This window comes from Pinus tabuliformis, chromosome 6, assembly GCF_031772625.1.
Source record: "Pinus tabuliformis cultivar Carrire ecotype Pingquan chromosome 6, CPIR1, whole genome shotgun sequence".
NCBI classification, from domain to species: Eukaryota; Viridiplantae; Streptophyta; class Pinopsida; order Pinales; family Pinaceae; genus Pinus; species Pinus tabuliformis.
The window spans coordinates 2,007,381,110-2,007,525,288 of record NC_142292.1 but is presented as its reverse complement, the minus strand read 5'-3'; the positions used below and the strand labels follow the sequence as shown (position 1 = coordinate 2,007,525,288).

Genomic DNA, 144,179 nt, shown 5'->3' with positions numbered 1-144,179 from the left:
TATAAATTTAATTAGTTTTAATTAATTTTAATATTTATTATAATTTTATGAAGGTGAGGTTGATATTAATGTTTGATTCAATTTTTAATTATGTTTAGGATTGTAATTCAAATTAATTATAATTAGTGTTTTAATATAGAATCAATATGACCCGGATGCGGGTGAATCAATTCAAAGTTAATGATATTATTAATGGAAGCCGGCGTTTTGTCCTGTCCATTGCAGACGAGCACCCATATCCAGGATGGCGTCAGGCACAAGCAGGCTCACCCTACGCGAACTCAAGTCCGCTTGAAGGATGAATTAATGGCTCGCCTCGGTAGATTCAAGGATCAGGCGTTATTAATTATGGAGTCTTCAGCCTTTCTCCTCATGTTTTGTTCTCCGGTTCTGGCGATTGAGCTCCAGTGCTATTTCCCCCCTGGTTTGCCCTGTTACGAGATTATAGTTTGTTTTCTCCCCTGCAAGCTGCATCCATCCAACACGTTCCGGTCAGCTAACCTCTTCTCCGGCAATCGAGCGATGGTCAAGCATAGAATGAGGGGCCACAATGGCGGGAGTTGTGGTAGTCGCAGGCGTTCTCAGCCCGCTCAAGCTGCTAATCAGTCAAATCCCCCTGCCTTTCAAGCTATGACGCCTCCATCTAGCCCCTCCCGCAGACCATATCCGTATCATGCCTTTCAGAATTATCATTTTAGGTTCCAAAGCAGCTTAATCAGGCCTATCATCTCTACAAATATTTCCATTATCTTCTCGGAGGAGGAGTCTCTGCCTCTTGCTTCAGCTCACACGGTGGCGGAATCTTCCAGGGAGGCTTCAGAATATCAGGCAGCCATGGTATCAAGCGGCAACAGGAAGAGGAAGGTCAGGCCAATACGCAGAGTGACTTGCAGGCAGCAGACAAGGCTAAGGGGATTGCTATGTCTCCAGGTGGCAACCCCCACGGGGCTTCGGCATCAATAGCTGTTGAAGGAAACTCAGGCAGCACTCTTCCGGCTTCGATTCCTCCATGTGGTAGCGGGGATGGTGATGCAGCTAAGGACGAAGACTTCTGGTATGGCAACGAGTGTCCGGTGGTGGAGGAGCCACTGGACCAGGATGTGGTCATGTGACAACACCTGGTTCCCATGGACATCTCCACTGATTTCTTTTTGACTCATATTTTCCAGTTCCTTGATTCTCTAGTTTTGTTGAGACGGACAGGCGGTTTGTCTCTTTGGTTTTGTCTATGTTCCATGCGGTTTGGTAGTTTGAGGTTCTTATGCTATTTTGGACAGATTCCCCAGCCTTCGTTGCTGGCCAAGTTAACTTCACTGGGATTGATTCTCCTTTTGGGTCTTTTCCTAATCTTCATGTTCTTATATCTGGTTTTATGAACTCTGTAACTGATCTTCCCAATCATGGGACAATTCTGTAAGGATGAAAGCATGCAGCTCTTCTCTTTCGAGGCCTCGTCCTCCTTGTAAATTTACTGTTACTCTCCATTAATAGAATTAGTATTTACTGAGAAAAAAAATAATATAGAATCAATATGCATGTCTAAGATATTATGGAAATTTAATTTAATTCAAAATTAAAGAGTGGAATAATTAAGAATCAGAATTAGGGTTGTGATTATTTGAGAGAGTTGTAGAGAAGTGAGAAAGGTTCGAGATATGGGTAATTCAGGAAGTTAAGGTTAAGGTTGATTTAAGAGGCTAAGGTCGGAATCCAATTGTCACTAATTTTCCATCCTTCATCACGATTGAGGTTGTTTGGGTGTTTGCCTATTTCTATGGCTTCTCTAAATTTTCTATGGCAATAATGATCAATTTTGGCCACTACACTTGAGTTTTCAATACACACCTGATGATTAGTTTTACTGGAATTAAAATTTATAACTACTAAAGATAAAGCCATTTGTTTACCTAACAACATGTTGTAGCGGCTACAACAACCCACCAAAATTTTGGCCTGCACCAATTTTAGAGCCTCCCTTCAGAGTTTCACTTCATGACTGCACACACACAGGTTCTCTCCGTGAGCTCGTGTGAGTCCTCGCATCCGCCTTGCTTGTTCATTTCATTCAAGTTTCTGCATGCTGATGTATAAGTCATGCTTGTGACCATGTTCAAGTTATGCTCGAACTCTTCACTTCGTATGTGCTTGTTGTGTTCGCTATGAAAGCATCTCTCGCACTCACGCACAAAGTCACGTTCACTATCGCACAAGCGTCGTCTCTATCAATGAATGATCAATCACGAGTGTCGCGCTTGTCACTTGCACCGTCGGTCAATCATGTTGAACATGTGTGTCTAGATGGTTTGATTCATTTCGTCATCGAGTCATGTGAGTGTGTGTTTGCATGATCACCTATGCATCTTTCGATCATTCACACACTTAGTCATTTTTGCTGAAGTCTTGACGACCAGACTCCCCTCTGACAGCCGGACCATCACCCCACCATCGACTCGATCAACTTTCAACCAGAACAACGCAGAAGCACCAAGCTAGTCTTTTCAAGTTGCATTGCCCGCAAGTAGTTCAATCAGCTTCCATGCTGACCACCTGGACAGTCGGACCCAACAGTCACCCTGGGACTGACTCCCTTCAAAAATTGCGCAGAGGCCATTGACCTCACTCACTCAACTGACTAAGGAAATTGCACAGACAGGTCGGACAGACACCAAGTGCCTGTCCCTATCTCCTTCAGAAAATTGCGCAGTTTTCCCAGTCAATCATCCAGACAGTCGACCGACTGCTCATCCAAGAAATTGCGTAGTTTTCATGAGCAGGCCTTCTGCTGTCCAGCAGTTCGCTCAGCTCAGAAATTGTGCAGAGATGATCAGCAGGCCGACTTCCCAGCTTCAGTGCAATTTCCTCGCCAGCAGTTGGTTGCTAGTTCCCTCCAGGAATTGCATAGTTTTTGCTGCCGGTGACTGAGCAACCAACTGCCAGTTCCCTCTGGGAATTGCGCAGTTTTGGCTACCAGTGACCCCAGCAGCCAACTGCTAGTTCCCTAAGGAAATTGCACAGTTTTGGCTGACAGTCTCCCGAGCTGTTCCTCCCAAAAACTACACAATTTCTGCCTGGTGACCCTTCATGCAGCTCGGCCTATTCCTCTGGAAAATTGCACAAATCTGGTGGTCCAGCCCCCACTACCCATTCGTTCTGAAAATGCGCAGAGCATGCCTGCCTTGCCTTCTTGCAGCTGGACCCACTTGTTGAACAAAGAGTCATGTAAGTCAAAAAGCCATGGAAGCCAAACGGTCATGAGGGTAGTCGAACAACAAAAGGGTCAGTTTCACCCTTGGCTATAAATACCCCCTCATTTGTACATGCAACAGACTTTTTCACCTCAGCTCCTCCCACATAGCCAAGAGAGTCTGTAATCTTTTCTTTGAGGAGTAAGTAGTGGCTCCAACGCCCCGCACTCGGGGTTAGTGATATATGGTGTAACGACGTGTCTTGGAACTTTCGCTTAATTCAGAAGCTTGCTAACAGGCCAACACGTTTTCACACATGTATTGTATTTGTTGTAAGACTGATCTTTAACACTTGTAATGCATGTTGCTTTAACCTGTTTTCTACATTTGAACTGCTTCATTTGTTGTAATGCATAATCTATTAATGGAAATGTGTTGTATATGCTCTTAACTTTGTCTTGCCTATGTAGACTGCTCTCTCGGACACCAGACAGACCTTTCACATCAAGTTTGTTGTAACAACCATTGCACTCGTTCAGACTGATCTGTTGAGTGTTGTACGTGTTATCTTACCTTGTATGTTGTGACTACCGCATCTGTGTGGGATACTCCTCCGGAGGCTGTGCATGTCATGTTATGTTGTTTGTTCCTAGCAGTGTTGGGACTGCTCCCAATCAACCTGGAACTCACTCTCATCCTCTCCCTCGACAGTGAAAGAACCATTGACACAAGTGATACTTACACTCACCATGCATGCGAACCTCACTTCTCGAAGACAAAGCAAATCACTCTCCTGTGCTGACAAGCAAGAGTTGAGGCAAATCTTTAAGATAATGGCAAGCGGGCCATCGTACCGGATGGGAATCCTACACCAAATGGTGTGAGGTCTTGTTGGGAATTCATACTGGGGATATCCCCTGATGTTGGCAGGTCAAGCACTGTCAACACAACACATCTAGAAGGAGAAAATATAAGGAAAGATAGGAGCATGAGTAGCACCCAAAAGGCAAGAGAAAAGTTAGTTGCCATCCCTAGTAGTAAATGTGAATGCGAGGTTGAACATATGCGTATGTCTATTCAAGTTTTTCTCAATAAAATCATCCTCTTTCTTAGCTTGAGGACAAGAGTGAGGCTTGATACAATAGTTTTCATGGGCACAAAGCCATTAAAATAATATTTCTCATCATCATGCCATTTACATGGAATTGAACCTAGGAGGGAGAAATAGAAACAATTCTTCCCAACCACTTGAGATAACCCCAATTGAAATGTATGTATATTCAAGTTGATATAAGAGATATAAAAAATAGTTTGCCTCCCACCTATTTATGCAAACCAAAAATAGTTTGTTGTCCGCTTATTTATTAAAACCATTGCTTCTAGTTCTCAAAGAAGTGTCTTACTTTTCCTTCCTAAAGTACAACTAATTAACATCATACATGGTCATTGATCACCTACTGTGGCAACCCTAATTCAAGTTCATTTGATATGGTGGAAAACCTTAAATATAAAGCTACACTTGTCCCTATGACACTAAATTTGTGGCCATAATAATAATTGTAGCCTATCTAAACCAACTTCATTGATCTTGAGCCACTCACCCAAGAACCTTGAAGGGGTGCTCTCCATCAATCTCCTACTTTTGTCTATTTTATTTTAAAAGGATCAACACACTTGAAAATTGGAATCTTTTGGTTTGCTCTCTATTGTAACTCAAATGCTCATAAGTTAGTACATTTCTTATTTTGGCTTTTAAGTTAAATATGAATGGACGACGAATTAGGGAAATGTACCAGAGTTTTTGCTAACCACCTAAGTAGATTTGAATTTTCATGCAAATGCGAAATTAACCATTACTGCAAGAATTTCCATGTAGGGATATACAAACCTAACTAAATTAGGCTAACTTCAACACTAAGTAACTGTTTTAATCCACTTCTGTAATTTGTCTTGTATATCAATTTTCTTGTCATGTATTTCTTCAGCTTATAAGCAACTCTCCCCTTATTCAAAGACCTCTTAGACAACTTGCCATACTTCTATGACTTATGAGTCCTGCAAGGTAATGATGGAATTGTTGTATGGTGGATACACTATATGGTCGAAGAAGGTGGTGAAGGTGGTTGGGGCGGTAAGCTTAGAGAAGGAAGTATAGGTGATGGAAACTATGGGAAGTATGTTTAGCTGTGTTGAATTGTGACACAAAGGCTATGAGCTCATATGATGAAATAAAGCAATCAAATAATGTTAGAGCAATTAATTAATTCCAGACTCTTAGCAGTGTGCAGGTCGAAGAAGTTATAGTTACAACTCAAGACTCAGAATAATTCAAGATCAAAACAAGGAAAATATTAAGATTTGAATGCATTGCCTTAATATTTAAACTAAAAACAACTTAAATGAACTTAAAATTTTCATGGAAGAATTTTCATCTTTGTGGCTATTGGGTTGGGAAATTGCTTGTCTTTTAGTTCATCACACCATTTCAAAGCCTCTGTTTTCGGTTTTGGGTCAATGCTTCTAACTACATTCAGTGTCACCGATGTGTTCAAGAGAAGTCATTCAGTTGATATCTTCTACGATACTCTTAAGCATTCATTCCATGTCTACCATTCCTGAAGCAGTCCCATATCAACATCATTCTGTCTCAAATCATGATACTCGTTTCGTGTCATTGAAGGGGGATACATCAAGGCCCTCCTGCGACGGGTCGATTCCTATCGACATCAACTCATTGTTTAGTGTTGGCTTATGGGGGCCTAACCCAGGTTCAGCATTAGTTAGCCAAACAAATCCCTACACTACTCGCCCTTTTGGCATCAACCCGCGGAGCGCGGATCGAAGTCTCACCCGAAGCAGTATGGGGGGATGCTGGAACCAATTTTCCGCACCCTTGAAATGGATGTGATGTCGGTTTATTCCAACTATATCTGCCTTTGCGCAGGTTGCTTATCCCTTTGTTCTACCCTTCAGTACCTTGGCGAACTGTTACAATCGGCTTTCGCACAACCCTAACCAAGGGTCGATCTGCTTTCGTGCTGCTAGGGCAGCGAACTATGATATTTCCCAAACTACACTAAGTATCTTACTTATCTTATTAACAGATCTTAGTTAGCTTCACGTAAACAGATGTTCTTACTTGTGTTCACTTAACCAATACAGTTATACACATTCGCGCATCATATAAGTATTAGAAGTGAAATTCATACCCAATATAATAGATGCATAAACAGGAAATAAAGACGTAGAAATTATAGAACACTTCTCTTTATTGATAATTCCAGATGATTACAAACTCGACTCGCCCTGCGCACTCAGTTGCAGGGGTCTGCGCACTTAGCTGCGGACTTCTAGGCCTCTGCGCACTCAGCTACAGAGCCTCTACCTACGCTATGACCCAAACTTAGACTTCTACTCCAAAGATATGACTCAATTATTCGTCATTGATTAGTTGATGCCTTAACTACTTAGAGCTTCGCTCTATTTATACAATCCCATGGTCCGCGGACCATGGGTAGATCTTTTACAACCGGCATTACATTATCAAAATAAGGGTGGACAACCCTATGACTTTTTAACAACTACGCACTCCGCGACCACAAAATGCGGAGTCTTTACATTAGGATTACAAAAATTGGACCAAAATAAAGCCCTAAAACTGCCCTTGGGGGATCTCGCGCTCAACAGGCCCCCAACACAAACATCGTGACTCACCCTCGAGTCACTCTATAGGTGCAGAGATCTTAGTGCGAAGACCTCCCAGACCTGTTTGAATCGCTACAACTTCGACAGCGCACTGAGCGGTTGCCTGTTGAACTTCCTCCACGCGTTGTTCGGTGACTACTGCGCTGAATCCTCTGCTGATTTGCTTGCAGTTGCGCGAGTTTTACTTCAATGGAGGCTGTAATTGTATAAGCCTCATTGATTCATGGTCGTAGGCGCACTTTTAAGACTGCTTCCTTATGCCGAGTGGCATCCACCTGTTCCTTGAGCGCCTTTGCCTCCTACATCCTTGCAAGCCTCTATGTAAGCGCAACTGTCTAAGCAGTCCCTTTTACTTCATCACACTTCTGTTGTAGCTTGCGTGCCTCTATCTATAGGCGCTCTACATTCGGGTCCTCCTATAGGGTGGTTAGGACCTCGAAGGACTATTTGAACAACTGCATTCAGTCTGCCACTGCGTTGTCAACCGCCGTTGTTGCTACTTTAATAGTAGTGGTTCGATGTTCCTTGATTTCCGGCGGAGTTGAAGGTTGAGCCTTCAATTGCAGTTCTGCGATTTTCAAGTTCAGCTCTAGCTGAACCCTGGCCATCTATGCTCTAGCATCACACACCCCTGTGGCCAATTTGTTGACACGCGCCGCCACCGATTCTTCTGCTTAAATGTCCAACTCCGGGACCATCCGGTAGGCTTCCTCTACAACCTGCATTATCTGCCTGTTCTGCTCCACTGCTTCATTGCGCTGCAAGCCCAACTGTTCAATGTTGATGCGCTGCTCGCTCATCACCTGCAGTGCACGACTCTCCCTGGCTCGAAGTTCCGCAGTGACTCCATCCTGCAAGAGATAGAGCGTCTCCCGAGGGAGTGCGGCCATATTTAATCTAACCCCTTTCAAACTGTTGACCGTGGCCCTGTCAACCTCCTTCTCTGTAGTAAGTGCCCCATCTGGTAGCACTATCATGTTGGTCACCCTTGTGCACAACATTTCCTTGGCAGCCGAAGTGCCGATCGCGAGGCTGGTGGACACTATGCCAGCCTGTGGAGTGCGTACCTGCAACTCCTGCAACTCTGTCCTGAGAGCCCCCAATACCAGCTACTGCTATTCTTCAAATTGTTGGAGGGCCTCCACGGTGACATCCCTCACCGTTTCGTCGATTTCATGCAAATCCCCCTCAGTGAGGGTGATTGGGTCAAAGGACGTTTTGGATGCCTTGGTTTTCTTCCGCGGCACTGTCTGCTCTCATGGCCGTGGACGCTTGAGCTGGGTGGACGTCATCTGCGGGTCTGTGCCACCTTGTTCTGTGTTTGTCTCTGGTTCAGGCGAAGGTGACTTCTGTCCTTCGCGCTCTTCTTCTCCTGTTTTCTGCTGTTCCGCCAACTTCGCAGCGTCGCGCACTGCCTGGGCCTTAGCCGCTGCTTCCTCTTTTCTGCGCTTCTCGACCACCCATGCCATTTGAAGCTTTGTCTCTTCCTTCTTGTGTTGCATGACGACTTGTCTGTTTCCACCGCAGAGCCAGCTGGAGTGCGCCACTCCGACAGCCAAGACTTAAGGACTGCGAATATTACATCATCGATCACCAGGTATGGTAAATCATGCCATGTCTTCGTAGGGTCCTTCCGCGCCCTGATGAAGACATGGTGGAAATCTGCTTTGAACTCTGCAAAGCTCTGTAAACTGTTGTATACTATGGGTGACAACCGCGACTTGCGATTGATCCCCATCTGAATATTCATCTCCATTAATATCCAAAATATCTTGCTCTCCTTTATCCTCTGCACGTCCCTGGTTGCCCACACGAAGCATACTTCGCTGCCTCTGGAAGGTCCTGCGCGACCGAAGGGAACTGGCTATCTTTGGACAACTGCAATGCCATCAGTACTATCGACAACAAGAGCCATGCGTAATGAAACATTTTTCCCTGCTCCTATGCTTCGTGACAGTTCACAAGGAACTCGCCGCATAGATAGTTCGCCCAATTGAACTGGACTCCTTCCGCACATTGGGCCGCGAGTGCAACCATGGGCGCGGGCACCTCATCCGTGCGGCACTTCCGCATCACCTTCCCTGCTAGGATTTGTGTTGCGACCTAACGACATGGTTGTTAATGCTGGAGATGACGTATCCTCTCTTCTTCTTTTCCAACTTGAACCTCTTCTTCATTTCTTCTGTGAGGGCCAACTCGCCACCTTTTCCTTCATAAATATTAGCTGGATCCTCTCCTGAGTAGGGTATCCGTGTAATCCAGTGAATCAGATGGTCTGTGATGAGGATGGGCTCCTCCAGCCACAAGCACCCATCATGCACCAAGCAGAGCAGTTGCCTGATGACGAAGACGGTCACTAGGGCGCGGTGGTAATGCGGCACCCAGAGCAGGTTTAGCAATCCAACTTTCTCTACATATCTCAGCCATGTGCGTGGCTCCAATTGAATTGTTCCAGCAGTCTCGTCAATCCTTTGGCGCATTAGCTTCGCAGTCGTTAAATGCGAGAACTTCTCGTGGTCTGCGAGGTCCCAATCTTCAAACTTCAACAGAGGAACTCGCCCCAAGTGCGATCCCTCAAACACAATATCGTCTGGGAGCAACAAATTTTGCAGAGAGCTCTTGCTCTCATCTATATCCTTCGGCACCTTAGCATTACCCTTGCGCGGAGGAATATATTCAGGTAACCGGGTAATAGGGTCCATGCCCTCGATTTCAGCTTCCATTTCTACATCCTCCTCCTCCACCAGGATTTCTTCAGATTCCTCCTCATCGGCCTCCAGATTAATGACCTTCCCCTTTTCCTGCAAGGTGAGCTTGGTCCTCAGTGGATTTCTAGGTGACATGCGCACTGGGATCATGGCCTGCTTATCCTTCTTAGGTCTTGGTGTTCGTGGTGATTTAGGGATTATTCTGGCGCTCTCTGGGGCTTCCACTTCCACAATTTCCTGCACGACTTTCGTGGGTGTCGACATCATTCTAGTCAGGAGGTCATGCGTCTCCTTCAGCAATGTTTCAAACATTGAACTTGCTCTCAAAGCCTCAAAGTTCGAAAGGTCCATACACACTTGATAGCGCAACAACTCAGTTCTCAAATTTCCAAGTGTTTTTCGCTGGACAACCACTTGTAATTTATAGGGCCTTTTGAATTTGAATTCGACCGTTCCCCCCACATTCGGTCCATTAATGCTAGATTGGCGGTAGATTTTCAAGAATCTAGCCCATAAGGTTCGCCTTAAATGCTTGTCGCCCGCTCCATTTGGCCTCAAACCAACCATCAAATCGTGAATAGTGACTGTAACGGTCACTTTCCGGCAAACCTGCACGCGAGCACTGCAGTCTTCGCGCTGTCGCGGACCCTATGACACTTCACGCAGTCCTGTCATCGCACAGCTCCTGGGCAGTGTACTTTATAGTCCTGCGCCTCCTTTCAGTTGCCTGGAGCACTAAGACTGTGCTTCTATCGGCTAGTCATATGGTTGGGCCACCTGTGTATGGCTTCAAACGACTGCCATTCACTTTTCCTGGGAAGGGATCTCCATTTAACTTAACCAACTAGACCGCGCCACCATCGGTAATCTCCTTAATAACATATGGCCCCAACCAATGCATTCTGAGTTTCCCTGGAAATTTATCAAACTTACTGTCATATAATAGCACCAAGTCATTCACCTTAAAGGTGCGCAGCTTAATATGTCGATCGTGCCATGCCTTTTCGCGCTGCTTTTGGACTTGCTGGTGAAATCCAGCCAAAAATCTCTCTTCTTTGAGCTCATCCAACTATGCAAGCCTCTCTTCCAGGGCTCTGCGGTCCGTCATATCTGTGATCGTTGCTATGCATAGACTAGGCACGATATATTCCATAGGCATCACAACTTCAACCCCATATACCAGCCTAAAGGGTGTCTATCCCGTTAGCTTTTTGCATGTCGTCCGATAGGCCCATAAGACTGCAGGTATGTGCAGGTCCCAATCACTTCGCTGAGCATTGCATACCTTGGTTAGCGCGTTTTCAAGCACTTTGTTGAACGCCACGACTGTTTCATTAGCCTGTGGGTGATAAGGTGTGCTCTTTTGATGATACACCTGAAATTCTTCCGTTAGTGCGCTAATCATTTCGTTTAGAAAGTGCGTACCCCGATCACTCATCAAAATCTTTGGGCATCCAAATCGCGTCAGTACATGCTCAAAGAGAAACTTCGTGGTAGTCGCGCCCATGCAATCCTTCACTGGCTGCGCTTCTGCCCAACGAGTCAAGTACTCCATCGCAATGATAATATACCTCGCGCCTGTCTTTCCTTGGGGCTGAATCGGTCCTACAAAATCTATTGCCCACTTCTCGAAGGGTTGCAACGTCATTTGTGGATTCAAAGGCATTTCATCCCTCCGTGATGGCCTACCTATTCTCTGACATATGTCGCATGCCTTGCAATATGCTTTTGAATCCTGATGAAGGGTTGGCCACCACAACCCTGTGCATATAATCTTCTGCACGGTTACTCTCCCTGCATAATGTCTTGTCGCGCCGTCCCCATGAGCATTCGGGAGGATGCTGCTTCATTCAAACTCAGGTACATACCTTCACAGTATCTCATCATTCCCCATCTTGTATAGATGCCCAACAATGACAGAGAAATTTGTCGCACACACCACTAATTCCTTCTTTTGCTAGACAGAGTATCCTTCCGGCGCAGTTCCTGTTGTTAGGAAATGTATTATGTCCTCGAAATGTCCATCTGCGACGCACACAGCAAAAAGTTGCGCGTCAGGTAATCCTTCCTCCAAATTAGTAGGTTCCTCCCCAGTCTCAATGCGCGATAAGTGATCTAGTCCCGCGTTCAATCGTCCAGGCTTCAAAACAACTTCAAAATCGTATTCTTGGAATAATAAAAGCCATCTGCAGGTGCGCCCCCCAACATGGGCTTATTGACCAAGTATTTCAGCGCGGAGTACAGGTGCACCTGCTCAGGTTGTGGCTTTTCTCCATAAGCCTACGTCCACTTGGCCAAATGCGCGCGCGAATCATTTTGGCCATCATACTTGTCTGTCAGTCGCATCTTAGGCTTCCCAAATCGTGTTCGCATCATTTTCCTACATTCACACCAATCATTGAAACTCCCCTTGTGTGTACCCCACCATCTTGCAGGTGTAGCGCGCAGTACCCAGTCCAAGGCTTGGAATCGTTGTTTTCTGGCACTTCCCTTTCAAATGCATCCAAAAAGACATCTACCTCATTTAGACCATCATAAATAGGTAGATTTCTTACCTCTAGCGATACGCAGCGTAGTGGCCGGGTCATCATGTTGCAATTCAGCATAGTTACTTCATGTAACCGATTCTGCCAACGTTCTATCTCTTCGTCAGAATCCGAAGTGCAGGAGCTCTCCCGCTCCCATATAATCCACCCATCCGCAGTGGGATTCACCCAGTCTTGGTCTCGCGCTGTTATCTTATAGATACAGTCTAGATCATCATCGCTCTTATAGTCACGCATTGACTCTGTATGGCGCGATCCTTCAGCAGGATCGAGGGGTATTATTATGCATAGTGACTTCTTCTAAAAAATCATCTTTCTCTTCTTCATATTAATTACCCCGTTCACATCAGTAGCCCAATCAATTCCCAAGAGCACGGGGTAGGGATTGTTGTCATCAACAATCTCTATGACTTCAAAATCTGCTAGCACGCTCGCTCCCTCAATATCCACAGTTACTCCCTGCAACCGCCCCATGGGTATTATTTTCTGTTGATTCGCCATCCTTAGCTGAATTGGAGACCATTGCAGCGCAGGTCTCCCCATTCGCTCCCATGTCTGTTTTGGTAGAACATTCGCATTTGATCCCAAATCCAGAATGACTTGATCCATTTTGTATTCTCCGATCTGCGCGATGAGTCTCATTTCACGCCCCGTCCTAGTCTTATGCTTTTCAATCTTGTGGACTACACGAGGTTCTCTTGGCGCGGTCCTAGCACATCTATTGATAATTTCCTATAATCCTTTCACAACCTTACTGTCGCACAGTAACTTCATATAGGTTTCTAGGAAAGTTGTCAGCATAGAGGGGTCCATCTCCAGCTCCGGTTTATCCTTACTTCCTAAAGTGGAGGCCTCAATGAAGCTCTTCTGAGCTTCCATGAAGGTTTCCCAAGCGCGCTCCAAATCGAACTTAGCCTCCTTCGTCGGGCTTTGCGAACCCATGTACTGTCTTCCAATTGTTTCCCTTTGTCATCTCTTGTCACAATCCCACTTCGGAGCACTATATTTACATTCGGATCTTCCTCGCGCGGCTTAGACCTCATCATCTATAGGTTTTGAGTCGGGGGAGGTGGTAGCGCTCCTTTGTCACGTATCCTAGCTATCAGTGTAGGACAATATTCTGTCTCATGATCAAACAGCGTGCAATACTTGCACGACAGGCGCGTTGGATTAGTGCAATCGCGGGCATAGTGTCCTGGCCCTCCGCAATTGTAGCAAATCAACTGTCTGCAACCTCTACCAGGTCCTCCTCCGCCTCAGCCTCGTCTGCGCCCCTAAAATCATGTCCGCGCCATCCCTGCATTCTGGTCAAGGGGCCGCGTTTCGGCCTGAACCCTGTAGGCGGGCGTTCTATCCATCATCAATTCATAGCTTCTGCAAGTACGCTCGTCATGTCCCACTGACCTACAAAAGTTGCAGAACAACTGTTATGGAGTTTGCGTATACTTCTGTAACAAGTGGCAGTTATCTATGGCATGTTTTCCAGCTATTTGACAGATAGCGCACCACAAAGAAGGTGCCGCACTAGGTCCTGCTTGAGCTTCCAGCCTTAAATGCATCGGTCCTCCTCCTGCAAGGTAATTTGTAAAGACCGGGCAGTGGTCTTTGTCATGGCCCTGACTTTTTCTTTTCACACACCATACTTCTTCGCGTACGTCTAGTCGAACCGTCCTATCTTGCTTCAAGCTTTGCATCTCAAGGCACAAATTCTTTAGCTGCGCGTTAATCTGTTGAACTCCTAGGTTAGGATCTTGCATCGGAATCTCATGTAGTCTTATGGCAATCTCCAAGGCCTCTACATGAGTTGTTATCTTCTGTTGTGACAACGCACTCCTTAAATGTGGTAGTAGCAAAGCTACAAACCACTCGCGATGTTGTCCATCCGTCAAATTCATGTTGCCTTCGTGGATCGTACATTTCAGCCTTTGATCTAGTTCCCAAGGCGTCTCGTCTGGTAGCATCATGATCTCTTTGAATCCCACAATCGACTGCACTTAATATTTAGGCCTGCTAAATTCCTTATTCAGTGTTGTTTGGATGTCCACTATTCTAGCATTCGAGTTATCGCTCGAGTACTTAATATACCACGTTAGTGTGCGATCTTGCAGAGAACTAACCAGTGTTGCCTTATTTATGTTATCATCTATGACACCTTGCGCTTCCCATACAACCCTTACAATGAATCAAAATTTGTCTGGATCCTCATTTACCAAACCTTTGAACACAGGCAACTTCACTATGTTTGCCATACTGAAACGCGGTGGGGGTGGTACGGGTGAAGTTGGAGGTGATGGCAGTGAAGATGGAGGTAGTGTGGGTGAAGGTGGTATTCTCGGAAATGCCTGTCTTATCAATTGAATAGCACTTCGCGGAGAGACCTTCCCGATCCCTTCTTCGTCTCCTCGTGAAGGTGAAATCAAGGGGCTATGCTCTGGACCCTTATTTCCTTCATTTCTGTAAATTCTTCCGCTTCGCGTAGACCTGAACATCAAGGTAGCTGCATAACTCGTTTTTCGCACAACAACATTTTAATCCAAGTATTCAGATATTTTACGTACTTACCTCGTGGTCCTTTGAGAAAGCGTCTCTCTGCCTTGCTATAGCTAACTGAGGCGTCGACCGCGAACTCAGTAACAAATCCTTCTATAATGCGATCGAGCCAATGATCGACGACGTGCGCGATCTTATTCTCTGATGCTTCCAACCTTCGCACTAGATCTGGGGTCCACACAATAGGACCGCCAAGCTTCCACCTTCCTTGGCTATTTGCTAGCTTCGTGATCCACTCGTATAGCTCAGCAGGGAAGGACGCGAAAAATATTTCGTGGATCTCCGTATACATGTAGCTGTCTAGCCACTGTTCTTTTGACAATCGTGGGTTTCTGTTCTCCTGCGCCGCGAACTCGTGAATTCTTCTGTCCAACGAGCTTTCGATTTCTTTCTTAGTTGGATTCCAGTGATACGAAATCACACATCTCTCATGCAGATTCTGGTCCCGGCAACGGAACCATTTGTTGGCTTATGGGGGCTTAACCCAGGTTCAACATTAGTTAGCCAAACAAATCCCTACACTACTGGCCCTTTCGGTATCATCCCGCGGAGCGTGAACCGAAGTCTCACCCGAAGCAGTATGGGGGGATGCTGGAACCAAGTTTCTGCACCCTTGAGATGGATGTGATGTTGGTTTATTCCAACTATACCTGCCTTCGCGCAGGTTGCTTATCCCTCTGTTCTACCCTTCAGTACCTTCGCGAACTGTTACAATCGGCTTTCGCGCAGCCCTAACCAAGGGTTGATCTGCTTTCGCGCTGCAGCGAACTGTGATATTTCCCAAACTACGCTAAGTATCTTACTTATCTTATTAACAGATCTTAGTTAGCTTCACGTAAACAAATGTTCTTACTTGTGTTCACTTAACCAATACAGTTATACACATTCGTGCATCATATAAGTATTAGAAGTGAAATTCATACCCAATATAACAGATGCATAAACAGGAAATAAAGACGCAGAAATTATAGAACACTTCTCTTTATTGATAATTCCAGATGATTACAGACTCGACTCACCCTGCACACTCAGCTGCAGGGGTCTGCGCACTCAGCTGCGGACTTCTAGGCCTCTGCGCACTCAGTTGCAGAGCCTCTACCTACGCTACGACCCAAACTTAGACTTCTACTCCAAAGATATGACTCAATTCTTCGTCATTTATTAGTTGATGCCTTAACTACTTAGAGCTTTGCTCTATTTATACAATCCCATGGTCCGCGGACCATGGGTAGATCTTTTACAACCAACATTACATTATCAAAATAAGGGCGGACAACCCTATGACTCTTTAACAACTACGCACTCCGCGACCACAAAATGCAGAGTCTTTACATTAGGATTACAAAAATTGGACCAAAATATGGGCTTTAAGCCCCAAAACTGCCCTTGGGGGATCCCCCGCCCAACATCTAGGAAGTTGACTTAGAAACATCCCTTCGGTACTGTTGTAGCATCCAACGTCATTTGAATTTCATTTTTAATATTATCACAAAAATAAAAATAAAAATAAAATATTATGTTTTAAAAATTCAAGAGAGAATTTTAAAGTCCGAAGTAGTGATTTAATTTATACTATCAACGACATTCAAAGAAATGTAAGGTGGGCCCGACCCATATGCTAAAATTTGAGCGGTTTTATGAAGTATGTTCAAACGATGGCTTAAGAGGCGGGCAAAGCGCTCTGCGGGGGAACAATGAGCACGAGTTATAACTTAGGCTCAACCCCTCAAATGACCATGACGTCGATATGGTTGACTAAGATCTATGGCATGTGATCGCTACAGGGGTTCAAGCTTGATGAACATCCCGTACACTCCCTACCCCCGCAGCGGTCCACCCACACCATTTCACTCCACCTCATCTCCTCCGCGTCATCCGCCACTCTCATTCATTACCGTCCACCTCGCCCACTGTACCCCGTCACCTCATCTGCCACTCCATTAATTTGTTGCATTAATTATAGGTTTCCCTCCATTTTGCTTACCATATATACAAAAGAAAAGTAAAAACCTTGTTGCATTAGTCATTTGCTTTTAGTACTGAGCAGCCTCACCTCCAGTTCAACATTCTGAGTCAGCAACTATTACCAGCAACTGTCATTAGCAACTGTCATCTACAGACACCATGGCCAAACAAGTAAGTTCTTCCTCAGTCATCCATACCCCATTAATGGATGTCGAACGTGATATTTCTGATACCCTCTGCACAATTAAGCACCTTTCACTATATCAAGAAGTCACTCTGAACCATAAAAAGTCCCCTATATTCATGGCAATGGTTAGGTCAGGTGTTTTAGCAGCTTTTGTCCCAAGGACTCATTTGTTCCTTGAATTCATTCAATGGTTAGCCTCAGCAATGTACCCCAAGAACTGTTTTGTAATGAATCAGTGTGGGGAGAGTGTTTTCCAAGTAACCTCTCAATTAATTCACCAAGCTTTGAATTACCATGTATCTGGAACTTACACCACCTTTACTTAAGAGTCTTTGGTCTCATATTACGATAACTTGTCACCCCAAGACTTTTCTCATGTTACCTCATTCCTAGCTCCTATATCTCGACAATTCTCTCTAGATGGAAATCTGTTCTCTTTAGACATTTTTGCAGTTGATATAAGACCTATCTTGCAAGTAATTTCTAAGATTTTGGGAAAGGAATATTCCAAGTAGGTTGATAAAGCAGTGGTGGGATTTTTCTCTTTAATGATGAAACCAGAAGTAGTACTAGATATTCCAACATTCTGGGTAGACACTATCAATACCCAATTCATGACTTTGCCTCTTACTGGGTCCTTTAAGTTCCCTTCAGTTATTACTTATTTATTTATGTACCAGAATGCTGAACATTTTACAGGTTTGGGACTAAATATTGTTGACATAAATAAAAAGAAGTAGTCAGTGGTATTCTGGACAGACCTGATAAGGGGTGATCTAGGAGATGGTGGTTTATTTGAATTCACTTCTTTATTCCTTCCAGTGGCCTACAAGATCTTGAATGGAACCTTGCCCCCAACATTTCTTCCTAAAGCTCAAGAATTCCTTCAATTGAGTAAAGATGTGAGGTGTGGAGACTGGTTCATATTTGAAGAACATGCAGAGATCAGGCTTTATGGAGCCTCTGTCAAACCATACAGGTTACCAAAATTTGTGCCAATGAGGCTTTTTTCCCTTGAATTTATCAGACAGAGCTTGAATGTAGATCAGGTTCATTTTGTTCCTATGAAGAAAGGCTATTTCTTTAAATTGCCCAAAGTAGTAGGACCCTTCATTGTGAACACCAGACAGGCTGCCCAAGAGGTCGAGAAATTATTGAATGACATGTGTCTTTTATAGGTGGTTGAGTGGGCTTATGACCCTCATCAAATTATTTCAAAGAGGAGGTTAGAGAATGGATATTCAGCCTTTGTGCATGAGAGTAGACTAGAAACAGAGAAATTGGCAAATGGAGGTTTGCAGAACACTCAGGGGACAGAGATTGAAACCCCTAGCATTACAGAAAAAGGTGTCAAGAGGGCTAGAGAAGATGTTATTGATTTGGATGAAGAAGAATCTGAAGCAGCAAAAAGGACTAAACTTCTGGATGCAATGTCTTCAGCACAACCTAGTTTAGTAATTCAATTGGGAGAAACAAAGGGTGCACCAGCTTCCCCATCTTCCAGAGAACCTGTTCATGATCAGGTTCCTTTAATTCAGAGTATGTTTGCTCAAATAGCTGAGAGGAACCAAAAAGTGAAGTTAAATATGGAGGTTCAAGTTGCTCCTGAACAAACTAGATTGTTATTTGCTATGGATTTGGAGAAAAGTCAACTTAAAATTGCTTCCTCTCATCCTACTGTAATGTCAATTGGGTCCACCAGTAATTTCAAAACTGTTAATTTGATTGTTGATACTCACAAGCTTTCAATGCTTGGCAAGATCAATTTGCAAGTGCAAACTGGGCAATTGATTGTAAATGATTTACATAAAACAAATGCAGCTGCGATTAAGGCAGAGAAAATGCTAAATAAGGTAATTCAACAATTGAAGTTGGAGAAAGCCAACTCCAGAGCTCTGAATGCTCAGGTGGATGAACTAAAGAAGATTATTATAAAAATATGTGTTAATCCTGATGATCAACCTGCAATTCAGAAATTGTTGCAATCTGCTAAGTCAGAGATTGGGGTTTTAAGGAAGAAATTGAATCTGCCCACACGTGAGCATCCCATTGCTGCAGGGATAGTTGAAGTGGAAAATGAAAAGGAAAAGCTCCTACAGGATGTATTGCATAAAACTGAAGAAGTTTCTTTACTTAAAGAATCTTTGGATAAGCTGCAACAACAGGTAGATACTCATGTATGTACAACAGTAATGCTAGCTAATACAAAGGATCCAGCAGCACAAGTATTACAGTTGGGAAGAGAGCTAAAAATGGCTGAGCATGATGTAAAGAAAGCACAAAGGGAATTGGAAACAACCTGTAAGTTATTGAATTTGAGTGAGGAAGAAGCAAGAATGGAGAAGGAAAATGAAAAAAAGTACAGGGAAGATCTTCTAAGGGCTGAAGATGAAATTAAAAGACTGAAGGAAAAAATGAAGGGCAATATGTCCTTAATTCAAGCCAGGGAGATTCTATGGGATGAAATCATTGAAATTATTAGGGGCATCTGGGAGTTCCTTGTTATTATCTCTGAGGAAAAAACAATTGTCCGAGACATGGAAGGTGTGGTTATGCAAAATAAGCAAAAAGATTTAGATAGATCAAAGTTTGCAAAGAGAATGATAGATTTCATTAATTCTAAATCTACTTCAGAATTAAAGGAGCATGACATGCCAGACAGAACACTATGTGCAATAGATTTTAACAAGATGATTGTCATAAATATTTACAGAAATACTGTTGAGAAGAAGATAAATGAGATGAAGGAAGCAGTTTCCAAGTTTAACATCCTGTTTGATAAAAGGGTTAGAGCTGGACTTCCCTCTTGCTAGGATCTACAAGGAAACTTGCTGCCATGGAAGACATATGAGACTTTTCTAGTTGAGGTAAAAAGCAAAGTTGATAACACTCATGAAAAGACATCAGTATTAAAGGGAGCCACTATTGTGAATTACCTTAATAAATATTTTAAGCTTCTATGGATGGTGAAGACTCTGTTTACAGATAAGCCTACTTATAGTAGGATTACAGCATGCATAATAGCACTTGACAAATTGGAAGAAGCACCAAAGTCAAATGTACCATTGTGGAGAAAATGCAAAGAATGGATGATAGAGCAGACCAAAGATACACCAGCAGGACCACCTACTCAAGCCACAGATTCAAATAGCGATCAACAATCACCAATCATACTTTAATTTCTGTTACTTTATGTTATCTTATTTCCTGAGAAAAATGAGGTGCCTTTTACCCTCTAATGTAATATTCTGTAATGACTTTTACTTTAGACAGTTAGAAAGTAGTTAAGCAGTTTGACAGTTTTGGTAGTTACCAACTGTCTCATGATGTATAAAAGAGGGAAAATTATAGAAGAAAGGTCTGAATTTTGAAGAATCTGAAGACTATGCTATTTTGTACTTGATAGACTGATGATTAATGAAAGAATCAGGAGTTTTCCATACAGTGTTGGGTATGATTTTGTAATTTCTCTGTTATGTGTCATTATGTCTCTTCCTCTCTTTAAATATGGTAATGAAGTTGCAGGTCTTTGTTTGCTTATGTGAATAAAGTTAAAATTCCTTAAAAGAGCACTCCCATATTTAAAACTCTTTTCTCTATATTTCTTCTAAGTTACAGATAATAGTTTCTGTCAAACACAGCATATTGTCTTTAATTTCTCAAGATATTCTTCACACAACATTTATATTCAGCATCACATGGCATTTTGAGATTTTCATATCAGCTAAATATTAAGGGTTTAAGGTCAGGTCCTTCAAGTCCTTCAAATGAAGATACATTATACAAATAAGTGACATGCATAATAAAATTTAATGTCTTAAGCACAATTTCTCCACAGCCAAGAAATTGGTTTCTTAAGGGACAATAGGTACCTTGGTTCTTGCATACATCAATGGAAAGTTTCCTCGCTCTTGGCGATAGGTTTTCATTAATGGCCTTCGACCGAAATATTTTATGTGGTGTTTGACTTCAACTCATTCATTCACACCATACGATTGTACTGTAGTACCTTGAGATCCATTAACATCATCAGTGGTCTCTCTTGTGTTTGTTAACGACTTACATCATTGACCGATAATCAGATGGTGTCTACCATGTTCGACTCCAACTCATTTAATCGCATGGTTAGACTTGTACATTAGACTATTGGGTGAACGATATAGAAGACCCCGAATCTAGTTTCATCCATCTGAGCTGCGATTTCAAGATTAATACAATATTACAAAGTATGATGGCTATGATCATACAATTATCCAATCATGGGTCTACACTCTGTTTTCAGTGGACGTGACTTCTTGATCATTGTACATGTAATATTAAACTTATGTGTTGAGTATGGGTATGCCTCCCTCAGCAAAAGATATCATGATGTAAATGTATTGTAACAGATGATGATCTCGACCGGTTGTTCTTGATCTGAACTTGTCACAAAGTAAAGCACTTCAGTCATCAGTTGTCAGTTTTGACTTTGCGCTTTAGGGGCAATATGTTATAGGACATTTTGTCACATATGGTCAATAGGCCTGCAAGCTGGATTAATCATCATCCATGAACACCTTGTCATCATCCATACACAAATCCCTAAGCATGACTCTCCCAAATCCCTGAGTTTTTGCCCTTGACTACTTCATTTCAATGTCTTTTAGGCCCAACGCACCCTGGTCCTTTAAGGACCTGCATTCAACAGCAAGTTGCTCCTTTTGCACTTGCGCTGATCAACAACAGGTTGTCCCTTGTGGGGGAGTGTTGATTCCAGAAATTTGGGAAAAATAAAAAGAATCCTGAAGCTTCCTCTTCTAGAAGATTCCAGAGGTTGCTTTAACCATTTACCTTGGATAAAAACTTTGAACCCTATATGATCCTACCTTGGAGATTTCACCCCTTATCCCTTGAGCTCATCCTTCCCTCTTAAGTGGATCTCAAGCCTAGATTAGTAAATGGATAAGAATTCCTAAACTACCTCCCTCTCCTATATATTTACTGCCATCCACAAGCTAGGGGTTGGCTTTTGAACATAAGAGAGTCATCATCTTCATGCATTAGGTTGATATAAGAGGTGTGATTTGTGATGAGAAATAACAAGTCAACTTGGGGAGATCTCTACAATATCAACTCCTATAATTGGTTGTAATCTCTCTCCATTTCTATTAATACAAGGAGTATATTATTTTCCTATATGTGTTATGTTATGTTTACATTCATATATTTCGATGCCTTGTTCATCCATTGAATAGAGTAATTGGATTATGCTACATAGATGTCGTAGATCTTTGGCTTATGTTGATTGAATGTGCAGGTTCTAATTATAGCGATTAGAGCTAGGATTGGAGCATACAAGACAAGAGTAGAGCAAAGTTTGCGACAGATTCCAAGTCCCTCTCCATTCTCCAATTTCTCTAAGGGAAACATTATAGTCCTTTCTTTCTGTTGTTCTAGACCAGTCCACTAGGTCTAGGGGAGATACTTCTGTCTGCAGTCGTAAATTCTGCATAACACAATTGAAGGAAAAGGTTGAGGATTATAAGAAGCTAAAGGTGGAAGTTGATAAAAAACACAAGGAATAAGAACAATGATTTGAAGAAGTCATATCTTTGAAAATTCACCTAGAATAAGTAAAGAGAACATAAGAAGTGATGAAGATCACTGAACTAAAAAAAGGAAGATTGTATAAATCTTAAAGGATAAATTGTCTCATTAAGAAATGAAGTAGACGAGTTCAACGAGAACTTGAAGAGTTCTTGAATATTGGTTGGAATTCTCAACAATTAAAGATCACCATATGAAAAAAAATGTCTTGGTTATGTAAGTGAGACTTCATACAAAAAGGATGCAAGGCCCAAGTCACCAGAAAATAAGATTGAAGAAAAGCTTGAATGCTATGCTCATATTCTTGAAAGCCCCAACCATAGTGGAAGCAAGGGAAGAAATCAAGATGAGCTTGGAAGAGATACTACACCAATAAGCTATGTTGGTGCTCTTAAGGGATCCATACACAATTTAAGCAACAATGTAAAGAAAGCCATGGATCAACAAAAAATTGAGTCTCCTCTAGAGCAAAACAACTTCATTAAGGAAATCGTTCTCAACGAGGTATCAAACCATATTCCTTGGGCATTGTTTTTCATGTACATATTTTGGGCATAAGGCAAGAAATTATAGAGCCTATACCACAAATAATTATGCTAGCAATAGAATCTCTTATCAAACTTCCAGAAACAATTTTGTAGGAAATCAAACGAGAGGTCCTAATGGCTACAATAACAAAAATCATATTCATTTGCTCCACTATTCAAACACAATACAAAATTCTACCAATGTCACAATTTTGGACATATAACATGAGATTGTAAAAGCAACATGAAGTGGTCTCCTGAGCAAAACAAAGAAGAAAAATTTCCTACCATGGATAGATATAATTCTACCAAGGTTTGGAGAAGAAAACAAGAAGAGCCAAAGAATGAAAATCATGAGCTAGTCACAAGTCTAAATTGTTAAAGCATATTAAAAGTTGAGTGCTCCGAGGTAGATGAAGAAAGGGAAGTTTGGGTTGTGTAACATGATTAATATTTGATCACGAAGGTTGCAAAAGTGGAAAAAAAGAAATGCAAGCAAAACTTTGTGAAGATAAGTACAAGTAAAAGATAATCCAAGGTATGTTACCAATATCTTCAATTGCAAAAGTCAAATCAAAAGAATGGAACATAGACACATGGCATACAAATTTGAAGTGTTCAAGAGCTTAGTGGATGAAAATCAAAGTGCCCCAATGAAGCTTGCAAGATGACCCAAGTACATGCACTTGAATAAAAAGTTTTGTTTGAAGTTGGAAGCAAAATGAAATCATTGAAGGATGTACTCTCTTGAAGATTCTACTGCCACTTAGCAAGATGAGGTTATGGACCACGTTGAATATGTAATACGTTGAAGATCCACTTCAATCCCCAAGGAAGGAAAAGATGTCGTTGTCGCAAACAATGTTTTCATATGACATATGAAGGGGCAATTGAAATTTTGATGCTAATGGTAAAAAGTGTAGACGATCCTAGCATGGATCTGGATGTTAGAAAGAAGATGAAAATTGGAATTACAAGCTTAGGGGGAGCACGAGAAGTTCTCAATGATATAAATAAAGGAGACAATGCAGTTTGGGGAAGCACATGTCAAGAAGTGATGTCAAAGGGGGAGAGAACATTGAAAGGGGGAGAAATGGCAGGATTGTTGATATCAATGACAGACGGGGGGATAGAGTGAAGTTGTCATTGATGCCAAAGCCCTAGCCCTAGGATTGATGCCCTAGCCCTATGAATGAATACCTAGCTCTAGGAATGATGGCAAAGAGATTGGAATGATGTCAAAGCCTAAAAGGAGTGTCAAATCATGTGCTAATAGTTCAACAGAAGTTATAAGAGCCCTAAGAATTTAGTAAGAGGTATTGCAAAAGGGTTTAAACCCTTAAAGACAAAGATGACAACCATAAGAAGCCATTAAATAAAATCAAGGAATAAGAGGTCAACGTAAAGGGAAATGCAAAGGAAATCTACATCATCATGTAGCCCTTGACGAGACCTTTCCAACCGTAGGTGGCACGCCTTCTAACTCCTCGCGATTGAGGATAAATTAATTTTTAAAGTTAACATTAAAATCACATCCAATGGACATGACTATTCAACCAAAAGTCAGGTTAGCCCCAATGTGCAATGCCTAAAAACTAGTGTAAATAACCATATGTATTAGCTCATTTTATAGTTATATAACTCGCAAATTAAGGAAAACAAAGGTCTAAAAAACCAAATGAAGGAAGAGATTCGAGCTAGAGAAGAAGACTATAATTTTTTGGGTACATATTTCTATGGTTATTTGTTGAATCCATGAAGACCATTATCTATTGTAGATGAGATGAAGCAGAGGCTAATCCATGGCTGAACCATGAGAAAAAAAGTGGGAACTTTCTTGTGTATTTTTGTGGCACATTTGTTTTGAAAACTGAGCTATGGAAAACTGTGTTATCTGTAATCTGTGGGTGCTATTTGAATACTAAAGTTTGAATTTGTGGCTTAAGTTTGAAGTCTGAATGTGGTTGAGATCTATAACATGAATCTAAGCTGACTGTGGAAAGCTGTAATAACCTGTGACAAATCCAAGTTGTGCCTATTTTTGTGGGTATCCTCTGTGAACGACCCAAGCCTATTTTTTTTTGTTATCCGTGGCAAAAAATATTATTTTTGCAAGAGACTTGTAAGGTGAACTAAGCTATTGAAGAACCTTTGTGAACTGAGTCAAGAAGAAATCAAAACTGAGCTGAAGGAATATCATTTTAGTGTGAGGAGTTTTTGAAGTGGGTTGAGCTCTTAGGGCTAGTCGGTGGACAGTAAGAGTAATGTGCTAAATGAGACATGTTGAAGGATTACATAAATGTTTAAAGTGTTGTAATATAGTTGATGAAGAAAGGGGTGGAATCATGTAGAATAAGTAGGTCTATGTGGTTAGGGAAAAAACATGGCTATTTCTTTGGTTGTAGCCTTGTGATAAAATAATATTACACGGAGTTGTGTGAAGGTAACCATAGATACAGGAAGGACTATTAAAGACATGTGTGGAGGACTGAAGCATTCTTTTGAAGGAAGTCCTAAATTGATATCGGAAGTCTCTGTGACAAAAAAAATATTGATTCTTGTGCAAAGGGAAAGATTTTTTTGGAGAGTGTATTTGTGCTTTAGACCTCTAACAACGAGTTTCCAAGAGCTAAGGACAACAAAGAAGTTTGTGCAATAGGTATTGTTAATTGTGTGACAAAAAGTAGAGTGCAACAAAGAAGACTTGTGCTTATATAGATCAAAATGATCGAAGGAGTCAAGCTAATGAGCTAAGACGAGATGAATAGCATAAAGTCAAAGTGTATAGGTCAGGTGGCGATAATCAAGGTTGAAGGTGCAAATATGAAGATGGCATGGTAGGGTGACAAACCCTACTGAAGAAAGGCAATTTGTATAAATAGGGAGTTGTTGTTGACAAACCCAAGTATCAAATTGGAGAAGTAGGTTGGTACCTATGAATTGTTGAGTTGGTGCTCAATTAAGAAGATTGGAGTCTCCTGTAGGTTGGTGCCTACGAAAGTTGTAAGTCAATGATAACTAAGGATCGGTGTCCTTATCTTCTTGATAAGTCGAATCTTGCAATTTTTGTAAGTTGATGCTTACAGAGGATTGGTGTCCTAAAAAAAGGTTGTAATGAATCAAAGATTGTTTACAAATGTTTCTTCTTCAATTTCTAACTTACACTTTGATATCTATGTTTATACATTGTGAATTTGGTTTCAAAATTAATTAGATGAAAATTTGTTAGAAATGAAATGAAATGAATGATTTTAATTATGTCCACAAGGCTGAGTAGCCTAAGGGACCAAGAGAATAACAACCTTAACTCATCTTCATATTCCTTTCGATGTTGGATATTCTACTATGAGTCTTGACTAGAAAGCTAGCAATCTCATTGACTAAAAAGAAATGAAATAATGATTCACCACTCTCAATATTTCCAACAAAATATAAATATATATATATATATGTGTGTGTGTGTGTGTGTGTGTGTGTGTGAAATATTTACGCCGTAAGGCATCCCTCTGACAAAAAATCCCCTCTCATGCCACCTGTACCTTTATTTACCTTTGATTCAGGTGTTAGATGATGGAAGTAACCTCTGCCATCCAATTAAAAATGAGTATTAGTCAGTTACGATTCAATTTGTTGTGTGATAGTTACGATATGGGCACTTTCTTAAATATCATAATGCAGAGAGCAATCTAGGGTTAATGGCATCCACAAAGAGCTAGAGGTTGAGATCTGCATTTTTTGCTTTTGGGTAATGGCGAGGAACAATAATTGTGAGAATGGTGTGCAGTTGGAAATGGGGTCTATGGCTTCTTATGGAGAAAAAGGACCAGCTCTATGTGGTGTGAGTGCCGATGGATCCAAACTCATGACCTGCTTCTGAAGCGATGTGGCCAGTGTATATGGAGCTCCACTAGGAATAGGGTTTTGGGGTTTGACAGTCGGAGATGGATTTATTTGTGGGCTAGAAGGCTCATCCAAACAACCATACTGTTGGGGTAACAATATATATGTGATGATGGACGTGCCTCCCGCGACGGCGTCTCCAGTTTTGGGTCATTGCAGTGGGAGGGTATCATGTGTGTGGGATTGAGGTGAAAGAACTAGGTCTGATGGTTTGTTGGGGGGTTAATAAATCTACCCGTCTGCTGAATGTTGCATTGGGAGCTTTGGTGGGCTGGAAATTTCATACCTTGCATGGTAAGTCAGAGAAGAAATTGGATTGGGTCAGGCGAGTAATGATTGTTGGGGCTCGAATACCATAGTGTCGAAGAAGTTCAAGTTGGAATGATCAAATCACTCATCACTGATGTGGAGGAATTTTACCAGCAATGCGATCCAGAGAAAGAACTTGTGTTTGTATGGCCTTACAAGCGAAACATGGGAAATTAATCTACATGCTGAAGAAGTTCCACCTGAGCTTCCTGAGCCAGCTATGCGAATTAACTTTGCGAGGGATCACACGAGTCTACAACGACACTAGAACAATCCATATACGTTAAAGCATACACGTTATGTTCAATACATTCCAGAAATACGTTCAGTGAAGTAAGTACATATATGGGTAATCTTCCCTCTTACTCCTCCAATACTATGCATGCATGCCAAACCTCCACATGCCCTTAGCCTTTGAATCCTGCTTTCGGGTTCGAGTGAGTTAGTTCGTTCAGTGACATAGATGGGGAACCATTTTTTTAGTAATAGAACTAACTCATCACGATGAAGTGGTGGGTCAAATAAGTAGAACCATTCTAAAAATGGCTCATAGTATATTGCATTTCCATCAGATGGAGCTTAACTTCTAGGGAGAGGCACGAGCTCGAGAGCGAGAAGAATATCTCTGGTTATATTATGCTCCCGATTGAATCACCTCTTCTCCCTGTCTGTCGTTCCTCAATCCAAGAGGGCGGTTCCGATCCAATTATTAAACAATTGATCGGTCTAAAGCAAGTAGGTAGAAAAAAGGTAAATGGTCCAACCACGGCTAACAAGTCTAGGTCTTCCAGTGGATAGGTTTATTTTGATCGCAGCCTGTGAAGCACGGTTTGCAAAATTGAAGTAGAGGATGGTTACATCACGTATCCTCGTGTCCCCGGATTGGAGTAATATTTTTCATGTGCATGTGAGTTCATTAGGGGATTCAACCCCGCCGAGCTGGGCGGGTGGACAATATTGAATGGAGAATCGTCCTAAACTCCCTAACATACCATGCGATTTCACCATAACATTATGATATTCAATGTCATACCAGGAGGGCGGGCATCATTGTTTGACGAGAAACACACCCGATTGCATAATTGAACTATAGGAAACAAGTTATAAGCTGCCTAAGGCAAGAATAGGCTTGTGGATCTGTTGGGTCATTAATAGGAACTGGATCAAATGTAATAGGTGCCCATTTATAAGCCACTAGAGAATTATCTCTTGCTCTGTTCTAGAGATTTGAACCTCTAATTGACACATCATCTGCGCAATCGGGTTCAATTTTTCACTCTTTCCAGTCATTCCATCCAATGTCAAATTCCGAGTACTTCTTCTCGCCACTCATTTTCATGGCCTAAGTCTTCGTTCAGGGGCACATCCTCTTTTTATGTTCATCCCACTTCCTTTAGCATATCCATAAGGGAGAGGATGTTGCAGCATGGCTCGACACAACTTTCCATCCAATTAAGGCCACCCTTTCATTGAGGTTGACCAGGCCAATGTGACGATTGGTTGGTGCATTAGGGGTAAGAGCTTGGCCCAACTTTCCATCCAATCAAGGCCACCCTTTCACAGAGGTTGACCAACCTAATGTGACGATTGGTTGGTGCATTAGGGGTAAGAGCTTGGCCCAATGTGAAAGTCAACAGGTGGAAAAAAGAAGAAGACTCCTTCGTAATTGGTGACCCACCTCAAACTACGTGGATTATTTTCCAGTTGGCTCTTGAGCTACTAAGCTCAACTCCGTGGCTTTGTGCACTGGGTCCTTCCTGAAATGCTCGAAAATAGTCAACTAATACATTTGTAGTTGATTATTTGTGTATGGGTTACACATAATAATATGTCATTTTGAATATTGAAATATATGTTCAAAACTAAGAAAAGAGATTAGAAGTTATATCCACACATTATTTGTGTTTGTGAAGAAAGTGGGAATTAGTAATCCAAGTTTCCAAATTTTGTTAGTATAATGTTAACTTCAATCATTCCATCATTACTATTTATATTTACATTGTGCTCTAATGGAACAGATATAAGGCAACAATTGTTCAGGTTAGACTTTTCAACAACTTATTTTCATATTTTGTTTGAGGAATCATTATAGTATATTTCTTTCAAAATTTCTATTCCTAAACAATAATTCAAATGCATTAGATCAATCAATTTGACAAATAAACTTTTATATTTTCAATGGAAATGAAATGGACCACTAACAATTTGAATCTTCTCACCCACTGTAAAATTGGTGGGAATTTTCTTTGGGAGAGAAGAGATGTTATGCAACCAGCTCACAAAATAAAAGAAGAGATAGATCAACGACTTCGAAATTAGCCTCTTAGAGGGGGAAACTTCCTTTACATTACACAAATGAACAATTCTTCGATGATACAAATGACAAGACCTCATTTCTATATATAGGAGTCTAAGGGTTAACAATATAATCAGAGCCGACATAACAATAATATTGTAAGGGCACAACAATAACAATAGTGGGCTTCTATGGGGCACAATAATAACAATATGGGGACTACACAGACACAACAATATAATATAATAATAATAAGGGTCTACATTAGTAGTGTAGGGACCTAACATGCCCCTCTCCTCCAAAAAAGTGTTGTCCTCAACACTTGAGTAGTTTTGGATGCTTCTGTATAAAATTCTCATCCTCCCATGTGGAATCTTCAACGGGTAAGTTCTTCCACTTGATGAGATACTCTAAAATTGATCGATTTCATAGCTGGCGGGTTCTTGATTCCGTGACTGCTTCAGGTTCCAATATGATTTTTCCTTCCTCATCAAGTTTCGACAATATTGTTTGAATTGGGAGCTTGTCACCTATAACTTTCTTTAAGCATGAAACATGGAAAACTGGGTGCACTCAGGAAGATGCCGGAAGCTCTAATTTGTATGCCATAGTACTAAACTTTTGCAACACCATGTAAGGACCATAGTACTTTGGTGATGATTTATTATCCTTCTTAGCTTGCTTGAGGGACATTTGTTTGTATGGTTGTAGCCGTAAAAATACCTATTCGCCTACATCAAAAATTCTTTCACGACGATGTTGATCTGCATGTTGTTTCATTCGATTCTGCGCCAAAGTGAGGTTATCCTTTTGGAGAACTTGTTGTTGATGCTCGATGTGATCTTCCACTGCTTGAACCTTATAATGTTCTCTTAAAGATGATGTGATGGATGGTGGATGATATCCAAAAAGTGCCAATGCATTACAAGATATGTTCAGTTTCATTTCTTTTTTCTCTGAGGTTGTTTCTTGGTGTATATCTTCTCCTTTCGACATTTCTTGATCCTTTTCTTCCTCCTCTTCACAATCTATGTAAAATAATTTCTTCTCATCACACTTATGACCTTTAGTGTATTTTCTATCACAACTATAACAAAGCCCTTTTGTTATTTTTTCCTCCAACTCTTGTGGTGTCAACCTTGTAGGTTGTGGAAGGCTAGGAGCAACACTTCCATCTTTATAGTTGTGAGTGGTATACTTCCTTGTTGCCATAATTTTGCTTTCCACTTTTCTGGCCACCCTGAATGCTTTCTTTAACAAAGCAGGTTCCCAAAGGTGAACTTCATGTTGGATGTTATCATTTAAATTCCCTATGAAGACATCAATCCTATTCTCCTCTAGAATATCATTTACCCTTATATTCAATTTTTGAAGTCCTCAATGCACTCTGCCATTGAACCCTTTTGTTTGAGATTTATCAATTGGCTAAAGAAGGTGTTACTCTTTATATCTTCATAATGTGTTATCATCTCCTTCATGAAAATTGACCATGTGACAAGTTGTTTACGAGAAAAAAACCCTATATACCATACAAACTAATTCGTTTCTAAATATAAAGATGCAATACGTACCTTTTGTGTGTTTTGCACATTATGGAGATCAAAATATTGCTCCATCTATAGTATCCATGTTATGGGATCCTTGCCATCAAACTTCCTCATATTGATCTTTGGAATATGGTGGGTCTTCAGTCCAACATTAGATTATATTAAATCATGATTAACTTTCTTTTGTTCTCATCATGAGTTTCCTCTACTACCTTTTCACCATCACGAAGCCTTTCTTATAACAACTTTGTCCCACCTTCCTTCAAATATTCCTTGTTGCCCTTCAATTTTGCTTCTATACCATTTATATTAGCTTCCATGCCATAGATAAAATCATTTATCTTAGCTTCGATCACTTTCTTCAAATCATCCATCCAATTTTGCTTAGTAGGTGTTTCTATTTTCTTGATTCGAGTCATTCTTTTTCTTGCTTTTAGGAGCTCAATCTTGAAACGATTGTAACTCTGTAATTTCATATCTCCAAGTTTTGAAATTTTGTCTTGTAGTAGCCCTCTGAATCCTCTTTCCAACCCCAGAAGTCTGATTGAAATTGGATTCTCCAAGAAAGAGTTATGCCCAATCTCCCACGATGACCTGATTATAGACTAATTCAGTAGAGAAAACTTGTACGAAGTTCCACATATCACTGTTTCCACTTTTGGACCTGAAAATGATACCCAATAAAATAAAGTCCATCCTCTGTGTGTCACTTTTTACGAAATTTGAATCCAATTCTTAGAGAGAAAGCTATGAAGATTTTCCCAAGGTCACCTGTTTGAGATGGAATTTGGGAGCCTTCAAAAACCCTAACTTTCTTGGATCATATCTATGAAAATATAGCGAGACAAGATATGAAATTTGGACACGAGGTTCATAAAGATTTCGGCTCAAATGGGTTTTAATTTCAGCTTCTTAAGCTTCATAGAAAAAAGTTATAGCGAAAAGGCCACGATGACCTGTTTGAAGCAACGAAACCCTAGAATCCAAAGCTTTGATACCAAATGTTATGCAACCAGCTCACAAAATAAAAGAAGAGGTAGATCAACGACTTCAAAATTAGCCTCTTAAAGGGGCAACCTCCTTTAAATTACACAAATGAACAATTCTTCGATGATACAAATGACAAGACCTCATTTCTATATATAGGAGTCTAAGGGGTCACAATATAATCAGAGTTGGCATAACAATAATATTGTAAGGGCACAACAATAACAATAGTGGGCTTCTATGGGGCATAATAATAACAATATGGGGACTACATGGTCACAACAATATAATAAGGGGATTTCACTAATAACAATAAGGGTCTACACTAGTAGTGTAGGGACATAACAAGGGAATGCAGTATCAGATGTCACAAATATTGTAATACCTTGCTCTGTGTTGTTTGCTTCTGCTTGTAGAATTGTAAGAAGGTTGCTAGATTCCAAGAGACTCAAAAAAGTCTTGAACGACCCAGCTAATGATAGCAAAGTTGTCATATTGGCAAAGACCGGTGCCAATGTCAGTGCTAGTGCCGGGGTTGGGTTCAATGTGGATGTTAGTTCAACCACCATAACTACAATGCCTCCATTTTCATTACAATGGCTACCTCCAAATTACCATGTTGAAGGATGTTATGCCAAGCGTTGCTTTAACCTTGTGAACAACTCTAACGAGGTCGTCACAGAGGTCTGTATGTTCTCGTAAGTCTTGTTACATTCAATATGGATTACAGTCATGCCAAGTTTTGAAAATATTTGTTGTTTTGCAGGTGAAGCCAAAGCAGGTCAGATCATATATAAGCTTGGGAGGAGATGTGTTCAATCTGATAGTGAGGCATGGCTATGACCAATCTTTCATTATGGGATTGATTATCGCTCTAGATTAGATCATGTCGTTTGTCTGAACGCACGTCCTTTATAAGATGTACTTGAAGGAAATAGAGAGAAGGAATATTTTTTAGGCATTCCTCCTTTCTCATTGATCCAGGTGGATGTTGGTGGCCACCCACCGATCCCACTTGGACCCCCACAACGTCTCTTTGAGTTTTTCAGTTTCCTAATTTGTAGCACGATTTACTATTTTTAGCAGTTTTTTCGGGTCCTGAACTTTCGGAGCTGTTTTGAGGCCCTAAATGACGTTTTTTTGGGAAAATGGGGGCCAACATGGATTATTGTTCTATGTTAGCGATTCAAAAGTTGTAGTCCTCGGATAGATCGTTCTAACGAGGTATTGTACGCGTCAAACAAAGGTCATATGCCAAAGTTACGACCCTGGGAAGTTGATATACCAATTTACCCAAACAAGGCCCATAGTTTGGCGCTTCATCTCCTAGGGTTAGGTTTTTGGATGTTTAGGGTTTTCAATTGTTTCTCAATAACAAATAGGCCTTTTAGCCTCATTCTAATACAGTTCAGAGGCATGTAGCTGCCACATCTCTCCTCAGAGATAAGCTACAATCGCCCGAGCTAGTTTATTTCCATTTCTGTTTGTAAGCATATTTCAATATTTTACAATAATGAAATGAAGTATTATTTCTGCTGCATCTCTGTATTTATGGTTATTTTTGTACTTTATTGCGTTCGTGCATAAATCCGGACCAATGGTATCAGAGTGGTCTGCTCTTTCTTTGTTTTTTCTTTGCATGTCCCCAACGAGGTCGTGATATAAGGAGTTAGGGCTTGAACTGGTCGAACCTTTGCAAGACCAGCCTCGCAAATCCCGACGACCTCCCATGGCAGATGAAAGGAAAGATGAGAGGGCAAGAGATCCTATCAAAATCTTGCTTGAAGAAGCCCTCGAGCGATAAAGGAACGCGGTGATGGACAACTTTGCCCAGATCCTTTAATGACTACCCAGGGGCGACACATCTACTTCCAACAGCTACTTTGGAAATGCCACACCCTTTAAGGTACACGTTAACTTTGAAATCCCCATATTCGAGGGTCAGATAGATGTAGATGCCGTATATAAATGGTTAAATATGCTTGAAGGGTATTTTTCTGTTCATGATTTTTCCAACCGGGAAAATATTGCTTTCACTTTTCTCAAAGCCGCCCCTCACGTGAAGGACTAGTGGGAAACCTAATACGAGCAGAATGATGAAAGTATAGCCTCACTGTTTTCAGTTGCACCCACTTCGAATTCATTCCGGGATGCCATCAAGGAGCAGTACTACCCTGTCGGAAGCTATGAGGATAAATACGTAAAGTGGACCACGTTGCAGCAGGGAAGGGACCAAGACGTGCCAGAGTTTACCAACATTTTTCATACCCTTCGCACAAAGTTGGGTATCAAGGATTCTGAGCGGCATTTGATACTCAAATACTGCGGCTGCCTACACAGGTACATCTAGGACGAGATGGAGTTTGTGGACATCTTATCGCTCGACACAACGTACTGATACGCTGTCAAGATCAAGCAGAAGTTTAAACAGAAGAAGCGAGACTTTGGATCCACAAATTCAAAGCAAGGGAAAGGCTTCCCCAAATCGCAGAACCAAGGACAAAGCCAAGACGGTGTGGCCCAAGACAGCCCGTCGAAGCTGCAAGAAAAAAACAACACCACAAAGTCAAAGAAGGACACATGAAAGTGGTGTGCGTTCCATAAGAGCCCCACTGATAACACAAGTGAGTGTCGAGCCAAGCAGTCGTTGGTGGCTGAGTTGAAGGCTTCAGAATCAGATGCATGTTCCGACCCTGAGTCAGAACCCGACAGGGGAATGACAAAGGGAAGAAGATCATTGATGCGGAGCCCAACACCACTGTTGCCACCGCCAAGATCCAGAAGAGGGGGAGCATCTTTTCCATTCACAAATGTGGGTGAAGGGTTCGCCGCTGCAATTCATTGTCGACAGTGGTAGCCAAAAGAACCTCATTTCAGTAGAGGTCGTGAAGCGGCTGGGCCTACTGACCATACCACACCCGCAACCGTACAACATTGGGTGGCTTCACCAAGGACGAGATCTCTGAGTCCACCAGCAGTGTCGCCTTCCCTACAACATCAAGCCCTTCACAGATGAGGTATTGTGTGATGTTGCACCTCTTGATGTTTGTGATGTATTATTAGGCCAACCATACTTGTGGAAGCGACATGTTGTGTATGAGTCAAGGCCTTGCGCTATTATTATTTATTTGGGTAATTCATTATACAGGATATCGGAGGTAGCCCCACCTACCGCCACCTCTTTGATCTCTACTAAGAAATGTAGTAAGATCATCTCCCAGACTAGGAAATTCATTTTCTTTCTGGTTTGCTCTCAAAGTAAGGGGAAGATCGTAGCCACATCCATGGCCCCCGGGAAGGGTTCCTCCACGCAATAGAAGCAGGTGGATATGGTCATGAAAGAATACAGGAACATCTTCTCCTCACCCACAGGGGTACCATTGCACTGTCAGGTCAAACATTCGTTCGATTTGACTCCCGGAGCACCTCTACCCAACAGGCCGATATATCGTCGCTCCATTGTGGAAAATGCCAAGTACAAGCAGCGACATGATCAACATTGGGTGCCACACAAGTTTCAAGTGGGCGACAAAGTCTGGTTGCATCTACAGAAAGAACACCTTACAAGAGCCCATCGGAAGCTCAGACCACTCCGATATGGTCCTTACACCATTACCAAGTTTGTGAGAAACAATGCTTTGGAGCAAAACATTCCCCCACTCCTTGGCCTGCAACGAGTGTTCAATGTGGACTGCCCTCGACCATGCTTGCCACCACTACTGGGCACATCATAGATTGCAGAACAACTTACCAGGGACCAAGTTCAACAGATGTTTCCCTATCTCATGGAGGCACTCAACGCAATGGGGACCATTGCTTCCTAAGGGGGGAGGAATGATCCAGGTGGATGTTGGTGGCCACCCGCCGATCCCACTTGGACTCCCACAACTGCCTCTTTCAGTTTCCTAATTTGTAGTACAATTTACTATTTTTGGCAGTTTTTCGGGTCTTGAACTTCCAGAGCTGTTTTGAGGCCCTAAAGATGTTTTTTGGGAAAACATCGGCCAACATGGGTTGTAGATAGATGTTGGCCATTCAAAAGTTGTATTCCTCGGATAGATCTTTCTAGTGAGGTATTGTGCACGTCAAACAGAGATCGTATGCCAAAGTTACGACCCCGGGAAGTTGATATACCAATTTACCCAAACAAGGCCCATAGTTTGGCGCTTCATCTCCTAGGGTTAGGTTTTTGGATGTTTAGGGTTTTCCATTGTTTCTCAATAATAAATAGGCCTTTGAGCCTCATTGTAACACAGTTCAGAGGTGTAACCACCACATCTCTCCTCAAAGATAAGCTACCATCGTCCGAGCTAGTTTATTTCCATTTCTGTTTGTAAGCATATTTCAGTATTTTACATTAATGAAACGAAGTATTATTTCTGCTACATCTTTGTATTTATGGTTATTTCTTTACTTTATTGCGTTCTTGCATAAATCCGGATCACTCATGCTATTAGAAATTCCAAATCCTGTTGAAGATGAATTCAACATGCAGAATCCCACTTCGGAATACGTGAAAATTATGGAATCGAATGTTTTTTTAGACTGCGATGCCATGTGTAGAGTGTGTTAGCTTATCCTTTTTGCACGTGTTTTTACGACACAAAGTGGAGTTTGTAGACTCATTTTGACCTAGGATAAGAATTCTTAACACTGATTGTCTACAACGTGTCTTCATTGATCACAAAAGCGTAACCCTATTTTACCAAAGACGACAAACATGGTGGCCCATTCCCATGTGCATACTGTAAATTGAAGAACTTGGTGGTTCATTCCCATGTGATTTGCAGTTGAAGTTTATGATTTTTCTCATAGAATTTTAGTGGCGATGTTGAATGCACTCCAAACTAATGTCCCAAATGATAGTAACCAGTAAAAATCCAATAGTTTATCTCTACATGCCTTAAAAAGGAAAACCCTACCTTATGTGTAATTGACAATTTGAGCAGAACTCAATAGTGACCATCCCCTGTTTTATGGCTTAGTAATTAATAATGTTGGCCAAATTAATTCATTAATGAAAGTTGGATCAGTTTGAATTAAGAGTTCCTATGAAATCAGTGTAATGTGGTGAATTGTGTTTTGTTGCATTTACCTAGAATGCGATCTGTATATTTTATGGCTGAGTAATTAATAATGTTGTCCAAATTAATTCATTAATGAAAGTTGGATCAGTTTGAATTCAGAGTTCATATGAAATCAGTGTAATGTGGTGCATTGTGTTTTGTTGCATTTACCTGGAATGTGATTTGTATATATTCATAGTTTATGGCTGAGAGGAATCTCAATTGTTGTGTCACAAAGATGACACTATTGTCCTTTGCCTACACATTCTGGTGGCTGCCACAACAATCTCACTTCTCCTGGAGCTTGTATTGAGTATGTCAACCCTATCCACTTTGGCAGAGTCCTCTTAATTTTGTTTCTTTTTTAATTGAATCAATTGACAGGATACAAATCTCATGCACTTTCAATTCATTGCAAGAGAGATTCCCCACATCTGACGAGTCTGGGTGTACAAACACCCACTAATAGCAATACATCTCCTCTTGTACAATGCACTTTTCACATGTTCCCAATTAAAATACATTGGCATGTCAAGCTCAACTACAAAGAGTATTGGAGAGTGAAAATCCTATCACAAACTTCAATTACATGATGAATTACAATGATTGGAATATTGTTGCTCAACATCCAAACTTCAACAACTTGACCCAAATTTTCAGCTTCAACTACAAGCCACTTGATCCATATGCATCTCTGAGTAAGTAACTCAATCCTTTTCCCCTATGTTTTCACACTTCACTGTTTTTGACAACACCTTATCAAATTTTCATTTAAATGCTAATAAGTTAAGATATCCCTAGTCTTGTTTATGTCTTTGATGGTGCCTTTACAGATGACAATGCATTGTTTTGGGGAATCAAATACTACAATGATATGATTTTGGAAGCTGAACCAATGGGGAATGTCTAGTTTGAATTGTTGCTTCAGAAGGATACACAAACATTTACTCTAAAACAGAGGTGGGTGTTCCCTCGAAAAAACTACTTCTATGACGAGGAATCAGTGTATCATCTATATTTTTTTCATATACTACTAACTTATGGAATTTCCCTTACAACATTTAATGCCATTGCTAATTACATCTCCAACGAATATATATTTTCAAAGCAAAAATAATCGCTATAATATTTAGGACAGCCTCGATAAATACATCCCAGATATTTGTTTTCTTAATTTTCCGCTGGTCGATTTGATTAGTATCTTCAGTGTCACAGAAAAATTAAAAATGGAACGTCAACGATCCTCGTCCACGGGCTTTATTATCAATTTTAATCGGCGATCTGCATCAACTTCCAAAGCGGTTGAAACCCCAGGTTATCACGACAGCAGCACAGGGAGGGAAGACGCCGGGTTTAACACAGGTTTGTGCATTTTTTAAAATACGCATTTTTGTTTAAAACCTAAAGTATTTGGATTAAATCCTATATATTTTCTTTAAAACCCGAAGTATTTTGTCTTAGGCATATTTATTTATAGCCCATTTATGCCCACAGTGCAGGATCTTAGAGTTCTGCCTTAAAAGGCTTAAGGCTGCGGATGCCCTCATATTGTTTTGTTGATGTTTGTTTTTTCCTTGTTTACGTGCCCGCAAAATTATATTTTCAGTTGAAAATGTCTTTTAAAAACCGTGTTTACAACGCCCCAAGACATCGCCAGTTTTCATTTTTCCCATCTGTAAAAGTAAATTGGATGTCAAAACTCTGGCTCCCATCTTCTCCCGAATAGGAGAAACCCTGTTCGAGATATGAATGGAAAAATATCCTGACCCTAGCTGCAAATTTAATATTATGTAATACTATCCTTAAACCACCAAATTTCAAGCACTGCAGAAGTGCGCATGATACACAAGGTCAGCAATGTGATTTGCAAGGGATGTTGGTATTCGGGGAACACCATAGATAAAATTCAGAAAATTGCTCGCAAACGGAGTCCAGATTTGAAGAGCTCAATGAAGGGATGTTGGTATGCGGGGAACACCATAGATTAAATTTAGAAAATTGCTCGCATACGGAGTCTAGATTTGAAGAACTCAATGTAAATAATAGCCCCACTGGTTCGAAGAATTTCGAACTTCAAAAAAGCTCGAAAGTTAAAGTTACCAAACATAGTGGAATACACATAATTATACTTAAATTTATACAGATTATTGTGCAGTCATAAAGTCAAAAATTGCAGAAAATATTCAGGCATAAATAAAAAATAGTAATTTTAAAAATAGACATAAATAAATCTCATTTCCTTTCCTTTTTTGAGAAATGTTCAGAGGTTTGTTTGTTCCTAAGGTTTTAGGTTCGAGCTGAGCCTGAGCCAAGTCTGATAACAATGGTAAATATTAAATGCAACCATCTTTTAATACTTAGTTCTATAAATTTCATCCTCGACTGGACTGTGCATGTTACACCAGATCACACTTTGACTCCCTACAGACGAAGGCATGTAAAAATCGCAGTAGCTAAAATTCTTAAAGTTGCATGAAATAATAGTTTGGAATGGGCTGCTGTCAGGCCAGTGAAAAATCCTTTGCTTAGCTCAAGCCTGCCGCTTAAGGTTAATGCAAGGATATACTTGTTAAGAGCTCAACATGTCACTTGCAGGAATTGATCTTGGATGGGAGGATAACACTCATCAACTGCCTGGGCTAGATTTAATTGACATGTAACAACAATTATGTCAAAACAAGAAACCTTTTATTCTTTTCGAAGTTGCTTTGAGAAAACACTCAAGGCTGCATTGTAGGAATTTGGTGATTGGAGAGGGTGTATTCTGCTCATAGTATTTAAAACTGGAACCGAAGACTGACCCGGAACCAAAAAAACTGGACTGGTCCGAATCTCAGATCTCAATAAACCGATCTTTAAAAAAATACATGAAATAATTAATTTTTAATGAAAAAACTATTTTTTTTAAGATTTAAAACCATGAATCCAAACCAATAGAGACAAAATATGCAAATTTGCTCATCTACATACCATGTAAAAGTGAATATATCAAAATGGCACTGAGTGCAATACATATCAACAACAAAATACATAATCAATGAGGCTCTAAATGGCCTCTAGAGTCCAAAAACAATGCTACAAGCTATGGGCCACTGGCTTACTACACGTCTACATATCAGTTATCAACATGATCATTCCTCATCATGATCAAACTCATCACCACTACTAGACATGGGATCATCAACAGGAGCTACATAAACATCATTTGGCTTAGAGTCTGAGGACTCCTCATACTCCTTTGCAACCACAGTAGGAGTAGTAGTAGTAGCAAAACTAAACATCAAAACTACAAATCATTGATCAGCATGATCACTCATCAAACTCATCATTGATTCAACACTGCTTGAAATGGGATCATCAACAAGAGCTACATCAACATCATCTAGCTCAAAGTCTTATGACTTGGATTGCTCAACCTTATAATATGGTAGAAATTAAAAATGTTTAACATGCCTAACCAATGATTTTGGTTTGAGTGAAGGGTTCTCTCCTCAACCTTATAATGTGGTAGAAAAATCTTAGCATGCCTAACCAATTATTTTCCTTTGAGTTAAGGGTACATTTTTGTTAAGGCCATGGTAGAAGAGTTCAATAATCAATGCCACCAACATCAACGGAGCTCAACAATTAATGCCACCAACATTAAGGTACTTAAAGGTCTTCATGCTCTTGATCAAATGTCAATCTCATACCCTCATGCATGACATAATCAAATGGAAACATTGCAATCACCCAAATCCTGAAATTCTGGAAACCATTAAGTCTGCTGGATTTTGAGTGGGATCTAAATTCTAGTTTCTCCATTGAAATCCAATGAGGTCAAAATCACTCTCAAACTTCCTGAGTCATTTCATGGTAATGCTAAAAATTTAAGTAAAAGGATGAAAATGAAAGATAAAGGAATTGTCACTTTTACTTTAAGAATTTAACATTAACTTTGATTGCCATCATTGCTAGGGTTGAGTTAGGTTTTTTGTTTAGGTTTAGGGTTTAGGAGGGGGCGGGTTGGTTTTATGGCCAAGGGGGGTTGTTTTGGAAGGATAACCACTTGAAAACTGTTATCGATGGTCCCACACTCCCCCACAAATATGAGATCTAACCTGCTAATGACATGGTTGGTTTATGGCCAAACCGACTAGTTTATAATCGGTTTGGTATGAAACTGGGGTCTGCTTGGCCCTGAACTAGGTTCATTAGCTGGGTTGACCCCCAAACCTAATGAACTGGCTAGTTTGATCGGTTAGCAGTTTAACTCAGCCGATTTTCGATACTATGATTTGCTCTCACTTGAGAAATCAATTAGGTGATAGGATTAGTGCAAAGTGAGTTGAGTAATTTGAGTTTTGGACTTTGTTCGATGGATCATTACATTTATGTTTGGTGCTAGTGAAAAATGTGAAATACATATTATCACAATGAGCACACTGACATAGTAAGAGAACATTAGTTTCCATGCTCGAAAGCATTATTTTTTTTAAGTAGTATTGTACAACTTATCTAGTAGTTAGCTTTGAGTTCATTATTTGTAGACAAAGTGGATTTAATTAGTAATGTATTGACGATATTAAGATTTTTTCTTGAGAAAAAGACCTTTTTTTTTTCCAAAGAAAAAAACTGTAATTTTATTCAACCAAAATTGTTAAAATTGGCAACTAGGGCCAAATTCCATTTTGGACAACGCATTTGATGGAGATGATTATTGTATTAAATTCCTCTTTTCAAGAGGACCAAAATTGACCTAAAAATCATCAAATTTGGATAAGCAAAAATTTGTTTTTGAATTTATGCCCTCACATGTGCAAATTGTCAAGGTCGGCCACATCATCATGTAGGCTCATGAGGCCCAAGAGACATGTCACTTCAACCTCAACGATTTGTATAAATAAGAGAGTCCTCCTACCTCATTTGACACTTCAGTCACTCACACAAGCATCTCTCTCATTCTCTGATTGGTTCGTACATCTTATTGGGCATATCTTTTCCTCACACGTGTGGCAACAGAAGGACAAATTGCAAGATGAATTACAGGGCTGAAATTTTAGAGTCTGTTGTAGGTTTGACCAACGTTGACCAGTGGTGGTTTGACCTCCTTTGACTTTGGTTTTTGTGCCAGAATTTCGATTTTTGGCAGGTTGCATCTGTTGGCATAAGAACTGAGGCATTTTGTTGACTTTGACCGCAGACCTGACCGCAGAGTTTGACAATTGTTTTCATGATTGTTTTGGGCTGTCTTTGACCACCTTTGGAGGTTGAGCTTGACTGGGTATGACCGAGCTGCATTGAGGACAATTTGCTGCGACTTTAACCTACCGTTGACTTTCTGGTTAGGGCAAATTTTGACTACCGTTGACTCCCGATTTGTTAGGGTTGTTTTGACTTCGATTTGGCAAGTCAATTTTGACTTTTGTACTCTCTCTTTGCTGAACATTTTGATATAATAATTAGAAGAACTGTTCAAAGCGTTTTCCCCATCTTGGGGTTTTCCTTGGCATTCGCCAAATCTGGTGTCCTCATGTCTTGGCTTGTCTTTTGCATTTATGTTTGATGTTCTTTCATCAGTTACTGCCATATGATAATGGCTAATGTGATTACTAATGGATTAATGGAATTAATAATGGCATAATGGATTAATGAAGTAACTGATCTAAGTAAAGAAAAATTAACATGGAACCAGAGCTAGGTGAGGTCAAGCCCAAGCAAGAGGAGGAATGCAATCACAATAGATGTTGTCAAGTTTTCTTGAAGTCAAGATAAAGCAGTGGACTATTAATGCATTTGAAGTATCTTGTTACAAGCCCTAGAAAATATGAGAGGTCTCGAAAAATAATGCAAGTCTAGGTGTATGCAAAAAGGCCATTAATCAAATATGAAGATGTTAAAGTCCTCCTTCAACAGCTAAGCTACCTATCACGATAAGAAGTCTATGAAGAGTTTTTTTTAAGACTGCGTTGATCTAACGCACTCTTCTACGAATTAATTTCCAAGGTATTACGTCCCTGTGTAGCAGCGAACTTATTGTGGAAGATTGGAATTTGTAAGAGGGAGTTGACTTTTAAAGTCAAGATGGAAGACCTAGCCCTAATGCACTATTTCCTGCACTTAAAAGTCTGATGAGATGGAGAAGTTGCTGGTTTGCATATGTATGTCTTGTGGGATTCCTGGTGTTCTTGATAAACACCCTATTAGTCCTATGCCTCGCTATGAAGACTCTGAGTCGATCTATGGATGAGCCTCACATATTGGATAATTGCTTATTGAGATATCTCTGTGATTCTATTATCTATAATCTGAGGTACACTATTGGAATCTAAGATTCCATGAATATTCTGATGATGACTCGGTTAGCAGTGTGATGGATGGAAAGAGCACATCTAGTGCTATATCTCTTGATTCGGTTGCTCTGGAAGCACTATTGAGGCTAAATGTATATAGCAACAAGTATGGCTTATTATGAAGCTAGTTGGTTGAGGAAGCTCTTCAGTGAGCCATTTGAGCACGTGTTGGTAACCATCGTTGTATATTGCGATATTCTTGAGTGGGATTCATTTTTCAGAGAATCCATGTTCCGCGATAGCTCCAACTATTGGGTATCGCTTTATTTTGAGATGGTGCATTGGAGAGTTACCAAGCTCCATCATTGTTGGCTGGATGAGCAAATTATTGTCATCCTTACATATCCTCTTGGTAAGGTCAAGATTATTTTTCTTCAGAGAGAGGCTAGGAGTCGTGGATAGACCCTACTGTGAGGGTCCCAATTGAAGATTGAGCTCTGGGAGCCCCTGGTGGCCCTGGTGTACTTCTTGGAGATATGTGCGACCATAGGGTGAGTGGTTCACCTTCCCCTATAGGTACGCTGTGTACATGGTGAGTGATTCACCTTCCCCTGTGATACTGCACGATGATATATGAGATCATCGGGTGAGTGGTTCACCTTCTCCTATAACTGATGATATATGCATAGGATGAGTGCTTCACCTTCTCCTATGGCATAACAACAGGATGAATGGTTCACCTTCCCCTGCAGATACCCCAGTGAGAGATGCATATAGACATCTGTCGGTTGTCACATGTGGACATGTCAGTGGGACGTGGTTCATCCTTTCCCCACATGTAGGTTGCTCATTCCCTACAATTGACATGTTGGTGGGACGTGGTTCTTCCTTCCCCACGTGTAGGATCCTTCCTATGATTGTTGGTTGGCATGCATGTAAGATGTGGTTCATCCTTTCCCTACTCTTGTTGTTTTGCATGCGCATAGGGTGCGGTTTATCCTTTCCCTACGATGGTTGTGACATGTGACTGTAGGGTGTGGTTTATCCTTTCCCTATGCGTGGTTGTGAGCAGGATGTGATTTATTCTTTCCCTGCTGTTGCCCCAGCATCATCCCACCCATGTAGTCCGGGACACATGGGAAGTACCTCTCATCTGGCCAATGAGTTGGGAAAAGTGGATAGGGACCATAACACTACAGATGGACACATCGTGTACTGTCATACTCCCTATGTCTAGGATGCATGGTGTTCAACAACTTGATCTGGGACCAAGTCTGATTGGGGTTCTACCCCTAGACTGACTTTTGTCAGTGGAGAGTGGCAAGGTCTTGTGACTCACTCTCGATCAATTCTTCTTCATTATTACATCATTGTTCAACAGAGTTGAGATGAGATGCAAAGATGGTTCATGATGACAGGATGGCATGATGGATTGGTAGGTGGAATTCTCCCTAGTTGAGAGGGAGTGTTAAAATTGGAAACTAGGGCCAAATTCCACTTTGGACAGCTCATTTGATGGAGATGATTATTGCATTAAATTCCTCTTTTTGAGAGGACCAAAATTGACCTAAATATCATCAAATTTGGATAAGCAAAAATGTGTTTTTGAATTTATGCCCTCACATGTGCAAATTGTCAAGGTTAGCCACATCATCATGTAGGCTCATGAAGCCCAAGAGACATGTCACTTCACCCTCAACGATTTGTATAAATAAGAGAGACCTCCAACCTCATTTGGCACTTCACTCACTCACACAATCATCTCTCTCCTTCTCTGATTGGTTCGTATAGCTTATTGGGCATATCTTTTCCTCACACATGTGGCAATAGAAGGACAAATTGCAGGACGAATTACAGGGCTGAAATTTTAGAGACTGTTGCAGGTTTGACCAGTGTTGACTAGGGGTGGTTTGACCTCCTTTGACTGCGGTTTTTGTGCCAGAATTTCGTTTTTGGCAGGTCGCATCTATTGGCATAGGAATCGAGGCATTTTGTCAGGGTTGACCGTAGACCTGGCCGCAAAGTTGAGCGCAAAGTTTGACCAAGTTTGACCACTGTTTTCATGACTATTTTGGGATGTCTTTGACCACCTTTGAAGGCCAAGTTTGACTAGGTATGACCGAGTTGCATTGAGGACAGTTTGCTGCTACTTTAACCTGTTGTTGACTTTCTGGTTAGGGCAGATTTTGACTGCTGTTGATTGTAGATTTGACAGGGTTGTTTTGACTTCGATTTGGCAAGTCAATTTTGAATTTTGTACTCTCTCTCTCTTTGCTGAACATTTTGATATAATAATAAGAAGAATTGATCAAAGGGTTTTCCCCATCTTGGGGTTTTTCCCTGGCATTCGCCAAATCTGGTGTCCTCTTGTCTTGGCTTGTCTTTTGCATTTATGTTTGATGTTCTTTCATCAGTTACTGTCATATGATAATGGTTAATGTGATTGCTAATGGATTAATGGAATTAATAATGGGCTAATGGATTAATGAAGTAACTGACCTAAGCAAAGAACATGTTAACTCAAAAATTAACAAAAATAGAAGACAAAATTACATTTTGTATATGCTGAACGCATTCGATGAGAAACACCACAGGGCAGAGAGAAAAAACCGAGCACAGAGTGTTGAGATTTGTAGCTTGGGAGGTATTCCAAATCCTAGGCTAGAGGGTTTTGGAGGAATTAGTACACAAAAGTGACTTGTGGGTTGAGAACCCAAGGCTGTGGGCTTTGCACCCAAGCATGTGGGTGTGAACTTGTGGTTAGGATTGATGGTTTGACAATGAAGATGATAAAGGATCCCTTAAGGAGCAAGGGGCAGTGAATGGAGATATGAATTTTTATGTGTGTTGGTGGGCTATTTTTTCAAGGAGAGCAGGTCGGCTAGGGCTATTTTAGCCCTCTTGACTAATTCATTAGAGCCCACACTTGCGTATATAAATAAAGGAGAGATGTAAGGCTATTTGCTACATCTAAGTGCATCATCCATCAAAGAATTGTTGAGAAATCAAGGGCAACTAGATTAGGGTGATTTCTCTTAATTTCATAACTGCTTGTGATGTTGTTTTACTTAACTTGATGTACTTGTAGTTAGCTTCTTCTTTACTTGATTATCATAGTGTTCTTTTATCATCAAATAACTACCAAACTGTGAAGATCAATGAGATAAGAGGACACAAAATGTAGGTTGCTAGCTAGGGCCAAAACCTCTCCTCTTGAGAGGAAAACCCACAATAATTCTTCTCTTCTTATAGAATCTTCAAATGAAGAATTCCAAGAGCTAAGTCCCAAGACAAAGACCCATCCAAGACCAAGTCAACCTCTCCTTTGATCGACTTCTCTTCTACAAAGTCAACGTTAGTGAAATTGCTTCAAAATTTCGGCTACTACTTCAAGGCTGCAATTTTCGGTCTCTACTGCAGAAAGCCTAACTCGCATGTGTGGAAAAGGTGGTGAAATTATCCTTCTCTCTCCTTCGCTTGGATTGGTGCTTCCTCCTTAGAAATTCTTGCAAACTTGATCTCTTTGATACTAAATTTGGCTCTTTGATGTGGCCGCAATTCGGTCTTGCTGCAACTAGAAGATGCCCTAATTATCTTCGCACGTGTGATAGGAATAGCCCAAAACTATCCTCTTCTTCTTAGTCTCTTTCTTGTCCTTATACGAACTTCTTGGATGCTTCTTCAATGAGGTCGAAAGCCTCTTATATATAGATTTGACATCTCTAGGCCAACTTGTCTTATAGCAGGCCGACTTGATCTTGGAGGAGGCCATTTGACTCTTTTGATTCTAAATGAATTTCTTTTACATGATACAACATGCCCAATAGGGTCTTTACATATGACAATGACTTCTTTAACTCCTAGACTTTATGACAAATCCCTAGAAGCACTCAATGGGTGGTTTGACCTATAAATAAAATGTCCTTGAGCATGAAACCCATGCTACAAGATAACAATAATAAATTTTCTTTTCTCTTTTACATCAAATACAAAAATTAAGATTACATAAGACATTATGAAGACTGAACCTAGTTACATTTTCCAACACTCCCTCTTAACTAGGGAGGTATTCATAATACATACACGGTACATGGACATTCTCACACTGAAGAATTCTCATAAGAAAAGTCGGATTGGTAAGCCATCTCATAAGCTATCTTCTCAACTTATATCAATGCGTCTCATCATATCAACCAACATTGTTATATAGCAAGGCCTTGACTAACAAGTTTATCTCTTCACAAAATCAGAGCACAATGCTAGGGAGACAATGATTTATAGACACCTTCATCATTGTCTCTCAAGGCACATACCCCATCCGGATGTTCACAAGGCATGTCTTTCTAGGACCATTCTTGTCTTGGATTAACACATCCTCAAGGAATTTCCTCTTCGACTACTCTTACCTATTGGATGCCCTACCTCATCCTCAAAGAGTATCAGAAATCAGATGGTTACCCAATCCTCCATTCATTCTTCATAATGAAGACAAGGATGATGTGTCTGTCTCTCCCTCTTAACTAAGGAGGATCTACTCATTCCAATAAAAGGAATATACCCAAGTTCCCTCTTAACTAGGGACTTGCCCAAGCTCTCCCTTAACTAGGGACTTGTTATCAACAACAACTATCTGCCCTTCAGTGGAGATTATAGTACTATCAGCTGTTTGTAGAGCTCCTTCTTTTTGCCTCATCATGTCATGGATGAACTTCAACTTCTTCATCATGGAGCCATCTTCTTCCAGAACTACTTTGTAGGGCATCGACCATCTTCTACATCACTTCCCTTCAACATAGTGTTGAACCAATAGTCATATCATCCTTCTCTTCGTGGGGAAGTGACCTTCTTGTCATCATCTAGCTATCTTTTATACTGCTACTTTTTCCAAGTCATGTTTCTTTCAGGATGTTCTATCCAACTTTAGTTGTAGATGAACTTCTACAACCCTTTCTTGGTAGCCCTGTTACAACCCAACTAGATGCTTTCTTTCAAAAATAAAAAATGAATGTCAAATTGACATTACCTCTTTATGATGCCCCTTTGTTATGACATCTGCTTCTTGCAACATCAACATCCTTTCGCATATTGTATGAATCCATCTCCAATATGTACATTACCAAGGTTCTTCTTTTCTAGCATACATATCAAGGTCTTCATACCTTCTCCATGGAGATGTCATAGCTAATCCTTCTTGTTATCAGATGTTGATCACTTATCTTATCTTACGTGACTATATATACATCTTTCACAAACTCTTCTTTCACCTTTCTTCACATATTGCTTCCTCAGGATCTTTTATACATAGTTCCTTCATCATAGGAACCGTGATTGCCAACCACCTCATTTTCTTTATGAGGTCATATCATGTCATCATGTAGAAGAGTTCAAGGCACATTATATTCATGCCTTCATGTATCCTACAGAAGGAATAGTTCCTTCGTCTTTCATCATGCTCATGAGATAGAGCATTTTAACCATTCTATCTGAAACCATATGATGACATGACTTTTATCTATCTATTACCAAATATATACATACCTCTTCCTTCATGTGGTCATCTAGACTTCCTTTGGTAACTTCCTTTCCTTGTTTGAAGATCAAAATACTTCAACCAACTTGGCATGCTGAACATCTTTGTCATCATACCACCATCCTTCTAGACTGTGGATCCCACACTATGTGGAATGTAGACCATCTATGTGACACTTGCTTCTTCTAAGTAGAGGTAAATCTTCTAACAAAGATTCCAATGGAGGACCTTAATGATCCTCATTTAGCAAATGATTCTTTCTAATTATGATGAGGTGCGACAAACTTTTATCTTCTTATCTTGCTAGATGACTTTCTTCAACCATTCAAATTGTTGCTTCGGTTGTCCTTCTATGCTTCCAATGAAGATGCCATGAGCTACTTCCTTTCTACCATGTACTGTCACTGCTTCAACCATATAGACTTCTACTCCAGCTATCCTTCCAAGCCTCTATGATGATGTCATCTCAATCTTTGCTATAATGCATCCTATCATACTTGTGATGCTTATCATGACTGTTATTTTTTACAAACTGAAAGGAACTAAGTATATGATGTTATCTCAGTCATAGTAATGGTCTTTTACTTCTTCCTTCTTTGACTTCTTCTTTTCAGGTTCTTCTACTTCTTCGATGACATGGCCTTCATTTATTTCCTTTCTCTTTTTGTTGTCCTTCTTGAGTTTAGGACAATCCCTTTTGAAATGCCCATATTCATTACATTCATAACATTGAATTTTAGACATGTCAATTTTCTTTTGAAATCTTTTCTGAGACTTCCCTTTCTTCCTTTGATACCTTCATTTTGTATAATTTGGTTCTTAATGATATAATTTCTCCTGCGGTACTTACAGAGGACAATTCCACCAATTTTTCATAGATCTCTTTTGATGTCTTCAATTTTGCTACATAAGGAATGAGAGAATCCGTGATTGACTCAATAAGGATTCTTTGAGCTCTTATTTCTCCTTTCATATACTTTGATAGTGCTTGAGATTGCTCTTGAGGAGGTTTGGTGATTGAGCCCGTGACATATTCACTAACTTCATTTTCTACGAGGATCAAATCTATTCTCTTGTTCCATGCAGGTAATTCAATGACCCAACAAGTTTGTTGTTCTCGTTGCAGAAAGAAGTCATTGTAGATTGAGACATAAAATATATAATACTTGTTAAGTGAAGATGCTTCTTTGATGATGATGTCTTTCACTAGATGATGTTGACTTCCACTACTTCTTTGTTGTTGACAATTGAAGATGCCTCTCTTGATGATGATTTCCTTCTTGATGATTTTCTTTCTTCAAAAGACAATGCTTCTTCTTCGAGAGATGATCTTCTTCAAGGATGTTTGAGATGTGATATTTTCTTCCAAGAGAAGGAGTTTGCCTTGATTCCTTTGATGATGGAGAGCTCTTATTTCTTCCTTTGGATGTAGTGTAGAATGTGAAGGCTTCCAAGAATACTTCAAGTGTGTAGAGTTTTTTGAGTGGAGATGGGGTCCTTGAGGTCTTCTTCTTTAAAGTGTTGTTCCTTCTAGATGATATGATCCTTGTGATGAGATGGATAGTCCTCCTTGATGTGCTCCTTGTGCTCGACCCTTATGTATCCTTCTTCAATTGGATGATCTTCAAGCTGCCTTTCCTTGTTGTTGTCACCTTAGCTCTGATACCATGTTGAGAAATCAAGGGCAACTAGATTAGGGTGATTTCTCTTAACTTGATAATTGCTTGTGATGTTCTTTTACTTAACTTGATGTCTTGATGTACTTGTAGTTTGCTTCTTCTTTACTTGATTATTATAGTGTTCTTTTATCATCAAACAACTAACAAAGTTGAAGATCAATGAGACAAGAGGACACAAAATGTAGGCTTCTAGCTAGGGCCAAAACGTCTCATCTTGAGAGGAAAACCCACAAGAATTATTCTCTTATAGAATCTTCAAATGATGAATTCCAAGACCTAAGACCCAAGACAAAGACCACCCCTCCAAGACCAAGTCAACCTCTCTTTTGATAAACTTCTCTTCAACAAAGTCAACGCAAGTCAAACTGCTTCAACACTTCAAATTTTTGACCCTTCAGAATTTCGGCTGCTGCTTCATGATTGCAATTTTCAGCCTCTACTGCAGAAACCCTAACTCGCATGTGTGGGAAAAATGGTGAAATTATCCTTCTCTCTCCTTCGCTTGGATTGCTGCTTCCTCCTTAGAAATTCTTGCAAACTTGATCTATTTGATAATAATTTTGGCTTCTTGATGTGGCTGCAATTCGGTCTTGTTGCAACTAGAAGATGCCCTAATTATCTTCGCACGTGTGGTAGGAATAGCCCAAAATATTCCTCTAAAATTCCAGTCTTATCTTCTCTTCCTTCTCTTCTTTTTCGCTTTTCTTCTTAGAACCTTCCTTATCCTTATACGAACTTCCTGGATGCTTCTTCAATGAGGTCAAAGCCTCTTATATATAGGCTTCTTGGGAGCCCTAATAGGTTGACTTGACATCTCTAGGCCGACTTGATCTTAGAGGAGGACATTTAACTCTTTTGACTGTAAATAAATTTCTTTTACATGATACAACATGCCCAGTAGGGTCTTTACATATGATAAGGACTTCTTTAACTCCTAGACTTTATGACAAAGATCCCTAGAAGAACTCAATGGGTACTTTGACCTATAAATAAAATGTCCTTGAGCATGAAACCCATGCTACAGGATAACAATAATAAATTTTCTTTTCTCTTTTACATCAAATAAAAAAATCAAGATTACATAAGACATTATGAAGACTGAACCTAGTTACATTTTCCAGCAAGAATATCTTTGTTTTGGACAGTGGATTTGAGGCAAGGAGCATGGATTTAGGAGAGGATTCCTCTATGTTTGGTGCGAATTCATTGAGCAACTAGGCCACAGGTCTGAGGGAGCCTACAAGGAGAGTAGAGGACGTGTCTTGGACAAATTTGAGTGTAGATCTCTTGCAGACCTAGGCCGTTGCCTTGAGAGGTAAGTTGGTGTAATTCTGTGCTAGTTTGGTGTTGGTTTATCTCTGTTCACAATGTCGCAGGGAGGTGTTGCTACAACAATGTGCTAGGTAGGTTGTTTTAAGGGCCGTGAGGTCTAGGGAGGCTCCTCCCTTCAAGACGCAATCACAAGAAGGTACAACACAATGGAGCAGTGTTAGGTCCCTATACTACTAGTGTAACCCCTTATTGTTATTAGTACAACCCCCTTATTATATTGTTGTGCCCATGTAGTCCCCATATTGTTATTATTGTGCCCCATAGAAGCCCACTATTGTTATTATTGTGCCCTTACATTATTATTGTTATGTCGGCTCTGATTATATTATGACCCCTTAGACTCCTATATATAGAAAGGAGGTCTTGTCATTTGTATCATCGAAGAATTGTTCATTTGTGTACTGTAAAGGAGGTTTCCCCCTCGAAGAGGCTGGTTTCTAAGCTATCTTTTCTATCTTTTTGTGAGCTGGTTTCATAACATTTGGTATCAGAGCTTTGGATTCTAGGGTTTCGTTGCTCCAAATAGGTCATCGTGGAATTTTCGCTATAACTTGTTTTCTGCGACGTTTCAGAAGCGAAAAAAAACCCATTTGAGAAGTACTCGTGCTAAACTTAGGGTCCAAATTTTAGAGCTTGTCTCACTATATTTTCGGAGATATGATCTACGGAAGTTATGGTTTTTGCAAGCTCCAGAATTTCAATTAAAACAGGTCATCGTGGGATTTTCACTATAACTGTTTTGCTACGAAGTTTCAGAAGCTAAACCAAAAACCCATTTAAGAAGAAATCGGTTTGAACCTCGACTCCGAATTTCAGATCCTATCTCGCTATAGTTTCGGAGATATAGTCTGAGGAAGTTAGGGTTTTTGCATACCCCCAAATTACATTCCAAACAGGTCACCTTGGGAAAATAGTCATCACTGTCTCTCTGAGCATTAGATTGAAATTTCGTAAGAAGTTATAGAAAGAGGATGGACTTTAGTTTCGTGTATATATTGTTCAGATCCAAAGGTCAAAACAGTGACACGTGGCACTTCATACAAGTTCGCTCTTCTGAAAAGGTATATAATCAGGTCATCTTGGGACATTGTGCATAACTCTTTCTTAGAGAATCCAATTTTGATTAGACTGGTGGCATTGGAAAGAGGACACAGAGGGCTACTGCAGGTAGCAATTATCCGAAAGTATAGAGTTACAGTCGTTTCAAGATCGAGCTCCTAAAATCAAGAAAAATCGAGATGAGGAAGTTTGATGGCAAGGATCCGGTAAATTGGATACTACAAATGGAGAAATATTTTAATCTACATGGTGTACCACTGTTACAAAAAGTATGTATTGCATCTTCATATTTAGAACAAAATCAATTTTTATGGTATAAAGGGCTTTGTTCTCGTAAACCACTTGTTACGTGGTCAATTTTTACGGAGGAAATTATAGCACATTATGAGAATACAAAGAGCAACACCTTCTTTAGAGCAACACCACAACAATTGGAAGAAAAAAGAGCAAAAGGGCTTTGTTACAAAGTGGAAAGCAAAATTATGGCAATAAGGAAGTCTACCCCTCACAACTATAAAGATGGAAGTGTTGTTTCTCCTAGCCTTCCACAACCTACAAGGGTTACACCACAACAATTGGAAGAAAAAAGAGAAAAAGGGCTTTGTTACAATTGTGATAACAAATGCACTAAAGGTCATAAGTGTGCTGAGAAGAAATTATTTTACATAGAGTATGAAGAGGAGGAAGAAAATGATCAAGAAACATCAAAAGAAGAGGATATACGCCAGGACCCAACCCCAGAGAAAGAAGAAATGAATCCGACCATATCTTGTAAAGCATTGGCAAGAATTACCACTCTTCAAACTCTCAAGATAGAAGGACATATCAAGAAGAAAAAGGTTCAAGAAGTGAAAGATCACATCAAGAAAGAAGAAATGAATCCAACCATATCTTGTAATGCATTGGCCGGAATTACCACTCCTCAAACTATCAAGATAGAAGGACATATCAAGAAGAAAAATGTTCAAGAAGTGAAAGATCACATCGAGCATCAAGAAATGAATCCGACCATATCTTGTAAAGCATTAGAAGAAATTACCACTCCTAAAACTCTCAAGATATAAGGACATATCAAGAAGAAAAATGTTCAAACAGTGAAAGATCACATCGAGCATCAACAACAAGTTCTCCAACTTTTAAAAGATAACGCCACTTTGGTGTAGAATCAAATGAAACAACATGTAGATCAACATCGCAGTGAAAAAGGTTTTGATGTAGGTGATTGGGTATTTTTCGGCTACATCTCAAGCAAGCTATTTATGAGAAGGAAATGTTGGCAATACTACATGCACTTAAGAAATGACGACCTTACCCAATGGGAAGACACTTCAAGGTAAAAATGGATTATGATAGTCTTAAATACTTTTTAGAGCAAATATTATCTTTAGAAGAACAGAAAAAATGGGTCACAAATATGTTGGGTTATGACTTTGACATCATCTACAGAAAAGGGAAGAAAATTTTTGTTGCAGATGCACTCTCAAGAAAGGATGAGGATGTGGAAGCATTATCTTGTGTTATTTCTATTATCTAACCAGATTGGATAAACGAAGCAAGGGATGAATGGAAGAAGGACAAAGAAGTGTGGCCACTCATTCAAAAGTTGCAGAATATCCCAATTCAAACAATATTGCGAGAACTTGAAGAGGAAGGAAAAATCATATTGGAACTTGGAGCAGTCACAGAAACAAGAACCCGACAACTACGAAATTGATCAATTTCAGAGTATCTCATCAAGTGGAAGAACTTACCCGCTGAAGATTCCACATGGGAGGACAAGAATTTTATACAGAAGCATCAAGAACTACTCAAGCGTTGAGGACAACACTTTTTGAAGGAGAGGGGCATGTTAGGTCCCTATACTACTAGTGTAACCCCTTATTGTTATTAGTACAACCCTCTTATTATATTGTTGTGCCCATGTAGTCCCCATATTGTTATTATTGTGCCCCATAGAAGCCCACTATTGTTATTATTGTGCCCTTACATTATTATTGTTATGTCGGCTTTGATTATATTATGACCCCTTAGACTCCTATATATAGAAAGGAGGTCTTGTCATTTGTATCATCGAAGAATTGTTCATTTGTGTACTGTAAAGGAGGTTGCCCCCTCGAAGAGGCTGGTTTCTAAGGCATTGATCTATCTTTTTGTGAGCTGGTTTCATAACAAACAGGGCATTCTTCATTGTTTTTGGGATGTTTTATATTGTTGTTGGTACATGAGTGTTGTAAGGTATTGTGAGGAGGGTCCTCAAGCCCTAGCACAATATTTAGAAGCCTAGAGTGGACAACAAAGGGAGCAACCAAGTGGGAGAAGGTTACACAATGAATTGAGCAAGGTTTAGGGTTGCTACAATCTACATTAAGAGTAAATCAAAGTGTTATGTACAACATTTGAAAGTGGATTTCTTGAAAGGAGATCATGATATATATATCAAGTTGTGGGTCTTCAAGGTCCCTCAAGCAGTGAGTGTTAGGTGCCTACCTTTAAACCCTCTAGTTATGAGTACTTAGGAGTTAGTCAATTATCGTATGGTGGCCATCCTCTTTGAATAAGGCCCACTAAGTAGATGACGTGTGGTTAATTAATACGAAGGGCCATTTTTATTGAATAAGGCTTGCTAGGTGGTTGCTTCTCATCAATAAATGCGGCCTAGTCATTAAGGTTGTGGCCATTAGTGTTTAGGGTTTGGTAGATGGAATATCACATGGCATTAATAGGGCTAAATGTCATCACCAACCAATTAAACATCCCATGGCACTTTTTGAAGACTATCTTGTTTTATATCTTTTAGCTTGACACATATTTAACAATATCAATACTTAATATCATTCTCATTAAAAATATGTCTTTGGAGCTAATATGTGTTGAAGAATCTAGGGCAATTAGGTGTGTGTGATTCTTCTTGACTTGATAACAATTTGTGGAGTCTTTTTACTTTTTCTTGTTAGCTTAATCTTCTTCTTCTTCTTATTAATGCATATTTCTGTACTTCATCAAACTGCTATCAAAAACATAAAAACAAGAACACAAGATGTTGGCTCTCTGCCAAGGACAAAACCTCTCCTCTTGGGAGGAAAACCCTTCGGTACATTTTCTCTTATTGAAGCTTCTTTCTTGAACAATGCCAAACCCTAGACCCTTGACTAGAAGATCCTTCGAGCACAAGTCAAGTCCTTCCTTTTCTCTGCACTATGTCTTCCCGACACTTCGTCCTTCTTCCGGCACTTCGTTTCCCGACACTTCGCCCTTCTTCCGATGTTGAAATCTGGTACCGGAGGACAGGTGGTTCCCTAAGGCTTTGATCTTTGGCCTAGGGAAAAGTGTCTAAAAGAATATAATTTTTCTCCTAAAGTGACTTTATAATTTTTTATAAAGTCAAATCTAATTTAAAAGTGACTTTAAGTGATAAAGTTACTAAAGTCTAATTTTAAAGTGACTTTAATAAAGTCAATGTAAAATTAGAAAGGAAAAGTGACTTTGGAAATAAATGACTAAGTGGGTCTTTATTAAAGTGGGGTGAATTAAAAAATAGAAAGTGAGATTTAAATGTTAATGAACATTTAATGTTAGCCCTAGATCTCAATCTATTTCAGCCATTGGATTTAGGGATTCCCCAAAAGTCATTTAGGGTTATATTAAAGGAGGAAAATGAGGAAAAGGTCATTCATTCTTTCATGAGCAGATTGGGAGAAGGAGAGCAAGAGAGCAAGGGAGATTTCTGGACAGGGAGGAGAAGAAAGCAACAACTTGGCACACATTCCAAGGCAGCATTCTAGCAAGTCCATACAGTTGAGTTAGCATACAGTGAAAGGTAGATTTTTGGGCACGATTTTCAAGGAGGCCGTACAACAGTTTGCACAGAAATCGAGGAGCAGAAATCTGAGTTTACTGGCACGATTTTCAAGGAGGTCGTACAACAGTTTGCACAGAAATCGAGGAGCAGAAATCTGAGTTTGCTGGCACGGTTTTCAAGGAGGCCGTACAACAGATTTTCAAAGAGCCCATACAACAGTTTTTGGCACAGAAATCGAGGAAATCGTACAGCAGAATTTCTGGTAGCTTGCATGATTTTCTAGGCAGGCCGTACAACAGAATTTAAGGCTGAAAATTGGCACAGAAATCGAGGAGGACGTACAACATTTATTGCTGTTCAGATTTTGCTGTTTGCAAGTTTTTCCAGTTGGCTGTGAGGCATGGAAAACGAGATAAGTTGTAAAAGTTTACTTGCTGATTTTTTGCTGAATATTTCTCACTGTAAAAAGCATTTTTCAGAAATAAGAAGGAGCTCTCGAACTGGTTTTCCCCAAGAGTTGTAGGGGGTTTTTCCAGGGTCACCTTGACAAAAAATTACTGTGTTTAAATGTGTTAAATGGCTGTTTGTACCTGCTGATTTTTTATTTTTGCATTTTCCAACATTCTGTAAAATTTCCAGAATTTGTGTTTTCAGCAAAATTTATTTTTCCGTTGTTGAATGTATGGATATGGGAAAGGGCATTTAACTATTATGGGAGAAATAAGGGGAAAATGAAAACCGGGGTGGGAAATGAGAAATTTTTACATCCGACACTTCGTTCTTCCTTCCACAGTTAGTAGATCTACTAGAAGAGATACTTTTAGTTGGTGATATCCTTCACCTAAGGATACTCATTCCTTCTCTTGATCATCCGAGTTTCTTCTTGATGTATGGTGGTAGGCTTAGTGTGACAGCACTGCAGCCCTAATACTCGCACGTGTGAGAGTTCTTGTTGATGTTCTATGGTTCCTTTTTCCTTCGCTTGAGGTCCTTCCTTCTTCGCTTGTATAGGAGGCCTAGTAGGCCTAGTTTGAAGCCCAAATGATGATGATGAGCAACTTTAATGTTGCTGCTGTAGTGACCGCAGTCAGCCCTTCTATTCCTCGCACATGTGGCTGCAATTCACCCTAAAACAATCCTTTATACTTCGGTTATATTTCCTCCTTCTTCGCTGCTCTAGAGGCTCCCTTAAACTCGACTTTTCCACCTTTTATTTAACTGCACTTGCTCGTTGATTTTAGAGATCATCTTCACTATCTTTAGAGTGGACATCCTCTATATATAGAGGACTGTCCCTCCTTTAGGCCGACTTGTAGGCCAACTTGCTGCTTTGAGGCCGACTTGACTTTCTTTGCTGCGATAGGTGCTTTTAATGGTGCCATTTGTAGGAATTTACAGGGTAAGTTCCTCAGATAGAACACCAAAGGACATCGCTCACAAACAGATCACAGATCAATACACCAATATTATTGACGTGGTTAAAACCCTCAAAGAGGGAAATAGTCCATGGCTTGAGCCAATGTGACCACTTCAGGCAATTTATTAATAAAAGAAAGAAAATTTACATAAGCTTCTCTCATGAACGGTCACCCTACAAATGACCCTCCATGCTCTTTAAATAGAGATCATGGACCAATCGGGTGTTAAGCCATGGATCAAGTGTCGGTAATACCGAGGAGAGAATGAACCGTCGGATCACTTCATGTCTAGAACATATCGTGATCGTCGGATTGTAAGTTACAAATGTACATAGTAAAGAAACACACTTTACCTAACTCTACACTAGACCAAGTTATACTTAACTATTTCCTATGTGTCGAAATATCCTAACATCCCCCCTTAAGAACAACTTGGGATAGGATTGAAGGATGTACAAATATGACACAATAGGAGAAGGAAGGAGGCATTAGAGCCTATCCCCCCTTAGTGACAACTTCCTGAACTCCAACCATAAATCGAAGTTTAGTAAACTTCGCCTCTGTGAGAGCCTTTGTAAAGATGTCTGCAACTTGATCATCGGTTGAACAATATTGCACTTCAAGAACATGGTCATGAATGAGCTTTCTGATGAAGTGCATGTGTAGTTCAATGTGTTTGCTGCGCTGATGTTGGACTGGATCTTTGCATAGTTGAATGGCACTTTGATTATCACACCAAAGTGTAGTCGGATGCTGCTGCTGAAAACCAAACTTTGACAAGATCTGACGAAGCCACAAGGCTTCCTTACTAGCTTCTACGGCGCCACGATACTCTGCTTCTGCTGAAGAAAGGGAAATGTCACTTTGTTTCTTGCAAGCCCATGTAATAGGTCCAGAACCAAGAGTGAAGACATAAGCTGCAGTAGACTTCCGATCATCAGGGTCACCAACCCAATCAGAATTAGTGAAACCAACCAATAGAGGAGATGCTTCTGCACTGTAATGAATTCCAAACTGAACTGTACATCGAACACAACGAAGTATTCTTTTAGCTGCCTTCGAATGACTTTCATGTGGGTTTTGCATAAACCAAGCAATAAGGCCAACAACAAAGGAAAGGTCAGGATGAGTATGGGTAAGATACAAAAGTTTTCTTACAAGTTGACGGTATAAGGTAGCATCAACTTCAGGGGAAGTACAAGCGACTGAAAGTTTGGCTCCAGACTGACAGGGAGAAGGGGCTGGCTTACAGTCTTCCATGTGAAAGTGGCGTAGAAGATCACAGGCATACTTGGACTGGGAAAGGGAAATACCTTCCTTGGATTGCAAGACTTGAAGACCAAGAAAATAATGCAAGTGTCCTAAGTCTGTCATTTCAAACTTCTCTTTAAGGCTGGATTTCACATGGTTTATAAGGTTGGGATCACTGCCAGTGAGGATAAGATCATCAACATAAAGAACAAGAATGATAAGAGACTTATCCACTTTCTTGGTGTAGACAATATTGTTAGAATGACACCTAGAAAAGATAGTATCTAAAAGAAAGCTATCCATTTTGGCATACCAAGCTCGAGGGGCTTGCTTGAGACCATAAAGGGATTTCTTAAGTCGACATACAAGGCTACAGTCTGTTTGTATAAAGCCAGTAGGTTGTTCCATATAGATTTCTTCATGCAAGTCCCCATGCAAGAAGGCAGATTTAACATCCATCTGATGGACTTCCCATTTGAAATAGGCAGCAAGGGAAAGAACAAGGTGGATAGAGTTCATTTTGACAACATGGGAGAAGGTTTTAGTATAGTCAATGCCTTCAACTTGTGAAAAACCCTTAGCAACAAGACGAGCTTTATGCTTATCAACTTTTCCATCTGGTCCATACTTGGTTCTGTAAACCCATTTGCATCTAACAAGTTTTCGTCCCTTTGGAAGAGGAACAAGATCCCATGTATTATTTGCCAATAATGAATGATATTCTTCATTCATAGCTGTGTCCCAATCTGGATGGCCTGAAGCTTCTGCAAAGCTGTCAGGATCATAATTTGCTGAAGCTTGAGCCAGTAAAGAAGAGGCTCTATCGAATTGAGAACGTGTACGTCACTGATCTGTAGGATCACCTGCAAGAGAACCTGCTGCATCCCGAGTAGCACGGACCCATTTTGGAAGCTGAGGAGGATCCTGAGAAGGTGGGGGAGGATTGTCATCCTCGCTGTCATCATCTGAAGAAGAAATATTTTCAGAAGTAGAAGGCATGGAGAGAGGTGGCACATCCGCCGAACTAGGCTCGTAGGCTAGTATATTTTCAGAAAACTTTACATCTCTTCTAATGATAACATTTTTGGACTTAAGTGGAATAAGTCTATGTCCTTTGACATCTTCAGAATATCCAACAAAAATACATTTTTCACTCTTAGGTTCTAAAGCTTTATGTTTCTCATCTGGAATATGGGCCCATGCTTCACTTCCAAAAACACGAAAGTGACTTACATCTGGTTTAATTGAGCTCCATGCTTCTTCAGGAGTGATATTCGTTAAAACCTTAGTAGGAGTGCGATTTACTATGTAATTTGCACAGTTAATTGCTTCTGCCCAAAAGTTAAGACTATGTCCTGTAGATGGAAGCATACAATTAGCCATTTCCTTTAAGGTGCGATTCTTCCTTTCGGCTACACCATTTTGTTGTGGAGTATATGGAACAATATGTTGCATTTGAATTTCATTATGAGTGCAAAAGTTAATGAATTTGTTGTTAACATATTCTCCGCCATTATCAGATCGTAGCTTAAGAATTTGATGTCCAGATTGTTTTTCAACAAAGGCCTTAAAGGCCAAGAACATGTTAAATACTTCACTCTTGAGTTTTAAGAAGTAGACCCAAGTGCGTCTGGAGAAATCATCAATGAAAGTTAAGAAATACTTGTAGCCAGATAATGAAACAACTGGAAGTGGATCACATAAATCACTATGCACAAGCTGTAAAGGGGCTGAGGCGTGCCAAGATGCACGTTTAACACTATCCCGATGATGTTTTTCGAGTACACATCCGGAGCAAACACCATCTCTGCAAGATACCATAGGAAGACTTGTCACCATATTTTCTTTACATAGATTTTGAAGGGAGCGATAGTTTAAGTGACCAAATCGCTCATGCCAAAGTTTGCTCACTTCATCATTATGAGCAACAAACACCGAGGGAAGAGTTGATGACCCAAAGTTGTTAAACTTATACAACCTTGTAGAATCATCAGCAATGCCAGTAGCTAAAATCTGTTTAGGATCTTTTAGGTCCTTAATTACAACATCGTGAGGTGAAAATTCAACGGTTTTACCTTCACCTGAATGAGTTATCTGATATACAGATAGAAGGTTGCAGGATAAGGTTGGAACACATAATACATCATTAAATTGACCATTGTCTAGATGAACAGTTCCAGTCCCTACAACACTAAGAGATCTATCATCACCAACATATATATTTTTGGTGTTACAATCATTTAACGAAGAAAACATGGCTTTGTTTTTGGCCATGTGATAAGAAGTTCCAGAATCAATGAGCCACTCATGAGAATGAGAAGAAGAAGACACATTTAGTGCATAACCAAACCGAGATGCTTGACAACCACATGCAGAAAGTGCTATTCTTGAAGATGAAGTTGAAGTTGAAGAGTGCTTCAAATGGATGTTATGCTTTTTCATTGCTGCTTCCAAGGCTTCCATCTTCTTAAAGCATTTGGATTCTAAGTGGCCATCTCGATTACAAAAGTGGCAATGTCTATCAGTCTTCTTCCCTTTATTTTTATTTGCCTTATCATTTTGTTGAAATGATTTTTCATTTTGAGACTTAAATTGCTTAAGGATCTTTGTTTGGGTTATGAACATTCTTTTTAGGATACTGCTTCTTAGGATTCTTTGAATTTGGTTGTTGCTGGGCGGCTAAGGCTTTTTTAGAAGAGTTTCCAAGATTAAAAAGACCAAGATGTAAAAGTTTTTCTTGTTCTCTTATTAAAGAATCCCAAAAGGCATCAAAAGAGGGGGACTTGTAGTCTTGTCCTTGAAAAATAAAGGCTTCTCTAGTAGAATGGAAGGTGGAAACAAACACAGAGTAGGTTGGTCCCAACTTAGTAAGAATGGAATAGATAAGGCTACCATCTTCTTTCTTAACCTTAACACCTTCCAAGAGAAGTCTAAGGGTCTTGAACTTGGACAAAATATCTTCAATGGAAGAAAAATTATTGGGGTCCAACGTAAGCAACTCATTTTCGAGTTGATGGGCTCTAATTTCATTTTTAATTCCAAAAACTTTAGTAAGCTGTTTCATTGCTTCATTAGGGGTATCAAGTTCTGCGATATGGAATCTAAGGTCTGGAGAAATAGACATCCCTATTAACCCACGTGCTTGATCTTGCCTATTTTCCCATTTGGCTACCTTATCTTCATCTTTAGGTTTAGTTTCTTGGCCTGAGGTTATTCGGTAAAGACCTTTGCTTCTAAGTAAATCCACAATGTAGGACCACCATTGGAAGTAGTTGGTGCTGTCAAGAATAACTTGGCATGGACTTTACATTTTAACAAAAACTGAAGCTGTAGATGCTAAAACTAAATGTTCCGATGGAAAGATCTTGAAAAATTAGGCTGTTTGAAAAAAAACGGCTCTGAAAACGACTTCCAGATGAAGAAGTTATGGCTTTTTGAAGAAAAGTTGTTGAAGATGCCGACGAAGTGCGTGAATGTGCAAAAGTGAATGATAATGTTATATTTTAAAAAAATCCCCCCCCTTTCCAAGCTTAATCTAATTAGCTCACTTAAAAAAAAGATTTTATGTGACCCACTTTTATAAATAAGTGAGAGTCACTTTTACAATGGTACTTTATGAGCTACTCACTAAATTGTAACTTAAATAAAAGATAAAGAGACTTTAGAATTATAAGTGACTCACTTTTTTTATAATGGGTGAGAACACTTTTACATAAAGTAATTTTAAAACATAAGTTACATGTGCCTTTTGAAAAAGTAACTCAACAAAAAGAAAGACTTGAACTCAAGACCTCTATTCTCATAGAGTAACTTTGGACCAAGTGAACTAGTTTAAAAGGTTAGTAATTTTTGGAAAAGAGGAGGGGTTTATTTTTTATTTTTTTATTTTTTATTAGCCACTGAAGCTTTGGGGTGCGTGCTTACTTGAAAAAGCCATTTTTTCCTGCAAAACAAAAACCACACAACCCAACACAGACATACAAAAAAACCAAACATTATGGCTTGAAGTTAGCTTTCGCCGGAAACTAAATATTTTCCTCAATGTTTCTGATTTTTCGAGATCACACTAAGGCGCGACGAAAAAGAGCATATGCATGAGAAAATCCTTCCTTTCTGTTTCTGATTTGCCCAGATCGCACAAAGTCGTGTGGCAAAGTGCATACGCAGAAATGAAAGGTATAGATCCGGTAATAAAAAACGGAGAGCTAAATAAACCGAAATAAACAGAGAGATGAATAACTAAAACTGCAAATAAAAACTATATACCTCTAGATCTTAAAAATGATGTAGCTAGGGCTACCGGAAACCTTTTCGCGTGAAACGAAAGGGGTTCCTCACTGGAACAGATGCTCCTAACACAATAGAGTAGTCATCTCGGCCCGAAAGCGGTCAGAAACAGTAGATCTAGAAAACGACAGTCAGATGCAGTTGTACCGGCTTCCGATTTGGATCGCCAACAGATGCGGCCCTCAAATAGCTCTAATACCATGTAAGAATTTACAGGGTAAGTTCTTTAGATAGAACACCAAAGGACACCGCTCACAAATAGATCACAGATCAATACCAGTATTCTTGACGTGGTTAAAACCCTCAAAGAGGGAAACAGTCCACGGCCTGAGCCAACGCGGCCACTTCAGGGAATTTATTAATAAAAAAAAGAAAATTTACATAAGCTTCTCTCATGAACGGTCACCCTACAAATGACCCTCCATGCTCTTTAAATAGAGATCATGGACCAATCGGGTGTTAAGCCACGGATCAAGTGTCGGTAATACCGAGGAGAGAATGAACCGTCGGATCACTTAATGTCTAGAACATATCGTGACCGTCGGATTGTAAGTTACAAATGTACATAGTAAAGAAACACACTTTACCTAACTCTACACTAGACCAAGTTATACTTAACTATTTCCTATGTGTCGGAATATCCTAATACCATTGCTTATTTTGATGGTGTCTTTGTTAGGAGGAGACTTGACTTTGCTTGGAGGTGTCTTCTTTGACTTTTATACATAATATAACATACCCTTAAAGTCTTCAACATAATTCTTTTGACTCTTTGACTCACTTATAGCACTTTGACATGTGCTAGACCTACTTCAATGAGCAAGAAACTCATTGACATATATTATAAAAATAATATTTCTTTTCTTGAATAAATACAAATATCAAAAGTACATTTATGAAGACCGAACCTAGTTACATTTCCTTCAACACTCCCTCTTAACTAGGGAGGTATTCATAGAACATTACAAGGTGTTTGACTATTATCAATCTTGAAGAATTCACATAAGAGAAACCGAATTGGCAATCCATCTATTATAGCATCATAATAACCAACATTGTTTCCATAGCGAGGCCTTGACTGACAACTTTGTCTCTCAATAGATCAGAGCACAATGTTGGCAAGGCCAATGACTTATAGACACCTTAGTCACTGTCTCTCAAGGTACATACCCACCAAAGTGTTCACTGAGTATGACCTTCTAGGACTATTCTTGTCTTGGGTTCCTAGCCCTCAAAGAATATCGGTCCTCTTGCCTACTCGTCTTGGATGCCCTACACATCCTCAAAGAGTGTCAAATGCTAGATGATTACCCAATCCTCCCATTCTTTCTTCCCAAGTAAAGACAAGAATGTTGTGTCTATCTTGTGTCTACATTTCCATTCATGGCCTTCATCTAGACTTATGGCTGTTAGTCCCGGTCTAATGCATGATACATGAAATGGAAAAAACACAATTGTCACTCCTTTGTAATCAGGGGTGATCCAAAACTCCCTCTTGATCAAGGACTTGTCAAAGCTCCCTCTTAACTAGGGACTCTTTCATTCATTAGCAACTTCTTCTTCGTGGGTCTTTAAACTGCTTGATCTCCTTCCTTTCTCTGATGTCACGAAGTCTTTGTTCGAACTTCCTCTAGGTAGGGCACCATCCATCGATCACTTTCCTTCCCGGTTTGTCATGTCATTTTTTCCTTCGTGGAAAGTGGCTTTCTTGTCATACATCAGGTTTTCTTGTCATCTGGCTACTCCTTTGTCATCTGTCCATGCTTTGGAATACTCTTCTCATGGATGCTTCGTCATACTTTGCTTGTTTACATGCTTCGACCTAGTAGCCCATCACGACTTCATCTTGACATTGCTTCAAGATTGCTTTTTGCTTTTGCTGGATGGCTTCTTCATCACGACATCTTTTGTAGAGTAGAATCAGTTATCTGTACCTTTCATATCTCCAAGGCCTTCATAGGTGTCAAGGGTCCTTCCTTTGTCAGAGTTGTCCTGCCTTCTTTCGGGAGATATCTTCAATGGTTCTTTGTCAGATAGTGATTATTTGTGATCATGGTGTTCTTCACATGCTTGATCTCTTTCTTCATTTGCTTCTTCTTGGATAGATTGGTCAACCACCTTATGCTCCTTGTGAGAGCACTTCTTCATTGTTTGCTTCCAGGACTAGTCAACATTTCTTCTTGCTTCTTTGTCAACAATCTTATACTCCTTATGCGAGCATATCCTTTTGTTGTCCTTCATTGCATTGTAGTATATGCCTTCGAGCATGTCCTTGGTGAAAGAGATTCTTTCATACTTGATCATGTTATAGAATTATTCCCATGGCTCAATAATATACATATGATAACATGACTAATCTTTGATGCATACATACCTCATCTTGATTCTTTTTTGAACATCTTGGCTTCATTGGGTTGTCCTTGGTGTGGTCCTTCTTGCTTCATCTAGCTTGCCTACATATCATCGTTTTCTTGAATCCCATGAATGGGATTCTCAATGAGATATCTGCTTTGGTTCATGAACTTTCTTTTGAAGATTCCATCATAGGATCTTAAAGGCCCTTGCCTAGCAAATGTTTCTTTTCTTTTGATGATGGAGGTCTTCTAAGATTCTTAATCATGATCAATTTTTCTTTCATCGTGGATGAGGTGATATACTAGGTATGCTCCTTCTACATGAATATCTTTAAGCTATATCTACCATGCTCCTATATTCTAGAAGATATTTTTAACCATGCATTTTATTCTCATTATAAATGCTACTTCTTCATGAGTATCTAAAACTGTTAAAATTGGCAACTAGGGCCAAACTCCATGTGGGTCATCTTATTTATGGTAGCTGATATTTTTCTTGGATTCCTCTCGTCGAGAGGTGTAGGATTGATCTAACGATCATCCGATTCTGACATGTATTCATGGAGATATGAATTTATTTGTATTTCTTGACAATTTGTCAAGGTCGGCCAACAAGTTAAGTTGTGTTGCACACCCCAACTAACCTCAACGTTGCATATAAAAGGAGGAGACATTGTGTCTCATTTCACTCACTCTCATCCTCACATCTCTTCTCTCTCCTTGTCTCTTGGGTATACGAAGGAGAAAGAAGACTCTCACACGTGGGAAAAGAGGACATAGTTAGGGCATCATTGTGAGGACGCAACTAGGGCAGCGAGGACGCAGGAAGGTGCAACCATCTTGTTTGGGGTGATTTAGGCCTGCTTTGACCAACGTCTTACCTTCTTTGATTGCGACTTTGCATGGGCAGCCTCTCCTAGGCTAGACGAAGTGTTGTGTTGAATTTTGGAGAGCTTGATTTGGGACATTGTTCACTGGTTAGGGCTAGCTGCAGTTCGCTGTAGCATTCATCGCTGATTTGACCATCTTTCTTTGACTGTTTTGCGCTACACATATTTGCTGTTGGAGGCCGAGTTCTCTTAGGATATCTTAAGGTCATTAGTGAGCTGTTTGACTAGCTTTGACCTTGTTGATTTGATTTATGTTTCTGTTGTTATAAATCACAAATTTGTGATATTGTACTATCTCTCTCTCTGCTGAATTATTGAAGAATATAGAAGAATTGATCAAAGGGTTTCCCCGCATTGGGGTTTGTCCCTGGCTAGCCGCCACATCTTGTGTCTCTTGTCTTGGCTTGTCTTCTGTCAATTTTATTTATGTTCTATCAGCATTTTACTTATATAATAAGAAGAATTGAAGTAAATTGCTCTAAGCATAGAACATACCATAGTTTAACATGGTATCAGAGATGAGGTGAAGACAAAGCCCAAACAAGAGCAAGAGCAATCATTGAAGACAATTGGAAAAAGTCAAAAGGCTTCATGGGTTCCTCATCACACTTCCCTGCCGAAGACAAGCTCCGTGAGAAGTCTGACTATCACGAATGGAAGATGTCTCTTGATCTGACATTAGAAGAGCAGGAAGTATTGGATTATGTGAGAGGCAGAATTACGGAGCTTCCATCAAATGCATCGGCTGCTACAAGGAACAAATACACTAAGGGTGAAGTCAAAGCAAAGAAGATCATCCTGGACTCTATTGACAAGCGTTTGGTGGCCTACATTTCTGAGCTGATCACCTCCAATGAGATCTGCGATAGACTGGTAAGCTTGTTTAAAGTTAGTGATGCAAATCAAGTTTTGTTCCTCGAAAATAAGCTGAAGGATATTAGGAAGGGAAAAGACGAGGATATTCAATCCTACTTCTTAAGGATCACTAAGATCAAAAATGACCTCCAATCGATTGGAGAAGTCATTGCTGACAAGGAACTGACTATCACTACTCTTGGAGGACTCCCATCCGAATGGTATGTATTTAGAACCACTCTTCTCAACAACGATCGGATTCCGGGATTTGAGGAATTGATGGCAAGATGCATTCAAGAAGAGACAAGGATGGTGGAGCAAGAATTCCTTCAAGCAAAGGCAACCCTTATTAGGATATTCCGACACATAGGAAATAGTTAAGTATAACTTGGTCTAGTGTAGAGTTAGGTAAACTGTGTTTCTTTACTATGTACTTTTGTAACTTACAATCCGGGGGTCACGATCAATGTTGCACGAAGCGGGGACGCGGAAGCGTCATTTTCGAAAAATTTAGGAAGCGAAGTGTCTGCTATATATATATATATTTTATATTTTTTTGCATTCATACTCAAAACAAACATCCCAAATACCAAATTAGTTGTAGAAGACATGAAAACATGCATATTTTTGCATAAATCAAGATAGATATAACATCCATTGTACATTAATGATTAATTATTCGAGCATCACCCATTTAGATGCATCAACCATCTAGAATCTAGATTCTTCTCCTCTTGTCTAGCCTTTGCCTCTACCTTGATTGTCTAGGGATATTAGTCAACATTGCCCAATTTTGATCAAACTACCTAATTCAAGACTTAAAATATGGTAGAAAAAGCTTAACATGCTTGATTGATGATTTTGACTTGATTGAAAGGTAATTTTTTGCTAAGGGCGTGCCGCGTGACAAAGGAGTTCAACAATTAACACCACCAACACTAGGGTACATATAGGGCTTGGTGGTCTTGATTAAATGCTAATCGCATACCTTCATACTTGATATAATCTAATGAAATGCCACAATCCCATTGATCCTGAATTCCTGAAAACTGTTAAGTCTGCTGAATTTTGAATAGGATATGAAATTCTATTTTCTCCATATGAAGTCCAATGAGGCTGGAACCACTCTCAAACATTCTGAGTCATTTCATGGTAATGTTAAAAATTTAAGTAAAAGGATGAAAATGAAAAATAAAGGAGAATGTCACTTTTACTTTAAGAATTTAACATTACAATGAGGGAGCATCTGCTATATTTATATTTTTTTGCCTTCATTCTTCACCCTAACCCAAGGTGGACCCACCTCCAACAAGCAAACTCACCTAAAATTAAAAAAAAAAAATAAATTGAAAAAAAAAAAACGATTTCTAAACAGCGCGAAGCTTTTCCGGAAGTTTACGGAAGCGTACGCTTTCGATGCCCTAAGCGCCGTACGAAGCGCGCTTCGGGGGCCTGGAAGCGGCGCTTCCGTACCACGCTTCCGAATTTCCAGGAAGCGGCAAAAAATTTGGAAGCGCGCTTCCGGCCAAGCTTCCTAGGCGCTTCCGTACGGGGCGCGCTTCGGGGCTTGGAACCGGGGGGGGCGCTTCGTGCAACATTGGTCACGACATGTTCTAGACATTAAGTGATTTGACGGTTCATTCTCTCCTCGGTATTATCGACACTTGATCCGTGGCTTAACACCCGATTGGTCCATGATCTCTATTTAAAGAGCATGGAGGGTCATTTGTAGGGTGACCGTTCATGAGAGAAGCTTATGTAAATTTTCTTTCTTTTACATTAATAAAGTGCTTGAAGTGGCCGCGTTGGCTTAGGCCGTGCACTGTTTCCCTCTTTGAGGGTTTTAACCACGTCAAGAATACTGGTGTATTGATTTGTGATCTGTTTGTGAGCGGTGTCCTTTGGTGTTCTATCTGAGGAACTTACCCTGTAAATTCCTACATGCCATCAGAGCTATTTGAGGGCCGCATCCGTTGGTGATCCAATTCCGAAGCCGGTACCAGTGCATGCGATGGTCGTTTCCTAGATCTACTGTTTTTGACTGCTTTCGGGCTGAGATGACTGCTCTATTGTGTTAGGAGCATTTGTTCCAGTGAGGAACCCCTTTCGTTTCATGTGAAAAGGTTTCCGGTAGCCTTAGCTACGTCATTTTTAAGATCTGGAGGTATACTGTCTTTATTTGCAGTTTCAGTTATTCATTTCTTTGTTTATTTCGGTTTATTTAGCTCTATTTTTTTATTACCAGATCTATATCTCTCATTTCTGCGTATGTTCTTTGCCTGCGACTCTATGCGATTTGGGCAAATCAGAAATAGAAAGGAAAGATTTTTCTCATGCGTATGCTCTTTTCCGCCGCGCCTTATTAGTGTGATCTCGGAAAATCAGAAACATTGAAGAAAATATTTAGTTTCTGGCGAAAGCTAATTTCAAGCCATAAGGTTTGGTTTTTTTTGTATGTCCATGTTGGGTTGTGTGGTTTTTTGTTTTGTAGGCAAAAAGAGTTTTTTCAAGTAAGCACGCACCCCAAAGCTTCAGTGACTAAAAAAAAACCCTCCTTCCTCTTTTCCAAAAATTACTAACCTTTTAAACTAGCTCACTTGGTCCAAAGTTACTTTATGAGAATAGAGATCTTGAGTTCAAGTGTTTTTTTTTGTTGAGTTACTTTTTAAAAAAAACACCTGTAACTTATGTTTTAAAGTTACTTTATGTAAAAGTGTTTTCACCCATTATAAAAAGTGAGTCACTTGTAATTCTAAAGTCTCTTTATCTTTTATTTAAGTTACAATTTAGTGGGTAGCTCATAAAGTACCATTGTAAAAGTGACTTTCACTTATTTATAAAAGTGGGTCACATAATTTTTTTTTTTTTTTTTTTGAAGTGAGCTAATTAGATTAAGTTTGGAAGGGGGGGATTGTTTTTAAAAAATATAACATTATCATTCACTTTCGCACATTCATGCACTTCGTCGGCATCTTCAACAACTTTTCTTCAAAAAGCCATAACTTCTTCATCCGGAAGCCATTTTCAGAACTGTTTTTTTTGAATCGGCCTAATTTTTCGAGATCTTTTCATTGGAACACTTAGTTTCACTTAGTTTCAGCATCTACAGCTTCAGTTTCTGTTAAAATGGAAAGTCCATGCCAAGTTATTCTTGACAACACCAACTACTTCCAATGGTGGTCCTACATTGTGGATTTACTTAGAAGTAAAGGTATTTATAAAATAGCCTCAGGCTAAGAAACTAAACCTAAAGATGAAGATAAGACAACCAAATGGGAAAATAGGAAAGATCAAACACGTGGGTTGATAGGGATGTCTATTTCTCTAGACTTTAGATTCCATATCGCAGAACTTAATACCCCTAATGAAGCAATGAAACAACTCACTTAAGTTTTTGGAATTAAAAATGAAATTAGAGCCCATCATCTCGAAAATGAGTTGCTTACGTTGGACCCCAATAATTTTTTTCCATTGAAGATTTTTTGTCCAAGTTCAAGACCCTTAAACTTCTCTTGGAAGATGTTAAGGTTAAGAAAGAAGATGGTAGCCTTTATTTCTCAAGGACAAGACTACAAGTCCCCCTCTTTTGATGCCTTTTGTGATTCTTTAATAAGAGAACAAGAAAAACTCTTACATCTTGGTCTTCTTAATCTTGGAAACTCTTCTAAGAAAGCCTTAGCCGCCCAACAACAACCAAATTCAAAAAATCCTAAGAAGCAGTATCTTAAAAAGAATGGTCCTAAACCAAACAAGGGTCCTTAGCAATTTCAGTTTCAAAATGAAAAATAAATTCAACAAAATGATAAGTCAAATAAAAACAAAGGGAAGAAGACTGATAGACATTGCGACTTTTGTAATCGTGATGGCCACTTAGAATCCAAATGCTTTAAGAAGATGGAAGCCTTGGAAGCAGCAATGAAGAAGCATAACATCCATTTGAAGCACTCTTCAACTTCAACTTCATCTTCAGGAATAACACTTTCTGCATGTGGTTGTCAAGCATCTCGGTCTGGTTATGCACTAAATGTATCTTCTTCTTCTCATTCTCATGAGTGGCTCATTGATTTTGGAGCTTCTTATCACATGGCCAAAAACAAAGCCATGTTTTCTTCTTTAAATGATTGTAACACCAAAAATATATATGTTGGTGATGATAGATCTCTTAGTGTTGTAGGGACTGGAACTGTTCATCTAGACAATGGTCAATTTAATGATGTATTATGTGTTCCAACCTTATCCTGCAACCTTCTATCTGTATATCAGATAACTCATTCAGGTGAAGGTAAAACCGTTGAATTTTCACCTCACGATGTTGTAATTAAGGACCTAAGAGATCCTAGACACATTTTAGCCACTGACATTGCCGATGATTCTACAAGGTTGTATAAGTTTAACAACTTTGGGTCATCAACTCTTCCCTCGATATTTGTTGCTCATAATGATGAAGTGAACAAACTTTGGCATTAGCGATTTGGTCACTTAAACTATCGCTCCCTTCAAAATCTATGTAAAGAAAATATGGTGACAGGTCTTCCTATGGTATCTTGCAGAGATGGTGTTTGTTCCTCTCCTCCAGACTCGTTGGGCAATTGGCTTATTGATAGTGGTGCCTCAAGGCACTTCACTGGTTACAAGGAAGCTCTCCCTAATCTGATAGAAAAGGAGACAAACTTGAAGATTATTCTTGGAGACAATTCCACCTATCCCGTAAAGGGTGTAGGGAATGTTACTCTTCAATTAAATCAGGGTAACACAATTCATTTGCAAGAAGTCCTATATGTATCTAATCTCAAGAAGACCCTGGTGTCCATTTCGGCAATGGAAGACAAAGGCTACAAGGTGGCTTTTATCAATGGCAAGGTACGTGCGTGGAAAAATAATTTTAAAGATGCTTTCACTCTTGGGCTTCGAGTTGACTCTTTATATCAAGTGGAGGAAGTCCGTTGGGAGTCATGTCTTGCGACACATCTCTTCAGTCTGAATTATGGCACTGGAGGTTTGCCCACCTTCATTACAAGGCTCTACCCGATGTGAGACAAATGGTGACAGGGATGCCCAAGTTCAAAATAGAGCATGAAGGTGTATGTCCGGGATGTGCCGAAGGAAAGCTCAAAAGGGGACCATTCCCCTTAAGCCATAGCAAGACCTCTGATATTTTGCAGTTGGTTCACTCCAACATATTTGGTATGATGCCCGTGAACTCTTTGGGAGGATATTTATATTATCTCACTTTTACAGATGACTATTCTCGCAAGACTTGGATATACTTCTTGAAAAAGAAGGATGAAGTGTTCTCCTGGTTTCGTCACTTCAAAGCCTTGATTGAGAATCAAACCGAGAAGAAGATCAAGATCTTAAGGACTGATAATGGGACTGAGTATGAATCTAATGAGTTCCATGACTTTTGCAAAGAGGCTGGCATTAAGAGGGAGACCACAACACCATACACTCCTGAGTAGAATGGTGTGGCGAAAAGGAAGAATCGTACGATTGTGGAAGCTGTTCGTGCCATGCTCCATGATCAAAGGCTTCCAAAGTTTCTATGGGCCGAAGCTGCGAATACCGCCGTATATGTTCAAAACCGATGTCCTCATCAAGCATTGGATTCCAAGACTCTCGAAGAGATGTTCACTGGTAAGAAACTTGATGTCTCTCATTTTAGAATTTTTGGAAGTCCCATATATTTTCATGTGCCGAAAGAGAAAAGGAGCAAATTGGGTGCATCTGGAAAGAAGGGAATCTTCGTGGGCTATAGCGAAAATTCTAAGGGCTATAGAATCTATGTGGCTGGTCAAAGGGAAGTTGAGATTAGTCATGATGTCACCTTTGACGAAGATATGGCTCTTAGCAAGGTTGACAATCTTCCTATTCTAAGGAAAACTAAAGAAGTTGACACCAGGAAGCTGGATGAAAAGGAAGATGAGACGATGCCCGATGTGGAAGAACCTATGGATCCTATTGATCCCCCTCCGCAAGAGCCTTCCTCTTCTAGGAAGAGGCCCTCATGGCTTAGGGGGACACTTGATGATGCTGAAGGACATATTGCACCCAGAGGGACTTTCCGTGAAAGTAAGAAGCCGACCAAGTATCAGGGATACTTGACCATTATGAGCACCATCATTCAAAATGAGCCTTCATCGTTCGAAGAAGCTGTGAAGCATCAAGTATGGAAGGATGCTATGAATGAGGAATATGAGTCCATCATGAAGAACGATGTCTGGGATGTGGTCCCTAGACCCTAGGACAAAACAATTGTCACCTCGAAGTGGCTTTACAAAATAAAGCATGGAGTTGATGGGAGTGCTGAAAAATATAAGGCTCGCTTTGTTGCTCGAGGCTTCTCTCAAAAGGAAGGTGTAGATTATGACGAGATATTTGCACCTGTTGCCCGATACACCACCATCCGCTCGATCATAACCCTTGTTGCTTCACAAGGATGGAACCTACATTAGATGGATGTCAAGATTGCATTCTTGCATGGTTCGATTAAAGAGGTAGTCTATGTGGAACAACCCGAGGGGTTTGAGATTCATAATCGGGAATGTCACGTATGTAGGTTGAAGAAATCTCTCTATGGGCTGAAGCAAGCACCCCGAGCTTGGTATGAGAGGATCGATAGCTACTTGATGAAGTTGGGATTCACTAGGAGTGAAGCCGATCCAAACCTTTACTTTAAGGTTGAGGATGATAAGCCTCTCATACTGGTGCTGTATGTTGACGACCTCTTCCTGACAGGTGCAGACCCTCTCATTCACAAATGTAAGAATTTGAGATGAAGGACCTAGGACTGATGCACTATTTCCTAGGGTTGGAGGTCTGGCAGAAGCCAAGAGAGATTTTCCTATCTCAAGGAAAATACGTGGTGAAGATATTGGAGAGATTCGGTATGGTGGACTGCAAGCCCGTGACTACCCCGATGGAGCTTAACTTCAAGAAGTTATGCGGTAGTGCTGCCAAACCTGCTTTGGGAAATGCTTCTGAGTATCGTCAACTCATAGGAGCATTGATGTTCTTGGTGAACTCTCGTCCAGATATATGTTTTGCAGTCAACACGTTGAGCCAATATATGGTTGAGCCTCATCACTCGCATTAGATTGGTGCCAAGAATCTCCTGAGATATCTTCGGGGCACAATCACTCATGGACTGAGATACACTGCTGGAGATGTGAGGCTGCATGGTTATTCTGATGCTGATTGGGCAGGCAGTGTGGTGGACCGAAAGAACACTTCCGGGTGCTGTTTCTCTTTGGGTTCTGCCTCGATCTCCTGGATGAGCATGAAGCAGAAGTCGGTGGCTTTGAGCACTGCTGAGGTAGAGTACATTGCTGCGAGTATGGCCTCCTGTGAGGCTGTCTGGTTGAGGAAGCTCTTTAGTGCGTTGTTTGGACATACATTGGATACTACCGTGATCCTCTGCGACAACCAGAGTGGGATTTGTTTATCTGAGAATCCCGTATTTCATGATCGCTCCAAGCACATCAATATCAGGTACCACTTTATCCGGGATATGGTACAACGAGGAGCAATAAGGCTCCATCATATTGGGACAGATGAGTAGGTTGCCGACATTCTGACGAAGCCCCTGGGAAAGGTCAAATTCTTGACTTTCCGAGAACGACTAGGAGTCGTTGAGAGACCCTCTTATGAGGGTCCTGTATGATGCATACATTGAGCTCTGGGAGCTCTGGGGGGCTTGGGGTACTTCTTGGAGCGACGAGCGACCATAGGGTGACTCACCCTCCCCTAGTGGTGCGCTGTGTACAGGGTGAATGGTTTAGCCTTCCCCTGTGATACCTCGTGGCGACATGTAGGCAGGATGAGTGGTTCATCCTTCTCCTGCTGAGACATCCTACCCATGTAGTCTAGGACTCATGGGAAGTACCTCTCATCTGGCCAATGAGTAGGGAAATGAGGATAGGGATCATAGTAGTACCGATGGATGCATCGTGTATCTACTGTACTCCCTATGCTAGGATGACATTGATCTGGGATCAATTGGAGCTGACTTCGGGTCAGTAAGAGTGATATAATTCACTCTCTTTTGGAACTGATCTAGGATAAGTAAGAGTGGTATGACACACTCTCTTCATTGGGACTGACTTCGGGTCAGTAAGAGTGATATAACTCACTCTCTTTTGGAACTGATCTGGGATCAGTGAGAGTGGTATGACACACTCTCTTCATTGGGGCTGACTTCGAGTCAGTAAGAGCGCTATTAGGCACTCTTTTATCTGGGACTAACTTCGGGTCAGTAGAGGATGGTATGATACATTTTCGATCATTTCTTCTTATTCATAGTTCAGCAGAGCAGTGCATAGCCGAGCAGTGCAGGGCAGTGCATTTGATGGCAGAGATAGTACCGACAGACAGATGGAGTTCTCCCTAGTTGAGAGGGAGTGTTAAAATTGGCAACTAGGTCCAAACTCCATGTGGGTCATCTTATTTATGGTAGCTGATATTTTTCTTAGATTCCTCTTGTTGAGAGGTGTAGGATTGATAAAATGATCATCTGATTCCGACATGTATTCATGGAGATATGAATTTATTTGTATTTCTTGACAATTTGTCAAGGTCGGCCAACAAGTTAAGTTGTGTTGCACACCCCCAACTAACCTCAATGTTGCATATAAAAGGAGGAGACATTGTGTCTCATTTCACTCACTCTCATCCTCACATCTCTTCTCTCTCCTTGTCTTTTGGGTATACGAAGGATAAAAAAGACTCTCTCACACGTGGGAAAAGAGGACGCAGTTAGGGCATCATTGTGAGGATGCAGCTAGGGCAGCGAGGGCGCAGGAAGGTACAACCATCTTGTTTGGGGTGATTTATGCCTGCTTTGACCAACGTCTTACCTTCTTTGACTGCGGCTTTGCATGGGCGGCCTCTCCTAGGCTAGACAAAGTGCTGTGTTGACTTTTGGAGAGCTGATTTGGGACAGCGTTGACTGGTTAGGGCTGGCTGCAGTTTGCTGTAGCATTCATTGCTGATTTGACCATATTTCTTTCACTGTTTTGGGCTGCACATACTTGCTGTTGGAGGCCGAGTTCTCCTAGGATATCTTAAGGTTATTAGTGAGCTGTTTGACCAGCTTTGACCTTGTTGATTTGATTTATGCTGCTACTGTTATAAATCACAGATTTGTGATATTGTACTCCCTCTCTCTCTTTGCTGAATTATTGAAAAATATAGAAGAATTTATCAAAGGGTTTCCTCGCATTGGGGTTTGTCCTTGGCTAGCCGCCACATCTTGTGTCTCTTGTCTTGGCTTGTCTTTTGTCGATTTTATTTATGTTCTATCAACATTTTACTTATATAATAAGAAGAATTGAAGTAAATTGCTCTAAGCATAGAACATACCATAATTTAACAAGAACTTTATGTACTTCATGCTTCTAGATTCTAGAAGATGTTTCTAGTAATGCAATTTTATTTTATTCCTACATGCTCCTATCCTACTCAAAACCTTGAAGTAAAGAGTTTGACTTAGTCATAGTAGAGATCCAGAGGATTTTCCTTCTTTTGCTTCTTTTCTTCTTCTTTCACCTCTTGAGTCATGTGAGCTTCTTCTCTCTTTCTTTTGTTGTTGTTGTCCTTCTCAAGCTTAGGACAATTCCTTTTGTAGTGTCCATATTCTTGACATCCATAGCATTGGATTTTGGACATGTCTTTGTTGTTTGTTCTTTGTGGACCAAATTTGCCAAATTTACCCTTTCTCTTGGCCATGGTAGCAAATGCTTGCTCCTTTGATCCCACATCTTCCTTTTCTTTAAGCCTGGTTTCCTCTGTCTTGCATAGAGACCACATTTCACTGAGTGTGGTTGCTTCCTTCTTGGCATATATGCTTGATGTGAAGTTGCTCCAATCCTTAGGTAGAGCATTGAGTACTATAGTTGTCATTTCTCTGTCAGACATGACTTCCCCAAGCTCTTGAAGTTGATCCCTCATCTCAGAGATCTTCATGAAGTAGGGAGCTATTCCTTCCTTTGATATCTTCATTTTGTACAATTCATTTCTTAGCGATATCACTTCTCTGGCTGTGGATAATGAGAATAGCTCTACTAGCTTATCATAGATTTCTTTTGATGTTTCAAATTTGGAGACATAAGGAATGAGAGAGTCCTTGATAGATTCTATTAGAATCCTTTGAGCTCTTGTCTTATCCTTATTGTACTTAGCTAAGGCTTGAGTTGTTCCTTAGTAGGGATAATGATATTCCCTTTGACATGTTCTAGGAGTTCATTCTCCTTGAGAAGTAAATCAGTCCTCTTCTTCCATGCAAGAAAGTTATTGGTACCTACCAATTTGTTGCTTTCCTTGCAAAAAGACATTGATGTATATTCAGAAGGGGACATATACTTACTTGATAGATTTTGAAATGTAGTTGTCTTCTTTTCTCCTTGAAGTCTTGATGGTTTGCTTTCCTTGAATCTTGATGTTCCTCAAGATGGCTTCTCCAAGTGGGCTTGCCTGATGATGAGACTTGCTTGATGATTTGTGGCTTGATGTAGGTCCTCTTTGATCTACTCTTCTTTGTAGGTGCCTTTATATAAGGCTCTTCTTCTAGCTTTGTAGTCTCTCCCTGATGGATGATAGATGATAGACCTTCTTGTCCTTGATGTAATAGAGATTTTTTGGCTTGATGCGTCAACTTTTGTAAATGTCCTTCCTTGATGAGTGTTCTCGAGATGCCCTTTCCTTGATGTGTCACCTTAGCTTTGATACCATGTTGAAGAATCTAGGGCAATTAGGTGTAGTGTGATTCTTCTTGACTCGATAACAATTTGTGGAGTCTTTTTACTTTTTCTAATTAGCTTAATCTTCTTCTTCTTATTAATGCATGTGTGTGTAATTCATGAAACTACTATCAAAAACATAAAAACAAGAACACAAGATGTTGGCTCTCTGCCAAGGCCAAAACCTCTCTTCTCTTGAGAGGAAAAACCTTCGGTAAGTTTTTTCTTATTGAAGCTTCTTTCTTGATCAATGCCAAACCCTAGACCGTTGACTAGAAGATCCCCCAAGCACAAGTCAAGTCCTTCCTTTTCTTTGCACTATGTCTTCCCGACACTTTGTTCACCTTCTTTTGGTACTTTGTTCTTCCTTCCACAGTTAGTAGATCTACTAGAAGAGATTCTTTTACTTAGTGATATCCTTCACCTAAGGATACTCATTCCTTCCCTTGATCATCTGAGTTTCTTCTTGATGTATGGTGGTAGGCTTAGTGTGACAACATTGCAACCCTAATACTCGCATGTGTGAGAGTTCTTGTTGATGTTCTATGGTTCCTTTTTCCTTCGCTTGAGGTCCTTCCTTCTTCGCTTGTATAGGAGGCCTAGTAGGCCTAGTTTGAATCCCAAACGATGATAGATGAGCAACTTTAATGTTGTTGATGTGCAGCTGTAGTGACCGCAATCAACCTTTTTATTCCTTGCACGTGTGGCTGCAATTCACCCTAAAACAATCCTTTATACTTCGGTTATATTTCCTCCTCCTTCGCTGCTCTAGAGGCTCCCTTAAACTCGACTTTTCCACCTTTTATTTGACTACACTTGCTCGCTGATTTCAGAGATGATCTTCGCTATCTTTAGAGGAGTGGACAACCTCTATATATAGAGGATTGTCCCTCCTTTAGGCCGACTTGCTGCTTTGAGGCCGACTTGACTTTCTTTGCTGCGATAGGTGCTTTTAATGGTGCCATTGCTTCTTTTGATGGTGTCTTTGCTAGGAGGAGACTTGAATTTGCTTGGAGGTGTCTTCTTTGACTTTTATACATAAATATACATAATGTAACATACCCTTAAGGTCTTCAACATAATTCTTTTGACTCTTTGACTCACTTATAACACTTTGACATGTGCTAGACCTACTTCAATGAACAAGAAACTCATTGACATATATTATAAAAATAATATTTCTTCTCTTGAATAAATACAAATATCAAAAGTACATTTATGAAGACCGAACCTAGTGACATTACCTTCAACAATATGAAAGGTCACCAACATGCGATAACAAATATTGATCATGCTTAGAAATTGATAATCCATGTACATTCTTCACATGCCACCTTTCTTTGGGACCAACGTAATCTTTAATTCACATGGGAACTACTCCAAGCCCTAGTGTTCAAAGGTTGGAGGTCAAATCACCACAAATGAGCTTGTGGGCTTGAGATCCAAGCTTGGGGGTTTTGCACTCATCATGATTTGGGCCAAAATCGTGATGGAGGTGATCTAAAAATGAGATCTAAGACAATAATAAGGTATTACAGACTTATGTGCATGGATTACTCTATGTCATTTTATGCAATGGATCGATAAGATTGCGAGATGCACAGACAATGAAGCAGTAAACAAAACATAATAGATAACACATGACACAACAAATTTAATAAGGAGTTCACCCAATACTCCTAGGCTACATCTCCTGGTCCAGCGTTCAGTGGTGGCCTCTCTATTATGTCTTCAAGCATAGTTCTGTTTACAACAGTGAGCTCAATTTGAGCCTCACATACAACAGATTACAATACAAGAGCTTTACTTGAACCTCTCAAGTTTCTCTATGAGTACACAGACTCCCCCAGTGCTCTCTGTCTCTGTGCAAACTCTGTCTCGGTGTTTGCATGCAATACTGCCTCCTCTGCTGCGCTCTCTGTCTGTGGCTTTTAAAGCCAACGCTGCCTGTTCGTTTCAGGTTCCCGTCTCTCGGTCTCCCCGGCCTCTGCATGCTTTGAATCCCTCTACCAACGTTATACAATCATTGCTTAACGCATGGAGAGGAGGTGGCCACCCATTCTGCAACGCTAGAGTGCCTCGGGCCTCTAAAACGCCTGAAACGGCCGCGCTCTATTTTCACAGAGAAATTCCGCCAAAACTCAATATCCCGGACTTTAAAAGTCCTTAAATATGACTCATTCCCCTATCGGGTCCGCCCACAAGTCGCTATCGCATATCGGAAGGGCTCTGTCCCTTTGTGTTTCGTTTAATACGAAAATACATTAGAACACTGTAAAATCCCGCATACCGGACTTGAAATTATATGAAATAGCCTTAAGGTACCCTTTCGGGTCCAGCGTATCGCATCGGCCTTCCTCCTTTGCTTTTCGTTTAATAATCGAAACTGCAAAAAATGCATTAAAACTGGCTTTTCCCCCGGACTTCAAATTTTATGAAATATTACCGATAAACCGTCGGGTCCGGTTCATCGGGTCGCTCCGATTGCGATATCACAATCGCTCATCGCAATACCCCTGGGCTGTTGTAAGCGCTCCTGCAATCCCCCGATAGCGATCTGACGATGTAATATGGGTCATCGATCTGCGCGCTTGATCGACGGTCCATATTAACTCCGCTAATCGCCGTCGCCATATATATGTGTTAAGCGCCGATATCACTGTTCGCCATCGCAATTCTTTAGTAGATCCCGCTTATCTCTGCCGAAGGTTACCGCCGATTGCGATTGCCGATCCGATCTGGACCGTTGATCGGCCAGATCAGACGGCTACTGTGTATTATTGGTTCCGCCTCCGTTACTCTGTTTTTTTTCATTAATTTCACGGGTTTTGCCTCCCGATAGTATATTAAAAGGCCGCCTTATGTGATTTTTCCTTGGTTTTTGGCATGATTTTCGTAGTTTTGAAGACATAGAGAGTGTTTCTCGAATCCATTTGGATCACGCCTTCCCACTGAAAAAGATTTTGGACCACCAAAAGTTGGTTTTCAAGCATCGCTTAAGTGAGGATACAACTGCCTCACTTGCCCAATCTCTATCCATTTGGCATTGCTGGGTTTTGAACCTCTGAATCCTATTCTTAGGTACTCGACATCCCCTCTGCGTGTAGTCCTCACCTTCCTGTCCAGAACTGTATCTTCCTGCAGCTCATTGAGGTATTCAGGCAACAAATCATTAATGGAAGGCAATTGACTTTGCTCTTCAGGATCTTCAATTAAAGAAGGTTCAAATAGTCTTAAGTTTTTTGCATTTACCACTGAATAGATGTGCATGTATGCTGGCAGATCAAGGCGGAAAGCATTCTCACCAATTTTCTCAAGTACCTTAAAAGGCCCATACCTTATTGGCTTCAGCTTCTTTCCTTCCCCTTGCATTCTGTCCTTGCTGATATACAGCCAGACTTGATCGCCAACTTGGACGCTGTGCTCCACCCGGTGTTTATCATGCCTTGCCTTGTATTTGGCTTGGCTCTTTTCCAGCTGTTCCTGCACTGCCTGGTGAATTTATTGGATCTGTTCAATGAATCTGGTTGCTTTGCCCACATCACTGTGCCCAACAACTGCTATGTCTTTCTCAAAGACAAAATCCAAGGGAAACCTTGGTATGAAACCAAAACAGGTCTCAAAAGGAGATCTTTGTGTAGAAGAATGTTTAGCACGGTTGTAAGCATGTTGCACATAACATAAGTGTTCATCCCAAAGCTTGGGATGCTTGCTGCAATAATCTCTGAGCAACTGGATCACTGTCCTGTTGACTACCTCTGTTTGGCCATTTGTCTGTGGATGAAAGACTGTGCTTTTCTTCAGTCTGGTGTCCATTAATTCCCACAGACTTGACCAAAACTTCCCAACGAATTGGGAGTCTCGATCAGATACTATGGAAGCGGGTAACCCAAAATGCACCCAGACATGCTGAAAGAACAATTTCGCTGTTTGTTCAGCTATAATCTGCTTATTACAAGGTATTAAAATACACATTTTGCTGAACCTGTCCACAATAACATATAAATAGTCATGTCCCTTTCTAGATTTTGGCAATCCCCCAACAAAGTCCATGGAAACACTTTCCCAAGGACGGGAAGGAACTGGTAGTGGAGTGTACAAGCCTAGTTTTCTATTGCTGGGCTTGCTTTTAGCACACATGGTACACCCTCTTACATATCTAGAAACTGTTTCATTCATTTTTGGCCAATAGCAGTATCTTTGCAGCTGTGCAACTGTTTTACTTACCCCAAAATGACCTGATATCAGGGAAGTATGTGCCTCCCTAATTATGTTAATTCTCTCTGTTTGTGGAATGCATAGCTTTCCCAAATGATACAAGAGTCGGTCCTTAACATAGTAATCCAATTCTTCTACCTTTTTGCCATTACTTAAAGCTGCATATACATCTTTAAAGTCTATATCTTGAGCATATTGTTCAATGTAGCTTTCATGCATTATTGAGTTATGCTTAAGTATAGTAGATGCATTTATGATTGGTCTGGACAACATATCTGCAACTTTATTGTGTATGCCCTTTTTATATCTGATGACTAAATGAAATTGCTGTAGGAAACCCATCCACCTATAGTGTCTTGATTGCTGCAATTTAGTTTGTGAGTGCAAGTACTGAAGTGGCTGATGATCAGTATGTATTATTGTTTCTTTGCCCATTAAGTAATGTTTCCACTTCTTCACACTTTGAACTAATGCATACAATTATTTATCATATGTAGGATAATTAACTACTGCAGAATTAAAAGTCTCAGAATGGTAGCATATGGGTTTACCATGTTGCATCAACACTGCTCCCATATCATAATCACTGGCATCTGTTTTGATCTCAAATGGTTGTTGAAGATTTGGCAATGCTAGTACTGGTGCTGTACTAATTTTTTCTTTCAAGGTGTCGAAGGCTTTCTGCTGTTTGCCTCCCCACTGAAACACCTTGTTCAATCCTGTCAAAGCATGTAAGGGAGCTGCAATTAAGGAAAAGTTAGCAATAAACTTTCTCCAATATTGTGCTGCCCCTAGGAAGCTTCTAACTTCAGTAGCAGACTTGGGTTTAGGCCAGTTGACAATCACTGCAACCTTAGAGGGATGTATCTTCAGTTAACCACCCCCTACAATGTGACCCAAATAATTCAAAGATGTTTTACCAAATTCACACTTTGATAATTTAACTTAGATTTTCTTTTTTCAAAACATCTAGAGTCTGCTTTACATGCTTTAAATGTTCTTCCCATGTTTTACTGAATACAAGAATGTCATCTAGATATACAATTACAAAATCATCAATAAAAGGCCTGAGTACATCATTCATTACTCTCATGAAAGTGGCAGGAGCATTAGTTAAGCCAAAAGGCATAACTAGCCATTCATACAGCCCTTGCTTTGTTTTGAAAGCAGTCTTCCATGCATCTTGCTCTGCTACTCTGACCTGATGGTAACCACTACGTAGGTCCAACTTGGAAAAGTAAACAACCTCTTTTAGCTGATCCAATAGATCATCAATGCAAGGAAGGGGATAACGATTCTTGATCGTTATTTTATTCAGTGCTTGGTAATCAATGCACATCCTCCACAAACTATCCTTCTTTCTCACCAACACTATTGGAGATCCGCATGGTGATGTGCTTGGTCTTATGAACCCTTTCTCGAGCAGCTCCTGTACCTGCTTCTTGATTTCTGCATTCTCTAAAGCGGATAACCTGTACATTCCGATGTTAGGCAATGGAGCATCTTGCTGCAAATTAATATCATGTACAATTTCCCTTTTTGGTGGTAGACCTTTAGGTTCTTGAAATAAGATATCATATTCTGAAACAACCTTTTCTAAATCAGATTTTTGTTTAGCATCACAGCCTTCAAATACATTGGTTTTTTTTCAGGGTTCTTTTCCTTTACAACCATCAGTAAAAATTTCTTGCATGAACTTACAATCCTTTTCATCTACCCTGAGTTTATGAGAGTATAATTATTTTTGAGTTTGTGAGCTCTTACAATATATTCTATTCCATCTTTGACAAGTTGATACTTATTTTCAGCTCTATAGAAGATGGCTTTTCTATCATACAAGTAAGGACTTCCTAAAACAATTCCACATATATCCAAGGGAATTACATCTAACTCAACCTCATCTACAAATGCTGAACCAATGGCAAACCTAAGTTTACATTGTCTAGTCACTTGTAGCTTTGCTTTATCACATAACCAACCCAATGGATATGGCTTCTTGTGAGGTGTGGTTAGTAATCCCAGTTTCTTTACAATTGCTTCAGAAATTAAGTTTACTTGTGAGCCACTATCAAACAAAGTATCAATCTTTTGATGCTTGGAAATAACTCTAATATGAAAAAGCTCATGTCTTCTTCTCTCATTTTCTTCACTATCAATAGTTTGGGCAGAATTACTAGAAGATGCTTCAGAATTTTTACCTTGTATACCTGTGGCTGTGATGGTTGTTTCATCACCTGAGTCTGACCCCAAATCTCTCTGAACAACAACAACAGTCTTCTTCTTCTTGCCATTGAACTTTTTGGGTTTCAGCTTCGGATGCAAAGACCAACAATGTTCATCATCATGTCCATCCTTCTTGCAGTGAGTGCATGAAGGTTTGGTCTTTTGTACAACATTGGCCTTCCTCTCTTTCCATTTCTGCTTCCTCTTTTCCTTGTTCTTGCTTGCAGTGGGTTTTGATGATCCCCCAATCTCTGGGTTCACATTCTTGCCTCTAGCCTCTAGATGGGTAGCTTGAACAGATACTTCATCTATGCTAGTAGGGTTAAACATGAGAATGGTGTGTCTCAAATAACTATGTAGCCTCTAGATGGGTAGCTTGAACAGATACTTCATCTATGCTAGTAGGGTTAAACATGAGAATGGTGTGTCTCAAATAACTATGTAGACCACCTATATACTTCAGCAAAGTTTCAGGTGAGTCTAAAGAAATGCCTAGAATCAAAGCTCTTTTTCTAAACTCTTGGGTGTAGCTTTGTACACTTTGCCCTTTTAATTGGCGAAGAGTTTGCCAACTCATCATAGCTTGCTGCATATAAGCTAGTGGATAGAATTGTTTTTTAATTGCATAAACAAATTCACTCTAGACAGAAAGAATTTTACCATGCTTCTTCAAGTCAGCTTGTGTCTTGCCTTCCCACCATACCAAGGCAGTTCCTCCAAGGCGTAGGCTGGCCAGCTGAATTTTACTTCTGTCTGAATCAATGCTCTGCACCCTGCAATACACATCAATCTGTCTGATCCAGTTATCTAGCTTCTCTGCATTTAACTCTCCATCATATATTGGCAAATCAAATTTAACATCTAATTTAATCAAAGATGTTTTCTTCTTTTTATTTTCAGGGCTATCAGGAGGTGTGGAAAGCTTTTCTTCTTTCCCTTTGCCTTCAGAATGGCCATCTAGAAGAGATTCTTCTGTTCCTTTGTCATGTTTGGAAGTTGAAGAATCTTCACTTCGACCTTTCTTGAATTCTCTATACATTTCTTCTACCATGGCTCTCATGGTCATGAAACTGTCCATGAACTGAGAGTCTGATTCCAGGGGATTTTCTTCTGCCATTTTCCTCCTAGGATAAACTCTATCAATTTCTGGGTTAGTTTCAACCAAGTCTCCTCATAATTTAAGCTTTGACCTAGCTATCATTCACTAACAGTCCAGCACAAGCTTGTCTAACCTTAGCAACCTAAAGCTCTGATACCACTTGATCTAAAAATGAGATCTAAGACAATAATAAGGTGTTACAGACTTATGTGCATGGATTAGTTTATGTCATTTTATGCAATGGATCGATAAGATTGCAAGATGCATAGACAATGAAGCAGTAAACAAAACATAATAGATAACACATGACACAACAAATTTAATAAGGAGTTCACCCAATACTCCTGGGCTACATCTCCTGGTCCAGCCTTCAGTGGTGGCCTCTCTGTTATGTCTTCAAGCAGAGTTCTGTTTACAACAGTGAGCTCAATTTGAGCCTCACACACAACAAATTATAATACAAGAGCTTTACTTGAACCTCTCAAGTTTCTCTATGCGTACACAGACTCCCCCAGTGCTCTCTGTCTCTGTGCAAACTCTGTCTCGGTGTTTGCCTGCAATATTGCCTCCTCTGCTGCGCTCTCTGTCTGTGGCTTTTAAAGCCAATGCTGCCTGTTCGTTTCAGGTTCCCGTCTCTCGGTCTCCCTGGCCTCTGCACGCTTTGAATCCCTCTACCAGCATTATACAATCATTGCTTAACGCATGGAGAGGAGGTGGCCACCCATTCTGCAACGCTAGAGTGCCTCGGGCCTCTGAAATGCCTGAAACGGCCGCGCTTTGTTTTCACAGTGAAAATGCATTTTCATAGAGAAATTCTGCCAAAACTCAATATCTCGGACTTTAAAAGTCCTTAAATATGACTCATTCCCCTATCGGGTCTGCCCACAAGTCGCTATCGCATATCGCAAGGGCTCTGTCCCTTTGTGTTTCGTTTAATACGAAAATACATTAGAACACTGTAAAATCTTGCATACCGGACTTGAAATTATATGAAATAGCCTTAAGGTACCCTTTCGGGTCCGGCATATCGCATCGGCCTTCCTCCTTTGCTTTTTGTTTAATAACAGAAACTGCGAAAATTGCATTAAAACTGGCTTTTCCCTCGGACTTCAAATTCTATGAAATATTACCGATAAACCCGTCGGGTCCGATTCATCGGGTTGCTCCGATTGCGATATCGCAATCGCTCGTCGCAATACCCCCGGGCCGTTGTAAGCGCTCCTGCAATCCCCCGATAGCAATTTGGCGATGTAATATGGGCCGTCGATCTGCGCGCTTGATCGACAGTCCATATTAACTCCGCCAATCGCCGTCGCCATATATATGTGTTAAGCGTCGATATCGCTGTTCGCCATCGTAATTCTTTAGTAGATCCCGCCGATCTCTACCGAAGGTCACCGCTGATTGCGATTGCCGATCCGATCTGGATCGTTGATCGGTCAGATTGGACGGCTACTGTGTATTATTGGTTCCGCCTCTGTTACTCTGTTTTTTTTCATTAATTTCACGGGTTTTGCCTCCCGATAGTGTATTAAAAGGCTGCCTTATGCGATTTTTCCTTGGTTTTTGGCATGATTTTCGTAGTTTTGAAGACATAGAGAGTGTTTCTGGGATCCATTTGGATCAGGAGGTAAGACATGTAATGGGTGAGGATGATAGTGCTCGACGATACGATTCCAATGCATCAAGAATCGTTTGAATCGGAGTTGTCGTTAGAGAGAAATGAATTTTTGGAGTTGACAAGGTAATTATTGGTCATTAAGTCATGTAGGCTTGGTGTAAAAGTAGTCCAATATATGGGTCTCCTGATCAATTCCTTGAGCCCTAATATGCGTATAAATATGAGGTGAAGGGATGTGTTTTAGAGCAATCCAAGTTTGGGCAATGCATCTCATAGAGAGCTTTGACATTTCATGGAGGAAGCCGTAGCCAGATTAAGGAGGTCGAGGAGACTTTTGGGACGACGCGGTAAAACTGCCTAGACAGCGTGGGAGAAGGCTGTGGTTGAAGGCCGAGTTGCTGTAGGTGCAACGGATTTTTTTTTGGTTTAAAATAGCGCTGTTTCAAGTGCGTTTTAGGGTTGGATTACAGGGCTGTCTGGGCCGAGGAGCTAAGGACAAAACAGAGCTGTTTGGACGCTGTTTGGTGGAGTTTTGGAGGGGGCCAAAGGCTACAACAGCTGTTGTGCTAGGCCGCAGGCATTAGCTAGAAGATGAGCCATCCTTTGGTGCTGTGTTTGGGTGAAACAAGGCACGAAGAGGCAACGTAGGAGTGGAGGGCCTCTCCCTTGGGGAACCTTAGCCTTAGAAGGCTTGTTTTGTTGACTGCGTGGAGGAGAAGGGTTGTAGAATGATGCCCTAACTTGAATTGCAGAGTGCAACAAACAAGCGCGTGAACAACAACATTTTGGGAGATGTATTGGGTCAAGGTTTGACCATGTTTGGATCAGTTTGATGAGCATCCTGTTGGTGCCATGTGGATGATCTTCCGAGGAGCTGAAGGATCTTCCTAGGAGCAGAACCAACAGTGTAGTTTTTGGGTCCAAGTGTTGACTATTGCGTGGATCAGTTGATGGGCAGCTTGAGGAGGCCTTAGGAGTTGTTTGGAGGAGCCCATGTGGATTGTTGGGAGGCCTACCAAGCAGCCAAGGTGACAATAGGCACATTAGATCGGAAGGAAAGAGGACAACAACAAAGTGAGTTGCAGATGGACCCTTGGATGATGGATTGGGTGTCATAGGTCTGTTGGAGGGCAGCGTGTTGGCTACCCAAAGTAGCCCTAGAGCAGCAGACAAGAAGGACGTTGTTGGTGCATGATTGGGTGAAGTATTGCAACCTTATGTGCAACACTTTGATGGACGAAAGTGACTACTAGATTGGCAGATTGGAGCCCGAGACTTGTGTGTGGAGAAGGACTTCTACAACAGATGATGGGCAATCCTCCTAGCCCATGTTCATTGTGGGAGATGGACATCTTGCAGTGATAGGTGGCAGCCCTCTGTGCCCTATGTTGGTCTTCATCGGTGCAACGCAGGAAGGCCATAGTGGGCTGAAGTCCCTGAGTCGCTGAGGAGCAACAGTGGAGAGTTGTTCTCAAGTGGAGCTGTGAACAACTCGACAAGAGTCTCAATGTGTTGTGGCCTTGATGGACGAAGGCACAACTAGAGAGCAGATTGGATAGCCGAGATTCAGTGGCCAGATGGACTTGGAGCATTGATAGAGGCAGGAGCTGCAGATCGGGAGCCGAAGGACCGGGAAGGTACAAGGTACGATCAAGAGGAGCTGAGAGAGCGCGCTACATCAGCCAGATGGTCAGAGTATCTTGTTGAGGACAGATTGGTTGTTGATGGACTGACACCAAGTCCCAGTTTTGTATCTTGTACTAAGGGCCATTATCCCTGGTACAAGAGCCCTAGATTGTTGTATTATATGTTGTTAATATAACGAAGTTGGGTTGAAAACTGTAAAAGGTTGTTTATGTTTTGTGCATGTATGATTTACTGCTTTATATTTCCGTTGTGCAAAGTAGTTTATGGTTGAGATTCTTGGTTTGGTAGCGTTAGTGATTTTAAGACTCTAACCTAGACCCAAGGTCGTGGAAATTCAACATGGTATCAGAGGATATCTGAGCTACTTTGAGGGACAGTGAATCAGAGTGTGCACAATGAAGCAACTCAGAGGGAGTTGTCAGTGTCTAGATCATGGAGCAGAGGGTTCAGCTGGAGACATGGAGATGTGGTCTCGATAGACTACATGATGAGATGGGTTGGGAGTTCTGGTGGATCGGTGGTGAACCTGGTGCACTTCAGTATGTTGTGTGGCGGTTTGTAGATCGTGGACTTCCTATGTCTTGTCATGGATGGTTGGGACAACTTGAGGGTTTCTTTGGCATGGACGAGATCAGGTTGATCGAGATGGCTTCATGTGATGGACTACAGGTTGGTAGGCTAGAGTCTTCATCGAATCGTGATGTTGCATATCCGAGATTGGTGGGATTTACATGAGTGGTATTTGATCCAGGAGGATGAGTGCTTGCAGCATTGAGTCAGTGGAGATCGTGTAGGCTCAGAGGGAGTCTAGCCTCAGAGGGAGTAGCCCTATGGAGGTTTGGGATCTTCAGGTTCGGATATGATGAGGTGGAGGCACTACCGAGATTGTCAGATTCATTCTACAGGGTATGCTACAATGATGGATTCCAGATGGGCTAGTGTCGTCGTCGGATGATGATGCTTACTTCCTAGTCTTGGAAGTACCTCCCTCACTAAGAGGGAGTGTTGATTTGTGTAGCTTGGGAGGTACTCCAGGACCTAGTGTTCAAGGGTTGGAGGTCAAAGCGCCACAAATGAGCTTGTGGGCCTGAGATCCAAGCTTGGGCGTTTTGTGCCCATCATGATTTGGGCCAAAATCGTGATGAAGGTAAGACATGTAATGGGTGAGGATGATAGTGCTCGACGATACGATTCCAATGCATCGAGAATCGTTTGAATCGGAGTTGTCGTTAGAGAGAAATGAATTTTTGGAGTTGACAAGGTAATTATTGGTCATTAAGTCATGTAGGCTTGGTGTAAAAGTAGTCCAATATATGGGTCTCCTGATCAATTCGTTGAGCCCTAGTATGCGTATAAATATGAGGTGAAGGGATGTGTTTTAGAGCAATCCAAGTTTGGGCAATACATCTCATAGAGAGCTCTGACATTTCATGGAGGAAGCCGTAGCCAGATTAAGGAGGCTGAGGAGATTTTTGGGACAACGTGGTAAATCTGCCTAGATAGCGTGGGAGAAGCCTGTGCTTGAAGGCCAAGTTGCTGTAGGTGCAGCGGATGTGTTTTGGTTTAAAATAGGGCTGGTTCAAGTGCGTTTTAGGGCCGAATTACAGGGTTGTGTGGGCTGAGGAACTAAGTACAAAGCGGAGTTGTTTAGAGGTTGTTTGGTGGAGTTTTGGAGGGGGCCGAAGGCTACAACAATTGCTGTGCTAGGCCGTAGGCCATAGCTAGAAGATGAGCCATCCTTTGGTGCTGTGTTTGGGTGAAACAAGGCACAAAGAGGCAGTGTAGGAGTGGAGGGCCTCTCCCTTGGTGAACCTTAGCCTTAGAAGGCTTGTTTTGTTGACTGTGTGGAGGAGAAGGGTTGTAGAGTGATGCCCTAACCAGAATTGCAGAGTGCAGCAAACATGCGTGTGAACAACAACATTTTGGGAGATGTATTAGGTCAAGGTTTGACCATGTTTGGATCAGTTGATGAGTATCTTGATGGTGCCATGTGGATGATCTTCCAATGAGCTGAAGGATCTTCCTAGGAGCATAACCACTAGTGTAGTTTTTGGGTCCAAGCGTTGACTATTGCGTGGATCAGTTGATCGGCAACTTGAGGAGGCCTTAGGAGTTATTTGGAGGAGCCCACGTGGATTGTTGGGAGGCCTACCAAGCAGCCAAGGTGACAACAGGCACATAAGATTGGAAGGCAAGAAGACAACAACAAGGTGAGTTGCAGATGGACCCTTGGATGATGGATTAGGTGTCATAAGTCTGTTGGAGGGTAGCGTGTTGGCTACCCAAAGTAGCCCTAGAGCAGCAGACAAGAAGGACGTTGTTGGTGCGTGATTGGGTGAAGTATTGCAGCCTTATGTGCAACACTTTGATCGATGAAAGTGACTACTAGATTGGCAGATTGGAGCCCGAGACTTGTGTGGAGAAGGACTTCCATGGTAGATGATGGGCAGTCCTCTTAGACCATGTTCATTGTGGGAGATGGACATCTTGCAGTGATAGGTGGTAGCCCTTCGTGCCCTATGTTGGTATTCATCGGTGCAGCGCAGGAAGACCATAGTGGGTTGAAGTCCCTAAGTAGCTGAGAAGCAGCAGTGGGCAGTTGAGAGTTGTTCACAAGTGGAGCTGTGAACAACTCGACAGGAGTCTTGATGTGTTGTGGCCTTGATGGATGAAGGCACAACTAGAGAGCAGATTGGATAGCTGAGATTCAGTGGCCAGATGGACTTGGAGCATTGATAGAGGTAGGAGTTGCAGATCGAGAGCCGAAGGACTGGGAAGGTACAGGGTACGACCAAGATTGGTTGTCGATGGACTAACACCAAGTCCCAGTTTTGTATCTTGTCTTAAAGGCCATTATCCCTGGTACGTGAGCCCTAGACTATTATATTATATGTTGTTAATATAACGAAGATGGGTTGAAAACTATAAAAAGTTGTCTATGTTTTGTGCATGTGTGATTTACTGCTTTATATTTCCGCTGTGCAAAGTAGTTTATGATTGAGATTCTTGGTTTGGTAGCGTTAGTGATTTTAAGACTCTAACCTAGACCTAAGGTTGTGGAAATTCAACAAATTGCACAACTAGGAGGAATTCCTTAAGGGTTTAGGGACTGTTACCCACAAAAAGTGGGCAACCTCATAGAAGAAAACTTTTCTCGTATCTTGGACAACCAACTAGCCAACAACCTTATACATTGCTTAGTTATGATGATATGCCACATTCCTCTGCCATTTGCATGGGTCATAAACTTAACACCATTTGACATTCTTGTTGAATGAAGGTGGGCTACCACTTGGTAGGTACTTTAACCATTTTGCAATCAAGTGCTTTTACTCAATGTTTTGGGTATTCTAACATGGATAAAGGGGTGATCTGGATGATTTAGTGATCTTGACTGTAAACTTGTTCTCTCACCTTACCAGGGAGGTTCGTCTTTAGCCCTAGTCTAGTCAAACCTCGTCTAAGGCCTTTTAGGGTTAATAGGAAGGGCACTACTTGGAAAACTTTGATTGAAGTAGTGTGTCTGTAACCATCCCATACTTAACACCTTTCGTCACTCCCTTGATTTCACATCCATCCTTCTGGTTTGTTGTCATTGTTTCATTGGGATTTGGCACCTTCATATCCACATCCTTGAGTCATGGTTGGAAAACTTTTCCCTAGAGATTGATGCAACTAAATGGAAGATAAAAGCTTAAGATGGCCACAACAAAAGAAAAAGAAAAACCAAAATGCAAAAGATGGTCATGACATAATTAACACATGGGAAAAAACCTAGCATGAGCTCTACCCCCCTCATTAGCCATCCCCTGGTTCTTGAGGACTAAATGCTCCATCTCATCATAAGGAACCCTTGCATGTCCTAACCTTGATGAGTGAGAAGCTGACTCATCCTTGAGGGGTAAATCGATGCTATATCATTAAAAACAAGCTTGGACACCTAAGCTATGCTCCTTATCAAAGCATTATAAAAATAAAATAAAAGACACACCATAGGGGTGGAAAAAGCAGGTCGAGGAAAGGGGTAACTTATGCCTCCATGATTTCTCCCTCCATATGTCTATACACTTAGGATGATGGACCTCCATCAACTGGTCCCATGGCCATGGTACCTAACCATGAAGTCTTTCTCCTCTGTTGTCACCATTATCACAAACACCTATGAATTGAAGGGTTGACCTTGGACATGTCACCTCCCCTTAGGGGCTGGAAGCACCTAATAGGGTTGATTACCTAGCCACCTCTAACAAAGGTAGGGAACACTTTTATGGGATTTGGTCTAGTTAGATATTTGAAGGTGATCGTGGTTTGAAGTCGATCGTGGTTTGAAGTCTTATTATGCCCTTAACATTTAAGTATGGTCCACTATGATGCATCTAAGGTCATTGTCTCTAATGAGTGGTTGCTGTCACTTGAGTTTGAGATGGTCTTGTCACGCGGTATTTGAAAGAGCAACAAAGGCCTTGAGGGTATACCCATTCCATGCTTACTGCACTTGCTACCCAGGCCACACTACACTTTCAGAGAGTAGTGATGACCTTGTGGATGCAACATCGCCCATCCACAATAGAGTGTTGTGCACTTTGATGATTCTGGTAGTTGATTGACGACTCAAAGCCCCCCCAGATGCTGAAATGCTGAGCTCGCTTTACGTAGTGTTGGAGATTCTTGATGTACTTAGAGGACCGAACATGGCCCCAAAGCTGGCTTTTGACACATGGAGATGTTTTGAGGCTTGATTTGAGGACTCATCCTCAATCCTTGGTTGATTATGGTGGTTGAAGATGCATCTAGCCCTTTTATTGCATTTTTGGAGCTTAATTAGCCCTAAAAGGGCACAACGTCATCCTTAGGAGGAGCTTCGACCCACATGTGTGGGCTATTAGCGGCTTATTTTATTGTATTGAGCTATTAGGTTGGCTTGTTACCCATTTTCTTCATGTACACTCAAAATTAAACTTGTCATAGGGCTTTTATGCAAATCAATAGATGTGATTGACCTCATACAAATAGAGGATCACTTCATTGTATCTTTTTATCATCACTTGTGGATTTCAGCCTCCTTTAGAGAGCTCGACTTAGCCTAGATGTAACTCACTACTTGGGAGATGTGATATTTTTGGAGCTATTGCTATTAAAGTATTAAAGAATGATTTGTCTTGGAGATGTCTTTTTGGGGTTCGAAGAAGGCTATTTCTTGGAAGAATTGCAAGTGTAATTGCAAGTTTTTATTGTTTTGTGATAAAATTATGCTAGGGTTTTTCTTATTCCATGTCTAATTGCATAACTTTTATGGAAAATCTTGCTTGATTATTGCATGTTAAACTTGTCTTTTTTGCATACCATAGGGGACCTCGTAGAGAGCTTTCCCCTATTTAATTTCTCCCCTCATAGAAAGATAGTTAGGGTTTATCAAGTGAAAACTAGGGTTCTCCCCCTTCCTCCAAGCTTAAATTCAATTTCTCTCAAATTTAGCCCTAAAGACTCCACCACCCAAGTAGGAATAGGTAGTGGGAATCCTTGTGGTGCTCAAAAATTATAAAAACCTTTATCTTCTTCATTATTTTGCTAAGTCCTTTAAGGGAAGTTGCCAGGGCAAGGACATAGGGCCGAATTCAATTAGGGCACTCATTGGATAGATGTTGAGGCTTAAGTAGCTTGAATTCATCTTTGTTGATCCTTGGCACTCAATATTTAGCATTTTTCATTGTTGTATTTACCCTAATAGGGCTGTTGTCATCCTCCTCACGCAATCTGTGCCCTAGAAAAACCCTAACCTTAGCTAGGGATTCAACTTAGGGCTTAATTTGAAGGCTTTAGTTCTCATTTTGTTGATTATATCATTTTCAAACTTTTTCTTGGTGCTTGTATGCCTAGGCATCCCTTTGTTGATCTATATCTTGAAACCCTAGGTCACACATGCCTCTTTAGGGCTTTGTATATGGTACACTACTCCTACACACACAAAACTGTGCCCTTGTCCATTGGAAAAGTATCTTTGCTTAGCCTTGCATTCACATTGTCTTGAACCATCTAGCTTAGAATATCCTTTAGGTGAAAACTGGGAAGCCTCTCGTGTGGTGAAATTCCACTAAAGAGCAGGAGGAGGATTGTTGAGGTGATAGTGGCAATCCACCTCATTGTTGCAACAAGGTCTAGCCTTTGCCTTGTGAGGCCTCTCACAAGGCCTACTAGGTTTTGAGGCAACAGGGGCAACTAGTAATCATGTTGTAATAATTCATCATTTTTCTTCCTATATGACTTCTCTTGTTGCTTTGAATCTTTGTATGGCGAGTCCTTGAAGTCCCAATGTTGATTAGAAAATAGTACTTTCTCATCCTTTTTTAGTTGTAAAAGAAGCAATGTGAAACTAGTGCAAGGAGTGTTCGGATCTTTTTACATTGTCATTTAATGGGATTGGTTATCTTTGGATAATTGATATCGGTCCTTGAATTGACAATAGATTGCATCTTGATCCCATGGTCATGGAGTGCCAAATTTACTTTACACACATCCAATGGTACAACACCAAACTCAACTTCATTAATGTAATCTATGAAGATGGTGATTTTTTCTTTCATTTGCATTACTTAAAATTCTCATCCCTCTCTAAAACAACCCAGGAGGTTTTAGATGCATGTATGTAGGCAGCTTGTGCTTCTTCACTACCACTTATAAGATTAAATCGAGTTGGTTGTTGTTAATGGAGTCTTGGTTTGGTTGTAGAGTAAGAGTGGAGATACCCCATCAACCAAGTTTCAAATCCCCTAGAGACATGTCTTGCCTCTTGTGGGTTCTATTGCTCATTCAAGCTAGTGGTTTTAAGTAACTGGGGCTAGGTGCAAGTCCTAATTGTTAAATTTTTAGGGCTAGATTTTTCTTTGTTGAAGATAATTGCATTTTCAAACTTTTCAACATTTTCATACATTCACCCCATAACATCATATCATCACTATTAGCAATTATGTAGAGAGAACAATAACATCAACAATGCAGTGGAACGACAAGAAACGATAGAAGAAAAACATACACAATAGAGACACCAGAATTTAGGTCGAAGACCGGGGCAAAACCCCACAAGGGGGAAGCCCAACTTAATTCTTTCTTTTATTAGATTTTCATCAAATGTTCAACTGAGATACAAGGAACAATAAGAATGAGATACATACACAGACCTCCTAGGGCCAACCCAAGTCAGTTCACAACTATGTTTGTGAACTGAACGATCTGATCTCTGGAGTGCTACTGCCATAAGAAGTAACTGCCATGTCATAAGGAATATCATCACTATTACATGCGCTGCCATACATCCCTGTCCATATACTGCCACTGTCACACTGATTTGAGGTCACTGACATCATTAGGTCACTTCCATATCAAGGGTCACAACCATACTAGGGTTTTGCCATATTACTGTCACTGTCACTGTAATTCACAACTCTCATCAAAGTCATTGTCTTATCACTGCCATGTCATTAACATGCAACAAGGTCACTACCATATCATTGCTATATATCGAGGGTTACAACCATGCATCGAAGGTTAATGCCATGTAGATACATTACAAAGGTTCGGTCACATATCCAGAGCACTGTTATGAAGATCACTGTCACATATCAAATAGGATCTGCCATCACTGCCATATCTTTGTCAAAGAGACAATGTTACACATCATTGTGACAAGGCTCTGACACAAATTCACTGTCACAACTGTCAAGGAACAAGGTCCTGTAATGTTAAGGTTACTATGGTTCATCTATCATATACATCTAAGTCACTGTAATCAAGAGTAATACTGAAGGTCACTTTGCCATCATAAGCAAAGGTCACTGATATGGAACTCACTATCATATATGTCGCTGCCACACTTCATTAGATCACTGTTATATAGGTTACTTGTCATACATCGTAGGCATGCATCACTAATGTGAGAACATGACCATATATATATTACTAAGTCACTGCTTCAAACATTACTAATGCAAGGTCAAAATTCACAATCAAAAACTAGAGTAACAACTATATTATCATGAGGATGTTGTCAAAATTATGTTTGCCAACATATGTTACAGTCATAGAGTATGTCCCTTATTATTGTCATTATCACACAGAGATAGACAAACTATAGATATACGTGCTAACCTCTTGAGATAGATGTGAGCCATAGAAAAGGTAATGTGAACCACAGTGAAGACAAAGCGAGCCACAAGTAAGATAAAGCGAACCACAAAAAGGTAATGTGGGTCATAGAGAAGGTAGTGCGGACCACTGAGAATAATGAGGCTCAGAGATACGAACCACAAAGAAGACAAAGTGAGGCACAAAGAAGATAAAGCGAGCCACAAAAAGGTACATTGTGAGCCTCAGAAAGATGAGCGAGCCCTTGTAATACAAATCTCACAAGAATGTACGAGCCACTGAAATAATAATGTGAGCCATTATAATAATACCACAAAATATAGCGAGCCATGGTGATATCCGTGTCATTGAAATAATGCCACATAGTATAACGAGCCATGGTGATATGCGAGCTACAAAGATCATACGAGCCACAAATATTGCGAGTTGTGTGTCCAAAATGAGCCGCATCGATTGGCTATATATAGTCATTTTGGGACGTGGCGTTTCACATATGGGAGCCGACATGTACTTCAAGGAGGCTGACCACAAAAATATAATTTTCCTTTTGATATTAATTGAATATATATCTAACGCACGCTATGACCAGTACTTGCCCAACTCAATTTATACCACATTAATATTTATTTATCCTATTTGAATTTTTCTTTGATCAATGATGGGCTTTCCTTGGGTTAGATTGGGTTCCTATGGGGAAATCGTCCCATAATTGCCCCAATTTTCAAAACTCCCTCTTAGCTAGGGAGAGATTTCCATCTGTATCAAAAGTCTCATCTCGGATGTACATGCCTGCTGCATCGTGATATGCGAGCTACAAAGATCATACGAGCCACAAATATTGCGAGTTGTGTGTCCAAAATGAGCCTCATCGATTGGCTGTATATAGTCATTTTGGGACGTGGCGTTTCACATATGGGAGCCGACATGTACTTCAAGGAGGTTGACCACAAAAATATAATTTTCCTTTTGATATTAATTAAATATATATTTAAAGCAGGCTATGACCAGTACTTGCCCAACTCAATTTATACCACATTAATATTTATTTATCCTATTTGAATTTTTATTTGACCAATGATGGGCTTTCCTTGGGGTAGATTGGGTTCCTATGGGGAAATCGTCCCATAACTGCCCCAATTTTCAACACTCCCTCTTAGCTAGGGAGAGATTTCCATCTGTATCAAAAGTCTCATCTCGGATGTACATGCCTGCTGCATCATGTCTCATCTCGTCTCATCTCATTTGATCTCATATCATAGAAGAAGAATAATCCACAACTGACAGTAGGGGAGATTGATTAGATTCTCCAAACCCTACTAGTCTCCAGATCAAGTTCCCTGACCTTCATCTCAGCTGAACAATGATGTCTCAATCTAAAGAGGAAGAATCATCATAGGGGTGCTGTGGCATCCACCCTATATCAACAGTAGGGAGATTAATTTGCCACCCTATAAAACCGATTGACAATAGGCAGTGTTGTCGCGCGGATTGACACGACAACGCTCAGACCGGGGGTTGTCACTCTGATCCCCGATCCCTCCGTTTAAGCCTGTCTCCCGCGGCTAAGGGGGGTAGACCCTGTGAGATGATGAAGACCAACTGTCGACCAGTTGGTTGGGAGACACGAGATACGATATAAAAAGCACTCGATGGATTTGATTAATTTAGCAGACCAGTGCCTTAAGAGATTATGGTTAAGATGATTACTTGTTAGATGATATAAAAAACGTGAACCATGAACAACAATCATCTATCATCAGCTAAATCACAATGCTCTTAGAATGACCAAAAAGATATCCAGTGACTGAAATTTTTTGAAAAGATGAATGCCTTAAACCAAGAAACTGAAAACCCTAATGAAAACTGCATAGAACAAAATTTAAAACCCTAATGAAGAAAATATTAAAACCCTAGATCAGCCTAATAATTTACAGATTTAGGCCCTTAGCAGCCAGATTTAGCAATAAGAACAGGAAAATTTTCAAAAAAAAAAAAAACAGTTTTCTATAGGGTTTTGTCTCTTTGCATTTACAGGAACAGGGTCTCTCCAGAGTTATTTTCAAATAGCTTCCTGCCACCAACAGAAGTAGAGGAGGGTCCTTTCTGCGTATGCACAAGGAATCATCCCCATCTGCCACCAAACGAAACTGCTGAATGTGGGTTTCTGAGCAAGAAAGACAAAAAGTTTTCAGACTGCCCATCCCCAGCGAAAACCACTCCAAATGCTGTTCTGAAATATTTATTTGCAAAATCCTGGCATCTTCAGCTTCCACGTAATAGTCTGCGGATCAGTGGTATCGTGAGTGTAAAATCTAAGAACCGTGGCCTGTAGCTGCCGCTGGAGGAAATCTCCCTTGGACCCGGTTCAGCAATCGTTCAATGCATAAACGTTCAGAGTATAGCTGCCCTCTTCCGCCGTCGACTGTGCATATTCGATTCACAAGCTGATTGCAAGAAACTCGCCACAGCTATCAATGGCATAAAATGCATTCACGCGCTGCATCAAACACCAGGTGAACTGAAATTTTAATGATGCATATCCATGCGTAATAGGCAGCGTGACTGTGGTGTCGTTTTCTCTTTCTGCCTGGGGTCTCGTCGTGAGTTATGCGTGCGGATTAGGGTTTCCACGCCATACTAGTGACCAGTGCTTTGATGCGTTCTGAGGTTTTCCGCGTCACAGTTAAGTTTCTCTTTTGAATTCGCTTTCGATTCATAGCTATGCGTAATTCCTTTTTATGTTTTAGCTTTAGTTTAGGTTCATAATTTGTATAGTTTTGATTTATAATTTAAAATAGATTTTAATTTTTAGGTTGTAGATTTATGTGTTAGATTTTTGGTTAAGGTTTTAGTTTTTTTTTTAAATCGTTTCATTTAGAATAGATTTAAATTTTACAAAAAATAAAAAATAAAATGTTTTGATTTCTATTAGTTTAGATTTTAGTATTTAGTCTTTAGATTTTATGTTTATAGTTTTAGATTTTAATTATTTTAGATTTTAATTTTAGACTTTAAGTTTTGTTTTATTTTTGATTTTTTGAATAAAAAATAAAAAAATGAAAAAAATATATTTTTAGTTTTATTTTTTGATTAGAATTTAGTTTTAGAATTTTAACCCTTTTTAGGATTTTTAAATTTCCATAATACTGAAAAATAAAAATAAAAAATAATAAAAAAAAAAATTTTGAAAAAAAGATTTAAAAAAATTTGAAAAAAATATTAAAATTTTTGGAAAATTATTTTGCCAGATTTCAGTTGCTTTCACGTTATATCTTTATTGCTGAGATCTAAAGTTTTTTCAAGCCGAGATGCGAAATTGATATCTGGTTAATGGTTTATGATTCTCGTGGTGATTAAAAGCATTCATCTTTTCAAATTTTCAGTTGCCGGGTATCGTTTTGGTCGTATGATTTAGCTGATGATAGATGGTTGCTATTCATGGTCCATGTTTCTATATCATTTAAAAAGTAATCATTTAAACATTAACTCCACAAGGCACTGGTCTGCTAAATTAACCAAATCATCGCGTGCTTTTTACATCGTGTCTCGTGTCTCCCAACCAACTGGTCGACAGTTGGTCACATCATCTCACAGGGTCTACCCCCCTTAGCCGCGGGAGACAGGCTCAAACGGAGGGATCGGGGATCAGAGTGACAGCCCCCGGTCTGAGCGTTGTCGTGCCAATCTGCGCGACAACATTTTTGGCGCCGTTGCCGGGGATAGAGTTTTTCTGTCCTTGGTGTTTCAACGACTTTTCATCATTCATCGTTCATCTTTTTATCATTCATTTGAGCCGGCAACGCCAACATTTTTTGGCGCCGTTGCCGGGGATAGAGTTTTTCTGTTCCTGAAGTTTCATCGACATTCACCTTATCATCTCTCTCATTTCTCATTTTGAGCTGGCAAATTCAACCTTTTGGGTTATCATTTGGATCTTTTATTGCTTTATTTTTCGCCATATCAGTAGCATCTCTTCGGTCTGTTTTTTGTTTGGGTGGCGACTCCACTTTCTCATTTTTCCCAGACAAGAAGCTTTTTTCATATCTGCTTGTGGTTACTTTTTGGATCCTAGAATCAGATTCATTGTTCAAGTGGCGACTCCACTTCTCTCATCTCTCAATTTTCTTGAGCAGAAATCTCTTTCTATCATCCATTTGATCCTTCATTGTTCATCATGGATTATTCATTTAAACCATGTCATTTTACTGATAATCTCCATGATCTTTCGAAAGAGGCCGTTGGTAAATTATTTAAGTTCTCGGGTGGTGATTCGGTCACTGTTGAACAACATTTAAACAGGTTTACTTGTGTAATGATCTTATATTGTAGATTTCCTCAATATAATCATGAAGATTTCAAGATGCGTCTATTTGTCCATTCTTTAGAGGGTGATGCCTTGAATTGGTTTAATAATTTTCTTAATGATTTCTTCACTTCTTTACAAGACATTCTCAATGCTTTTAAAGATAGATATGATAGTCCAAACAACTTGCCTTCTACCTCTAAAATTGTGCAACAGAATGAAAGTAATTTGATAAGAGGTCCAGCTGAAAGATCCCAAGACGATTCATCATGTCAGAATGTGTCATCCACTGAAAATATTGCAGATCAAGTTCATGATAGTGAAAAATCAGGGACAAATGACAATGAAAAAGAAGAGCAAAAGCAAATTATACGAGACCTAATGATGCTGGTGAGAAATATGGAAATCAATCAAACTAATTATGTCAATGATGTGAAAACTTTATGCACCCATCTGGAAAAACGTAACAGGGAGATTGAGGTGACGCAAAGTCACCATGCTAAAGAAATTGAGGCCATAAAAACTAATTATGAAACAGAAATTAGAATCATGCAAAACAGGTTGTCAGTCTTAGAGGAAAATATGGTGACCATGAAAGCTGATCATGATAAGGAAATTGACTCTATGCAAAACAAGTTATTAACTATGGATGAGGAAATGACTATCATGACGTTCAATCATAATAATCAAGTGGCTGACATGCAAGCGAATCATAAAGAAGAAATAAATTTTATGCAGCATTGCTTGATGGACATAAAGGAAAAGAATGTTAAAGTAATAAAAGACATGCAAGAACACCATGCCAGACAAATCAGTGCTACAAAGGTTGAACACTCTAGTCAGATGGATGCCATTAGAATACAGGTTCAAAGTTTTCAGCAATTGGAAGATGAAAGAAACCAGGTGACACCAACAAATCAGGAGCCTTCTCATTTGCTGCAACAAGCTCCATCTTATTATGAGGAGGTTATTGATTCGATTGAAAGATGGTTGATTGAAGGTGATCCAGACAGACTTAAGAATGATAAAGATCAGATGCGGGCTAAAGAAAGACATATCACGCATACTTCATCTGATAGTTTTGAAACAGAAAGTTCCAGGTCATCAGTATTTCAACCTGCCAGAAAGAAAAAACGTAAGAGAAAGAAAATAAGAAGAAGATTTGATGCATCAGACGGCCGTGAGCAGCTTGATTTTCGGATAGGAAAGAGTCCTACCATATGCAAAATTGGACATGGCACATCCGACAAGCAGCCGACAGATTTGCCTGAATGCAGGCAAATGCTCAGTATGCACTATATTGAACACATCTGATGCCGTAGGGCATCCTTTGTATCGTATTTCTAACCCTACTCCTTGTTTTTTTCCGCATTTTCGTTTCTGCTTTAGATAGTTAATAAATGAAGAGCTTTTATCTTTCTTGTGCTTAATGTATATGCTGATTTTTGGATGGACGCTACTTATATTTTGTTGTGTGTTGTATGGATGCAGATTCTGGATTCTCACATTCCTACAGAGCAGCAACATGTCCCCAAGTAGAGCCAGATGTTGACCTCTACTAGTCAACTACCCATGCAGTACACCCCCTTCTTTGCAAGAAGGGGCAGCACCTGATCAGCGTTTCCGTGCCATCCTGCAGTCATCAGCAGCTTGATCATTTTGATTGTAAACCCAGTCTGCATGTATGAATTGTAAATAATCTTAGCAGACATGAGTCGTGTATGTGTATTGCCTAGGTGGACCTAATTTTCTAGTGGTAATCTACGTCCCGGAAGGTTTTTCGTCTCACCGATCCATGGATTGGCAGAGTTTTCCTTCAAACCTGACCCCAAAGCCGGGATGGATTTTGTCATTAGAACTTTAGGAGAATCCTAGTGTGTTAATATGCTAGATTATAGTTGTGTCGCAGAACTGGGTGATTTATGAGGGTCTGTGTTAAGTGGGCTTGTCCCCTTGAGATGTAAGTTGTAAAAGTCATCATGAAATGTGTCTTGAGGGTTGAAAATGTTTTAAATCCCCTCGTGAGTCCTAAGTCCTAGGTCCTGGGTGATGTTTCCAATGGCTTAGTTCGATGATCCATTTAAAAAATGAAATAAAATAATAAAATAAATAAAAATTAAGAAATTTAAAAAAATTTAAAAAATAAAATTTTTTTAAAAAATTTAAAAATTTAAAAAATAAAATAAATAATAAAAAAATTTAAAAATTTAATAAAAAATAATAAAAAATTAAAAATTTAAAAATTTAAAAAAATGAAATAAATAATAAATAATAAAAAAATTTAAAAATTTAAAAATTTAAAAAATAAAATAAAATAATAAATAATAAAAAATTTAAAAATTTAATAAAAAATAATAAAAAATTTAAAAATTTAAAAATTTTAAAAATGAAATAAATAAAAAATAATAAAAAATTTAAAAATTTAAAAATTTAAAAAATAATAATATTTTAAGTGAATAAATCGACGGATGAGATCAAAAGATGTCTTGATCATCATCAACGGTCGAGATCATTTCTACATGGATCATTCGAACTAGCCGTTGGGATTGTTTCCTTTATATAGAGTCTTAGGTGGTCATTTCAGATTCATTCGGGTCTGTGAGTCTGTGGCTGAAGAAGCTCTCTTGTATTTCATTTTTTTTGTGCAATAAAGAAGACTTTGGGGTTAAAAATCTTGCTGGTGTTACTCTTCTGAAAATGCTGTAAGATTGTTCTACTTGTTCTGCATAATTTTATTTTCAGCCATTAATGATAGCTTAATGAAGATTGATCTAGGCACAGGTATCTTGTCTGATCTTTGGGGTTTGAATGATAGTTTAGATTCTGAAATATATTGGCATGTATCTCCATTTGATCAGGGTTTCACTATTGTTTTTCTCCTTCTACGTTGATGGTTGATTTTAAGCTGTGCAGGAAATCCTTTTTTCAGATAACCGGGCGTTAGGGGAAGTTCTCGGCTGAACCAGCCAACTCCCGGGTTGTGTTTTCTGAAAGAGCCCAGCCAGTTCTTGATCCCGGGCTTATCATTCGAAATTTTTTTTTTTTTTTTGAATGCATGCAGGGTCTTCTGAAGCATTTTACATTTAAATTTTTATTTTTATTTTTATTTTTTTTGAAAATTTTCCTGTTCTTATTGCTAAATCTGGCTGCTAAGGGCCTAAATCTGTAAATTATTAGGCTGATCTAGGGTTTTAATATTTTCTTCATTAGGGTTTTAAATTTTGTTCTATGTAGTTTTCATTAGGGTTTTCAGTTTCTTGGTTTAAGGCATTCATCTTTTCAAAAATTTTTAAATTTTTATTTATTTTGTAAATTCGATCTCTGAGTCTAAGACTGAAGAAGCTCTCTTGTAAATCTGTTTCTGGTTAATAAATGAAGACTTTGGGGTCCATATCTTGCTGGTGTTACTCTCTTGGAATGCTGTGAGATCATTTCATTTTTTGCATATGTTATTTTCAGCCATTAATATTAGCTTCTTATAGAGTATTGTGAGCACAGGTATCTTGTTCACTTGCTGGGGTTTGGGTGCTACTAGGGTTTCTAAAGTAATGGCAGGTATTTCCATTACTGTTTGAGATCTAGCAGCATTTTTGCCCTCTTTGTTGACAGTTGTTTTGAGCTGTGCAGAAAACATTTTCTGAAGGAATTTTGTGGGCGTTCGGGGAAGTTCTCGGCTGAACCAGCCAACTCCCGCAAGCATTTTTTGCTGAGCCCAGTTGGATTTGATCCTGGGTCTATCATTCGGTTTATTTATTTGATTTGCATGAGAAATTTTCTGAAGTTCTTCACAGTGACAAATCTGAAATTTTCGTTTCGTTAAAATATTTCCGTTCTTATTGCTGAATCTGGCTGTTAAGGGGCCAAATCTGTAAATTAATCAGTTGTCTTAGGGTTTCAATTTTCTCTGATCTAGGGTTTCAAATTTTTTGCTTTATGCAGTTTTTATCAGGGTTTAGGGTTTTTAGGTTTCATTTTATCACATAAAAAATTTGGAAAATCATTTTTGCCAGTTTCAGTTGTTTTTCATGTTATATCTTAAGATCTGAATTTTTCAAGTCAAGATGCGAATATGATATCTAGTTAATGGTCTAGGATTCTCGTGGTGGTTTAAAGCATTTATCTTTTTTCAAAAAATTCTCAGTCGCTGGATATCGTTTGGTTATGTGATTTCGCTGATACCTTTTGATGACAAATGATTGTTGTTCACGGTTTATTTTTCTATATCTAACAAGTAATCATTTTAACAATAATCTCTTAAGGCACTGGTCTGCTCAATTAATCAAATCATTTTAGTGCTTTTTATATCGTATCTCGTGTCTCCCAACCAACTGGTCGACAGTTAGTCTCATCACCTCACAGGGACTCCCCCCCTTAGCCACAGGAGACAGGCTTAAACGGAGGGATCGGGGATCAGAGTGACAGCCCCCGGTCTGAGCGTTGTCGTGTCAATCCGTGCGACAACAGGCAGGATACCCAACTTGCCGTTAGTGACAAGGATCAAACATCCCGTTGTCTAACGACAATAGGCAAGATACCCAACTTGTCATAAGTGACAAGGATCAGCATCCACTAACTTGGGGAGGAATTCCCAACTTACTAGAGGTAAGGGTCACACACACCCAAGTCTCTCCTCACCCATTGGCTAGATGGGTGGCAATCCCGCCAAGCCCAGCTTGTGGGTAGGATGTGTTGCACTCAAATTGTCAAAGTTCCAAGCAAGCAAAAGTACCAATTTTTTCAACATGGATCGGATCACATATCAACAGCCCCTGTGTCATGGTCATCCCATTATGCAAGTTATATATTGTAAATGATCTTAGTAAAACCATAAGTCTATGTAACAACTCAAGTAAGCCTATAATTTGACGACGAATTCCATCCTAGGAGGTTTTTTAACCTCACTGATTACCTATGTTTTTCGACACAGCTAATCAGAGGAGTTTTTTCCCTCCAGCTTAAACCCCCAAATCTAGGGTGAAATTTATTGTCGAATTATTAGGTGAGTCCTAGTGTTTTAGTCGAGTCTGATGTAAAAGTGGTTTGAGAATAATTTAAGCTAATTGGCTTAATTATTTTATTACAAATCACTTGGTTTACTAGATCTTATTAAGTCGTAGATGGGTTATGTGACTTGAGCGTCTAAGACGAATGTGTATTCCCTCTGAGTCTTGTAAAAGAAAAAGAGGGTTGGAAAAAAATTAATCCCCTCGTGTGTAAATTAATCAAATTTTCTGGCAAAATAAAATTAAATCAGAAGCCAAAAAATTAATTAATTAGAGTCAAAATTAAATTGTTTAGGAAGATAAATTATCCAAATGGAAAAATTCGTGGGTCTTAAAAGAATCAATTTTTAAAAGTCCTCCACTTAAGGGAATATTGTCTTTTTCAAGAAAATTTGGACCCTTGGACTTTGGTGGTAAAGTCAAAGTTAAAATTTTGAGGAAATTAGCTCTAAATAATTAATTTTGAGTATTAAAATGGAATTAAATGATAAATTCGAAAATTCCTAAAAAATAAGAAATCAAGGGCCAAGATTAAAAGACCTTGAAGTATTTATCAACGACCAAGATTATTTTGACAAGGATCAAAGAAACTAGCTGTTATTTTCCATTTGGAGGATTTATCTATAAATTAGAGTCATTTGAGTCTCTAGTCATCTTGATCTTTGGCTAGAATTGCTGTTGAAGCATTGTGTAAATTATTGTCCTGCTGGGAACTATTTTTTCTACCATAATAATAGACTTTGGGCTGCAATTCAAGGTGTTATTGCTTATTGATTTGTGGTATGAACTGACTACGGGCATCTCTATGTTGTGCTGAATATTGGTAAGATTTGTTTTTATCATTAGATGGAGATAGAACCATACTATTGATAGTTTTGGGCTAATCTTAGGTGGTTTGATTCTCCATGTGATCCAACAAATTATTTTGAGATAAATTCATAGTGCTTGCAGGTACTTCAGTCCTTGGCGTCCAAGTTCACAAAATTGGGCAAGAATCACTGTTGCTTGGATCTCTAGTTTTTATATGGTGGATTTAATCTTCGCTTGGGTTATAGTGATCATTAATTTTTCGAAAGCATTTTAGCCATTTTTTCAATTAAAATATATTATAAAAATTATTTTCTCAAAGTCCATTTGAAAATCCATGTATATTTTGTAAAAAAAATTGTAAATTTAAATTGTAATTTATTTTTTCTAATTTGGGTTGGGGTTTTAGATTTATTTTGTATATATTTGGGGTTTGGGTGTTTCTATTTTCATTTTTGCAGGATAGATCAAGGAGGTAAGTGGAAGAAGAGCTAGATCTAGGCCCTTGAGACTAAGATCTAGTCTCTTAGAATTTTTTTCAGGATTCCCATGGAAGAATTTTCAGAAAATCAAAGCGCTGAAGCATAATTTTTTTCAGAAAAAGGGTTTCAAAAATTTCAGGACTTCTAGCCCGATCCGACCCTCATTTCCCAAACGCTAACTTCACTGGGCAAAGCGTTGGCCCTTCTTGGCCATTTATAGCCTCCTTGTGACCCGATCTATCATCCTAGCCCATTTATCCCTGCAAATTCGCTTCCCTTGACCTTGTTCTCCAATTTTTGGCTTTTTTTGCCCAAAAATTGACTTGAAACTTTAATATGAAGATGTAAGACTAAATACTTGGTGGTTTTGCAGGATTAAGATCTCAAAATTCATATCTAGCAAGCGACAAAGTAATCCCAAAGTTTCAACGATTTGCCATGGTGGGATTTTCAAGGGCCTAGGGTTTGACCTCCAAACCTTCATTTTGCTTCAGTTGCATTAAAATAGTTAAATCATTATGTTAGAGTCCTATATTGATAGGATTCATAATTTTGAATTGGTTGAGGTTAAAGTCTTGTAATATTGTACATACCTTTGCTTTCTGCAAATGTTTTCCATATTAAAATTAAAAAATGTAAAGAGGGTATGTCCTAAAAGAAATATCAAAGGACAAGAAAAATAAGAAAAGATCAAAAAATGAAAAAATATGAACCCCAAACAAAAAACAGATCATGAAAGTGTGCAAGTCCAAGTGCCACTACTCTTTACTTTACTGTCTTAAATAATGGTTGTGTGCAGCTTGTCATACATGCCACAACCCATGATAGTCAAACTGCTTAATCTTGACTACTTCATGCTTTGAATTTCAAGTTTATAGTTAGAGAATAAAAATCTGACCAAACAGTTTAATCTTGGCAGATTAGTAGATAGGTAGAGAAATAAAAGGAGCTCATCAGTTTAATCTGAGCCCTTGGAAGATATAAGGTTAGAAGTAGATAGTTTATTACATAAAAGAAAAAGGAAAGAAATGGGTTTGCTAGCTTAAGTGCACCCAACAAAGTGAAGAAAAAATGTTAGGGTAGGTAAAAGGGTAGGTAGAAGAAAGGTTGCAGAAATACAAGTCATTTGAAGCATAAGCACTACTATCATGCTTAACTATGTGTTTCAGTGTGCAGGAGCAGTTATCAAAGTGAAAAGCATGTTCATAAGCTGATTTGCCTAACTTCCCCTTCATTGCATTTCACCCCCCACTATATACTTACTAATTTCCCTTTTACCCCTTCATGGCTTGTGAAGACACCATTTCCATTCATTTTGACTCCTACCCCTTGGTTTCACACATTCCCTAGCCAATTTACCTTCTACATTCATCCCCCTTCCAAAAAATCCCTTTCCCCTAGTGTGAAACCCTTTTTCCCCTTGGAAAAATCACTTTCCCTTTGTTAAATTCCCTAAAAACCCCGAAAAACCCACTAAACCTCTTATCCTAACTTTATTCCCCCCCCCCCCCCTCATTACTTTATTAACCTCGAAAATTCGTTTTCACCCGTTATATTTTATAAACCCACATTACTTCATAAACCCGCAGTTAATCGTTGGTTAATTGCACTTAATCGTAATTAATCCCATGGGTCCCGCTGACCTCCGCCCCATCACTCAAACCGTGCAACTTTGCCATGCGACGACCATCGGATCATCCACCCCCAGATCTAATGGCCCTCACCCATATTGCGCCCGCTCAATGCCCGACCTTTACCGGCCCGAGAGCACGTGATATGGGCGGTTTTGCTCGGGCCCATTTTGCTACGTGTCAGCCTCTCGCATACATCGTGTTCCCTCAGCAAAATACCGCCCGACCCTCATAAGCGGTGCGATACCCTCCAATACTGCCTCCCCGCCATAAAGCAAAACCGCCACTGTTCATTTAATTTCCCCGCCAATTCTAATCGCTCCCGGTTAAAAGCCCTCACACCCCATTTTCGCCCTTTTTCGCTTGTTTGCACTACGAAGCCTCCAAAGCACACCTGCGCCCTCAGAGCTCCTGCGACCAGTTACCAACCGTTGGATACCTTCTGAAACGCCACCACAACACACCTGAAAGCCATAGAAGCCTCTGCAAACCTCCATTTAAAACCAGTTTCCAGCCCCGACCATAAATTCCAGGTATTTAAGCAGAAAACCAGAACGACCCTCTCATTTAAAAACGTACACTAAATTCATGAAATAATTGAATGAATTTAATTGAATTCCCTTTAAATTGAGAGTATTCCCCCTCCTAAAAATACCAAAACCCCTACCTACAAACTGCTAATACCCTACTCTTGTTACAGAATTGTCAAAAACTTCACTTCTAATAGCCATATAACCCAAATTTCCACAGTTTATTGTAGAAATGGCTGCCCAGACTTCTCTAGATGTTAGACCAGTGACAACCCCTCATTTAGACATCGACCACTTGGCCCTGGCAGACAGAGACTTCCAAATCAAAGATACAGCCACCCCACGCCACCTTCTGAGAATTCACTGCTGGGCCAAAGATAGGTTCCTAAACCATGCTGATGATATAAACCTTTGGGAATCCAATTTGCCCAAGTATACTTTCCCAGAAGTCCACCCATTCCCAGACATAGTACATTTTTGCCAAGCTTGTTATGTTCCAAGCCATAGGGCTATTGAGGCACCAAACCATGAGATATTATTCACTATTACTGCTGAATCCATCAACCAGATGCTACAAATCTAGCCTACTCCTAATCTGACTCCTTTGTCCATTGGACACCTGTTGGACCTATACATCACACTGGGCCCAGACAAGATCAAACAAATATTTCAGAATTTCATCATTGAGGAGTGCCATACTCGTAAGGACATTCCACCCTATGTTGCCACTATTTTTTTAGAAACTGGCAGGAGAATAATCACCATGACTTCATGCATCCTAGGATGCACATCAGACGAGTTTGTGGATGAGGTCGTCATGGCCTTCTTGTCCATTTTCACTCCAGGCCAACCTCCTACCATTTTGTATGATTATGCCTAGTTCATTACAGACAGAATGCATGAACAACTCACTAGACTGCCCACTGAAAGAGTTTTCAAATACTCTTCAGTGTTGTTTCATATGTTCCTCTATTACCAGATAGATAAATTCCCTTTGAAGATCCAGAAATTGGACACCAAGGGAAAGGAAAGATCAGTCATCTTCTGGACACCCTTGGTCCACAAGTTTTCCACCTCATACAAAGACTTCATAGACTCTTTTGTATACCCAGTTATGAACATGCTGACTTCTAAGACTCAGCCTAGAATCAACCCAGAAATTAAAAGAGTACTGCAATTGGCCAAGAATAGCAAGGTGGGAGACTGGTACCTCTACCAGAATCACACTGAAATCAGGATCTATGGTTGTGAGCTAGCCCCCTACAAATTGCCTAAATACCTCCCAATGAGGATATTTTCCCTTGAATACTTTAGGCAAATCATAAGTGCAGATGAGGTCAACTTCCTAGCTGCTAGGAAGAAGACACAGTTTAAGATGAAAAACCAAATGGGCCCATTCATCTGCAACACCAGAGAGGCTGGACCTGAGGCTGATAAGATGCTCCAGGAAATGAAATTCAGGAATAGTTTCATCTGGCATTATGACCCTCATGGGGTTATAAACAAGCTCAGACAAAAGGTCAAGCTGGGACCTTACATCCACTACCCAAGACCTGACATTGAACAGTATGCTAATCAGTCAGAATGGGTAGAGAATACATTGATTGACATGGACAACACAGTTGTGGATGTGGAGAACACCATGATTGATTTAGAGAAACAATTTGACCAGAGCTCTTTCTTGCAGGTTCCAGAGTTGGGAGAGCCAATGAAAATCCCTCCTGTCATTCAGACCCCTCTCAATGAGGAGAAGAATCCTAAAAGAAACAGGGAGGAAGCATCAAGTTCTGCCATGGAGACCACTGATGAGCAGTTCAAGCTAAACAAAAGGCCCAAATTGAATCCTGTGTCTGAATAGGAGGAAAACATTGCATCAGAAGACATTATTGACACTGAGGCAGTGGGGTAGAGCAGTAAACAGACAATAGAGACAACTGCATCAGCAGAAATACAACAACCATCTACTTTCAACACACAAATCATACAGAGACAGAAGAGTGTAGAGGTGTCTTCCTTTGTCAGGCCAACTGACAAGGAAATAGACATCACAGAAAGATTTAAGGAAATTAAAATGAGGAACGAAAAGTTGAAGGTAGACACATGCCAAATACCTGAAGATGACACCACCAAACCAGAACAGATTGATGTCAGCCTTTGACATCAAAGAAGGAAAATGCAGGTGTCATTCCTACAGCCCACTGTACAACAACCCAAAACCTTAGCAGATTACAAGAAGACCAACTTTGAGGTCTTGGCCAGGGATGTTCATCCCATTGATCAAATAGAATTCCATAAACAGGCTGGAGAAATGATCTACTGCACCCTCACAGCAAAGGCCATGTCAGCATTCAAATTGAAAGATTCATTGGACAATGTGACAGCCCAGTATGAACTGGAAAAGGCCTCCTCCAGCGCCAAAGACACCAGGATAAAGTCTTTGGAGGACCTGGTTATTGAACTGGGCCATGACCCAAAGGACATCAAAGCTGCTGAATAGTTAATCAAGAAGAAGAATGAGGATATTGCAACCCTCAAGAAACAACTCAAGATGCCTCAGTTACAGCACCCACAAACAAAGGAAGTCCTGGAAACCCAGACAAATCATGAAGAGATGATGGACTTGGTGCTGCAACTCAATGACCAGTTGAAGGAGATGGAAAAGGAACTAGAAAACTTGATTCAGCTCAAACAAGCTAGTATTGAACAGTATGCTAATCAGTGAGAATGGGTAGAGAATACATTGATTGACATGGACAACACAGTTGTGGATGTGGAGAACACCATGATTGATTTAGAGAAACAATTTGACCACAACTCTTTCTTGCAGGTTCCAGAGTTGGGAGAGCCAATGAACATCCCTCCTGTCATTCAGACCCCTCTCAATGAGGAGAAGAATCCTAAAAGAAACAGGGAGGAAGCATCAAGTTCTGCCATGGAGACCACTGATGAGCAGTTCAAGCTAAACAAAAGGCCCAAATTGAATCCTGTGTCTGAATAGGAGGAAAACATTGCATCAGAAGACATCATTGACACTGAGGCAATGGGGTAGAGCAGTAAACAGACAACAGAGACAACTGCATCAACAGAAACACAACAACCATCTACTTCCAACACACAGATCATATAGAGACAGAAGAGTGTGGAGGTGTCTTCCTTTGTCAGGCCAGCTGACAAGGAAACAGACATCAAAGAAAGATTTAAGGAAATTAAAATGAGGAACGAAAAGTTGAAGGTAGACACATGCCAAATACCTGAAGATGACACCACCAAACCAGAACAGATTGATGTCAGCCTTTGACATCAAAGAAGGAAAAATGCAGGTGTCATTCCTACAACCCACTGTACAACAACCCAAAACCTTAGCAGATTACAAGAAGACCAACTTTGAGGTCTTGGCCAGGGATGTTCATCCCATTGATCAAATAGAATTCCATAAACAGGCTGGAGAAATGATCTACTCCACCCTCACAGCAAAGGCCATGGCAGCATTCAAATTGAAAGATTCATTGGACAATGTGACAGCCCAGTATAAACTGGAAAAGGCCTCCTCCAGCGCCAAAGACACCAGGATAAAGTCCTTGGAGGACCTGGTTATTGAACTGGGCCATGACCCAAAGGACATCAAAGCTGCTGAACAGTTAATCAAGAAGAAGAATGAGGATATTGCAGCCCTCAAGAAACAACTCAAGCTGCCTCAGTTACAGCACCCACAAACAAAGGAAGTCCTGGAAAGCCAGACAAATCATGAAGAGATGATGGACTTGGTGCTGCAACTCAATGACCAGTTGAAGGAGATGGAAAAGGAACTAGAAAGCTTGATTCAACTCAAACAAGCTAGTATTGATAGTGCTCCTCCAACTGTCATTCCAACAGTGACCACAGCTGTACCTTCCACTCTGGCAGTAGCATTAGCTCCCACTAGTCCAATGGCCACTGCATTGCCAGCATCAACTTCAACTACATCAGCAACAACATCAACAACAACAGGTACCACAGGTGAAGAAGCGAACAGGCTGGTCAAAGCAATGGAAGAAATGTCCATTTAGACCAATGAGATGAACAAATTGAAAGAGAAAGTCAACAGCCTTGAGATAGATTACAAACTTGCCCAAATTATGCATAAGGAAGAACAACAAAAGGCTGCAAGGATGAATGAGAGGATAAAAGGCCTGGAGAAAGAACTGACCTTGACTGAGCCAATAGGAAAGGCTAAAGAGCAACTGTGGGCCAATATCATTGACTCTGTCAATGATATTTGGCCATCTATCCAGGTCATTTTTGAGCAGATTGATTTAATTAAGCAGGCAACATAAGCCATTGAAAGGGTCAAAACAGAACTTGGAGATATGCCAGAGGAAGCAACAAGAATCATCCACTTCCTCAACTCCAAGAATAAATATGAACTGCAAGAGCTTGAGATACCTGATAGGATAGGTACAATTTTGGAGGTCAGGAGAGTCCTCACCAAGTGTCAGAACATGCAGCTGGCCGTTGACAAGTTCATGGCTAAGTTTGAGCTGTTGAAAGAAAAGGGATTACCTAATCCTTTAGTTATAAATGACAAGTTAATGACACAGGCAGATTACAACAAAAAGATCAGGGAAGTGGCCAAAGAATAGGTGATCACTTCATCTATGAAGGGCATGCCAACAGGCAAAGTCTTGTACCAAACATTTGAAAACTTGTTTTACCTCCAGCATGAGGTAAAACACTTGTTTATTAACAAGCCCACTTTTGCCAAATATACAGAGGCAGATGAGATATATAGAAAAATGATCAATATCCAATTACCAGATGAAGAAAGATGGGAAAAACTGAATGATTTATTGTAGTAAAAGGACAGTAAATTATAAATCTCTGGTAAAAAGTGAAACAACAGGGTAAAAGGATATTGACAAGTCAGCAGGGTTAAAGTGTATCAGATAAAAGAGTATCAGGTGAAAGGTTAAAGTAAAACAGAGCATCCAGCGTGAAAGCCAAACAACTTAGCAACATAAAGGGCTAAAAATCAAAGTCTACAGCCAGCAAAACCAAAATAAAAGGGACAACATGAAACAGTTCAATAGCTGTCTCTATCTTCTTGCAAGAAGATATTTCTTTTTTCCTAGATTAGTTCTGAATACAGTTTCAGATATTTTGTAATTCCTTTTGTATAAATACTTCAAAATTCGAAGTATTAGGGTGGATTATTTTACATTTGTAGAGTTATTGTGATCTTGAACCTAAGGGTGATTGTACCATTTTCAAGTCAACAGACTGGAGCAAGTAATAAAAGCATTTTGCTACAGGATTCATGAGATGAGCCATTTGCAGTGAAGTACTTTCTTTGTGTGATTGTGTTACCTTTCTTATGTGTTTTCATAATCTTAAATGTGTTCTAAAATCTAAATGAATTAATTGGAAATATCACTCAGAATTTATTTAATTACACTCTGTTTTGCATAGTTATTTATTTACATGTTTTCTTCTGATACCCGGATTTGAGAACCCTTAATTGCTCTCCCATCCCAGTTGACTTCTTTCATTCCTTCCAAAGTCTGGCCTAGGGAACCCTTAATTGCTCCCTGGATCCGATTTGAAGCCATTCACCATTTAGCCTTTGAGATCTGCAGTAACTTATCTATCTTGCCTTGTAGACACTGTTTTTAGAACTGAATCCAGTCTTGTTTGTCAGACATCCGACTCCATAGCCCAATGGTATAAGCCAAACCTCTATCCATCTAAGTAAAGTGATCCCACCACCAAATTTTCAAAACAAAACCCAAGTGCAAGCAATAACTAGCCTAAAATCATCTTAACTAAAACAAAGTTAAATTATAAAGAGAGAGCCTGCTCTGAGCATCAGGAAGGCTAGGCTCTGATCTCCAAAAGTGGTTTGTGGTTACCTTTGGTTTTTCTTTCTTCATACTTCAAAAGAAATATTAGAGTGATAACACATTAATTTCTAGGCCCTAAAATCATATTCTAATTGGTCAAAATAGATTTAAATTGCAAAATCTAAGTTTTCACAAGTTTCTGCCACTTGGGCATCTCTATTTTGACCTAGATCTAACATTTTAGCTTGCTGAAATTTACTGCATAACTATGAAATTCAAGTTTGAAATATTTCTAAAGCATATACTTAATTAGGACTAAAATTTTGAATTTTTAGTTCTCCGGCAAAAACTTGCTATTTTTAGACATTTGGGGCAGCATATTCAATATTTTTAGCTCGCTGATTTGTAACTGACTTACTGCTGTAATTAGCTTATTAGTTCTGAATTTTCTGAATCATACTCTTTAAAAACTTATTTTCTTTTTCAATCTTGGTCAAAAGTTTATTTTTTTAGAAGTATTGGGCAACTATTTTTGGCTGGGCTAATTCGCTAATTTGTGGTTAATTCACTGCTGTAATAATCATATCAGATCTAAAAATTGCCTAAAGCAAACTCCCCTGGAGCCCTAAATTTGAAATTCTCAAGTTTTGGTGCATTTTGTTATTTTTGGGCATATTGGATATCTAGTTTGGGAAGTTTTCATCTCGCTGATCTGTCTTTACTTACTGCTGTAATCTTAAAATCAGATCTGAAATATTGCTGAATACTGCATCGTAAAATGTGCCTAAGAAGCTAATTTACATTGCTGGTTAATTTGGAAATTTTATACTTCAATGTGTTGAGTAATTTTCATTATTTGGAGTGGTTTATGCACTGCTGTTATACATTGGTAAATCTGAATTTTCTAAAGTAATAGTGCTGATATAAACTGTCACAAGTCTGTAATCAACATCTTGATTGACTATTGTTAGCATTTGGCATCTTGGGCTACTTGGTATTTTGGTATATTGTTGAAATTTGCACATCATATAGGTTAGTCAATCATTTAAGCAGCGGATGTCCATTCGGTCATTTGGTTTCAATTCATAAGAAGCAAGAATTTGTGACTCCATTAAGGCACTGGTCTCATAATAGAAATTAAATCATAATCTTGTTTAATTTCAACCAAGTGGCCAGGTCATTCATCCATGTCTCCCAAGTAAGTTGATTCTCAACTTTCTTTCCTTCACTTCATTCCATAGGGACTACCCCGCATAGCCTGCTGTTGGGAGACAACTAGAACGGAGTGGGCGGGGATCAGAGTGACATCCCCCGTCCTGAGCGTTGTTGCGGTGCCTGGACAATCTTGGCGACAACAGGATGCATACTAGGGTATACTCTGTCAAGTCCCAAATTTGATGGTAGGGGAGGATACCCAACTTGTCATAAATGACAAGGATCACACACACCCTATAGTGACAATAGGCTGGATACTCAACTTGCCATAAATGACAAGGATCGCACATCTTATTGTCTAGAGTTCCCTTAACTCCAGGAGCTCTCTGGCTCAATTCCTCTCCGTGGGAGCTCAAACAGGGGGGGAGAGCATAGCTCAGTGTCGTCAATCAGTCCAAGCTTCTCTCTGGAGACCAAGGACTTCCTTTCGGCAAAATCTTGGTGAGAATGTCAACAACTTGCTCATCTGCTGAAGCCTCACTGCTTCAATAAATCAATGTCGGAGCCTCATTACTCTCTCTGCGCCATAGTGATATCTAATCTCAAAATGCTTGGACCAGATATGAAAAACGTGATTCTTTGAAAGTCAGATCCCACTCTTTGTTGAAGAAAGTGTAACTAGGTTTGGTCTTCATAATGACACGATCTTTTTAAAAGATGAAATAAAAGAAATGAAATTATTTTTGTTTGCCTTGCTACATGGGCTTCATGAACAAGAGGTTTATTTGTTAGTCACTCCCATTGAGAGCCTTAGGATTTATTATTGAGTCAAAGAGTCAATGTCATATGAATCTCCTCTTCTTGAGCCTATGTTTAATGTATACAAGTCTATAGAAATGCCTAGAAGCCCTCCAAAGACAAGCACAATCCCTCTTGAAGAAGTTGGCTTGCAAATTGAATTAAAGGAAGATCATGTCGGCTTGCATCAAAAGACACATCTCTTGACACTATCATGTTGACTTAATATGTGGGTCAAACTACTATAAATACCCAGCTAGGGTCTTCGCAAAAGTGCAGAGAATAACTCAAATTCTTTTGAAGTTTCGGAGGGCAGTCACAAAAAGATTTCGGAGGTCACAGTGAAGAAGTTTCGGAGGTGTGTCCACTGTCCAAGGATTCAAATCTCTGTGTTTTTCGGACGGGTACCACAAAGAGGAAGTCTCGTCCTCCTCACAGTCCTGATGATCATTGTCTCGACATACTAGATGCAATCACAGTCTTGGTTTATTTGTGTTAAGGAGGATCTAGGTGATCCCACAGTGATACACTCTCGGCTTACACAGTGACAGTCTCAACATAGTTGTGAAGAGGAGGATCTCGGTGATCCCACAAGTGACACACTCTGTCTCAGAATACATTCTAGACACAATGATGATCTCGACATAATTGTAATCATGATCTTGATGAAGACATAGTTACAAGGTCATGATCTTGATCTCGGTGCAACTCTCATGTGTATATATACATATCTCAGTGAAGAGATCTCATTGTTATGATCAAGATCTCAGTGGTGCAGCAATGATGCAACAATGATCTTGGCGCAACAATGATGCAACAGTAATGATCTCAGTGGTGCAGAAGTGAAGGCCTCGGTGTTGCAAAAGTGATGAATTCAGTAGCAGTGATGATGATCTCAGCAATAACGAAGAAGAGGATTGGTGTCTTGGTCTTGGAGTGGCTAAATAGGTCAAGGGTCATAGTCTTGGTATTCGTCAATTGGAAACACTATAAGAAGAACTTATGCGGGTTTTCCTCTCAAAGAGTGAGAGGTTTTGGCCCTGGAAGAAAGCCAACATCTTGTGTTCTTGTCTCTTTTGTTTTGATAGCTATTTAATGAAGTAAGAAAACACACTCTAATAATATCAAGAGAAGATTGTATAAGAAAAAGTTAAAAGTACCTCACAAACAGTTATCATGGCAAGAAGAATCTCATTAACTTAATTCACCCTTAATTCTTCAACACTCTTAATAATCCAATGTATCATAATCGTGCCCAACACAACTCTCTAAAGAGCTTTTTCAACCATACGACCTTGGAGTTAGTCATGCTAGCAGCAATTTGCTTTGCCTCAACCGTACTCAAATCAACAGACTTCTGTTTCTGGCTCATCTAGGAAATCATAGCAGACCCTAGTCTACAACAACACCTAGATGTGCTTTTCTTGTCAACAACATTTTTCAGTCTCGGTCAACATTGATGTATCCATCGAGTTTCTGATAATGTGTCTCAGTCCATGATTAATAGTTTCATGTAAATTTCTGAACACGTGTTTAGTAGCAACCCAATATACATATCCAGGCTCTATCTGGCTCATGTTGCAAAGCAAGAATTCATCTGACTGCCAGCTCATCACGGGATCCATCAAATCTGAATCTGAAGAGTAGTCTTTCTCAACTGCTTAAGTATAATTCATCATGCCAAGTTTTCAGACAACATATTGTTGAGAAATCTAGGACAACTAGGTTAGGTGATTTCTCTTACTTTGATAATTGCTTGTGATGTATTTAACTTGATTAGCTTCTTCTTGCACTTTATTATTATTAGTGTTCTTTATCATCAAACAACAACCAAACAATAAAATCAAAGAGACAATAAGACACAAGATGTAGGCGATCAGCCAGGGCCAAAACCTCTCCAACTGAGAGGAAAACCCACAAAAATTCTTCTCTTCTTATAGAACTTCAATTGACGAATTCCAAGACCTATGACCCTTGACCAAAACCCTCCAAGACAAAGTCAAAACTTCTACAATTTCGACTTGCCCATCAGATTCTTCTGGAACTTCGACCTACCCAACACATTCTTCTGCAACTTTGATATGCCCAGCAAACTCTTCTGCAACTTTGACCTGCCCAGCAAATTCTTCTGCAACTTCGACCTGCCCAACAAATTCTTCTGCCCATCAAATGTAGAAACCCTAACACGAGAGAGAGAGGCCCAAAAACTTTGATCTAGTTCTTCTCCTTCCTTTTCATCCTTTTTCCAGCGTCTATTTTGAGAAGATCGAACTTGCTTGACTGTGTCACAATGAGGTCGAGTTCCTTATTTATAGGCTTGTGAGGGGTACGAATTGTGTTGAAAAATCTAGGGCATTCAATGTTAATAATTTCTCTGCTTGATAATTGCTTGTGATATCCTTGTTCATCTTTTTTTATGATCTTTTCACTTTGTTAACTTATTAGTGTGTTCTTTTCTTCAAGACAATTATCAAAGTAAATAAAGTCAAGTGACACAAAATATAGGCTTCTCCAACCAAGGCCAAAACCTCTCACCTCTAGAGAGGAAAACCCGATAAAATTCTTCTTCTAGATCTTCAATTGATAAGTACCAAGACCATGACATTGACCCTTGACTCTAGTATCCTCTTCAAGAACCTTGTCACCAACCTTGTATTTTCTTGTCCTTCCTTCCTTTTCTTCTTCTAGAGAAACTTAGTCTCTACTTCTTATGCTGCACCTTCACTATTTCCCTAGAGAATCTCGGCCTCTAGGTCTTCTAGAGAAACTCAGTCTCTACTTTTCTATTCCAGAGGATTCCTTCCTTCGCTATCCTAGAAGAAACCTATTCACTGCCTCCCAGAAGATTCCTTCTTCACTGCCCCAGAAGATACTGCTACCCCAGAAGATTCTGCTACCCCAAAAGAATCTACTTCGTTGTCCCAGAAGAATCTGCTACCCTAGAAGAATCTACTTCGCTGCTCCAGAAGATTCTGCTTCGATTTACCCAGAAGATTCTTCCTTCGATACCCTAGAAGAGTGTCCTTTTTACCTTAGAGAAAACCCTTTCTTACTGCCTCTTTTTTGCACTTCTTTCTGCACTTCTTCGCTGGAATTGAGTTCGAACTTGATGCTTAGAATGGAGGCCGAGTTCCCCTACTTATACCCCTCTTCTCTGGGTCTTTAGGCCGACTTGATAGCTAGATGTAGGCCGACTTGTTCTGGCAGCTCCTTTAATGTTTGTAGGCCGACTTGAAGAGGTTTGGTGACAAGTTCTTTGGAGGATACTTTACATAGACAAGATGACCTTTTACAAAGTGTAACATGACTTCATTTACATGACAATGACTCTTATATTTTATGACTAGATGACAAATAAATCCTAAAGACTCTCAATGGGAGTCTTGACTCAAAAACAAAATCCTTGCTCATGAAACCCATGAAGCAAGTCAATATAATAATTTTTATTTTTCTTATTTACATCTCTTTACATAAAATCATAATTACATCTTTCAACAAATTGCTCTCTTTAGGCCGTCTTGATCTTTGTGCCATGACGAGGTCTTGGAAGGCCTTTTGATTCTATTTTGACTCAAATAAATTTTCTTTACAATTTGTAACATGCCCAAATGGGTCTTCAATATATGACAACGACTCAATTGACTTTATGTCAAACCTAGAAGCACTCAATGGGTGCTTGACCTAAAAATAAATTTCCCTTGAGCATGAAACCCATGCCTCAAGAATAATAATAAATTTATTTTTCTCATTTCATTAAATACATAAAATCACGATCACTTATGCCATTATGAAGACCCAACCTAGTTACATATTTCAACACTCCCTCTTAACTAGGGAGGTATTCATAATCCATACAAGTTTCTTGGACATTCTCAATTTGAAGAATTGTCATAAGAAGAGTCGGATTGGTAACCCATATGTATAGCATCATATCATCCAATATTGTTAAATAACAAGGCCTTGACTAACATCTCTATCTCTCCACAAGATCAGAGAATAATGCTGGTGAGACCAATGATTTATAGACACCCTCATCATTGTCTCTCTCGGAACGCACCCCACTCGGGTTCTCTCAAAGTATGCTCCACTAGGACTATTCTTATCTTGGATTTCCAGTCCTCAAAGAATATCGTTCCTCTACAACTACTCTTATCTTGGATGCCTTACCATGTCCTCAAAGAGTATCAGATGCCAAATGCTTACCCGATCCTCCATTCTTTTTTCCCAAGTGAAGACAAGAGTGATGTGTCTATCTCTTCCTCTCAACTAGTGAGAATATACCCATTCCTATAAAGGAATGTTCTCAAGCTCCCTCTTATCCAAGGACTTTTCCAGGCTCCCAGGGACTTGCTTCCAAGCTCCCTCTTAGCCAAGGACTTGTTTCCAAGTTTCTACCAAGTTAAAAACTTGTTTCTAGGCTCCCTCTTAACTCGGGACTTGTTTCCAGCAACAACTTTTTATTCATTGGTGGAGATCACGGGACCTTCAACTGCTTGTAGCTCTCCTCCATTCGGTGTCATGAATTTTATCTTTAATATTATGGAGCCTTCGTCTTGTAGGGCATCAACCATCCATCACTTTCCTCAAGTCAGTCATGTCATCATTCCTCTTATCAGAAAGTGTTTTTCTAGTCCACATCCGACTTTCCTTCATACAATTACCTCTTCCACATCATGTTTCCTTTAGGATCTTCTATCCCACCACCTAGATAACCAGATTCGTCCTATAGGCCCCACGAATCTCGAATCCATCGTGTCCGACACGATTCTCTCGAGATTTGTGTCCAAAAACCATGACACGTTGTGTCCTATTTTGACACGTCGAATCTGACTGCGTGTCACGATTTTGGCAGCGTGTCCTGTTTTGCAGGACTCATTAGACGGCAAAAGTGACCTGCACGGGTATGAAAAGGCCGCATTTGGTCATTACAGCCATGCATATTTTCATTTGGCAAGCGTTTTGGCAGCTTAATGATCAAGTCTAGGCCCTAGTATTGATATGCTATTCATGGTAATGTTAAATTCTTAAAGTAAAAGTGACATTCTCCTTAATCTTCATTTTCATCCTTTTACTTAAATTTTTAACATTACCATGAAATGACTCTGGATGTTTGAGAGTGGTTCCGGCCTCATTGGATTTCATATGGAGAAAGTAGAATTTTAGATTTCATTCAAAATCTAGCAGACTTATCAGTTTTTCAGGATTTTAGGATTGGGGGATTGCAATGTTTCCATTGAATTTTGTCATGTATTAGGGTATGGAACTTGTATTTAATCAAGAGCACCAATCCCTCTATGTACCTTGATGTTAGTGACATTGGTTGTCAAACTCCTGTATCATGACCCTCCTAAAAATGTACGCATCACTCAAACAAAATCTTGACTTGACATGTTATGCTTGTTCTATCTTATGTTAATGCTTAAAGGGTGATATTAATGACAAAGATCCCTATACAGATACAGTGGTAATTACAAAGATACCTCTGGATATTAATGCTTAGAGGGTGATATTAATGACAAAGATCCTGATTTTCCAACAAGACTAAAAAATTAGACATTTCTCGTGGTGGCAAGAGGGCCAAGCATAAGAAATAGATAATAGATTGACATGTATTTGAATTTTGTGTGTACTATGCATGCTAATAGCTATAGATGAAGATCTATATTTGAAATCAATAAATTTGTATCATTAATTAAAATATGTGTAAGAAATATCTAATTTTTAATATATATATATTTTTTAAAATATATATATATATATATATATATTTTAATAAAATAATATATAACGAATCCTACGTGTCATGTTCCGGGGGGTCAACGTGTCCGAATCCGACACCACGAATCCCAAATCCTACGAATCCCAAATCCCCGTGTCAGGTGACTTAGCCCACCACATGAGTGCTAGTTGTAGACAACATCCACAACTCTTTTTCTGGTACACTTGCATAAACGCATCCATATGTTATTCAAAAATCAAAGAGAACATTAAATCAAAATTACCTTTTGTGATGGCCCTTCATCATGACATCTGTTTGCTTGCAATATTAACATCCCGCACATATATTTGACACATCTCCAAGATATACAATGTCAAGGGTCTCCTTTTCCAGACTTCATTAGGGTCTTCATATCTTTCCCATGGAGATATCATAGTCAAATCTTTTAGTCATTAGATTTTGATTGACTTCTCCATAGTTGCATCTTTCATGATCTCTTCCTTTCTTATTCACACATTGCTTCCTAGGAACTTCTAATCATAATTCCTTCATTTTTATCAGCCACCTCATTTTCCATACGAGGACTTATTATGTTGATTTCATCTAGTCAATATGTGAACCATGCCTTTATGCATCCTTCCAAAGGAGGAGATCCCTTTGTCTTGATCATGCTCATGAGGTGGAGCATTTATCCATGCTATCTGCAACTATATGACATGACTCAATTTATTAAACATATGCATACATACCTCTTTTCTCCTTTGGTCATCTAGACTTCCTTCAGTAGCTTCCTATCCTTGATTGAGAGTGCTTCAATCATCTTTGACATGCTGCATTCTTTTGTCATCTTACCATCATTCTTTCAAACAATGAATCCCATCCAAAGTGGAATTCTCAGCGAGACATTTGCTTCTCCCAAGAGATGAACCTTCCAATGAAGATTCTAGCTAAGGATCCTGATTATCCTCATCTTGCAAATGCTCCTTCCCAATGATGTAAGATGAGTTCTATACTAGATGACTCACTTCTACCCATAAGTACTACTTATGCTTTTAATGAGGTTATCAAGAGCTACTTCCTTCTAATAGTGACTGCCATAAACTTCAACTATCTTTCAAGCTTCCCATGAGCTCTTGCTTTCAATCATATACTATGATGCCATCCCCTAAAATGATGCATCCTATCATGCTTCTAATGCTTCCTACCATGATAGCTATATTTATAGAAACTGAAAAGAACTAGGTGGAGAAGACTTATCTCAATCATAGTAGAGATCTTTTACTTCTTCCTTCTTGGATTTCTTCTTTTCAGCTTCTTCCACTTCTTTAGTGATATGGGTTTTTTCCCTTCCTCTTTTGTTGTCGTCCTTCTTGAGCTTAGGACAATCTCTCTTATAGTGCCCATATCCATGGCATTGAACCTTCACCATATTCTTCTTCCTTTTCTGAGGAACAAATTTCCCAAACTTTCCTTTCCTCTTTGCCATGGCAGCATATGCTTGAGTTTGCTCGTTTGATCCTACATCACTTTTTGCCTTCAACTTGGTTTCTTCAATTTTGCATAGTGACCACAACTCATTGAATGGAGTAGCTTCCTTCTTCCCATAAATGCTTGATGTAAAGTTACCCCATTCCTCTAGTAGTGCATTAAGTACTATAGTAGTTGTTTCCTTGTCAGACGTTATCTCTCCCAACTCTTGCAGTTGGTTCCTTATTTCAGACACCCTCATAAAGTATCATTCCTTCTTCCTTTGATATCATCATCTTGTAGAGCTTGGTTCTTAATGATATCACTTCTCCTGCAAAACTTACGGAGAATAATTCCACGAGTTTGTCGTAGATGTCTTTTCACTTTTCCAATTTTGCTACATAAGGATTTTTTGAGCTGTTATTTCCTTTTCATGTATTCAGTGAGAGCTTGAACTTCTTCCTTTGGAGGTTTAGTGACAAAACCCTTAACATGCTCAACGACTTCATTTTCTATGAGGATCAAATCTATCCTCTTCTTCCATGCAAGAAAGTTTGACAACCCAACCAATTTGTTGCTCTCCTTGCAAAATGAAGTCATTTTGATAGATTCAAATATAGATATAAAGATACTTACTTGTCAAGTGAAGATGCTCCTTGATGTTAATATCTTCAACTTGATGCCTTCTTGATTTTGATGATGATAGAAGATGTCTTCCTTCAAAAGTGATCCTTCAATGAGAGGGAGATCACCTTGATTCCTTGATGATGATGATTACGCTTCTTCCTGCTTCTCTAGAATGTAGATACTTTTAGATGCTTCAATGTGTAGTTCTTCTATGGATGAGCTAGGGTTTTTAGGTCTTCTTACAACTTCAGATTTCAGCCCTTCTTCATATTTTAGGCTTGCTGTTGCAAGACTGCAATTTTGGCTTCTCCTGCAGAAACCCTAGGTCACATGTGTGGTTGGAATATGGACAAACTTGCCTCCTTTTGACTTCGCTTGACCTTGACTCCTCTTGACAATTTGGCTTGCTAAATAGTCCTTCTTTAACCCAAACTTTGGCTCCTTTGAGTGACTGCAATTTTCGGTTTCTACTGCTGCAGGATGATGTCCTAACTTTCGCACATGTGGAGGAGAATTAGCCCAAAATAGCGCAGAAAATGCTTCGCTCTTCTTTATTCTTCCTTCGCTAGGTATAAGGCTTCTTTTTCTTTCTTGACCGAACACTTCTTGATGCTTCTTAGATTCTTTTCTAGTGCTTCGACCCTTGAGTGTCCTTTAAGTCACCTTTCCTTGTCTTGACACCTTAGCTTTGATACCATGTTGAGAAATCTAGGGCAGCTAGATTAGGTGATTTCTCTTACTTTGATAATTGCTTGTGATGTATTTAACTTGATTAGCTTCTTCTTGCACTTGATTATTATTAGTGTTCTTTATCATCAAACAACTACCAAACAATAAAATCAAAGAGACAATAGGACACAAGATGTAGGTGATCAACCAGGGCCAAAACCTCTCCAACTGAGAGGAAAACCCACAAGAATTCTTCTCTTCTTATAGAACTTCAATTGACGAATTCCAAGACCTATGACCCTTGACCAAGACCCTCCAAGACCAAGTCAAACCTTGATTCTAGCAACTTCTGCAATTTCGACTTGCCCAACAGATTCTTCTGGAACTTCGACCTGCCCAACACATTCTTTTGCAACTTCGATATGCCTAGCAAACTCTTTTGCAACTTCGACCTGCCCAACAAATTCTTCTGTAACTTCGACCTGCCCAACAAATATTTTTGCCCAACAAATTCTTCTGCCCATCAAATGTAGAAACCCTAACTTGAGAGAGAGAGGCCCAAAAACTTCAATCTAGTTCTTCTCCTTCCTTTTTGTCCTTTTTCCAGCTTCTATCTTGAGAAGATCGAACTTGCTTGAGTGAGTCATAATGAGGTCGAGTTCTTTCTTATTTATAGGCTTGTGAGGGGTATGAGTTGCTCTCTTTAGGCCGACTTGATCTTTGTGCCATGAGAAGGTCTTGGAGGGTCTTTTGATTCTATGTTGACTCAAATAAATTTTCTTTACAATATGTAACATACCCAAATGGGTCTTCAATACATGACAATGACTCAATTTACTTTATGACAAACCTAGAAGCACTCGATGGGTGCCTGACCTAAAAATAAATTCCCCCTGAGCATTAAACCCATGCCTCGAGAATAATAATAAATTTATTTTTCTCTTTTCATTAAATACATAAAATCATGATCATATATGCCATTATGAAGACCGAACCTAGTTACATATTTCAACACATACTTCCCTTAACAAGGAAGTCCTCATCATTTCTTTGATACTCTTATGGTCTCAAGATGTGGATCACTTTGTGTTCAGAGGTCAACTCCCTCTGGCACTGATCTTGCCAAAAATTGATTTATTAGCATATATAAAACCAAAATATTAAGGACATACCTTCAACCTTGAAGAGAGGTCAGGGTTTGCATTAGATGTCCATCAATCTAGGAATGCCAGGTCCAGGGGACTAACTTGAGTCCATATGGGACTTTCTTCAATCTGTAATCATGAGTCTCATCTCAGGTGCCTCAAATCCTTGAGGTCGCCTCAAGTATGCTACTCCCTTAAATATCACGGAGGAAACCATCTTCAAATACATCTGGCAACAGGTACTAGGATCTCATCACAGTCCTCTCCCTCTGAGAATATCTTCCTTGTCACAGTTGAGCTTCATATTGCGGACGCATCTGAAACTACTGCATCTTTTCATTTAGAATGATCCTTGCATGAAGGACATATTGTCTCATCATCTTATCAGACGGTTGCATTCAACCTGACAGTCTGCTCCCTTTGAATAGGAAACCTCTTCAATCATAGACATTAACACGAGAGATAAGATCCTTCCTTCAAGGTTTGAGCTCTTGTCCATTTATCAAGTGCCACTCTAATCACGGGATGGCTCGACATTCTTCTCAATCTTGATATAAGGGACTTAGTCCCCAAATTCATTAGATGTACCTGTTGATCCTAGAACAATAGCAAAATAAATAAACATAACGAAAGTGTACTTGGTGATGAGGCAGGACTGGCTTTCTTTTCAACATATGAGAGTGGCTTCTTCATTATCCTGCATCAACTCCCTCTTGGAGCTAATCCTACCTGCATTATTCCGCATTATGATGATCCTAAAGATGGATCACATACTCATCCAAGAAGTTAACGTTTCCAAATACTCGTGCAGGAAGAATAAACATTAGTCTAGGAAAAATCAATTAAACAAGAATATTGTCACATAAGTCTTGAGAGTACTTATCTTTAATGAGGATTGTAGGAAGCAATTAGCTCCCTCTTGGCCCTGCATTATGGACCATCAACCATATGTCAATGTCGACTGTAGAAGAAGAAATGTTTCCTCTTGAACACCACCTGTATATGTGATCTCTTTCATCGACAACCATGCCCAACTTATCAATGTACAAGATGATCACTGGATCTGTATCATATCATCTCCTATTGGGTAGGAGACAAGTCCATCTAGGGTTTCTCTGAACCTGTCATAGTTACTTGAATAACTGAATGGATTCTTATATCATATCATATCATGAACAATTTTGAATCATACCAAGCCTTTTCCACAACAAGGCCACTCCTAGGGTTTCTCCCAAACCCTAGCTTCTATTTGCAAGAACAAAGGACTTCCCTAGGGTTTGCTTCAAACCTTAACATTCTTTTAGGTCTATGCCATCTTCATCCTTTTCACTCTCCCAACTCCATCACAGGTGTCAACGAGCGTGATCTTCAATGACTTTTCTTCAGCACAACTCTGATACCATGTTAAATTTTTAGGGCTAGATTGTTCTCTGTTGAAGATAATTACATTTTCAAACTTTTCAACATTTTCATACATTCACCCCATAACATCATATCATCATTATTAGCAATTATGTAGAGAGAACATTAACATCAACAATGCAACAGAACAATAAGAAACAACAAAAGAAAAGCATACACAATAGAGACACCAAGATTTAGGTCAAAGACCAAGGCAAAACCTCACAAGGGAGAAAACCCAACCCGATTCTTCTTCTATTATATTTTCATCAAATGTTCAACTGAGATACAAGGAACAATAAGAATGAGATACATACATCAAGCCTCCTAGGGCCAACCTTGTTGATTTTTGGTAGCATCAGATGTGCTCTAAGTCTCAAATTTTGCAGGGAGGCTTGGGCACATGTATTCCAAAGAACCCAAAAAGCGTTTTGGCAAATTGCACCCAGAGACAGTTTTATTAAAATAATTAATTATTTTTAATGGGTCCCTAAGTCTAAACTTAGGAAATTAAAATAATTAATGGGTATTAATCTAACTGTGGGTGTAACTTCTAGAAGAAGACGAGGATCAAGCATAAATGATCTTAGCCATTGATTAGCTTCTATTCTGGTTCGTTGAATGTCAACGAGAAGATTATTTAAGGAGGCTTGAGGGTCATTTGGAGAACACACAGAGTGTTGATCAGTGAGATCGAATCGCTGAAGCTAGAGGTAGCGTAGTGATTTCGTAGTGATCACGCAGAGGGGCAGAGAGAGTTTTCGCTGGAGGATTTTCTCTTGAGCCAAGAATACTTAGCAGAGAGGCAAAGAGACACACAGAGGAGGCAACACAGTGGCCAGAGAGGGTGATGCAGAGCCAGGAAGGGCTCATGCAGGGCCCACGCAGAGCAACACAGAAGCCTTCCACTCAGAGGTCCGAAATTTGCTGAGGAGGTTGACGATTTGAGTCGGGAGGGCTGGTGTTAGCTCTTGAGAGCAAACCGATCTAGCAAAGAGGTGACATAGTGCCTTAGAGGTTGATGCAGGCCCACGTAGTAACTGCGTAGGGGCAGCGCAGAAGTAGCTGGGGACTCGTTGGTTCAGCTGTTGGATCAGTTGGGACTTGCAGTGTAGAGTGAGGTAATCTCACTAATTTCTTCTGCCGAATGATACTCTTTGTACTGGATTGCTATCAAGGCATCCAGAGATTGTATTCAGAAATAACTTCTGCTTAATAATAAAAACCCTCAGATCTGTTGCATCGGTTTTGCCGCAATGGGTTTTTCCGGGGACGTTTGTCCAAAAATAACTGTCATTTGTGTTGTATCTTTCTCTTGTTCAGTGTCTTGTTTCAACATATTATTTAAATGGTGTAGGTTGCAATGTATGTATTTCAATGATTGCCGTAGGAAACTGCAAATAACTTGTTCATGTAAATCTAACAAGTAGGAGAAATATCATGAGTTGCTGCAGTAGGGATTCCGGTTTTAGGAATTTTCACATGGTATCAGAGAAGTGCAGGTGAAGCAAGAAGAACAGTGCCAGAGAACCCAACGCTGAGCAGAGAAGGAGGTCGAATAACTGTAGGAGGCTGCAGTTCGAATCCCCAGAGGGATTGCGCAGTCCAAGTCAGGAGGGTTGAATTTTCGAGGAAAGTCTCTCTCTGAGAGAGTTGACAGAGAGAAAAGGCTTCCAAATCAAAATTCTGCCGTGACAAATGGAGCAGCACTATAGATTCAACGTGAGAAAGATCTGGTGGGACGCAGTTTTTTTCGGTAGGCAGATTGCTGGGCTGAAAGACGTCAGAAGAGAGGAGGAGCACAGCGAGGGAATTTTTCCTCAGTAGACTAATTGCCAAGAAGTCTGTTTTCTTGTTGCCTGAGTAGTAGCAGTAAGAAACAGAGAGGAGCAGTTTGACATTTTCGTGGTAGAGATGGCAACCAGTGGGCTGATAGATCAAGACAGGTTGGATGGGACATCCAACTATGTCATCTAGAAGGAAAGGATATCATTCCTTCTAGATGAGCATTCTCTCAAGACCTATGTCGATAGTGTGGTGACTGTGCCTGTAGATCCAGATCCGCTGAAGAAGTACCAGGCGAAAATGGTGAAGGCCAAGAGGATGATCCTTGATGGAGTTAAGGATCACGTGGTTTGTCACGTCGCTAGCAGAGGGACTTCTAAGGAGATGTGGGATGCCTTGGCAATGCTGTATCAAGGATCTTTCGAGCAGTGGAAGATGTACTTAGAGTAGAAACTGAGATCTACATAGATGCAGAAGGGGGAGCACATAGATCCGTTCCTCACAAAGCTTCAGGAGACCTGGGACGAGTTAGCAGCTGTGGGGTCTACACCTCAAGGTTCCGAGATGGTGAGACTGGCCCTAAACTCAATCTCAGAAGAGTGGCAAGTCTTTGTCCAGAGCATCCTGGGCAGGGCAGCTTTGCCAAACTGGGATAGTATGTGGGAAACTCTCAAGCAGGAAGAGCTGGGGAGAGATCTAGTTAAATGTAAGCTTGACAGAAGCAGCAGAAGTGGGTCGAAGCCCAAGGAGGAGGAACAAAATGCAGTGTTTGCATCCAAGGGGCAGCAGGAGCAACGGAGGCGGAAGGACGTCTCGAAGATCAAATGCTTCAGGTGTGGTGAAATGGGTCACTACGCAACACAGTGTCCTCTTAGGAAGGACAAAGATGAGAAGTATGATCTGAAGGCTGCGCTCGCGAAGATCGAGGAGGAGGAGTTCGCCATGATAGTCGAGATACCTCCAGGAGGGAGGTGGGCTGATTTGGAGCTATAGTTCGAAAGAGCTACAGATGGGCAAGATCCTTGAGGGGTCCACCTCGCGGATCAATACCTTGCTACAGGAGCCCAGATCAGCAGTGGCAGGATGGACAAAGTGTCAGATGGTGCAGAGGAGTGTTGGAGCGACATATGCAGTGGCTAGAATGCCAAGTTTGAGCAGCGCAGTGCAGGGAGGCACAACGCAGTAGCAGCAGTAGCGCAGTGCCTTCAAAGAGATAACATGGGACTAGTAGCAGTGAGATCTTCAGCATCGAGATGCATCTATGCTGAACATTTGTTCAATAATTTGGGATGTTTTTCCGTCGCTGATGCAGTAGCAACAGCAGTTTGCAGTGCAGGAGCAGTGCAAGCAGCAACACGGATGCAAAAATTCAGAGGGCGTTGTAGTACGGATGCAGTGTTGACAGTGGTAGTGTCAACAACAGTACAGTTGCAACAATAACGTAGTAGTTGGTGGACAGCATGTCAGACATCAGCATTGCAGAGGACGATGCTATGAAGACAGGGTGATGCTTTAGTGGGAGGCATTGCTAGAGCACATTCCTCGCTAAGAGGGAGTGTTGATTTCTGGTAGCATCGGATGTGCTTTAAGTCTCAAATTTTGTAGGGAGGCTTGGGCACATGTATTCCAAAGAACCCAGAAAACGTTTTGGGAAATTCCACTCGAAGACAGTTTTATTAAAATAATTAATTATTTTTAATGGGTTTTTAAGTCTAAACTTAGGAAATTAAAATAATTAATGGGTATTAATCTAACTGTGGGTGTAACTTCTAGAAGAAGACGAGGATCAAGCAGAAATGATCTTAGCCATTGATTAGCTTCTAATCTGGGCCGTTGAATGTCAACGAGAAGATTATTTAAGGAGGCTTGAGGGTCATTTGGAGAACACACTGAGTGTTGATAGGTCAGATTGAATTGCTGAAGCTAGAGGCAGTGCAGTGATTTCGTAGTGATCACGCAGAGAGGAGCAAAGAGAGTTTTTGCTGGAGGATCTTCTCCGGAGCCAAGAATACTCAGCAGAGAGAGACACACAGAGGAGGCAGCGCAGTGGCCAAAGCGGGTGATGTAGAGCCAGGAAGGGTTCACGCTGGGCCCACGCAGAGCAGCGCAGAAGCCTTCCACTCAGAGGTCCGAAATTTGCTGAGGAGGTTGACGATCTGAGTCGGGAGGGCTGGAGACAGCTCCTAAGAGCAAATCGATCCAACAAAAAAGTGACGCAGTGCCTTAGAGGCTGATGCAGGCCCATGCAGTGACTGCGTAGGGGTAGCGCAAAAGTAGCCGGGGACTCGTTGGTTCAGCTGTCAGATCAGCTGGGACTTGCAGTGTAGAGTGAGGTAATCTCACTAATTTCTTCTGCTGAGTGATATTCTCTGTACTGGATTGCTAGCAAGGCAACCAGAGATTGTATTCAGAAATAAATTCTGCCTAATAATAAAAACCCTCAGATCTGCTGCACCGGTTTTCCCGCATTGGGGTTCTCCGGGGACGTTTGTCCAAAAATAACTGTCATTTGTGTTGTATCTTTCTCTTGTTCAGTTTCTTGTTTCAGCATATTATTTAAATGGTGTAGGCTGTTGTGTATGTATTTCAATGTTTGTCATAGGAAACTGCAAATAACTTGTTCATGTAAATCTAACAAGTAGGAGAAATATCATCAGTTGCTGCAGTAGGGATTCCGGTTTTAGGAATTTTCACAAACCCAAGTCAGTTCACAACTACGTTTCTGAACTGAACGATCTGATCTCTGGAGAGCTGTTGCCATAAGAAGTAACATTCATGTCATAAGGAACATTATCACTGTTACATGAACTGCCATACATCCCTGTCCATATACTGCCACTGTCATAATGATTTGAGGTGACTGTCATCATTAGGTCACTTCCATATCAAGGGTCACAACCATACTAGGTTTCTACCATATCACTGTCACTGTCACTGTAATTCACCACTGTCATGAAAGTCATTATCCTATCACTGCCATCAGGGTCACTGCCATGTCATTGCGATACAACAATGTCACTACCATATCATTGCTATACATCAAGGGTTACAACCATGCATCAAAGGTTACTGCCATGTAGATACATTACAAAGGTTCGGTCACATATCCAAAGCACTGTTATGAAGATCACCGTCACATATCAAATAGGATCTGCCATCACTGCCATACCATCATCAAAGAGACACTGTTACACATCTTTGTCATAAGGCTCTAACACAAATTCATTGTCACAACTGTCAAGGAACAAGGTCACTGTAATGTCAAGGTTACTATGATTCATTTGTCATATACATCTAAGTCACTGTCATCAAGAGTACTACTGAAGGTCACTTTGCCATCATAAGCAAAGGTCACTGATATGCACTGTCATATATGTTACTGCCACACTTCATTAGATCACTGTTATATAGGTTACTCGTTATACATTGTAGGCATGCATCACTAATGTGAGAACACGACCATATATATATTACTGAATCATCGCTTCAAACATTACTGCTGCAAGCTCAAAATTCACAATCATAAACTAGAGTAACAACTATATTATCATGAGGATGTTGTCACAATTATGTTTGCCAACATATGTTACAGTCATAAACAAAAGTAATTTCTGTCATAGATTCCATCCCTTATTACTGTCATTATTACACAGAGATAGACAAACTACAAAGATACATGCTAGCCTCTTGAGATAGATGTGAGCCATAGAAAAGGTAACGCGAACCACAACGAAGACAAAGCGAGGCACAAGGAAGATAAAGTGAGCCACAAAAAGGTAATGTGGGTCATAGAGAAGGTAGTGCGGACCACAGAGAATAATGAGCCTCAGAGATACGACCCACAGAGAAGACAAAGCTAGGCACAAAGAAGATAAAGTGAGCCACAAAAAGGTAAATTGTGAGCCTCAGAACGATGAGCGAGCCTCTGTAATACGAATCTCAGAAGAATGTGCGAGCCACTGTTATAATACCAGAGTATAGCGAGCCATGGCGATATGCAAATCACTGAAATAATGCCACAAAGTATAACGAGCTATGGTGATATGTGAGCTGCAAAGATCATACGAGCCACAAATATTGCGAGTTGTGTGTGTCCAAAATGAGCCGCACCAATTGGCTATATATAATCATTTTGGGATGTGGCTTTTCACATATGGGAGCCAACATGTACTTCAAGGTGGCCGACCACAAAAATATAATTTTCCTTTTGATATTAATTAAATATATATTTAACGCATGCCATGACGAATGCTTGCCCAACTCAATTTGTACCACATTAGTATTTCTTTATCATATTTGAATTTTCCTTTGACCAATGATGGGCTTTCCTTGGAGTAGATTGGGTTTCTATGGTGAAATTCGTCCCATAGCTGCCCCAATTTTCAACACTGATCAATTTTTGTAGAAAAAAGATACCACTTTCCTACTACATTCTTTTAGATTTGAGATTGTTGCGGTAGTTTTCATTGTGTAGAGAGATATTTTGGAGATGCAACACATATTTTTAAATATTTTGATGTTTTGGAGCAACCATTATGGTCCATCATTAGTAAAAGAATTCACTGCAGGGATCTTCTTTGAGTGTGGTAATCCAATTACATTTCATCTTAATATTTCTAGTGTGCTATCCTCTTCGTGGTTGGGTCAACCTGGGGTCCAATCATGAATATATAAGCAAGTTGTATTAAGCCACTGGGGACCTTTGGCCTTGATCCTCTCCCTGTCTACTTGAGACTCGTGTTAGACTCACAAAATTGAAAAATATATAAAATAAGGCGTGCGATGCATTTCATTCTACATATGATACACATAAATACAAATCATAATCACCCTTGGTTTCATATTCCAAGAGGTCTTTTGGATTTCTCACGACTGTTCATGTTCACTTGAGGCTTTTCACCTTATGGAAAAATCCCTCCAGTGAAATACAGCAGCCATTACCCTATAATAGTAGAGCAGTACAAGCAAATTCTTTTATACAGTGATTTTTAATTCCCTAGGAATGGAAGTTTGTGTACATCCTGTCATGAAAGCATGGACGTAGCTGTCCTTAATGACTGAAACAGGAGACATAATTCAGATTATTGGTAGTGTTGCTACATCAGTCCCTGAACACATTGTAATCATCATTCTTTTATGCAGTTGTTAGCATTGCTTAAATGAACCTATCAGTAAGGCCTACGTAAATTCATATTCAGCAGTGTTAGCACTCACTTTTCTACCTAGACAAATAAAAGCTCTATAATGGAGAAGGCATGAAGCGTTGCAAGATGTCAATGAACAAGTTAAAGAAGAGAATCAAGGGTTGAGGAAGATAATAAAGCTTCTCAAACGGAAGTTGGATAGCCAATGAGGTTTCCTTGCCAAAACCATGTTTGAATGCGTGGAACATTCATCGGGCTGAAAGAGAAAACTGCCAATAAGAGTATCAAGCAGTTTATAATTTTTATGTTAAACACTGATTATGAACTATCATGTTTATGTTAAACACTGATTATGAACTATCAATGTGAGGTTCTGTCATGGCTTCCCATTTTAGGTTGTGTCAACAAAAAGTATGTTACTTACTCTGATGTAATTGACTGTTATCCTCATACCATATGCTTGCACCTCAAGATTTGATAAGAGGGACAAATGGAAGGCATCCTTGTTTGCAGCATTAGCATGGTTCACTGTAATGGTGCTCTATGGAGGTTAAAGCTGTACCAGCAAGAATGACGGCAATTAACCGCATCACAAGCCAATTCCACTTCCACGAGAAAAAAAATTAGGTGTATTATCTTCTATGTCACTCACACTACCCACTGAAATAAATCTTAAGAACATGGCCTTTACATCTCATTTTGTCCTCTTAACAGTGGCCCCTCTTGAATGCTTTTCTCTTTCGATGGATACCATGTAACAGGAACTCCACCAAGAAACTTCCACTGATTTCTGCATTGCTGAATAGTCGAATGGTTATAGGAATACTGCACGGGTTTAGTGCTGAGAAAAAAAAAGTAAGAGTTGCTAGGGCATCATTTGGATCCTGTTGTTGACACCATCTAGAAATGGGACAGAGGCACAGAGCTGCAGGAAGAGAGAAAGTAGGTTTGTGCTTGAGCAAAGTATATGCCTCTGCAGCAATGCCGAAGAGTAGTTGGTCTTTTGCAGTAGACAGCAAAACAAGTAGGTCGGATCAGCAGGCAGAGAAAAAAACAAACATGAATGAGTAGGAACAAATCTCCAGAGAGAGTAGGGGAGCGCTGAGTAGAGAAATGCAGAATTGGCTGAGAGAATGTCAGGCAGAGTAACAGCTGAGGAAAGGGCTAAGGAAATGCTATGCCTGAGCAGAGCTTAGATCTGACAGGTTCTGATACCACTATTAGAGTCACAAAACTGAAAAAGATATATCATATAAGGCATGCGATGCATTTCATTAAACATATGATACACATAAATACAAATCTTAATGGCCCTTGGTTTCATATTCCAAGAGGTTGTGGACTTCTCATGACTGTTCGTGTTCACTTGAAGCTTTTCGCCTTCCTCTCAAGTGAATGATACAATTTCACATAATGCTCGTAAGGATTATGTTTTCAACAACTTGAATGGAAAAGTCACAAAACCCTTGGATCCCATCCTGTTCGAGAGCTCAGGCCTGCCGCTCGATTTCCTGATGAAAGCCCTACCTGAGAACTGCAATATGACATTCTTTACTTCTTCCCGAGGAACTTCGGTGTGCATCTCTCCAGATCTGGGTTGGATACATTGCACCTCTTGTTTTATTTTGTCACCTTGGAGACCACCTTTGGAGCGGGTATTGCTGCTATCCCAGTTTGATAATGAACGTGCTAGGTCTGCTGGGAGGAAGGCCAATAGAAATTTAGTCGGTGGATAAAGTGCAGGCTGATTAAGAGGATCCTGATGAATGGTCTGAGAGGAAAGCAGTGGGTCATAATGCAAGCAGTTGATGGAATGTCCTAGCGATGATTTAGAAGGGAGATCATGTGGTATCGTTTGAAGGAAAAGAGTGAATGCCAGGATTTGTTGTGGTCTCTGCTGAAAGAAGTCAGAAAAGAGTCCCTTGGGAGGAGCAAAGAGTGATGAAGAGGTACAGGGTACAGGGTAGGGATCAGGAGCAGGTGGTGGTGGGTGGCCAGAGGCCAATACTGATTTACAGTCCTAGGTCATGATTTCTAGAGTTTGTTCATGTGCATGTTAGCACAGTTAACGTTGATAGAAATTAGGAATTTCCAGAATTTGGCAATATGAATGGAATTCTGCTCTTCCTGTTTTGTATGGTTCTGGAGCTAGCATCATATTTGGTATCATAAAATCATGAACATACATACAAAATAACTCATGTATTCAGTCTATAAGGTCCTTTAAAGATGTTCTGAAAGCACACTGAACTATCCCATCCTGTTGTCACCGTCTTGAATTTTGATGTGCTTATTTGTTATTCGAAGTACTATATGAACTATTTAAAAACAAGATGTTGTTAGCAGAGTTACTGAACGTTGATAGAAATTAGAAATTTCCAAAATTTGGCAACATGAAAGGAAGTCTGCCCTCCCTTAATGAGTGTTCTTAGACATCTATATCAATCTTTGCTAGCTAAAATGTATCTTAGCTGGTTTGGGAATACTGAAATAATTTAATTCCTGTTTGTAAGATTCAATTATTGGTATGCATGTTATGACTCTTTAATGGATGGATTTCTGTGCATTTGCGAGTTGTGAGTGATTGAAACAATGCTCAACTTAGTGTTAATATGTGGATTCTTGTACATGTAACAAAGAAAATAATTAACGAGTCTCAATTTTAATAGCTTTTTAAGTTCTGTGAAAAAGTGAAAGTATCATCATTGCAATTCATCACTGTTATCCTGAAATTCTTTTCTACATTTTGCATTCTCCATTGCACTGTGCATCTGTATAATAAAAATGCATAATCCTCTCAAAGAATGGATTTCAGGAGATTGCTATCTAACTGTCCAATCTGATATATTTGTGACTTTGTTCAGTGAAGCTGCTTTAAAGTTTAAACTTCTCTGCATCGTAGGCGTAATTGTGTAAAAATTCCTCATTGGAATCTCATGTAGAATTTATAGTACTGTGATAGGAAACCCTAAAGCATGTGCAACGTGTTTTGTGATTTTAGCGACCAGATTTGTTTTCTTGTCATTGTGTTACTGAATAATTATTATTGTGTCTCTGGGGACTTGAATTGACTCTTTCATCTCTTCCATATCTTTGTATTTAAATTTGTGCTCATTTAGGGAGTCAGGGTCACTCTAAATTCTTTCATTAACTTATTTCATCCATGCAGATTGAGGAAATGAGTGAGCTGTTTAAAGTTCAGATCAGCTCAGATCTAATTCGTAGGCTTCTTGGTGAGGAGGATCAAAAGCCCATCAGGAAACCTAAACCAAAGGTTGTTAGACCAGAGCATCCAAGTAATCAGGGCCAAAGGATTGAGCCCAAGCCTTCTGAGGAGACAGGAGGATGGCAGTCTGGATTGCCCTCGCTGCTCCCTTTAGGAGTCTTACCCCCTGTTGCTGACAAGGAGCTGGATCCTATTCGTAAAGTTATCAATGAGAGTGAGGGAGTTATAGACAAACTGCACAAGAAAGAAGCCAGAGCATTGGAGGAAGTTAATCGCAATGCGAAGGAACTCCGTGAGAAAGAGTACAAGATGCCTGAACAGAGGACTATACCCTGCTTAAGTGCAAAGGATGCCTGTGTACAGTGTTACAAGGATCACCCAGAGGATCCACTGCAGTGTGCTGAAGCTGTAAAAGCTTTTTCAGATTGTGCGCAGCGAGTTCAGCAGCAGTTTGTTGCTTCTGGACGATAATATTGTAGTGAAACATTGGTCGACATTTTGTTGACTAACAATTCATATTTTTCTGTTCAGAGTTGCAGATTGATGGGCAATGTATTTGAGCGTGTTTTGGCAAAGCAGAATTTCTTTGCCAAACCAACGTGAGTTGAAAAACCATGTGGTGATGTAATGGAATGCGAGCTATTTATTTTTTAAAGTTTCGAGGTGTACTGTTAACGAGGTCCATTCCAGATCATATAAACAACTAATCAATGGGTATATTCGATATTGTGTTTGCTACCATCTTGTTGGTTTTTCCATCATTTACCTAAGCTGTTTAGAATCTAGATCATTGTTATCTGATGTTTTATAATTCTGATACAAGATGTAAACTAAGACATTTTCTCTATGGTTCTCAATTACATGAAAGTTAAAACTAGACCTCATTGAAAATGTGAATAAAGTTGTTGTCAGCAATATGGTTCTTTGAATATCAATCTAAGTGTTCTAGCTCAGAGTAGAGCAATCAGCCCGATGGAAGCCACTGAGTGTTCTCCAGTTTGCATCCTGGGTTCAATTCTCGGGGGTTGCACTAGTCCACCTCAGGTGCCAAATCCTAACAAAGGCTGGGGCAGGTTGATGGTGGTGGTTGCAGGAGTGGATGCCTTGACCTGAAATCTGAAGTTGTCGATTTCCCTGCTGTATAAATTTTGTGGTTTGGAAAAATCGTGAACTTCCAAGTTTCAATGTGATTTGCCTGCCCTCCGCCCCCCAACTCGTGAAACTATCCATATATTGCAGGCAATACACCATCCTTGTGAGAAGGAAGCAACGGCTCGTTGGCGGCGTGAGAGACTATTGGGGCAACACTTCTTTTTGGGTAAAGGTTGACATTTGCTTCCTCATCAATTGTTAAGGCAACAAATAAAGCTATTAAACATATTTGCATGGGCGTGGTTATTGATCCCCTTGGGCCGACCTTGTACTCTGCCACACCAATGTTTTGGTGATGACGATGTTCACCTTTACAAAGAAATTGGATGTCCCTGTGTGCACAGTTGAAATTAAAAAAACTGTCCTCATCATTTCGACACCCACATCCAATCTATCTATTGAGCTTTCAACCTCAAAAGAAAGACAGCCCACCCACACTTCAGGATAACCATGTAATGTATCTGTTAAGAAGGTTTTTTAAAATAAAGTGCCCACCCAAGTCTAGGAATAACCATGAAACCATGGAACATACCTTTTAGGAAGTTTTCTCAAAAGAAAAGAGTTTCCATTGTGGAAGAACGATAATTGCTTAGTCCTTCCATGTGTTTTTTGGGTATATTTCCCTCGTTACATCATAATTATGTATGGAGTGTTCGAGGGCCATTTTCATGATGTTGAATAGGATGATACCTAAGGATTTCTTCAATTGTAGATTAAGAACTTTTTCAGATTATCATTGGAGCTATCTTTATTGTTTATTGGACTTTTGGCCAACTCAGAGAGAGGGTGGTATTCATGGAGGATGACTTGGCATAATAAATTTGTCACGTCTTTTTCGTTCCTTTCACTGTACTAGATGGATTAAACATGTTGATATTATTCGTGGAGGTTGTTTTAGTGGCATACAATGTATTTTTCATCTTGGTGTAGGCGCTGCAGCATAGTTGATGATTGTTGGAGAGATTTCCTATTGTATTTCCATTGTTCGTGATGTTTTAGATACTCCTCTCGCTTGGTAGTTGCATGATGGTTAAGTCTCATTCTTGGATGATGCGTCTTCTAACATGTTGGGGGCACTTTTCTATTGATTTGCATAGATATTATTTACATTTCACTGCCATTTTTTCGTGACATTTCACTTTTACTTGCATATATAGGCCATATTATGCCTATATTCCATCACATTTTCACTCCTAGAGGGTGTGAGAGTCCTTTCATCCATTTTCTTACAGTTTTTCTCTCATTTCAGCATTTTTTATTAATCAAATCCACACATTTGGTTGAGCCTTACATTATTGGTCTATTTATTTAATGGGTATAACCTTGATTGGTGCTCTATTTTTCGAGTTGCAAGTTAAAAAATGAAAAAATAGAGAAAAGCGAAAAATAAATAAATAAATAAATAAATAAATAAATAAATAAAAAGGAATAAAGTTTCACTAGGGAATACAACTTACCCTTATGTTGTACACCACTTAAAGGTAGCACTCCCATTTGGAAAATAGGTCAAGGCAACCTAGTTTAATATATATATTTGTCTATCTTACCATTTCATGAAATTTGTTAGGTACCTTATTGAGACCACAAAAAACATAGAAATATGCTATTGGAGAGAACCCTTCCACTGCTTTCCTAATTCTTTTCATAAGACTTTTTTAATGTGTTATCCCTCCGAGAGGAGCCCTTCACCAAACCCTGAATAAGGATGGAGCCTCCCAAAATAGTGAGATAAGCTACATAATTTTCTTTGGCTAACTAAATCCCGTCTCCACCAAATGCTGAATAAGGAGGGAAAAATCGTAAGATAAGCTACCTGATTTTCTTTGGCCAACTAAATCCCGTTTCCACCAAACGCTGAATAAGGAGAGAGTCTCCCAAAATCGTGAGATAAGCTACCTGATTTTCTTTGGCTAACTAAATCCCGTCTCCACCAAATGCTGAATAAGGAGGGAGTCTCCCAAAATAGTGAGATAAGCTACTTGATTTTCTTTGGCTAACTAAAGCCCCTCATAGAGGACATAAGTTTCAACTTGGTTATTTGTCATGTATTCTAAGTGCCATGAATACTTTGCAACTTTAACTTGATTGAGCAATAAAGCATCCCTCTTGCCCTTACCACTCCTTATGTTTTCTTTTATTCAAACCTTACACGAATTACTCATTCTTTTCAATTTTTTTTTTTTTTTTTTTTTTTTATCTATATGGTATAATAGTTTGCTCATATATCTTTTGCCTTGTGATAATATAAAAAATAAGTTACACTTTTAAATTTAAATAATAATTTTGAACTTGAATTTCTAATATGTTTTAAATTTTAAATTTAATTATTTTTATTAATTAAAATATTTTACAAATGAATCAAATTTCATTTTTTTTAAATAATATATATTAAAAATAATATTAAATAAAAACAATTTATATAAATAAGGCATAATTATAAGACTAATATATATATATATATATAATAAAAATATTAAAGCTAGTAGTTTAGAAAAATAGGTGGATTGTGGTATAACTTATAATATTAAGGAGATGCAACTTAACTATAATTTAAGTGTTTTTACAAGGTGGTGTATATTCTGGTTTTAATTTTAGCTGGAATATTTTTTTTGGTTGGAATTTGGTATGGCAAAATCTTAAATTTTTAGTGTTTTAATCACGATTTTAACATTAGAAATGAAATGAATTTGGCACCATAAAAAACCCTAGGGGGATGCCAAATTTCACAACTTGACAACTATAACCTGATTGTTAAAAAATTCCAAATACATTTAACAAAATCTACCCAAAAAAATTAACTTATTCTAGACAAAAATGTCTCATTTTTCAAAACCCTTATTAGATATTTTTAAAATAGCAAAACACTTATATTTAAAGTTATTATTTTTTTTTATAAATAAAATGTAAAATTCCCAAACATTATGTTGTAATTGAGATTTTTTCCCCTCTGAGAATTTTCCTGCGCTTGCTCATATTTATGTGATGTATCTGATGCTCTTGATCATCTCTGTGACACAATCAATGCTTAAGAACTAATTTGAAGCATTAGGATTCCAGGAGGCTCAAAGGTATGCTCAAGAACTAATTTGGGGCATAATCACTTCATTGACGATTTCTTCTTTTTAATGTGTTTTTGGTCCATCCTCTCATGATTAAACAAAAATCATACATACAAATTTGGTGTTATTGGACATGATGATGGTCGTACTTCTGTCCCTTTTGGTCGGAACATATGATGATGAGTTCACGAGCTTGTTACATATCTTCGTATCTCTATTTGGGATTACTCTGTTATAAGTTGGTTATGTCAATGATTATTAACGTTATAAGATTTTGTAATGGATTTGGTATTTATTTTTTTTCAAGGAAGAAAAAGGTAACTTTATTTATCAAGATAAACAAAATTACATTTTGTATATGCATTTCAAGAGTGTATTCAAGAAGGAACTATTCATCCTTGATGGGGTGTCTTTAAGGTTCTCAAGGTTGTCAGTTAGCATGATTGGCATTTGCGAAAACATAGTGGTGAAGAGGAAGAAGAGTATGAGGAAGAGCGCCGATGTCACGGCATGTCTGGACCCTGCCCACACGTGGCGTTCACACCACATACACGATCAACCTCAACAAACTTTTTCAAATAATTTTAAATATAGGCAAGTGGAAGGAGAGGGACTCCTGCCCGACATTCTCTTGGTTCACAGTTTTCGACCATTGAAGTTGATAATGCACACTTGTCCCTCCTCTTCCGACCATTCAAATAGTCTTTTTGGTCCGTTTGGTCTTCAGGTTATGGGGGTTCTTTATAAATGCAGGGATCTCAACTTCGGGTGGCAGTTTTTCACGAGTGTC

At 39.9% G+C, this 144,179-nt stretch overlaps 1 protein-coding gene across 1 annotated transcript; it reads left to right on the top strand.

Annotated features, from left to right (window-relative positions):
* The first annotated feature begins 38,254 nt into the window (after positions 1 to 38,254).
* On the top strand, positions 38,255 to 139,906 carry LOC149267304 (uncharacterized). Its single transcript, XM_089398488.1, has 2 exons — positions 38,255 to 38,426; positions 139,122 to 139,906. The coding sequence occupies exon 2, from the start codon at positions 139,131 to 139,133 to the stop codon at positions 139,647 to 139,649; it is 519 nt and encodes a 172-aa protein (XP_089254614.1). The 5' UTR covers positions 38,255 to 38,426; positions 139,122 to 139,130; the 3' UTR covers positions 139,650 to 139,906.
* Positions 139,907 to 144,179: the final 4,273 nt, after the last annotated feature.

What these genes read in the sequence shown, in the direction of transcription:
- LOC149267304 (XM_089398488.1), top strand. Translation starts at nt 139,131, where the DNA reads ATGAGTGAGCTGTTTAAAGTTCAGATCAGCTCAGATCTAATTCGTAGG.